Source organism: Nyctereutes procyonoides, unplaced genomic scaffold (assembly GCF_905146905.1).
Source record: "Nyctereutes procyonoides isolate TBG_1078 unplaced genomic scaffold, NYPRO_anot_genome, whole genome shotgun sequence".
In the NCBI taxonomy this organism is placed as follows: domain Eukaryota; kingdom Metazoa; phylum Chordata; class Mammalia; order Carnivora; family Canidae; genus Nyctereutes; species Nyctereutes procyonoides.
In genome coordinates this window covers 5,282,767-5,426,945 of record NW_026575029.1, presented here as the reverse complement: position 1 = coordinate 5,426,945, position 144,179 = coordinate 5,282,767, and the positions used below count along the sequence as shown (strand labels likewise).

At 41.0% G+C, this 144,179-nt stretch overlaps 2 protein-coding genes across 3 annotated transcripts; one reads left to right on the top strand and one right to left on the bottom strand.

Annotated features, from left to right (window-relative positions):
• Positions 1–60,922: 60,922 nt before the first annotated feature.
• RWDD4 (RWD domain containing 4) lies at positions 60,923–78,406 on the bottom strand. 2 transcript variants are annotated; one of them, XM_055315658.1, is made up of 7 exons: positions 78,150–78,406; positions 74,762–74,842; positions 70,521–70,630; positions 70,282–70,429; positions 68,249–68,366; positions 65,625–65,674; positions 60,923–62,756 (listed from the first exon to the last, which is right to left on the bottom strand). In XM_055315658.1, exons 1-7 carry the CDS (start codon positions 78,171–78,173, stop codon positions 62,724–62,726), a joined length of 564 nt encoding a protein of 187 aa, XP_055171633.1. In that variant the 5' UTR covers positions 78,174–78,406; the 3' UTR covers positions 60,923–62,723. The 2 variants fall into 2 exon arrangements, with proteins under 2 accessions (XP_055171633.1, XP_055171635.1); XM_055315660.1 differs by lacking the exon at positions 78,150–78,406 and adding an exon at positions 76,961–76,979.
• A 202-nt stretch (positions 78,407–78,608) lies between these two features.
• Positions 78,609–127,966, top strand: TRAPPC11 (trafficking protein particle complex subunit 11). The gene is made up of 30 exons (XM_055315706.1): positions 78,609–78,765; positions 81,490–81,714; positions 83,075–83,244; positions 84,102–84,172; positions 84,994–85,108; positions 88,749–88,848; positions 89,198–89,271; positions 91,429–91,525; positions 93,149–93,282; positions 93,908–94,055; positions 95,956–96,049; positions 97,179–97,258; positions 97,365–97,443; positions 97,535–97,589; positions 97,933–98,078; positions 98,716–98,777; positions 98,888–99,020; positions 99,824–99,954; positions 103,278–103,433; positions 104,996–105,183; positions 105,275–105,423; positions 105,606–105,727; positions 106,250–106,369; positions 110,425–110,490; positions 110,588–110,744; positions 114,737–114,848; positions 118,114–118,205; positions 120,578–120,711; positions 122,920–123,087; positions 127,698–127,966. The coding sequence occupies exons 2-30, from the start codon at positions 81,511–81,513 to the stop codon at positions 127,740–127,742; spliced, it is 3,402 nt and encodes a 1,133-aa protein (XP_055171681.1). The 5' UTR covers positions 78,609–78,765; positions 81,490–81,510; the 3' UTR covers positions 127,743–127,966.
• Positions 127,967–144,179: the final 16,213 nt, after the last annotated feature.

The window sequence follows — 144,179 nt, the reverse complement described above, 5'->3', positions numbered from 1 at the left end:
ACCAGTCAGCTCAGAAGGGTGCTGCAGTAGTCCTAGTGCTTCCCTACATCTCAGTCATGTTTTTGTAAATAGCCTCTTTGTTACACCCTCATCAGCTGGCAGTAATTTGAATGCACCTTCTTTTCTCTTGTTGGGTCTATTTGATCCATAGGTTTAAGTAACCATAAGGAAATGTCTTCCGTCAATAAGACAAGATTCAATTAAAAAGTGCAAAAAAGGGGCTTCTCGGTGGCTCAGTCGGTTAAACATCTGACTCTTGATTTCAGCTTGGGTCATGGTCTCAGGGTCCTGAGATCAAGCCTCACAATAGCCTCTTCGCTGGGCATGAAACCTGCTTAAGATTCTCTCTGCTTCCTCTGTCCCTCTCCCTACTCATATTCTCTCTCTCCCTCTCTCAAAAAAAGCGCAGAATGTGCAGACTTGCTCTAACATACAGGAAATACAATAACAGCTGGAAAGTGTGAGAAAGTGGAGACAGGAAAGAGGGGGAAAGAGAGGGGGATAGGAACATGAATACTACAAGTCTTAGCTTTCACAGAATTGGAGGGATTCTGAAGTCCTAACCCAACCAATGAAGGTCAAGGCTGGAGTACCCAGTAGAAATTATAATGACAGCTATCACTCACTGAACGTCAACTCTATGTGCTAGATGCCCACCGGTATTAGTCGGCTTGGGCTGCCACAGCGATATGCCACAGGCCGAGTGACTTAAACAGTAGATATTTATTTCTCACAATTCTGAAGGCTAGAAGTTTAAGATCCAGGTGCCAGCAAAACAGGTTTCATTCTGAGGCTTCTTGTCTTGGCTAATAGGCGGCCACCATCTTGCTGTGTCTCACGGACCTTTCCTTGGGGCATGGGCTCTGCAGAGAGGGAGAAAGCAAGCTCTCTGGTGTCCCTTTTTATAAGGACACTCATCCTGTAGGATCAGAGCCCCACCTTTATGGCCTCATTTAGCCTTGCTTACTTCCTTATGGGGCCCATCTCCAAACACATCTGCACTGGGGGTTAGGGCTTCAGTGTATGAATCTGGGGAGCACACAAACATCCAGCCTAGAACACCTCGGCTTATGTGCTACTACTTTCTGAGAAGTACACCCAGGGGACAGGGAAGAGTATCAGCACAGAAGGGGGTTGGCCATTTTGAGGGCCAGTTTCCAAGAGACTCCAGAGAGCTTGCTTTCTCCCTCTCTGCAGAGCCCATGCCCCGAGGAAAGGTTTGTGAGACACAGCAAGATGATGGCTGCCTATTGGCCAAGAGAAGAAGCTTCAGAATGAAACCTGCGGTGCTGACACCTGGATCTCAGTCTCCCAGCTGGCCAGTACTTGATATCCGACTTGATCCCAGGGACCATCTTCTGCTGAACAATGACTTCCTGGGAAGCCCTCAGGGAAGGAAGAGGGAAGAAGGTGTCTACTACATTTGTGCCTGTATGAAGTTGGCAGGAGCCCACCCACAACTGAAGGCTGTAGTCTTTGCTGGGCCTGGGACCCTGGAGACAAGACGCCAGAGATAGAAAGGGCAGGTGGGGGGCACCTGGATGGCTCAGTGCTTGAGTGTCTGCCTTTGGCTCAGGTCGTGATCCCAGGGTCCTGGGATCGAGTCCCGCATCAGGTTCCCCTCAGGGAGCCTGCTTCTCCCTCTGCCTGTGTCTCTGCCTCTCTCTGTGTGTCTCTCATGAATAAATAAATAAAATCTTAAAAAAAAAAAAGAGAAAAGAAAGAAAGAAAGGGCAAGTGGAGGAATTCGATGCACTTCCATGTGAAATACTTTATGCACATTAACTCTACGTCCCCTGATAACCCACTGAGCAGACACAGTACGCCATGCCCCTTCGGGTGACACGCGTAAGCTGACCCCAACCAGGGGTGTGAACAACACCGAGACCCTCTGTGCCTCTCCTCTCCTGATTCTCTCAGAATGGTTTCCCCTGGTTTCAGCATAATGATCACCAGCAGCTCCCGCCCCATCCCTTTACAGCGCTGCCACTTGAAACTAGAGAGGAAAGGGTTTCTCTTTCTCCTAAGGGGTGAAAGCATCCCAGGGAAGGGCTCTTTGGGCGCTTTCTGTCAGGTGGCTACTCCTTGGACCAATCGCTGGAGCTGCAGCTGGAGGCCCTTGGCCAGTTGGATGGCGTCAGGGCCTGTTCTCAGAGCAAGGGAGCAGCCCAGGAAAGATACACTCAGCGTCCACTGCAGGGGCCCGAGGTGTTCAGCATCACCAAGGAAGCGAGGACCTGAGGTGGGTCTTTCCATCAAACTTCATTCCTACAAACAAGGGGTTAGCCACACACGGAGAACACCAGGTACCTTTGCCTGTGCGCCCAAGGTCAACCCTGTCTAGCTTGGCTGGAAGGATATTACAGGGGAAATGTTTGATACTATAGGGGAAATGCTTGGCCCTGTTTCACCTTCATCCCCCACATTCAAGCGACTGTGAAGTTTTGTCCTTTCTGCCTCTTGGGTATCTTAAACACTCCCTTTCTTTCTGCTCTCATTGTGACACCCTCCCTTGTCGCTTGGCCACTTGCAATCACTGGCTGCCTTTTCTGACTCTCTCATCTTGTCCACCCTATGCTATCACCCGAGTTAGGGTTTATCTTTGTAAAGCAAATCTGGATGAATACACTCTTCTTCTGCTTGGGGATGTTTGATGACCTCCTCTTCATTCTGTAGTCAGTGTCAACTCTGGGTAACTTTCCCAGGGGAGAAAAAATGGAAGAATGTGACTTTTCTTCTTGAATGCCTCCCCTAGCACTCTGTAGTATAAATACTCTTCTATGCGTGTGCATATTAGTTTCCTCCACCAGATAGAAGCTTATTCAGATGGGTAGAGTGTTTCTTATTTTTTATCATATCCATAGTAGTTGTCATGTAATAGGTGCTCAGTAACTGTCGGCTGAATAAGTACTTAACGTTTAGTCTTTGGTCTTGTTCTCTAGTTTCTGGAAAGGGTAAAGTACACCAGAGAAAGGAATGGAAAGGAAAGAAAAACAATCTAAAATTCTAGATATTATTGAAATTGAGGCTGCGGATGAACCGATGTTGGGAAAGGTGCTTGAGGATTAATCCAAGAAGGCAATGACAGAAATGCTAGATGAAGTCATGTGGCAACAATCCTTCAAATTCCTGACAAAGCTCCGTGGAAAACCCCCAAAAGATTTTGTGGTGGATTGTTTCATTGTTTGCAATCATTCACTCCTCCTTTCTATAACAGAGGATTAGACATTCTTCTTCATTGCATGTGACTTCACGGTAGTTCCCCAGAAGCAGGGGCAGGGTGTCCTCCATTCCCTGTTGTGTCAGGTGGGGCCAGTGACATGTGAGCAGATGTCACACACGACAGCAGGAGCTTTAGATGTGATTGGCTGCGTCATCACAGACTCCGGTTTCTGCTCTCTGCCACAGGATAGCATGTTCCAGGTCAGGGTTGTTCCTTTAGCTTAGAGCTCAGGTTTGAGAAAACACCAGGAGCAGACTTGCCGCCAACCCACCATCCAGGGACAGAGCCACAGCCTGGAGCTGACTGTACAAACTCACACGGAATATGAATAAACACATAAAAATGATTTTTATTGTAAGAAAGTGAGATTTTTTTGTAGTTGTTTGTTATTGCAACAAAGCTGACTATATACAGAACTCCATCAAAATTCTTAAATTGAAACATACTCTTGCATATGAGCCATTAAATCAAATACTAGTGGAAGTAACAGGGAGTTCACTGAAGAGGAAAAATTTCTCTTTAATTATTGGTAGGAATAGAATCTCCAATTACACAAATAAATGAACAAATATTCACACCCATGTAGTAAGGGATATTATCACTCCCTTTCCTGTAAAGGATTATACTTCCACACACCAATGACATCAGGTATGGTCATGGGACTGCTTTGACCAGCACGATGTGATTGGACCTGACATATGACCCTTCCAAGCAGAAGCTTTAATGAGGATAATTTGAAAAGAGATGGTTACTGGGAAGTGACACACAGCAAGAGATCGAAACTGCCAAGTTCTATGGACTCCCCTCTGTTCGACTTCTAAAGGAGAGGTGCCACCAGAAGTAAATCTGGCTGGTCATCCAGCAGCCTCACTGGCAATATTTCTCTTACGCGTTCTTGTCTTAGCTCTATGTGCGTAGAGGCCCTCCTAGTGTGACAGACTGATTAGCTACATGGAGACGATGGCTAATGCTCATACAGTCCGCAAGGGGCCAGGGATAAATAAGACCATCGGTGTCTTCATCTATGAAGTACAGCACCCTTTCCATAGCCCAATATCTTCCTTTCCAGGCCCTCTCCGGCACAAAGAGTATGTACGCACTTGTCTCTGACAAGGTATCTGGAAATCCAATGATGCAATCCCTGGGTAATTGTGAAAAGATGAGGGAAAGGCACCGAGCATGTTTAAAGGAAACCACTTGGTGGTGCGTGTCAGCCAGAGTCATAGTTGTGCCTGCTATATACAGCTAAAGGCACTCCCAGTTCTGCTTCTGAGACTTCCTTCCTTCCTTCCTTCCTTCCTTCCTTCCTTCCTTCCTTCCTTCCTTCCTTCCTTTCTTTTTTTAAAGGTTTTTGTTTATTTATTTGAAAGAGAGCACAAGAGAGCACCAACGGTGGAGGACAAGCAGGCTGCCCATCGAGCTGGGAGCCTGATGCAGGGCTTGATCCCAGGACCCTGGGATCATGACCCGACCTGAAAGCAGACACGTAACCGACTGAGCCACCCAGGCGCCCCCGAGGCTCCCTTTCTGTGCTAAAGTGATGAACATTCTCTCATCTCACTGACACTTTTCTTGATGTATGTTTAAAACATTAATGGTGTCTTGATTTTACATTTGCTCTTCTAGCTCCAGGCAGGTCTTTCGTTTCCCACTTGAGAGACAGAGTAGAAAAGGCATGGATGTTGGAGCCAGATAGACATGGGTTCCAATCTAGCCTCTGCCATTTATTAGCTGTGTGTTTCTTAGCCATTCTGAGCCTGTATCTTCAACCATAAAAAAAAATTGGGATGTTAATACCTTCATCTCAAGGTTACTGGAGAGATAAAACGAAATAGGATTCTCACCTAGCGGGTAACACAAATGTGAGATTTCCTCACTTTCTGTTGCTATTAAAATGTCATACAAAATCATCTTCCAGTGATTAAAATGTCATACAAAATCATCTTCCAGTGATGACCACAGTAACAGTACCAACCCTTCCCAAGACCTACTATGTCACTCCTGCCATGCTAGACATTTTAGTCTTCTGTCAACTGTGCTCTGTTGAACTCAAAATTATCATTTAATCCTCTTTGTCTTTTCTCCTCCATTCTACTGTTCTAAGCCTCCATTTTCTACAGAAGTTAGAGGGTTTTTTTTTTTTCTCAAATAGCTCTTCATGCTGATGAAAACCTTCATACCCTGTTCCTATCTTGTAATTACAAAACCTCTTATGTCCACACCTGGATTCTTTCCAGAGCATCCTTTCTAGAGTCTTGGTTCTGATCAAGAGTTTACAATGGCTCCTGAGTGTATATCGGATGGAGAGATGAACACCAGACTCCCCAGCCCCACTGTCACTCCCTGGACATTTCTAACACTCCACCTGAGGGCTCCAGCATGACCACTTCCCAGAATAAACACACCCCCATCTCACTCTTGGTTTCCCCACGTAAACTTTCTTAAACCTCTTCCTCTGCCTACAACAAGGATTCTTTCCTTATTTTCCCTTCTTTGAAATCTTATACTTTTCTTTAAAGTCAAATTGGAAGTCCACAGAAATTTCCAAAGCTAACCAAACCTCAACCTACATAATTAATGTTTGCTTTTAAAATCTTCAGGGCAGCCTGGGTGGCTCAGTGGTTTAGTGCTGCCTTCAACCCAGAGTGGGATCCTGAAGACCCGGGATCGAGTCCCACGTCGGGCTCCCTGCATGGAGCCTGCTTCTCCCTCTGCCTGTGTCTCTGCCTCTCTCTCTCTCTGTCTCTCATGAATAAATAAATAAAATCTTAAAAAAAATGTTCCCCGCCCCCCACATCAGGTAAATATGTTACAGATCCCCAGTCACTGCAGATTATAATCCCTCAAGGAGAAAAAAATTATATTCTATTACTTTAATTTTTTTCTATCCCCAAGCCTAATCAGAACTAGAAGAAACAGTAGGTATTTAATAAGTGCAGAAATATATCACTAGTGTAATAACCAGGAAGCCATGGAGCTGTCTACCGCAAAAACTTCCTGAATCCCAAAAGATTGCAACTCAAATCTGTGAATAAATTTTTGCAAAATATCCTATGTGTAGGGTTAATTTTGTTTTAAAATTCATACATTTTGAAAAGCCAGCCTGTGTAGAAAAGATTCCAAGGATTTGCAATTGAGCCACATAAAGAACAATTAAAAGGTAGATAGTTTAAAAGAATCCTGTAGTGAAGGAAGGAGATAATTGTCATTTTAGTCTCCAGCCTCTTGAAATTAGTTACCTTCCCCCTTTTTTTTTTTTAATTAGTCACCTTCCTGAATGTGATCTTTTTGTTTTTTGGAACCTAACAAAGTTATGTATATGAATATGTACTTTGCACAAGATAAGAGAATGACATCCAACCAAGAAGTTTTTCACCCACTATCATTGTTCTTCATATCTTTCAAATGCATGTATAATAATAAGGGTAAATAAGTTGTATACCTTATTTTTATTTTTTCTTTTGTTTTTATTGAAGTTCGATTTGCCAACATATAGTATAACACCCAGCGCTCATCCTATCAAGTGTCCTCCTCAGTGACCGTCACCCAGTCACCCCAACCCCCTGCCCACCTCCCCCTTCCACAACTCTTGGTTCATTTCCCAAAGTTAGGAGTCTCTCATGGTTTGTCTCCCTCTCTAATTCCCCCCCCTCAGTTCCCCTCCTTTCCCCTATAATCCCTTCCACTATTTCTTATATTCCCCACATGTAGAAACCATATGATGATTGTCCTTCTCTGATTGACTCACTTCACTCAGCATAATACCCTCCAGTTCCATCCACATCGAAGCAAATGGTGGATATTCGTCCTTTCTGATGGCTGAGGAATATTCCATTGTGCAAATGCACCACATCTTCTTTATCCATTCATCTGTCGAAGAATATCATGGTTCCTTCCACAGTTTGGCTATTGCAGACATTGCTGCTAAGAACATTATGGTGCAGGTGTCCCGGCGTTTCACTGCATCTGTATTTTGGGGGTAAATCTCCAGCAGTGCAATTGCTGGGTCATAGGGCAGATCTATTTTTAACTCTTTGAGGAACCTCCACATAGTTTTCCAGAGAGGCTACACCAGTTCACAGTCCCACCAACAGTGCAAGAGGGTTCCCCTTTCTCCACATCCTCTCCAACATTTGTTGTTTCCTGTCTTGTTAATTTTCACCATTCTTACTGGTGTGAGGTAGTATCTCATTGTGATTTTGATTTGTATTTCCCTGATGGCCAGTGATGTGGGGCATTTTCTCATGTGTTTCTTGGCCATGTGTATGTCTTCTTTGGTGAAATTTCTGTTCATGTGTTCTGCCCATTTCATGATTCGATTTTTTGTTTCTTGGGTGTTGAGTTTTTTATAGATCTTGGATACTAGCCCTTTATCTGATATGTCATTTGCAAATATCCTCTCCCATTCTGTAGGTTGTCTTTTAGTTTTGTTGACTATTTCTTTTGCTGTGCAGCAGCTTTTTTATCCTGATTAAGTCCCAGTAGTTCATTTTTGCTTTTGTCTCCTTTGTCATCATAGATGTGTCTTGCAAGAAGTTACTGTGGCCAAGTTCATAAAGGGTGTTTCCTGTATTCTTCTCTAGGATTTTCATGGATTTTTGTTTCACATTTAGATCTTTCAACCATTTTGAGTGTATCTTTGTGTCTGGTGTAAGAGAATGGTCCAGTTTCATTTTTCTGCATGTGGCTGTCCAATTTCCCCAGCATCATTTATTGAAGAGACCATCCTTTTGCCAGTGGATAGTCTTTCCTGCTGTGTCGCATTTTAGTTGACCATAGAGTTGAGGGCCCATTTCTGGGTTCTGTATTCTGTTCCATTGATCTATGTGTCTGTTTTTGTGCCAGCACCATACTGTCTTGATGATCACAGCTTTGTAGTACAGCTTGAAATCTGGCATTGTGACGCCCCCAGCATTGGTTTTCTTTTTCAATATTCCTGCGGCTATTCGGGGTTTTTTCTGATTCCATATAAATCTTAAGATTATTTGTTCCAACTCTGTGGAAGAAGTCCATGGTATATAGCTTGTTTTAAAATGTAATTATAAGGCACACTATCCCATATGTACCTTCTTCTGTGTGCTGACTTGTATAAGTAGAAGGGATGGTTGTTGCTAATGGTCTTTCCTAAGAGACTACAGAAAATAAAACATCTGTGGATTGGAACCATCCTGGCACTTACTGGGACAAAAGCAATGACATGAATAGGATATTCATCCCTCACACACTTCTGTGATTTTAGTATAGGGGTTAGAGACATACAGACACGTGGTCTGACTACTTCTAACTTGAAGATGCCTCAGCCAGGGTCTAGGCTAAAGACAATGTAAATCAAGCCCAACTCTGGCCCTGAGCTTCACGGCAGCTAAGGAAGGATGAAGATTTGTATACCTTTTGCTATTTGACATTGAAAAAAATCTCCAGTTCTTTAGGAGATGAGCTTCTTTTCTGTATCGAACTGTGAGTTAAGCTGGTTCTGGGACCCTAAACAAGTAATGCAGGGTCTTCGATGAAAATTTCAAAAACAGATGGTCTTTCTCATCAAGAGACAAGAGCCTACTGTGCCAAGATAATTCTGAGAAATATTTTGACAGGAGTTCAAGTGATTTAATCAGTGTAGCCTCCTGATACAGCCATATGAAGGGGAAGTCATTAAGAAGGATTTAGTGGGTTATTTGGTTTGTTTTTTTTTTAAAGCTGAAAATGAGGTGAAAGGGTGGTTGAAATGGAGTTTCAGGAAGTCAAGTTAGCAAAACCATGACCTATCTTACCACTTCTGCCAATTTTCTTTCCCTTTGTTCCATTTTGATTTATTTGTGGATTAAAAAGTAAATTGTTTATGCCATTTTGTTACTATAAATAAGTTAAAAATTTTGAATACCGAACGCTTCTGTGGTAATTGCTGCCCAGTATGGTGTAGGTGCCTATTCGTAGGTATTCGGCTTCAGGGGTACTTGTAAGGGAGCTCGTCTCAAGTTAAGACAAAACACAGGCTTCAGCCCAGCACGGCACTGGAATATGAGCGTTGGTCTGGGCCAAGTTGTTTCTGTAACTTGTCTTCTCTTTCCTTCTGGAGCTTCACTTTCCCAATGGACTCTTGCCATCTCATTGCCTCTGTGTTTCCCAATCTGGATCATAGGGATGTGCCATTCCACTTTTGAACTCTACCCCAAACTTAGCCAAAATAATCTTTCTTTGGCTCCCTAGGGTTTTCATTCATTCATTTGATGATAATGACTTCCGCATGTTTGCTGTGCTGGATCCTCTCCTAGGTCCTGAGCAGCAGAGATGAATGAAGCACAGTCTCTCCCCAGTAGAGCCGTCGTTTTCTTGGAAGAAGATACAATAAGCATAGAAATAGGAAAGATAGCTCTTGTTAGTCATTATAGTACCATTAAGAGACTGCTCAGTGTTTACCAGAAGAACTTGCATATGTAAAGGGAGAATAAGAAGCAAAAATGATAGAAAACACAAACGACAAGGTATTTATGTATGAAGTCTACAAAACAACTTTTTTATTTTAAAATGACCATCCTGGGGCACCTGGATGGCTCAGTCAGTTAAGGGTCTGCTTTCGGCTCAGGTCATAATCTCAGGGTCCTGGGATTGAGCCCCGTGTTGGGCTCCTGGCTCAGTAGAGTCTGCTTGTCCCTCTCCCCCACTCATGCTCTCTCTTTCTCTCTCTCAAATAAATAAATAAAATCTTTAAAAAAAAAATGACCATCCTCTAGATTCAAAGAGCTAGCATATTGCCACCAACCTGTCTTTCTGGTATTTGGTCTCAGCCACCTTGTTGGTTTTGCCCTCAAAAGCTGTTATAATGCTTTTTTTTTTTTTTTTTTGTCTCCTAGACTCACCATTTTTCTCTTTTCAAACATCACTGCCAAGAAGCCCTCAATTTCAAACAAGTCAATGACCCAGTAAATTACCTAATGCCGTCTAAAGCTCCACCAATCACTGGTACAGTTTCAGAATGCCCAAGTGGAAAATGTTACTTGGGGCATGTCACCACCAAGGACTTGGAAATGAGGGGAATAGCAAATGAGGGAAAAATTAAAACTTCCAAGGGACTGGAATAGAGATATGCAAATCTCTCTGATGACTCTCAGGCTGGTTAAAGATTCGAATAACACAATCGAAGATGTATTCGTTTGCTTATCTAAACAATGTGTCACTGTAACAGGGAGGTTCATAGGAAGAGAGACCCAGAAAACAGCGGCAGTGCTGTCCATGGACAGGATGCAGAGTCTTGACCTGGCAAGTGTACCAATCAATTATAAAAGTGAAGGAACCAGGAATTAAACCCTTACATTATTAAACACTGGAATCATAATTTCCCTTCCTCTGAATCTATGCTTGTTAAAAAATATTCTACGATTTGTTTTTCCAGATCCACAGAGGAAATAAAATCTACGTGAACTCTGGGCCCATTTGTCAGTTATATTTCTTATTGAAATGAATAAATTGGAATTTTGGTTAATATAATTTAGTACCTTGTCAGTTTTCCCCCTCAAGTCTGATCCAATTTAGAACACTGACCAAATCTAGTCCCTAAATTCTAGAGAGTGCTGGGCTACATTGGAAATTCATTTGATCATTCCTTAATTCCACTGAGTATTTTTGAAAGCTTCTTATAGCCCAAGCACTGTGTTTAGGAATATCGTGGTAGGCGAAATAGATGTGGTCCTGAGGGTCAGAGAGCTTTTAAGCCAATAGGGACAATAAAATATGACAAGAGTTTCTTTTTTTTTTTTTCTTTCTTTCTTTCTTTCTTTCTTTTTTTTTTTTTTTACAAAGATTTTATTTATTTATTTGTGAGAGACACACAGAGAGAGGCAGAGACATAGGCAGAGGGAGAAGCAGGTTCCTCACAGGGAGCCCAATGTGGGACTTGATCCCAGGACCCCAGGATCATGACCTGAGCCAAAGGCAGACACTCAACCACTGAGCCACCCAAGCGTCCCATGACAAGGGTTTCTTGGCCATCAGTATTTAGAAAAAAGAAAACTTTTGAGTCTAGAAGAAATGATTAGGTTCAAGGGGGCTTTCTGGAGCACACAATATCTAAACAGAGACTGGAACGAGGAGTTTGTGCAGGGCACAGGGCAGGAAGGGGAAGAAGACAGCCAAAGAAGTGCAGGGCAGGAGGAGAGGCAGGTCAAGGTAGAGGCATCAGAGAGAAGCTCAGTTGGGCTGCCATTTTTAAAAAGATATTATTTATTTATTTGTCACAGAGAGGGAGAGAGCACAAACAGGGGAGCAGCAGAGGGAGCAGAAGAAACAGACTTCCTGCTGAGCAGGGAGCCCGACGTAGGGCTGTATCCCAGGACCTGGAGATCATGACTTGAGCAGAAGGCAGACTCAACTGACTAAGCCACCCAGGCACCCCTGGGCTGGTATTTTAAATGCTAGAAGGCTAAGGGGGCGAGGTGGGGGATGGGGAGACAAAGGGCCTTGTGACCAAGGTTTAAGGAGTTTGGGCTTTATCCTTAGGACAACAGGGAGCCACTGCATAACTTAGCAGTGAACTAGCACAATCAGACTCACACTTTGGAAAAATCTCTGGCCATGCAACAACTGAATTAGGGGAGTATGAGGGGTAAGAGTAGACAAACCAAGACAGGGAAGCCAATCTGAAGTCAACTGTTGTCATTTGTGTGTGAGAAAGGATGGCGGGCCAGAGTTGGAGACAGTGGCATGGAGAGAGAGGCACATGGGCATGAAAGACATTTCAGAGGTAGAGCTGAGCCGGCTGGCGGATGGACTGGCTGGGTGGGTGGGTAGGGAGGGGGGTCACGGGGCTGAGTATTGGCTGGCTGCTGGCCTGGACAACTAAGGGCACCCCCCCCGCCCCCGCCCCGCCGACCCCGACCTGGATGCTGGTCTTCTATTTAGACTTTCCTTGAACAAACACACAAGGATGAAGATGCAGACATATGGAAGGGTCATCTCCCAGTAGAGAACACAGAGGGAGGAGAACAAAGCTCAAGAAGGACCTGACCGGCCCACTTTAAGACTGGCCTAAGCACAAGTAGGAAAGCCGCTGATACCCCGCTGCTCAGAATGGAAAGATGTGCAAAAAGAGCCCTTGCTGCTTCTCTCCCTGGGGTTTCCAGGAGGCAGAAACTTCCTAAAAGTGAGGGGCCAGATGATAAAACCAATGTTGGCACGCTTAATATTATTTCATGTCTTAAACTTACTATTTTAAGGTTTTCATTTGCATTTTAAGATCTTCATTAATTTTTTTTAAAGATTGTATTTACTTATTCATGAGAGACCCAGAGAGAGACAGAGAGAGGCAGAGACACAGGTAGAGGGAGAAGCAGGCTCCAGGCAGGGAGCCCAACGTGGGACTTGATCCCGGGTCTCCAGGATCACACCCCGGGTTGAAGGCGGCGCTAAACCGCTGAGCCACCTGGGCTGTCCAAGATCTTCATTAATTTAAGAGATTGGTAAATGTAAAACATTTAATAAATTAAAGATCTTCCATGTACTTTTGTTCCTTTATATTCTTATTCCTCCCAGAATGTTTGTTTTCAACATTCACGTCTTCTCCCCTTGAGCATTTGGTTGCCTTTCTTACCATGTCAGTCTTTGGTTGGCTTCCTCCTGCCCTTTACCATGTGTCTCATACGATCCTTTTCAAGGTGACATAGCTCCTTGGCTTTGAACACTCAAACTGCCGGATTTATTTAGTTTTCTGAGCTTGGCTTTGCATTCTATCTCCTTAATTGCATCTTAATAGCTTCCTTTACTCCCATGACTTTATTGGATCCTGCACATCTTTCGCTTCCTCATCCCCCCTCCCCCTCCACCAGCCCACCTTACAAGGACACTGTTTTCAGGCTATGACTTTATCTGTGTCCCCTCACCAGCATTCCAAATACTAATTCTGAGATTAGTATCTCTGCAGGCTTCAAGGATTAGTTTTTCAGCCACTCCGGTATATGTAGTTGGAGATGTCAAGAAACAAAACAAAAAAAATTAATTAGATTCCATTACTTTAACTCTTCCTTCTGGATTTGAACTCAACGTTCAAGAGCCATGAAAGAGAAATACAGACAATAAAATGTGGCTAGACGAAAACAATTGATACGGCGCTACTGTTAAAAGCAATTGTCAAGAAGATGCTAACATTATTTAATAAACTTTTGGCAGGCTTTCCATTACGGCAGTGAAAAGGGACATTTCTAAATTAACGTGGCCAGCTTCACATAGATTCTCGGCACTGCCTGGAGGTCTTAATGTCTCCCCATTTACTCCCTTCCCCTCCCCACTCAGCGAAGGCTTGGAAATTTCCTGCTTTGCTCAAACCTCTCATCCCTGCACCTTCCACCCTCAACTCAGCTTCTTCCAGTAAATTGAAGTCATCCGCCAAGACCTTTCTCAACTTGCTGTAAGTTAATTACCTGGCACCCAAATGTAGCCTCTCGTACTTTGTTACACAGGAGATTTTCCTCCTGACCCATGGACCTCCACTCCTCCCAGTTTTGCAATGATTCCTTCCCTTTGCTCGTCTGTGGCTTCAACCTGCCCCCTTTCAATTGGGTTCTTTCCATGACATGCTCTCCCATCTTAAACAAGATATAATCAGACAAAAAAACAATGCCTGGATCTGCGCTCCCTCCAACAACCACCGTATTTCTCTTCTCTCCTTCATAACCAGATTTGGATAGCCAGCTCCTATCACGTCTGGGAAGGTCTCCAGTGCCTCTGGCATCATTCCATGCTTGTTTTACCCAATCACTGGGCGTGGTAGCAAGTTATCCTCCTTCTTGAAACATTCATCTTTTGGCCTCTAGATACTGGGATCCTTTAGTGCTTGGCCTTAAACTCTGTTCATCTTCTATCCCTTCCTTGGCAAGCCTCAGCGCTGCCCATATTCATAGCCATATTCATAGCTCCAGTCATTATCTGTGCACTAATGACTCCCAGGCTGACACCTCCAAACTTTTCTTCTCCATTCTAGATCGTTCCTACTTTATTCCTCCACCTGAATGTCTCAGAAATTTCACAAGCTTAACATGTCCAAGACTGGATTTATGGTCTTCTTGGTCAAAGATGGCTGAGTTTCATTGTTCCTTAACTCAATGACTGGAGCCATCACGCCAGTGCACGAGTGGGAACCTAAGTGTCAACCCCAATCTATTGCTTGTCTTTATCTTCCAAATTTAATACAACACAATTCTGCTGACTTAACCTCCTAACTAGATCTTGATTGTTTTTCCCCTACCATCACATGCTAGTCTAAACAAATTCTAAGGAACTTCGATGAAACCAGGATAGTATGCAGGTTTTCGGAGGTCCTCTTCTCTGGAAACTATCCTATTACCCTCATATTTAGCTAGTACGGGTACCAGTGGTCATGGGTTTCCATAGCACCCAATAATGAGCCATGGGATGACAGTAAAGTAAGTGCCTAATGACTTTACATTTATTAGCAGAATGAATATTTATAAAACTATAATACCTAATTCTTGCATTATTTATTGGTTACGTTTTATTTAAATTGAATTCTGAATTAAGGCTGACATTTAAAAAAATTCATTGTGTAGTTGACAATTAATTATGTAGTGGCAAGAGATGAGGGCTGCAAAAGATTAAAAGGCGCTGAAAATCGTACATAGAGCAGATTTTTAAAAAGGGAATGCACCAATAAACAAAGCATGAATGCAAAATCCTATTTTACATGTTCTTAATTTAAAGCTAAGAGGAAGGTAAACAGTAAAGAAAAACCTAATACAAAGCAGTCCTCAAATGAGGAAATATGTGTTATCAAAGGGATCTAATCCAGCAATGCAGTCACAATATACAAGTAACACATACAATTGAATAGTCTTTTCATATCTTAAAGTGCTCTCTTGGAGAGAGGTCATCAAGTGAGTAGGAGTGGTTTTAACATGAAAAAACTCTCTCTCCCAGCAGTACAGCCTGGGCAGCCAAAAGCTCTTCATTATCACAGCGAATGCCCAACCATGAGTAACCATGACAACAGCCTGAACAATGGTTAGCAGTATGCCTATTAGAAAAAGATAGAGTTCAAGGTCAAACTCTACGTTTGTGAAGAAGCCTTACCCTATTTCTCTGCACAAACTTTTCATTGTACAACAGCCACAGTTTGAGGCTCCCTCAACCTTGAGGGTGTTGGTCAAATAGCCCTGCTGACTTCCCTCCTGTGGGTCCTACAGGACGTCCCGTTTCTGTCCTTGCTATCCTGGACCATGGGGGTGCCCCCATTTCCTGGAAAGTACCCTGTTGGGGCCAGAGTTGGGATGGCAGCCATGAAATCCATTCACTTAGTCTCTACATCACTGAGCCCACTGTGCTTGGTGGCTCCCCGTGTAGGCCTTAGCCGGGAACAAGGTCTCAGTTGGATCCCCTCTTCCCAGAGCTGTGATCATGCCTACCAGGTCCTGAGGAGGAATGACACGTGAGATCCTTCCAGTTCATCTTCTATGCCAGTGGGTCACTAACTGTGGTTGACTGGGCATCCCTATCAGTAAACATTTGTGCGCATGTACCCCCAAAATAAAGGTGAAGTCCAAATTTCTTGACATGAGTTTTAAAGTCAGACTGGCTCTGACCTCCCATAATTTAGGATCATAGTCCTTGCATTCTTGCTATGCCATACACTTCCCTTCTAGGACTCTGCATACACTTTCTTTCTCTCTTGAAATCCTTTCTTCCCATTTGGTCTTCTCCACTTCTCCAGAAAATTTCCCAGGATCTGTTCCTTTATGTAACTCTCAACTCATCAGGATTTGGAACCTGTCCCTGCTTCTTCAATATAACAGGGTTTATTCGACCTATATCGTAGCCTATTGCATTTATAACCTTACTAACTTTACTTGCTAAAAAAGGTTGAGATAGGTTTTTAACCAAAAGGCATGGAATTAGCCAGGTTAAAAAGATTAAAAATCTCCTTGTTTGAGATGGTGCTTCACACCAAACCCAGGGGCTGGTTTTGAAAGATGGCCCCATCCTTATTCCTTACCAAACAGGTACTGGCCCCAAAACTGAGGGGGAAAGAAGGATATTCCTCTTCCTCTTCTCTCTGCCTTTTTCCTTCCCATTATGTCTGGGCCACACTGTGGCTAGTGGCAGTGTTTTTTAGATTTCATGATTCATGGTTAGAAATTAATTTTCTAGTAGACTCGGTGCACATGTGCACACACACATGCATATGTATGCCTTTAATATATGCACACATATTGTTTATTTGCCACTTTTTCAAGGATGCCTATTTACCTTATTTACAATTGCAACTAACCCTCCACCTTGAACCCCCTTATATGCTGCTCCACTTTTTCCTTTTTCCATCAAACGTTGGGACATACTAAATAATTGCTTTTAGGGATCCCTGGGTGGCGCAGCGGTTTGGTGCCTGCCTTTGGCCCAGGGCGCGATCCTGGAGACCCAGGATCGAATCCCACATCGGGCTCCCGGTGCATGGAGCCTGCTTCTCCCTCTGCCTATGTCTCTGAGTCTCTCTCTCTCTCTCTCTCTGTGACTATCATAAATAAATAAAAAAGTTTAAAAAAATAAATAATTGCTTTTATTATGTTTGTTTTTTTAAAGATTATTTATTTATTTATTCATGAGAGACACACACACACACACACAGAGGCAGAGACATAGACAGAGAGAGAAGCAGGCTCCATGCAAGGAGCCCTATTTGGGACTCGATCCTGGGACTCCAGGATCACGCCCTGGGCTGAAGGCAGACACACGCTCAACCGCTGAACCACCCAGGCGTCCCACATTATGTTTATTTTTTATAGTCTGAATCTTTCTGCTAGACTTTCTGTAAGCTCCTGGAGCATACGATCTTTCTCTTGTTCGCTTATGAATCCCAAATGCCCATAATGGTGCCTGGCACACTGTAGGTCTTCAATAAATGTTTAAGTGAATGAAGAAAGAATTGAAAGAAATGCGTCCTGAACGTTATCCTTACTATGTGGGATACATGTATATATTTTCTTATCTCATCTATTTTTTAAAAAATTGCCCAAGACCCACTAATGGGTCAAAACCTGAAGTTTCAAAAACAATGGCTTAGACTGTTCTAAGGGTCTGGGCGAGGAGACCCTGATATAGCCAGAGGGAAAATACCTCATGAGCCAGGAACCTCTTGGAAGTGATCCTGTAGAACTTCTCAGTAGAGGATGGGTGTGAGAGTCAGGAGCAGCCCCTGAAAGGGAGTGTATCCAACAAATGTTGTAGTGGTTTTTGAATATATCCTTTAATTCTTTGACACTTCTTCCTTCAAGATGTGGAGTCTGTTTCCTCTCCTTGAGTGTGGAGTGTGGTCAGACTTAGTGACTCACTTCTAACGAATAGAGAGTGGTGAAACCAGGTTTCAAGACTAGGTTAGAAAGGTACCGTGGTTTTCCCCTCGCTGTCTTTTGGATCACTGCATATAAGGGAAACCCGCTGCCATGTCATAGGGACACTCAAGCCACCTGAAGGAAAGTGGCATTATTACCTAGTCTTCACAGCTTGGTAGGCTGAGGTCGTCAGTGTTACTGTTTGCAGCTTGGGTAGGTTGAATTTAATTGGCATACATACTTTCCTGGCCTCAGGTCGGAACTGCAGGGTCTTTCCATATTCTCAGGCAATGGTCTGACGTGGTGCCCCACTCTTCCTGCAAGAGGGGTGAATGTCGTTTCCTCAGTCTCAGCAAACAGGAATCCGGGCACGCAGTGCAGCCTGTGAAACACACTTGTTAGAGACCAATGATGTACACACAGGTGGCACAGACGTGATGGACGGGGCAGCAGGAGGAGCGGGTGGTTGTGAATTTAATGTAACTAAAAGAGATGAACTGACCTCTATGAGGATATATCTGCGCATTGCAACTTTCCAAGTAGAGCTTGGTTCTTACCCACAGTGGGCTCTATAATGTTGTTGTTCTTATTATTATTTTAAAGATTTTATTTATTTATTCATGAGAGACACAGAGAGGCAGGGACACAGGCAGAAGGAGAGGCTCCTCAGGGAGCCTGATGCGGGACTTGATCCCAGGACCCCAGGATTACGCCCTGAGCCAATGACAGACGCTCAACCACTGAGCCACTCAGGCATCCCTACTATTTATTATTATTATTATTATTATTATTATTATTATTATTTAAATAGGCTCCATACCCAGCATGGAGCCCAACGCAGGGCTTGATTTGAACACATGACACTGAGGTCAAGACCTGAGATGAGATCAAGAGTCCCACACTAAATCAACTAAACCACCCAGGCACCGTTCATAATGTAATTAAATTATGCAACTTGGTTCTCTTTTAAAAATGACCAGGCTGGGGCCTGGGAGCCCACAGGAGAAGCTGCACAGATGATGGTGGGAGTGGCACGGGGAGTGAGGCGGGAGCACCAGGTAGCCAGGGCTGCTGACACGGCTCCACCTCCAGAAGCAGGTGTGCAGTGTCCATGTTGACATGGCCCTGTCCCTGGAAGCGGAAGCACCCCCAAAGCCAGCCAGGACTAGTGAGCCACAGCCCAAATGGCCAAAGAGGACAAAAGCCTCCTGAGGATGTCAACATGAGGACCTTGAAGATGAAAGCGAAGTCTCTCACCCTTCCCACCAGACACTTCTCAGCTGGAACCAGGAGGACCCACTGGTGGCTTCAAGGTCTTTGGAGAAAGCACTGCCTCTTTTCAATCTCCCCAGACTCCTCTCTCAGGATGGCCTAGTGAGCGGCCTCAGAGGCATGTGTAGAGAGGCAGAGGTGGAGGAGCAAGAGAAGGGGCTCCTTAGCAGGCAGCTTTGTTTGTGACAGAGCCCCAGAGGTCTCACTGAGATGCATGTGATGAACATAAGGAATGGGGACAGGCCGTGGGAAGGGGTCTGTGAGCGTGGAAACAGGATAGTTTGGAGACGGGACCCATTGAGCCTACTCGAGCGGAGACAACAAGGAGCCAGCCTCTGTGATGGTCCCGTCCCCCGAGTGCCACTCCCAACTTTCCATTTCTGACCACAATACAGATTACAGCTGGCAGAGGAGGCAAGGGTTCTGATGCCAGCCTTCCCACTGCCTCTGTGACCAGGTGGTCAGTCACTTTCTGTCATGCTTGGGTCTGCTTCCTCCGCTGGACTACGTTCTTAATAAAGTGAAGACCAATCCTTAAAAAAATAATAATTGTCTAGCTATTACTAGTTCTTTTTCCTCGCACACATCATATATTTGCCATGACTCACATTCCCAAGCCTGCATGAACAAGTTTCATTATTCCTGAGGTTATTTAGACCCACAGTCCTCCGACCTAGGAGAAGGAGGCTTAGCTCCCTTCTAGAGGCTCCCAGCTCATCTCACTGTCCACAAGACAAAAATGAATATGTGAGAATTTAGTATTATTTTTCACTCCTAATAAAAATATTTAATTTGTACTCGTGTATCACTGAAGGCTTTCGAGTGGCTATCCATACAGTTCCACCACCAATCTTTTAGAACTGTGCCCTCCAATATGGTAGCCAGTAGCTTCCTGCAGCTGTTGAAGAGTTGTAATGCGACTGGTCCAAACTGTGAGATGTGCGGAAAGTATAAATATACATCAGATTTTGAAGACTTAGTATTAAAAAAAAAGGAACGTAAAATACCTCAATATAGGTTTCTTATATTGATTACATGAAGCAGTGATAATATTTTGGATATGTTGGATTAAATAAAATCTATTATTAAAATTAATTTTACCGATTTTTTTTTTACTTCTTCAAATGTGGCTGCTAGAAAACTTAAAATAACCTTTGTGGCTCCCATATATCTATTAGACAGCACTGATCTAGAGGCTGGCTTAGAGTCACTTAGCAGTAATTCTGTGCCCAGTTACTTCCATTAGCACACTTGATCTCGTCCACACTTGTGTGAGTTCTTCCACGTGGCTTAACCACCTCCCTTAAGCAGCGTCCAAGCAAGCAATTGGGTGTTAGTAGAGATTAGTAGGGCGCGTTTCTGATTACAGCCTACCCTGGCATGGAAAGCCAGCTGCAAAGAGGTTATTGGACACGCTGCAAGTTATTTGCTCCCTACCAGGGGAACAGAATTAAATTCCAAGGCTTGTACATGTAGGAGGTCAAGGCCATAGACTCTACTCAACTGAAATTCTAACGCCAGCCTTGAGCAGAAAATGTCCTTGTCCGAAGTAGCAGGATGAGGGGCTCGGCAGTGAAAAAAATCAATGAAAAACATTCTAATTTTATCATTCCAGCGTTAAAATTTTATTTCCCTTGTCTCCATTTGGTTATGCAGTTGGCATTTCTTGGGCTCTCGGGTGTGACTTCATTTCCTTGGCTTGATCAGTGGGAGTTTCTCTCTACTATGCCTTCCATTTAATAGGAGGGAATTTTGTTTTACTTTAGTCTTTTGGTGACTTGTAGAGTCATGAGTTCCTATCATATTTAAATCAGTTTGTTAGTATCAAATTATCTCCCAAAGCAATGCAAAAGAATAATGCATAGGGAAATTTATGCTTATTCCCCACCATTTGCTTTTTTTCCCCTAATAAACCATGTACTTTTAAATTTTAATCTACCTTTATTTCCAAGAAGGAAAATTTATTATTGGCTTATTTATTATGGAAACTTTCAAACTTACGCAACAGAAAGGAGAATAGTACAATGAGTCCACTTGTATCCATCACACAGTTTTAACAATTGTCAAAATAATCCTAATCTTATGTAACTTATTTCCCCAATATATTTCCTTCCTTCTTTCTTCTTGAGCATTTTGACGCCAATCTCAGATAACATGTCTCTTATAAACACTTCAGTGTGATGTCTAAGTGATAATGAATAAGGGCTTTTTAAAAACATAACCACTCTGACCTTTATTGCTTAAGAAGATTAATAACCACTTCTTAGAAAAAAATTCCATAACTATGTGTGAAGACAGATGTTAACTAGAATTACTGTGGTGATCACCTTACAATATATACAAGTATTGAATTAATATGTTGCACACCTGAAACTATATAATGTATGTTGTTTATATCTCAATTAAAAAAAACATTTCTTCATATAATATAATATTCAGAACATATTTGATATATCTCACTTTATCTTAAAAATGCCTTTTTGCAGGTTATTTCTTTGAATCAGGATCCAAACAAGCATCACAACTTACACTGGGTTGCCATGTCTCTTAAATATCCTTTATTCTATAACAATCCCTTTACTACATGCTACCGTATATAACAGAAAATGAGTCAGTTGTCTGTTGACTCTCCCACATGCTGATTTTTCCTTTTTTTTTTTTTTTAAGATTTCATTTATTCATTCATGAGAGACAGAGAGAGGCAGAGACACAGGCAGAGGGAGAAGCAGGCTCCCTGTGGGGAGCCGGATGCAGGACCATCCCAGGACCCCAGGATCAGGGCCTGAGCAGAAGGCAGATGCTCAGCCACTGAGCCATCCAAGTGCCCCTGATTGTTTCCTTGTGGTATTAATTCAACTTATTCTGCAAACTCCTGTTTCTTGTAATTTGATAGTTAGATAGACCTAGAGATCTAAATGACAAGCTCAGGTTCAATTTTAAGGTCAAGAATCTTTCACAGGACGTGCTGTGTACTTCTTTTGGCATCACGTCATGTGATACATAATGGCTTATTGTTCTGCTTTTACAAAGGCCAGATTGATCAGTATGTGCCACATGTGTCAGATTGACGCCTTTGTTATGAAGTTCCCGCCAACATTTCATCTAATGGTTTTGGTCTTCATCGAAAAAAGACTATTTTATATTCAGACTATGAGAACAAGCAGGGCCAGTATTTTGGGCCCAGAGCTATTTGAAGAAGTATGAAGGCGGCTACCGGAACATTCTTGGCTCAGACTTAGGCAACATCCCTTTCTCCATGGCACTGTTCATTCACCCATTTGCCCATCTCTAGGACTGTATTGCTTGTCAGAGAAGGCCACTTGCCTGTGAGAGTGTCAACAACGTTTCTCCAGTGTAAGTCCTCACCAGAGGTTCTATAGGATTTTAAATAAGGACAATTAGGGTAGGACATGTGTGTATTGTGGTGTGCTGGTAAAATTGGAAAAGATTATCTTTCAGCCTGAAACAGTTCTTCTACTATTTTGAGGGTTCAATATTCTTTATTTGATGACATTATGTTTATGACAGTTGATAACTGGCCGAATACAAACTTAGCAACTGTATTTTTCTGGTCTGTAAAACCAAAGAGCCTCAGACAATTGATTAAGATGATTCTCCACCCAGGAGGTATATGAGAACTTCAGGATATCATGAGATTTCAATATTTTACAGGGATTAGGGAGAAAAAAAGGATTGAGAAATGCTAGTCTAGAAGACCATGGAATCAGCACAGGGATTCTTTTTCTATCAACTGACAAAGGTGACCATAATAGGCAAAGTCTTCTTTTTTAGCTATAATGGTCCATTTACTTTCAACAACCCATTAAAAATACTCAAATCGGATGCCACCTCACACCTACTGGGATAGCTATAATGAAAAAGAAATAGTAACAAGTGTTGGCAAAGATATGGAGAAAGTGGAGCCCTCATACAACAGCTGGCGGGAACGTAAAATGGAACACAGTCTGGCAGGTCCTCAAAAATATAAGCCTAAAGTTACCATATGACCCAGCAGTTCTGCTCCTAGGTACAGTGGGTGGTTTCCATTAACCATGTTCCAATTACCTGACATCAATAGAAGGATATGATCCTCCTTCTGACCAGGCATCAGGACGTGAATACTACCCTAATGCTAGGTCACAATACCTACATCATTCACCTCACTTCATCTTGTCAAGTAAGCATTTTATCATCTTATGTCACCACAAAAAAAAAAGGGTGTGTACAGGATGTTACGATATATTGAGAGGAGAGCGAGAAGCCACATTCAAATAACTTTTATTACAGCATGTTCCTATAATTGTTCTGTTTTATTATTAGTTGTAGGTATGTATGTATAGGAAAAAAGGTAGCATATATAGAGTTTGGTACTATCCATGGTTTCAGCCATCCCATGGGGGTCCTGAAACAAATCTCAGGTGGGTAAGAGGCAGGACTACTGTATATACTGTCTATATCCAAGAGAACTGAAAGCATATGTTCACACAAAAACTTATACACAAATGTTCATAGCAGCATTATAATAATACCCAAAAAGTTTTAACAACCCAGTATCTATCAACTGGTGAATAGATTAATAAAATGTGATATATCCATACAATGGAATATTATTCAGGAATAAAAAGAAATAAAGTACGACACATGTTATGGCATGGATAAACTTTGAAAACATTATGCTCAGTGAAAGATATAAATCACAAAGGATCACATATTAAACGATTCTATTTAACTGAAACATCCAGAATAGTCAAATCCATTGAGACACAAAGTAGATCGGTGTCTGGGTTTGGGATGGGGAGTGCCAGGGAATAGGGAGTGATGGCTATATGTGGTTTCTTTTAGGAGTGATGAAACGTTCCAAAATTATTTAGTGATGATTGCAGAACTCTATGTATTTATGAAAAACCACTAATAATATACTTTAAATGGGTGAATTATATGGACTATGAAATATTTTAATTATTGTAAAAAACAAATAATAACCAGCTTTTTTAGTACGAGTTGTTTTAAAGACATGAAACATTCCACTCGTCTTATAGAATCTTAGGGAATCAGAGAATGTCGAAGACAGAATAGATTTTGTTTTTAGTCATCTAGTCTTTTTATCTCATTATTGTCCTTCTCATCTTCTTTATTCATTTCCCAAACTTTAATTTAAATTAACAGGACTGCCCATTTATTAACTAACAATGAAAAATGAATTTACTAATGTACCTGGTGTGAATAGATCCACCAAAAATATCAAATTAGATTAGAAGGTTGTTTAATGAGTAAAGGTTTAGAATAAATGATATTAGATCAACCCATTTGAAAGAAGAATAGAGAACATAAAATCTCCTAAGGCATAGAACAATGACTTATATTTTTAATTTTATGACCAGTTAAAAGAAAAGTCAGAAGACAATAAGGAAGGGCTTTGGACAGGAGGTACCAGAGACCCAGGAAAGCCTAGGGTTATTTGAATTTTGAGACCCAGTGTTAGGCCGAAAATACCCCTTAAAATGTAATCAAGTCAGGGTGGAAGAAACACATATCTGTGAAGAACAGCTCGCTTGAATTTCTATCAGAGGTAGTATATAAAGGAAGGAGATTAAAGGAAAGAGTCCTACTAAGTGACTCAATCTAGTGATTGATAACCTATGACTATAAGCATTTAAATTGCAGACGGGGGGAATTTGAAATACAGAATATCAAATACTAAGACCTATGTCATAACTTCAAAATGCAGAGAGATTGCATGGATAAAAATAGACCTTAGGTCATTAATCAAAACACCAGCTGATTCAGAGGGAAAAATAAACAGGCAGAAGGTTCCATGCAGGCCCTTTCTGATTTAGGCGGCACTGGTGTTCCAATGACGCTTGAGTGGCAGCGGGATGAGGTACAAAGTGATTCTAAAGAGAAATAAGTCCTCCCAAAAGGGAATCCAAAACAAAACAAAACAAAAGATGGGAGGAAGGTGGCTCTTCACTCATTTTGAATGGTTCATCACATAGAGGGCTCCTGTCTTGGATTTGACCTTGGATCAGGAGTCAAACATTGCTCAGAAAATAGAGAGTCCTGAAAGATGGTTGGAGTGCCAGCTACTTCAAAGAAGCACTTCCAAATGCTGCAATTTCCATTACAGAAACACAAGAAAAAACAAGAGCTATGGAGAAAGACACTCACTGGCAATAGTCTTTTTGGTTTTTGTTTGTTTGTTTGTTTGTTTACAGTGCTATTACGACACCATCTACTCTATTCCCTATGCTGTACCTTTGATCCCTGTAACTTATTCATCCCCTAACTGGAACCGTATACTCCCCACTCCCCTTCACTCACTAGCAATATTCTTTTTTTTTCTATTTTTTTTAACAAAAATATTTATTTATTTATTTATTTTAGAGAGAAAGGGGTGGGGGTGGGGTAGTATAGAGGGAGAGAGAGAGAGAGAGCAAGAAAGAGAGAGAGAGAATCTCAAGCAGACTCCCCACTGAGCGTGGAGCCCATCTCCGAGCTGGATCTCACCACCCTGAGATCACGACCTGAGCTGAAATCAAGAGTCAGACATTCAACCTACTGAGCCACCCAGGTGTCCTACTAGCAACATTCTTAATTTGTGACCCTTTAAGATTACGCTCCAATGATTGAAAAGCCCCATCGTGCTTTCATAAGTGAAGGCCTAGAATGCTTTGTACATGTCCTAAAGGCATAAGTGAAGTTAAATTTAAGGCCCCAAATTCCCACCCCTTTTTTTCTTGTGGACTCCATGAGCCAATTTGTTCACATCTCTTCCCTTGCTTTGCCTGAAGGCCTGGGTTGGAGAACCTCTTCCGTCTCTCCTGAAAGCTGGTGGGAGACCACTTCGTGCAGCTTCCGAAAGGCCCCTGTCAAGTCACTGGAGACTCCATTTAAATTTAACACGCTGCAATGAATTCTCCCAAAAGCTTGTGCCTGGCAGTTTAGACGGTGTTATGTAAGAAGATGGTGCTCAGTTTGGTGGCGGATCAATTTACAGTTGAGTTAGCATGTTTTCACATGAGCCTTGAACCTTGCAGATCCCCCAGCTCTCAGCTGGGTTTCTAAGCTTCTTTCCCGGCTCCTGGCCACCCCAAAGCGTCATCTAAGCCCGGTGCTCTACCAGCTTTCCTCAGACCCTCACTTTGGAATTTGACAACACGTCCGGGGAGAGCACTAGTGAAGTTCCAGATCAGGAGAACCAGGCTGTTTATAACCTTGCCCTTCTTATCATCACCTTCAGTATTGCGGGCATGGTCTTCCCCTAAAGGTATTGATCAAACTGACCCAGTTATCAGTGCAGACTCTTCATTTTGGGGAGTCAAATGATAATTTATAATAAGCCACTAATACTTTAAAACCCAAATAAGATAAATTTTATATCTTTTTTTGATTTGATGTACATATCATACAATCCATGTATTTAAAGCCTATGATTCAGTGTTCTTTTTTGTATGCTCATCAGGTGGTGCAGCCATCACCATAATCTGATTTTAGAATGTTTTCATACTTTCTAGAAGGAAGTTTGTGCTCATTAGATGTTGCTCTTTACTCCCTCACCCCACCCCCACTCCCTCACTCAAACCCCCAGCAACCATAAGTCTACTTTCTAACTATATTGATTTACCAGTTCTGGACATTTCTTTCTTTCTTTCTTTCTTTCTTTCTTTCTTTCTTTCTTTCTTTCTTTCTTTCTTTCTTTCTTTTCTTTCGATTTTATTTATTGATTCATGAGAGACAGAGAGAGAGAGGCAGAGACACAGGGAGAAGCAGGCTCCTTGCAGGGAGCCCAATGTGGGACTCGATCCCAGGACCCCGGGATCATACCCTGAGCCAAAGGCAGATGCCCAATCACTGAGCCACCCAGGCGTCCCCTTTTCTGGACATTTCATATGGAATCATAGTATATGTGATTTTTTGTGACTGACTTCGTTCACCGCATGTAACATTTTCAAGGTTCATCCACCCTGTAGCATGGATCAGTATTTCATTTATTTTTATTGCCAAATGATACCACTCCATTGTATGAATATACACATTTTCATATCCATTTGCCAGCTGGTGGACACTCACTACAAAAAGCTTATATAAGAAAAAGCAGTGGCTCTTATATAACCGTGAGACCTTATCTTGGTGGTCTGCTGCTCATGTTCTGCAAGAATTTCTAAATTCTAGTTGAAGCGTGATTTACCTGGAAGGCTGGCTAGGAATTGTGACACCGAAAATGAATTACAGCATGGATAGTGTTTTATTCAGATCTTTCTGGATTAGTAGACCCTGTCCTCTGACGTTTGCACACCACCCTTCCAGCAATCTCTGGTCCGACGTTCCACAGCAGATGAGAGTGTCCTAAAGAGTGCTACCCTGGGTGTAACAAACACGTTAGTCATTCTGCAGCAATTTTTACATGGTGGTGCTTCAACATGGGTGTTCTAAGTTGCCAGGAACTTCCAGACGATCCCAAACTAAATCCATTCTCTAGAGTCAAGCCTTTAGAATGGCTGCCCAGCTCTGAGTCTGATGAGGGGAGATTTGCATGGAGCCTCAGGCTGCAGAGAGAGGCAGGGTCTGAATTGGGTCCTTCCAGAGCGATGACTCACTGTCTACAAAGGACACTTTGGAGCTCATTTGCAAACATAACCTCAACCAATTTGTGCAGGGCCGTGTAGCTTACCTGCCAATAATCATTTTCATAAATGATGCTATTTCATTGCCTGAAGATTAGTAGTTACAATACTGGCTGTCGTGGCAACAGGAGCAGCTGAATAGCCACCATTCTAATCCCCAGGTGAGTGGCATCGGCTGCTGCATGAAAGGATTGGCCCCCTCAAAGCAGTTAGGGGCTGACTGGACTAATTTGAAGGACTTATGAATAAAATATAATAGCCTCAGCTATGGAGGGGGGTGGGGGGTATGCAGCGCCTCTCAGACACAGGCAACGAATGCCCTGGAAACTCAAGCGTTCTGTTTTTATGCTTGCTCTGCTAATGACATGGTGACACCAAGCTGTCATGTCTGTTTACTCCACTGTAAATGCAGATGGTGTAATGATTGTCAGAACGGGGAACTGAAGTAATATATGTAAAAGTGCCTGAAATCTGGCAGGCGTTCCATAAACCATTAACTGGATCTGAGTGGAGCTACATGAGTCCAATTTGGCTCATGCCGAACACCAGTAGAGCGTTCTCTATTTTACAAAACAATTCCTAAGTCCTGATTATTGCAACAGTTTCCAACAGAACAATTTCTGTGCAACATACAATGTTTAGAGAGCCCCATGAATGTCACTAGAGGTTGATATGTATAGAACAGGCGGGTCACATCAGCGTGCTACTAGGGATATGGAGTAAACAATGCGGACATAATAATTCCTGTTCTCAAGAAGCTTCTAGTCTCATGGGAGGCCAGGGTTACCCTTACTATGTATGAATTCTGGGCAAATATGTTTTGCAAGTCCCTCATCTATATAAACAATTTGATTGGAAGACTCTATTACCAAATTTAGGGACCCACTTTAGGTATAGTGGTGTATCAATGAAAAATTAGGATACTGGTTAGAGAGGAGGTATTGAAGCATGTGTTCATTGTCCGATCAGTGCATGCAAAAATTCTTCTTGGTTTTCAAGCACCATCCCTTTCTGTTCATGCCCAGGAACCATCTCTGTGCTCTCTGTCGCCAGATGCCCCATTCTTGACCACACCGACATCTCCCACCATGAGGAAAGGTAGCAGCACTGTTCACCCTCGCAATGCCAGGGCATTATTTGTACATATTGAAAGAACATAGATCTTCTCGTCTCTGCGGTTCTCCATGCTGTGTATTTAGTGCTGGATGCATCGTTATTCATGACGCTGTATCATTCCTGGGCTGCCCATCAACACTGGCTTCCAATGACTCAGAGGTTGGTACCACGCTTTTTTTTTTTTTTAAGATTTTATTTATTTATTCATGAGAGACACACACATAGAGAGAGGCAGAGACACAGGCAGAGAGAGAAGCAGGCTCCACGCAGGGAGTCCGACGTGGGACTCGATCCCAGGACCCCAGGATCACACCCTGGGCTGAAGGTAGTGCTAAACCGCTGAGCCACCCAGGCTGCCCAGGTACCATGCTTTGTTAACCATCACCACCGATGCAGGTCTTTTGCAGACTAGGGAGGAAAATGTGAACAATAATTTCTTTTCTGAGCAAGTAAGCTTTTCTATTTAGAACGTTATAATTTAAACATAGAGCAACGCATCATCCGAGTATGTCTTCTCTTGATTCTTCAGGTGGCAATCCCTGCACTGTTAGAATGCGGTCTCTTCGAATGTTGTCTGCACCCCTACCTTCCAGAGGCTGCCACCAGCAGGGGGATAGAGGTGTGTGGGCAGGAAGAGAAGAGTGGTCCAATTAGTGTAAGGAATGTCACTCATTTCTGGCAAAACAGGCGGCATATTGATTGGAAGCAGGAGAGGACAGTGATCAGAAGGGTCCATTGGAGAGGAAGGGCCCACTGGCATTACGGAGTAATCATCCTGAAGGCGCATGGAGGAGGGAGGCACACCCCCTTCTGGGGGGAGGACTGGCTGACATGTGTCAGGAGGAGCCTATGGAGAAGGAGGGGTGACTGTCCTAAAGTGACAACCTGGGTGAGGGGTAGAGCAGAGAGGTACATTGCGTAAAGGATGCCCGCACCATCCTCAGTGGCCCTCAGGTGCTATTGATGGGAGGTGGCATCCCACTGGGATATAGGCAAGTGAAAGCCAGCACTGCCTTCCCAAGCTTGTGACTTGGTTGCACAGAAATGAAATCACATGACAAGTGGTCTTTCATGGCTGGCTTCTTTCACATAGACAGGTGTTTGCACGCTCTGCTGTCTCTGTCTTGCAATCCTTAATAATTTTATCTGTGAATTTGTGTCTTGTAAGTGAAGTCCGGTGGGACGATGGAGTATGCATGTGAGCAGCAGAAATATGCCAGGGCCCAGGCCCTGAGCTTTGATGTGATGGCTGGGGGTACACACACACACACACACACACACACACACACATACACGAGTGTGCCCTGGGCATAGGCTGGGCATTATCGGGGGCCTCCAAGGGGCCAGACCCTGGGCCTTGATCACTTGCAGCAACAGCAGAAGCTGTGTAGGCCACAGCAGCAGCCACAGTCCGAAGAGGAGAGTGGTTCGGTGTGGATGTCGTGCCAGGACCTGGGATGGGAGGTGGCCGGACTCTCTGTCTCCAGAGCCCATCCCTGCATATGTGCACAAATATTAACTCTCCAGCCTGAGCACCAGGACAGGAACTGCGGGTGCTCAGGCAGGAAAGTATGTCAGTAAATTACTACAAAAGAAAACGCATAATAGTGAAAGGGAATAGAAGGGAAGGGAGAAGAAATGTGGGGGAAATATCAGAAAGAGAGACAGAACATAAAGACTCCTAACTCTGGGAAACGAACTAGGGGTGGTGGAAGGGGAGGAGGGCGGGGGGTGGGGGTGAATGGGTGACGGGCACTGAGGGGGACACTTGACGGAATGAGCACTGGGTGTTATTCTGTATGTTGGTAAATTGAACACCAATAAAAATTAATTTATAAAAAAAATAAAAAAATAAAGTTCCAGTTAATTGATGAATTATTGAACACTACATCTGAAACTAACGATGTACTATGTGTTGGTTAATTGAATTTAAATGAAAAAAATTAAAGTTCCAGTTATTGCTATATATCTGTATTTTAATGAGAAAAAAAAAAGAAAACGCATAAACATGTGAATTGCAATAAAGCATATCAGGAAGGTATTAGAATTCTCTAAGAGTTTCGGATCTCTTGTTTTTAAAACCACTAGAACAGCAAAGCAGAGCAAATATCCACAGGCTTGGAAATTAAATTTAAAGGTCATTGCTTTCAACTGAAAAGAACACTACTTTCACAAGGAGCTTCAAGTGAACCAATTATTAATGAGGAAGAAAATTTTTAAATTAAATTTTCCTTGTAATTGAAGATACAATTATAGAATGCATAAACAAGTGTTTTAGCTGTATAAAAATTAGGAAGCCAATCTCAGACACCTCCATAAGGTAGTGGAAATGCCAGAGAAACCCTTTAAATGTTAGCGCGTAAATTTAATATTTAAAATTAAATTCAGATTTACACAAAATTGATTTGTATGAAGAGTTAAGTCTTTTTTTGAAAAAAATATTCTGCGAGAATCATCTCTAGACCTGCTAAACTTTATATTTCAAAGTAGCTTATCAAAAATTTCTCCCAATATTGTCACAGACTGTAAATGCTCTTAGAGCTCTCAAAATGGAAAAATCACCAAAAGTTATTGTGATCTTGCACTTGCCAAGAGTGCCTGAAGCTGCTTTTCGATTATATCGATTAAAAATGAAATGGCTAAAAGAATAATTTCTGATCGTTTAATCAGTGGATATACAAAAAAGCAAGTGAGAAAAATCTTAACGTTAAGTCAAGATTTGGCGTATTACATAAAATAACATCAGACGATGGAATGTTATTCAGCCCTGAAAATAAATGAGCCATTAAGGCATGAAAAGACATGAAAGAAACTTAAGTGCATATTTACTAAGTCAAAGAGGCTGATCTGAAAGGCCACATACATCCTGTGAACCTGAAACTGCCTAAAAAATAAATCCTCTTTAAAAGGGAAAAAATGGAAAGCGGTGCCTGGGTGGCTCAGTCGGTTAAGCGTCTGCCTTCCACTCAGGTCATGATCTCAGGGTCCTGGGATCAAGTTCCGCATCAGGCTCCCTGGTCAGCGAGGAGTCTGCTTCTCCCTCTGCCTCTGCCCTGCTCCTGCTCATGCTCGCTCTCTCTCTCAAATAAATCAATGAAAAATCTTTAAAAAAAAATAAAAGGCAGGAAAATGGGCAAGAGATCTAAACACTTCGTGCAAGACCTCCAGATGGCAATAAGCCCAGAAAGAGGTGCCCCCCCATCATGCATCACCAGGGAGATGCACATTAAAACAGCAGTGAGATACCCGCGCTGGCCCATCAGGACAGTGACGGCGCAGAAAGCTGACACCGCCAGGAGCTGGCGGGGACATGGGGCACCTGGACCTTCACTCACTGCTGGCGCAGGTGCAAAATGGTGCAACCACTTTGGAGACAGTTTGGCAGCTTCTCACAAAGCCAAACACTCTTACCCCAGGATCTAGCAATCACATTTCTCGGTTTATGCTCCAAGGACTTGAGGATGCACGTCCACCCACCCACCAATCTGCACTTGGATGTTTATGCCACTTTATTCATAATTATTCAGAGTCACCCACGGTCATCGAGGTTTTCTGTCATATTATCTTCTAGGAGCTTTATAGTTGTACATTTTACATGTAGGTCTGAGCTCCGTTTTGAATTGATTTTTGTGAGGGGCGTAAGGTCTATGTCTAGAATTGGTTTTTGGCACGTGGATGTCCCTTGTTCCCCTGCTGTTTGTTGGAAGGACTATATTCTGACAATTTTCACCAGTTGTCTCTTTGCTTTAATAAAAGAAAGAATTTTCAGAGGTCTCACTCTGTTGTTTTTCTGAAGTCGACTCGCAGTAGAGAAGCGCCGCTTAAGACCTCATCCTATGCGCCCCTAGTTCATGTTCATGTCAATGGTTTAATCATTTTGCATTAGGACAGTTCTGCTTTCCTGAAGCTTCCCATGAGACCTCTAGCCCTGTGCCTCTGGCAGCGCAGCTCAGCACACTTGCCACAGGCATCCGTGAGCAAGCTCTTCGGGTTTCTTTTGGGATCATAGTTCTCAGAGCTGTAAAGCATCTTGGGGACAGCAGTCTGTCTTTAGGGGAGCAAAACAAATAAATAAAAAAGCAAAATGATTTCTCCGTAGCTTTAATTAATTTTGTTTCATTAGTTCTGCACTGTTCATGCTCCTTCCTGTCACATAATTATTTGTAAATTATAGTCATAACTGCTTCTTAATTTGTAGTAATTTTATCACTCAGAGGATAATTGTTAATTATTTTCCCTATGATTATCATAGAAGAAAAACAAGACTTCTAAAAACTGTGAAATTAAATTGGATGAGAATTTCAAACAGGCACATTCCCCTTTGCTCTGACATCCCAGATGGTGTCTGTGGTTTGTATTCATAGTTATGCAAAATGACAGATGTCAGGAGCAAATATTTTCAGCATATTAATAAGTGCAATGCACTGGCCACTTTTGTATTAGCAGGTATACCCCTGATAAAGAATGCAGAGGGGCGCCTCAGTGGCTCAGTCGGTTAAGCATCCGACTCTTGATCTCTGCTCAGGTCTTGATCTCAGGGTCATGATTTCAGGTTCCACATTGCGCTTCATGCTGCGTGTGGAGTCTACTTTAAAAAAAAAAAAAATGTGGAGAACTCTCAGATACAGCAGGGAAAAAAAAAGGCTCAGGCACTGTCTTTTTTTTTTTTTTTTTTTTTAGGATTTTATTTATTTATTCATGAGAGACATGGAGCAAGAGGCAGAGACACAGGCAGAGGGAGAAGAAGCAGGCTCCATGCAGGGAGCCCGATGTGGGACTTGATCCTGGGACCCCAGGATCACGCCCTGAGCTGAAGGCAAATGCTCATCCACTGAGCCACCCAGGTACCACTTAGGCACTGTCTTTAATTAACTTAGTGTCTGGATCAGTAAATGGACAATCACAAAATTGAGGCAATGACTTCTACTCCCCAAAGATTTCCTGTGTGACTCTGGCTATGCTCCTTTTGGAATGAGAGAGGGTTTTGAATCAATAAGTGCACTAGGAAGTCTAATAATAAGGAGACAGTAACAACTTGTGCATTCAGCATTATAATCAGGGAATGAGATAGTGCATGTACTTTTCCAAATATCTGAGGTTCCTTTCTTTAAGTTCTGAAATGTTGATTGTATCCAGTTTTAAGGAAATCCCAGGAAGGCTTATGGTGCAGGTGAGGTCTGAGAGCAGTTTGCTGGATAATTCTCTCTTACTTGGGAGGGTTGATCTCTTCCTGCTATCCAGGCCTTCAAGTGATTGGACGAGGCCCACCCACAGTGTGGAGAGCAATCTGCTTTATTCTACCAATTAAAATGGTACTCTCATCCAGAAACACCCTTGCAGAAACACCCAGAATAAGGTTGGACCTAATATCTGGGCACTGCATGGCCCAGTCAAGTTAACACATAAAATTAACCATCACAAAAATATATGAAACCGACGGGACAAAAATATCAGTATTTACGTTGTCCATAAATGGACTCTGTATTGTTGTGAAAGGAGATCCACGGTGGCCCAGACGTCCCTTCCTCACGTGACCACTTCCAAGGAGCCTGCCTCTCTTGGAGGCGATGTAGCATGCTACAGAGCCCTCCAGCCCACTTCTCTCCCACAGGGTGAGATTCAGTAAGAGGATTCAGAGTACTGCTCCTGCAAGTCCCTTCTGGAACGTGCTGTTGCGTGAGTTAGGCTTTCTCAGCACACGAGAGCAACGCTTCAGCTCCAGCACTTTGCTTTAACTCCTGCATCTCCCCTGCTCCCGGTTTCTAGTGGAATGGAAAACCAACATGAAAACCAACATGAATTGTTTTCACATAATTTGTGTCTCGGACGCATTGGACAATAGCATTGATCTCACTTCATTCATTTTAGCTCCCTCTGCTGTTTCAGCAACATAGATCATTAAAACATAAGTAAATAAACAACCAAAAAACACACCACAGACACACAAGCTCACACAAAACCTCAGAACTCTTAAGGAGAGGAGAGGAACCGGAAACTGACTTGAGGACTGCGATGGTCTGAATGTGCCCTCGCCTCACATCCAGATGTTTGAATCCTAACCCCCAAGGTGATGGTATGCGGAGGTGGGCCTTGGAGAGTGGTCAGGTCATGTGGGCAGGTGACCTCTGTCTTCACGATGAGATCAGTGCCTTTATAAAAGAGGCCCAAGAGAGACCCCTCCCCGCTTCCACCGGGTGAAGACACAGTGGGTCCTCAAAGGTGCCCAGTCTGGCTGGAACCATGACCTTGGACTTCCAGCCTCTAGAACTATGAGAAGTAAATTTCTGTTGTCTATTAGCCCCTCAGCCTATGGGACTTCTTTATTTTTATAGCCGTCCAGACGGACAAAGACAAAGATGGTAAGGAATATGACTTAGATCTAGATTTTAAAAAGAAGCAATCTCCATATGAAAAAGTAAACAAGAAGTTACGGAATGTACTTTTTAAAAATAGCTACTTTTTTTCTCCCACTATTTCTTCCTTTTCATCGTAACTAAAAATTGTGTTAGCAGAATTCAATTTTGCCAATTTGTGCATCATAATTTGTGTCTTGGAGTTACTTATTCTTCAACCAATATTACTGGAATTCCTTATGTACACGGTGGTGGCTGCCGAGGATACAGTGATGGGGAAGAGAATTGTTTTGACCATGCTCTTTTGTCTTATAAATCTTCAAAGCTTTGTTCCTAATTCTCTCTTTTGTCATGCCCAATCCGTGGATAATACGGGAAATCATTAATGAATAGTAATGCCATTTACTACAGATTTAGTTTTTAAAATAAGGCCCTTTAAAGGCACCTGAGTGGCTCAGTGGTTGAGCGTCTGCCTTTGGCTCAGGGTGTGATCCCGGGGTCCTGGGATCAAATTCCACATTGGGCTCCCCGCAGGGAGGCCGCTTCTCCCTCTTCCTGTGTCTCTGCCTCTCTTCTTTCTGTGTCTCTCATGAATAAATAAATTAAAATATTTTTAAAAAAATAAGGCCCTCTAAAAGTTTTGTCTTCAGCTGATCTTCAAATCCATCATAACAGCCAGTCATGAGCAGCTTGAGAGCACAGTTTTGGGAAAGGGACTTAAACTTTCTTTGCCTCCGTTTCCCCGCAGTATAATTGAGACGATGATAAGAATGACACTACTTCAAATAGGATTGTTGGAAATAGTAAATGAGTGCACACATGTAAAAGTGCTTAGCCTAGTCCCTGACATATAGAAAACACAAAATAGGGCAGCCCGGGTGGCTCGGCGGTTTGGCGCTGCCTTCAGCCCAGGGTGTGATCCTGGAGTCCCGGGATCGAGTCCCACGTCGGGCTCCCTGCATGGAGCCTGCTTCTCCCTCTGCCTGTCTCTCTCTCTCTCTCTCTCTCTCTCTCTCTCTCTCTGTGTGTGTCTTTCATGAATAAATAAAATCTTTAAAAAAAAACACAAAATAAATGTGAGTGGTTATTATCATTTGTGTGCAAATGAACTGAGCACCTACCATGTCTTTGCTTTCCCTGTGAGCAAATATACAAACAAAGGTTTGCTAATAATGTATTGTTTCCACACGGTAGGAGTGCTGACAATACCGACTCCATCTTTGGCCTGCTATCTTGGTGCCTGCAACATGGCGCCCCTCAGGGCTACTGCCTGTTGCAGGCCCCTTGGGGGTTAATGCACCCCCCCACCTCCGAACGTGGAAAGGCCTGTTCAGATCTTTCCTAAACTTGTGTAGATAACAAAGAGAGAGAACATCACTTCTTGCCCCGCCCCTCTGGTGCACACAGGGCGCCATGATGTCTGTTAAATATTAGACCCTTCGTCCTCACCGCAGTGACCTCTGCTCATCCCCTCGCTCTGGAAAATCTGTGGACTAAGGTCCAGACTTTGTGGAGAATGGCTCTGCCCACCTGATCCCCCGTAAGTCAGTCGCCCTGAATAAAACTGCGTAAACTGTATGGTGTTACCTGCTTTGTTTTTTGGCCTCAAAGTGCCTTCTCAGTTTGAAGGACACTCTACTGCTGTCCCTCTTCCACCTTTCAACACTATACTTCTTTCTCATTCAACAGCAAACTGTCTGAAAGCAAGTCTTCCCTTCATTGCCATCTCTAGCTCTTCCTGCTGGCCACCCCCGAATCCTCTGCACTGGATCTTGACTCCGGTTCTCTTCAGGATTTGTACTTCTCAGGGTCACTAATATCGCCACAGTCCGGTAAGATGTTTCCAAGGAGCGTCTCCTTCTTGAAGTCTTGGAGGCCTTTGTCCCCCGCTTGCGTGCTGTCCCTGTGACTTTTCGGACCCCGTGGTGCAGAGTTCTCTAAGCTCTTGGAGCTTTTCTGTCTCCTTCGCCCTTTGTTTAGTTCCAAGTATGAAGATTCTTCAAAGTTCTCTACTCAATTAACTTCTCTTCTTTCCCTTTTGCTTCCTTGGGAGATGTTGTCCATGACCACTGGGAGAAGGGTGACGGAGGCCGAGAGCACCAACAACCCATTCTCCACATACCAACCGGGTATCCAACGACTCAATTCAAGCTAGTGTTAGTATCAGATTCCACAGATTTAAGGATTCAGCCCCAAAAAACTCTTCTCACCTCAGTTGCCAGTCATGGTTCCTGGCTACCCATACTTCTGACCAATCACTATTAACCAGGGGTTCCTAGGACCCCCTTTCTGGATTTAACAATTCGTTAGAACAGTTCACAGAACTCAGAAAAAAAAAAAAAAAAACACTTTCCTTAGGTCGACTGCTTTATTATAAGGGACACAACTCAGAACAGCAGACAGAAAGACATGCAGAAAGCAAGGTGTGGTGGCCGGGGGCCCCAAGTTTCTGGGCTGCCTCTGGTGTACCATCCTCCTAGCACCAGCCACGAAGCATAGCAAATCTTGTTATTTAAGAGTTTTTACAGAGCTTAATCTCTAGCCACCCTGCCCTTCCTAGAGAGGTTAGTGGATGGGACCCAAAGTTCCAACTTCCTATTAACTTGGTCTCTGGTGGTCGGCCCCACCTGAGGCTTTGGAAGGGCTCTACCCTAAATCGCCTCATTAGCATAAACTCAGATGTAGCCAAAAGGGGCTCATGATGAGTAATAAAAGATATCCCTATCACTCCGGAAATTTCAAGGGTTTCAGGAGCTCCGTGCCAGGAACCGGGAACAAAAGCCAAGTACATTTCTTATTACACCACATCTTTCGAGCCAGACTGCCTGGGTTGAACCCAGGCACCATGATTTGTGAGCCATGTGACTTGGATTCCTTAAGTAATCTCCATGTACTCCAGTTTGTTCATCTATCCTATGGGGGTAATAATAATAGAACCTAGCTCGTGGATCCGTTGTGAAGTTTAAATGACTTAACAAGAGCACTTAGAGCAATAGCTGATGCCCAGGAAGCAATCTGAAGTGTTCAACTGCTATTCACTCCCAGGCTCACCCTATGGTAAGATCAAATTCTGAGTCCTCTGTTACCTACAGGTTTGATTCCAAAGGGCATTCAAGGCTACATATTTTGTAAAAGCATCAATGCTGTATTATTCACAGCACATAGTTTATTTATTTGACAGAGAGAGAGAGAGAGCACAAGCAGGGGGAGCTGCAGAGGGAGAGGGAGAAGCAGGTTTCCCACTGAGAAGGAAGCCCAGCATGGGGCTGGATCCCAGGAATCTGGGATCTTAACCTGAGCCGAAGGCAGACTGAGCCTGCCAGGCACCCCCGGAACATAGTTGGCTTTTTTTTCCCCCAGCACATAGTTTTTTTTTTGTTTCCTTTTAAAGATTTTATTTATTCATGAGAGATACAGAGAGAGAGGCAGAGACATAGGCAGAGGGAGAAGCAGGCTCCATGCAGGGATCCCGGGCCTCCTGGATCATGCCCTGGCTGAAGGCGGTGCTAAACCGCTGAGCCCCCCGGGCTGCCCCCCAGCACATAGTTTTAATAAGCGTTAGACACCAGTGAGTTTGGTTAGCAGTGTCCTTTATTCAAATTGGGACCTTGGGGAGTGTTGGCTCTGCGTGTGTGTGTTTATGCAAATGAGTGAGTGACATTTAGAGAACTCCACCCCCTGGAATGCAAATATTTAGAAAAAGTACATCCAGGCTTTCAGTTACACCTATCAGAGAAGTTTCAGACCATTGCTCTTGATAAGAATGAAGCCAAACTATCTTTCTAAATCAGAAATTGAGGAATAACTTTTGACTAAGATATTTTTAAAAATTACGGCAGAATTTGTTATAAAATGTTGATTCAAATCCAGGTATTACAGGGGAGCGTTCATCGTGTTGCATTAAAACCTTTGAATTCAAGGGTGCGCATGCCCTGATGCCTCCCAGGGCTATTACACAATTTTCATTGAAACAAGGATGAAGCGGGTTGATTCACTAAACCAATCATGAAATGACAGCATGCAATAAGTTTGAGGACAAATCCATACACCAAAGTCAGGTTGCAAAGCCAATTTACTCAATTATCTTTCCTTTGCAACTATTTCTGGGTGTGCGCTGCAGTCTTATCTATGAAGACTCATAGAATCTTTAAAAATCTGCCTGGAATTTGTTCCTCTGTGCCAACAAAATCTTATGCTTCCTCCAAGACTCAGTTCAAGTCACATCTATGACAAATCTTCTCCAACAATTTTATTTAGCACGGCCCCACCATTCCTACTGGCTCATCACCACAATCACCCAGTGACCTTTTTTTTGGGAAAAAAAAGTCCCAGGCCACACTTGTTGAGATTCCCATTGGGTAAATTTGGTGTGGGACCCAGCAATCTACAATTTTATGTTTCCTAGGGGATTATGATTTTCAGACAGAATTAGAAGCCACTGGTCGATCTCAATGATCTGCTACTTGACCAAAGTGCAGTAGACGAGGTTTGGAACTATCCAGACTTTCTGAGACTGCCCTTTTCTGAGAACTTCCCCCCTCTCCACAAGAAGTAGGTCTAATAGTGCCTTGACTGTCTGTTAGGCCATAGTGATTTGTCCGAGGGAAAGCATCTGGTAGAAAATGGGCCAGATTTTTTTTTCTCTCACTTTATTTCAATTGAGAGACACTGAGACTGCCGGAGATGGAGCTGCAGGACCCAGAGGAGTATGATGCCCAAGGTCCACAAGCCTGCTACCAGGTCCCTGGGGCCGCCCGAGTTTTCACCTTTCCTGAGGCCCGCTGTGTTCTTTCAACTTCTTGACTTCTGCAGAACACTCTGTATTATTTTCCGAGGACTGCCATAATAAACTACCACCAGCTGAGTGGCTTCAAATGAGAAACATCTATTCTCTCACAGTTCTGAAGCCCAGAAGTTGAAAATCAGATGTCAGAAGGGGTGGTGTCTTCTGGAGGCTCTGAGGGAGAGAGCTGTCCCCTGCATCTCCTTGCTTCTAGAGGCTACCAGCAATCCTTGGGGTTCCCTGGCACATAGGTGTGTCATTCCAATATCTCCTTCTCCGTGTCTCTGCACCTTCTCCTCCTCTTAGGATACTGGCCACCAGATTTAGGGCCCACCCTAAATCCAGGGGGATTTCATCTCAAGATTTCGAATCAATTATACCTGCAAGCAAAAACCCTATTTCCAATTAATTCTGAGCTTCTGGGTGGACACAAATTTGGGCATGGAGGGGGCACTCTTCAACTCAAAACACACTCATTTGCTAAGAAGCCAAAGACCACATGCTCGCAATCCCCAAGAAGGGAGAGGACTTCTCTTCTACATCATTTATATCAGTGCCATAGAAGAGCTCAGGAGTTGGCTTAGGTCACATGACCTCTTCTGGGTGAGTCACTGTGTCAAGGGAGGTGGGCATTTTGATCGGCCAGCCTGGGCCACACATTCGCTTGCCCTGGAGAAAGAGGGTCCACATGATTGACAGCCTCACACTCAGGTGGAGTCCACTCACTCAGAATAGAGGGAAAGGTCCCAACAGGGAGAAATGCTGGATAGATTATATATCTGCCATATGACTCCAGCCTTACAACATCACTATTGTTCATTCCAAATTTGAAAGAAAAATAAAAATTTAAGTCAACACTTCCATCGTTCACAGAATTTGTAGCCAAGTGGCTCCAAATGCTCTTTCCAGAGGGTTGGCAAGTTTGAGAGTTCCCACTGCCTCTTAATTAAAGATCATTACGGAGGTGACATAAATCTTAGTCCCCAAGTTCCCAAGTGCAATATTATTTTATTCATAAAACAACTGTCTCTATCCAAAGAAATGACAGTTATTCACATTTACATGACACTTTGCACATTTATATAAATTATCAAAATTAATAAACACAATAACCCTGGGAGGTAGGCATGTATTATTAACGCCATCTCAAGGATTTGGAAAACTGAGAGACAGAGCATTGCCTAAGGTCACGTGATCAGTTAGTGCAGAACCAGAATTAGAATCCAGATGCACCTGATTCCTGATCCAGTGGTTTCTGTGCTTACTGTAATGGCCCAATTCTGGTGTCCCCTTGAAAGCTAGGACAGTGTCCGGGTACACATTACACCTTCTCATCCACCAGACTCTTCATGATATAGAATTACTTTTCTGCCGGGATGTTCTCTATTACATACTTCTGAGTTCACAAATGCATTTTTTTTTCTTCCCCAGAGGCATGTATTTTCATTAAGAAGAAACGTAAAGCCCAGGGGTTGATGGAGAGATCAATCTCTCTTGTTTCCTAGGAGAAAGGAAAAATAGAAAGCTTTGACATTTTTCTTCTTGTAATAAGAGCAACAACAACCAAAGAAAGAATGGCCCCTTTCTCCTCTGGAAGTTTGAGAACTGAGGCTTGAGGGTGATGGGCTCCAGTTGTGACAGGGGGTATGTGTCAGGAATCCAAGCAGCATCTGGGTGTAGACTGTCCTACTGGGCATATTCATGGCATATGGCATGAGGAAATAATGTTAATTTTTTCACAACACGGTGGGTTCCCAGTGCTTATTCCAATGCAGCTTTTCCTTAGACCCACACTATAATGACCAAAACCAAATGGCATTTCTTCACTGCCTTTGGAACCACAGGAAATCCAGCCCTCTCCATCATCCCAGACGTCCTGACCAGTTGAGGACGAACTCAGGAGAAAGCTGGATATGATGGTTGGTTTTATGTGTCAGCTTTGCTAGGCCACGGTATCCAGATAGTCAGTCAAATACTAGTCTAGATGTCACTGTGAAGGTATTTTTTGGATGACATTAGCATTCAACTCAGTACGGACATCTGAGTGGCTCAGTTGGTTAAGTGTCTGACTCTTGATCTCATCTCAGCTCAGGTCTTGATTCCAGGGTCTTGGGAGCATGCATTGGGTTCCAGGCTAGGTGTGGAGCCTACTTAAAAGCAAAACAAAAAAATAAATAAATAAAACAAAGCAAAAAACTTTTAACTTACTAGATTTTGAGTAAAGCACATTAACTCTCCATAACGTGACGGGCCTCGTCCAATCAGTTAAAGGCTTTAAGAATAAACAGACTGAGGTCTCCGGAAGAAGAAGGAATTCTGCTGACAGTCTACCACTGGACTGAAGCTGTAACATCAGCTCTGCTCCGGGTTTCCAGACTGCTGGCCTACCTGCAGGTTTGGACCTGCCAGCTTCCACAATAGGGTGAATTGAATCCTTGCAGTAAATCTCTTTGTATATATCTCCATGCACATGCCATTGGTTCTGTGTCCCTGGAAAGCTGACTAATGCAGTGGGGGTTGTGGGCTCAGGCTCCTACTGCAGGTGTTTGCACACCCTCTTCCGATAGCTACCCCACCCTGTGCCTCATGGCTGCTTCTGTTTCTCCTGCCCTCTTGCCCCCTCAGATGCAAGGGGCCTGCAGCGCTTCTGGACTGGTCCTGCGGGACATACAGGTCATTCTCTCATGTCCTTCTGTCCCTTGCTCTGACATGCTCTGCCCCTGGACTCGCATGCCTCGTCCCAGCAATGCTGAATTACCCTAGTCTTTTAGGGACTTTGGCATCATAGCCCCATCAGGGTTCCTGTCTCCTCTTTCCAGGGCTTTGGAATACATTTCCAGGGGAAGCCATTGTTCCTACTTACTTTCAGAGGTATCAGAAAAAACTCCTTTTTGAAAAAAAAAATACATTTATATATTCAAATCAATTCCCAGGACATGGATACGAAGACTCCATAGTGTAGATTCTCCTCAAGTCATTTCCCGAGCACCTGTAGAGACTTGTGCTCATGTGCCTTAGTTTTAATTTTTTATATTTTAATCCTGATGTGAAATTCAGCATCACTTGTAAATTTAAGCATTGAATCCTCTATCGGCAGCCCAAGGATATTCACATTTTATTAAAAATGACTGGGGAAGACATTTCTTTAATAACTTATTAGTCTATTATTAGCCACTTAAACATATAGGAGCTCTAACCTTTAGGAATAAATGACTTTCATCTTCCCTCTTTTCTGAAAAATCCACAAATTTCCATTAGCTTTTCTCAGTATGTGAATCACTTTCCTTTGGTGGTGGGAGGAGGATGTTCTATTCTCTTCCTTTTCTACTGGAAAGCTTACCCTTGACCATGACCCCAGAGAGAAATGCAGAGCGAGCTTCCTCTGCAGAGGACACAGTTACTACTTGTCTTTATCTCCCCTCCCTGTCTCTCCTAAAATTCGATTGAAATGAAACACAGTATGTTTCTTCAAAGAATAAATCTAGAACTGAGCTGGAAAAGAAGAAAGGGTGTTATCCATGGACCATCATTTTTAGGGGGGCGTGGAGGGACTCTGGAATATTGAAAGTAAATGGCATCGGATTTAGGAAGAAGGCAGAGAGATACACCACTCAACTTGGTGGGTGAGGGGACTGTTGGCAAGGAAGCCATTCTCCAAAAGGAGCCCCACAGAAACTCCGAGCTCAGAATCCACGGTAGTAAATGCAGACATTAGTGTAAAGATTGTTTGCAGGATAGAAAGACTGTAAATTGTCCTGCCTCTTTACCACTTAACACATAAAAACCTCCTGCATAGGGGCGCCTGGGTGGCTCAGTTGGTTGAGCATCTACTGTTGATTCAGGTCATGATCCTGGGGTCCTGGGATTGAGTCCCACATGGGGCCCTGCTCAGTGGGGAGTCTGCTTCCTCCTCTCCCCCTGTCCTTCTCCCTGCTCATGCTCTCTCTCTTTAAAATAAATAAATAAGATCTTTTTAAAAAAACCCTCCTGCGTATCAATGGAAGAGGATAAAAATCACATAAAAATACATGCAAAGGATACTAATAGTCAAAAGAAATACAAATAGCCTTTAAGTACATGAAAAGGTGCTCCAATTCACAGGGAGCCTGGTAAATGCAGACTCGTTTAAATTTACTCATTTAAAAGCTGACACTATTCTGCTTATGTAAGTGTGTGGGTGAACGGGCTCTGAACTCTGTTGAAAGGACTTTGAAGATACAGTCTCGGGATACCAATTTGTCAGCATCTAACAAAGTGTGCCACACACATAGTACAGCAGTACCTCTTCAAGGACTCTCTTCCAGAAATATTGACACATGCGGGAAGATAGACTATGAGATTATATCAGGCAATATCACTCGCAAGGGCTAATAATTAGAAACAGTCAACAGAGGAGGGGAGCAGTTGTGGTTGATTCATACTCTGAAACACTGTTCACCTGAACTGACATGGAAAGATCCTTAAAATATATTGTTAAATAAAAAATGAAGAAGCGGGGATCCCTGGGTGGCTCAGTGGTTTGGCGCCTGCCTTTGGCCCAGGGCGCGATCCTGGAGTCCCAGGATCGAGTCCCACATCGGGCTCCTGGCATGGAGCCTGCTTCTCCCTCCTCCTGTGTCTCTGCCTCTCTCTCTCTGTCTATCATAAATAATAAATAAATAAATAAATAAATAAATAAATAAATAAATAAATATTAAAAAAATGAAGAAGCAGGGATGTCTGAATGGCTCAGTGGTTGAGCAGCTGCCTTCAGTTCAGGGCGTGATCCCGGGGCCCTGGGATTGAGTCCCGCATCAGGCTCCTTGCAGGGGCCAGCTTCTCCCTCTGCTGTGTCTCTGCCTCTCTCTGTGTGTCTCTCATGAATAAATAAAATCTTTTTAAAAAATAATAAGAAGAAACAGCAATGTGCTGAACAATATACACAGTAGGATCCATTTATACATTTAAAACCCACCTATGTACTACATATATAAATGCATAGGAATGCTTTAGCTGCAAATAACTTGGCTAGAAACTTGGCTACAGAGGCTGAAAGATAAGGGGGCTTATGGTTCTCATACAACAAGAGCACAGTGGTGGGCGGTGCACAGCTGGTGTAGCCATTCAATGTGGCCATCAGGGACGGACCCATAGTTCTACTCTGTCACCTTTGGAATGTTGGCTTTCATCCTCACTCATGTTGCCTCATCATCACAAGATGAGGGCTACTCTACTGACCTTATTTCCACCTGTCTGGCAGGAGGAAGGTAAGGGTAACAGTTTGAAGTGTCAGCTGGATCAAGAAAGCAAAAGCTTTCCCTCCATCTCTCAGCTTCTATCTCATTGCCCAGAACCAAGTCTCTGGTCTCCACTCTAAACAACCAGGGTTCTGTTGGGAAGGAAAAGAGGGAAACACACATGGGGGCAGGGTTGTGTGTGTGAGTGTGTGTGTGTGTGTGTGCGCGCGTGCGCGCACAAACACGTCTCCCATAAGTGTGGGACCAGGGAGTGTGTTCTCTCCGGGGAAGGGAGTCCAGTGTCCTCTTATTTGACATACTTCTTTTGTTGTTGGTTTTGAAATAATTTCAAACATGTGGAAACGTTTCAAGAATAGTAGGAGAAACTGTCCTGAGCCATCTGAGAGTGAGTTGCTGATAGAACACTCCATCATCCCTGAATTATTTGGTGTGTAATTCCTACAAACAAGGACATTCTCCTTCCTAAGCAAAACAAGTACCATCAAAATCAGGAAATTCACAATGAAATCTCACCATTTAATCTCAGCATGCAGTCTTTTCTTTATGATACTAGGTTGAGTTGTCATTGATGATTTTCCTTGATGCCAGCTATTTGGGAGAATATATTGTTTTGTTTTGTTTTGTGTTGTTTTTTAATTAAAACTGTGGCCTTCACAGGGCTTGAGCAAACAATGGTGAGGGTCAGGACAGGCCAGAACGGAAGAGCAGGGGTTGACCAGACCCATGGTGTCTGATATCGGCAGCGTGTGGATGGTGGCTCGGGTTGGGGCAGCTGGGATTAATGTGGATCTGGATTCCAAACGGACTCAGGTCCCCCACCCCCACTCAGTGGCTTTCCCTTTTTAAAGAGTCAGCATGACAGTGGCCTTGCCAACTGGGACACAGTGTCTGCCTGGGCATCAGGAGTCTGAGGTTAGGTGGCAGCTGTTCGGGGCATTAGTTGCCTGGAGCGCCTGCTGCCAGCACCTGTTGGCCTTGCAGGAAGTTGCATTTGGGCACAGCCCCCCCTGCTGGGTGAGGGGAGGCTCTGGGATCGGCAGATTGTTGCCAGGCAACCTAAGTCTTCAGGGTCAGACAACCCTGTTTGTCTTTCCACAAACCATATAAACAATGCATAAATAAAGCATAGTCAAGGAAAATTTAATTGTTGAGGGAACACAAAATAAGACTTTTTTTCTTTTGCCTCCCTCCTTCTATCACTACCCTCCAGATATTACTGATTTGAAATAACTTTTTGAGGACATGTATGCATGGTCCCTATGTGAAAGAACACAGGGACAATGATCCCATAAGCTGATGCTTTCATCATCTGTCACAAATTAGGAGTTGCTCAGGGGAGCATCGTGATTTTACAATTGACTATTTAAATAATGCATAAATATAACTGTTCTCAAGGTCTGAGTTTAATATCTCCACAAAATTCTTTAATTGTTTAATCATTTAGGGCTGTGTTTTGTCATTTCTCCTCTAGTATATCTAAATCCATCCTCTATCGATGCCACAGAAGATGCCATCAAACTTTCCCTCTAGACCTGTGGCCAATATGGCAGCCAACCATGTGGTTGTATAAATTAAAATGAAAATGAACTGATGTAAATGAAGAATTTAGTTTCTGGGTCACACTAGCCACAAGTGCTCAGTAACCACAAACGGCTAGCGGCTACGTAATTGGATAAGGTCCATATGGACATTTCTATCATTGCAGAAAGTCCTATTGGACAGTTCTGCTGACTTTTGCTAGGAAACAAAGTCTCAGATTGTCCCAAGTCTTATCAAAAGCCAGTTTAGAAGAAGCAGTATTTATAGGAGATTGGTGGAGGAGTGCCCATTCCTATGGTTTCTTGAGTGTTCACCTTGAATCAGGCAAGACCATCAAGAGAGTTTTGGGATCACAGCAGCCTGGCTCTCTACAGAACTGCTTTCAATGAGCCAAAATTTCGGATTTTGTCCAAGAACTCATTAAGGAATAACCTCGTGAATATTGCTGTGCCAGAAAATAAAGAATTGCTGAAGTATAATGGGGACCTGTCAAAAGAACATAGGTGCCAGTTTGGGGGGATGTTTCCTGGCCAAATCTGAGAGTAATTGAGCAGCACAATAAATAATGATAAAATGGATTGCAGAATAAATCCAGCATGGAAATGAGTCCATGCTGATGTAAGTTAATGTGTGGCGGAGAATACTGGACTGTAGAATGCCAACACATAAATGCAGAGGCGGGAGAGAATTAGAACATCACCAGCGGGCCCTCTCTCCACAGTCAGAGTTCTTTCAAGCAAGAATCAGCAATAGAATCTATGGGTAAAAGCTGGATGTGGAACAAAACCCTTACACAATATCAAAGTATCTCCTTATAAAATATTTGTTAATTATAAAGGTAAAAAGTCATAACTTCACGGTGGAGATACCTGGAAGACACTACCTTTGCCCAGCGTTCAAAGTTGACGTCACCAGGCATGGGAAGAGGAGCTATCACGTGCCTCTTGATGGGACACATTTGGGGACACAGTATTACTTCTGAGATATTGCTGCCAAAAATGGGTGACCTGAAGCTAATCGTGAGGAAACACTGGACAATCCCAAAATGAGTGACATTGTACCAATATCTAGCCCACACTGTAAAAAAAAAAAAAGTCAAGGTCTCGCAAGACAGACAAAACAAAACAAAACAAAAAGACTATGGATGTGTTCCAGATTAAAGAGCAAAGAGACATGATAACAAAGTGCAAGTATAATTCTAGACTGGATCCTGGAAGAGAAGAAAAAGGTTGCTTTGTTTTGGTTTTGGTTTGTTTTTTGCTATAAAGGACATTTGAGAAAAATGATAATATCTGAAAGAGAAATTGGTCCGCATGTAGAACTATATAAGAAAGAGAGAATTTTAATTTTAGCAAGATGAAGCGTATTTCCCCTGAAATTTTTGTATAAATGGTTCAAACCAATTACATTCATTGATGATGCTTTCATGGATGATGTTGGAGAAGAACTGGGTCAGGCTAGAAAAACTTGCTAGAGAGTCACAAATATGGCAACAGATGTCACTGTAGTAGAACGGCTGGTCTGAAATCTTTACCCCTTAGTGTTGTTTAGAGCAGAAAAAGACTGCTGACTTGAACGGATCTATCTGTAAAGGCGAGAGGCTAAGCGGAGAACTGTGGGCCAACCATTAGTATCGACCAATGATAACTGAATCAGCAGATGTATTTACTAGCCCCAGGCTAGCCTGCCCAGGAAGCTGCCTTCCAGGGCCAGGATGGGTGGGTGATCCAAGGGCTGCCTAAAGGCCCCTGGTTTCCTATTCCCAGAATGCAATTCCCCCAACTGCCTGTCACTAAATGCAAGTGTCCCCCACTGTCGACCTATCTCATAAAACCCTGGGTTGGTTGTTTTTTTTTTTTTTTTCCCTTCAGAAGATTTACACTGTAAGTGTAAAAGCACTTCCATGCAACATTCAACACATGTAAACCAAGCTTTGTTCAGAAGCAGAGAAATTAGCACCGTGAGCAGAGACTGTGTACAGTCACCTACAGGGCCACCTGTGTGTGAATCTTCTGGTTTTCTCACTACACTAAGTCCTGTGCAGGCGCGCCCTGCAGCAGCTTTACCATGACAATGATGTTGACCTTTGCACAGGTTCCCTGCTGACACATACAGGCACTTGGTGCAAATTAGAAGGCCACCCTTCCTTTAGGCAGAGTAAGCCAGAAAGGGTTTTCCTTCTTCCCACTGAGGCAGACTCCAGCCTGGGCATGCAACTTGGCAATCAGTGTGTCACGGGGATGTTAGTCTACACTTGAGGCTCCTGTGCAAGGCACAAACACACATGATGGCCTCACTCTGCTGGGATCACAAACGTGTGACCCAGGGACTGGTCCCGTGACTAGGTTTATTTGGCCCATTTTACAAATATTTTTAAATTACCAATGTTTAAAATTCAGGGGAGCCTACATAAAAATACAGACTCCTGGTCTTTCTTTAAAGCTAATATTCAGGGGATCCCTGGATGGCTCAGAGGTTTGGCGCCTGCCTTCAGCCCAGGGCGTGATCCTGGAGTTCAGGGATCGAGTCCCACGTCAGGCTCCCTGCATGGAGCCTGCTTCTCCCTCTGCCTGTGTCTCTGCCTCTCTCTCTGTATCTCTCATGAATAAATAAATAAAATTTTAAGAAAAAATAAATAAAACTAATATTCCACTTTCCTTCTCCCATGGCAACAGGAGGGAGTCACACGGTGCTGCTGACTTTGCGCCCTGCAGACCTCTGCACTCCCCATCACCCCAATATCCTGGACTCGGGGGCTGAGGAGAGGCTGGCCCTTCCTTCATGCTCTGTGCTGTTTTTCCTAAACTCAGCCTGCTGTACTCACTTTCGTGACTGCCTAGTGCCCGTAGGCATTTAAGCATTCGGTCCCTTTTACGGTTTGACTCTCCTTTGGTCACACCGTGACACAGAGCAGGAAATTCCCACAGAACAGCCCGTTGGCCTTAAGCGGAAAGGCAAGAGCAGCTCGGAGTCCTGCCAAAGCTCGCTGCCCACCACCATTTCTTGGTAGGCCCAGCTCGTGATGCTGCTTATCTGTGCTTCTATTTGTTGGCAATCTTATGGTTTTCATATCTTTAGGGTTGCAGTGGTTTGAGGGAAAGATAATGGGCTTATGCTGTGTGTAGACTTGTGGGAGGGTGAGGCTCCTGGGAAGGCATTGTTCTTGGGTGGGATTTCGGGGAAGGTGAAGGAACACACAGGAGCTGGATGGATATTGCAGATGGAGGGGATGGTCAAGCCAGGGCAAACTGAGCACAGGGGCAGGAGGAAGGAGTGGCCCCAGTACTCCGTAAGACTTTTCTGGCTTTGTCTTTCTCCTCCTTTTCTATAGAGGCTGATGCTATTTGTGATGTGCATCTTTTATAAGCTATCAGTCAGAAGCGCTTGCTGAAAGAAAGGCCATCTGTCCTGGCGGCTGACTGCCAAGTCAGGGGATCTCTTGAGGAATATAAAACCCCAAAAATGAACTTACTGCAGAGAAGGAAGATCTGACTTTGACCTTGTCGGACCTCTGACACCCCTTGGCCTTCGGTGGACTTCTAGAAGCCAGGGAGGGCAGGGCTCCTGCACCGTACTCTGTCGCTCCCCCTAGAGCACAGCTGCCTCATGCGTCTGTGAAGGTCCTCTGGTGTGTGCTCATGCGTCTCTTTGGAATCAAAGAAGCCACCTGCTTGTCAGCACCGTGCAGCGAGCGCCCAGTGAAGCGCCACCATCGGTGCTCAGAGGCACCCAAATGCCACCACTGTGCGATGTCCAAAGATGCATTGGTCTGGGCAAGGGAGAGGCAACAACCTGGGACAAACTGATCCACCAGGCATGAGAACGATAATGGTTCCTCCCCCCCAGGAGGAGATGGACTGGGGCGGCCCCCCCCAGAGCCCTCCACAAAGCCCGGTCATGGACCTAGAAGCCGGGATGCGCAGGTAAGGGGGGAGAAGGGGCAGTGAGTGCAGGGGGGGGGGGGTGGTAAAGGCTGAGCTTTCCTCCCTCCTGTCTGACAGCAGGCACGAGAGCCTATTGGGTGGCTGAAGGGAACGAGCAGCAGAGAGCCACTGATGGTGAGAGAGAGGGAGAGGGCTCACCGCAGAGGCCTGGAAGAGAGCACCGGCTGCCTGGGACTGGCCAGGGCAGCAATGTGAGCGAGACTGCAACCGGCCTGCTGGCTGCGCGGTGCACGAGGAGCTGTTGGAAGCAAGAGTTTTCCTCCAGATCGAAGAGAGGCATTTGATCAGAGGCATCAACGTGAGTTTTCATGGGGGAAGGAGTTGTGATCGAGGGCGCCACAGGGGATAGGAGGGGGCCCGGAAGTGGCAACTCTGGGGTGTCACGATAGCACGTGGACTCGGTGTCTGTAGAACAGAAGAGCCGAGAAAGGGAATGGGGAACCCCAGCGCAGAGGTGGGCAATGCCATTCTCACTCTTGGGGTCTTCCTTGGGCTGTCTACGGCAGGGCCACAGCTTTTCAGCCAAGGAGTGTTCACCAGAATGTTTTACACAAGCGCCAACAGATTGCCTCTTCCTGATAGAGATTAGAAATCCTTGCAGCTCCCAAATTCTGTCGAGTTAATTAGTGAAGATCAAAAAACTGTGGTACCCCAAAGAAGAAGGCATCCTGGGTGGCTCAGTGGTTAAGCATCTGCCTTCAGCACAGGTGATGATCTCAGGGTCCTGGGATCGAGCCCCACGTGCCCCACGCTGGGCTCTCTGCTCAGTGGGGAGCCTGCTTCTCCCTCTGCCCAATGCTGTGCCTATTTGTATGCGCGTTCTCTCTCTCTAATACATAAAATATTTTTTAAAAAATGTAATTAAAAAAAAGTCATCCAGATGCCCAACAGGTACAGGAAAGGGTGCTCAGCAGCACCCATTGTCAGGGAAATGCAAGTTAAAGCCACAGTGAGCTATCACTTCACCCCTGTGAGCATGGCTATTATCAAGGAGACAAGAGGTAAGAGTTATCAAGGGTGAGGGAAAGGGAATGGAGCCCCTGTGGGAAACGGTATAAAGTTTCCTCAAAAATTAAAAATTACAATGGCCATAAGATCCAGCAATCCCCCTCCTGGGTAAATATCCAAAGAAAATTAAAATAGGATACCTGCCCTCCCATGTCTATTGCAGCCTTATTCACAATAGCTAGGAGGTGGAAACAATATAAATGTCAACGGGTGAGTGGATAGAGATGTATATATATGCACACACACATATGTATATGAGTATTATTCAGCCACGGGAAAGAGGGAGATCCTGCCATTTGTGACAACATGGATGGATTTTTGAGAACAATATGCTTGGGGACATAAGCCAGATGGAGGGAGCCCTGTGTCAGGCTCCCTGCACAGAGGGGAGACTGCTTCTCCCTCTCCCTCTGCTCCTTCCCCTACTCATGCTCCTCTCTCTCTGTCAAATAAATAAAATCATAAAAAGAGAAATATATTTTTATACAAGTATATGTTATTTACTTATTTTTTAAAGATTTTATTTATTTATTCATGAGAGACACAGGCAGAGGGAGAAGCAGGCTCCCTGGGGGGAGTTCCATGTGGGACTCGATCCCAGGACCCCAGGATCACACTCTGAGCCGAAGGCAGAGGCTCAACCACTGAGCCACCAGGTGCCCCGAGAAATGATAATTGTACACCATGATGGAGGCATTAGGTAACACTATAGTGGTACTCATTCCAATATATAAATTAAAAACCTATGCAATGGTATATGTCAATTATATCTCAATAAATTTAAAGCTCTAATAGTTTATTAAAAAGAAAAAAAAAAAGAGGAGAGTACTCACCAGGGAGAGCAATAAAGAGATTGCTGGGGAAGCTGGCACGTCCCAGCGGCCTCAGGAAGAGGGGCGGGAGTCTGGGGGCGGCCAGAAGCTAACACAGGTTCAACCGCTTACCTTGCAGCCAGACCAGGGCCCCAGCGCCTATGTGGAGATGCCCGACAGGTCTTTCCTGACACTGTCACTCAGCATTTCTTTCAGTAATAAATAAAATCACTGAATATGGAAAAAGGAAATTATGTGAGGATGAAATGTGGAAAGATGGAGAAAGAACTTTTAAGTTGACTATCCACTGCTTCAGAAAGATATTCTCCTTTTGTTTCAAGAATCACAATGTGGGGGCGCCTGGGGGGCTCAGTTGGTGAAGCATCTACCCAGGGTCCTGGAATCAGCCCCACATCCTGGCTCCTCACTCAGCCAGGGGGTCTGCTTCTCCCTCTAGCCTTTCCCCTGCTCCTGTGGTCTGTCTCTCAAAGAAATAAGTAAAATCTCAAAAAAAAAAAAAAAAAAAAAAAAAAGAATCACAATGTGGGTGTCGAAATGGAGCATTTTTTGTTTTAAATCACTGACTCAACACAGTAATAAAGTAGAAGTCCTGCCAAAAAGCAGGATGTGTTAGAATGACTCACAGGTACAGCTCAGGTGGGAGATAAACTAGTTTGTTCTGCAGCTTATTAAAAAAAAAAAATCGGAGGTTTAAAGAAAATGCACGACTCTGCTCTAAATTAGAAGAAAACTAAAATTTTAAAGCAAGAATCCATTTGCTGACAATAACATTTGTAGAATCTGTTCCTTGCAATCTCTCCGAGTGAATTCCGGAGGGCTCTGGGTTGGTGTCGGGGATGGACGCTCTCCTGTTGGCTGACTTTTAGAATTCACTCCTCCTGACTTCCTGCCATCTTCGGTCCCATCTAAGGGTTGATCTGACTCCACTGAAACCCTCACAAGTGATCAAGCCAAGCAACAATTTAGAATTTAGAAAAGGAGAGTTTAGAAAATTTAGAATTTTCTAAAAAACAGAACACACAGTACCCTTTATACCGCAGCTAAGTAGGTAAACATACTGGTTCTCACAAACAAGCTGACAATGTTTCACGGAATGGTATCTACTCAGGAATTTATATTGTATCCTGATCTCTTTTATCCTACTCTGTCCATTTCTTTTTTTAAAAAAATGCTGCTAAAAGCTCCCTAAATTGAATTTATATCCACAAATAGGTTACAAACCAGTTTGAAAAACATAGGTTTAGAAAATGTATTTTCCCCTACTTTAGTTATTTATAGTGGCATGATAGATAGCCAGGATTATAAACTAAAAAGCATTTGCTGTTGATACTCAGGGACATCTGGTTTGAAGACCAAAGGTGACAAAGACATTAAAAAAAATAGTCACCACCATGTACCTCCTGCTCCGTCCCATTATGGCGTTAGGCTCTTCACAAATGTATTCTCTCATTTTCCTAACAACCTGGTGATTCGAGGTAATATTGTTCTTTATTTTTTAAATTTTATGTATTTATTTTGAGAGCGAGTGTAGTGGGGGAGGGGCAGAGGGAGAAGGAGAATCTCAAGCAGGCTCTGTACTGAGCATGGAGCCCAACGCGGGGCTCGATCTCATGACCCTGAGATCATGACCTGAGCCCAAATCAACATCTGGACACTTACCTGACTGAGCCTCCCAAGCGCCCCTCCAGGTACAATGGCAAGAAGTCACAATCCTGGAGGAGATGACTGTGCAAGGGAGTTAATCAACCTGCCATACTTGGAAGTAACCAAGACTGAATGGGTTGGGGTGAGGCTGTTTGTTACTTACAGCACAGCAAATGACAGCAGTTTAGCTTTCCCTGAGTCCACGTCCCATGGGATGGGCTCTGTGGCAGCTACACACGCTGGGTTGCACTGTAGCCGAGGAACCCAGGCCAGGCCTCAGCGCCCTGCATAGCAGGAGTCTTCTGCTCTGTGGGGAGGGCGGTCCTTCAATTTTGAATTTCCTTCAATTCACCCAACGCAGAGGGTGTACATTCTAATGCACCCGCCCTATTCTGACACAGATGCTCTTTTCACTCTAGCACACAGCCTCTGGCCGAGCCCAGATCCAGCCCGCTGCCTTTCACTTAGGGTACCCCTAAGGATACTGATATCGACTGGGGGCAACTAATAATACAGGACACTCTCCACCCACATGGGTCACTTGACACACGGACAAGGCAAGAAGTGGGGACGGTTTCTAGAAGTGGAATTTCTGGACCAAAGGCTTTTGTGATTTTGACAGGTATTGCCGACTTGTCTTTCGTAAAGGTTGTATCAATTCACTCAAAAACCGTTGGAAGAGAGAATCTGTTTCCTCACACCTTCAAAAATGGTGTTACCAACCTTTTGGTCTTTGCCAACCTCATAGAAGAAAAATCGACTCTCACTGCAGTTTTAATGTCACTTATTCTAGAGTTCACATCGTTTTCACAGTCACTGACATTTTCTTTTCTCGAACTGTCACATTCTTTGCTCATTTTTCTATTATTTTTCTTCCTGATAACTTCTAACAGCTTTTGATACATATGTATGCATATTGTAAGTAATTTCTCTTTCAAAAATCAAACTTTCTTTCAAAAGAGAGATAAAGTTAGTTATCTTCCTTATGTGAATTTTTCCTCGCAGATTTTTTTTTTCTGTCTTCAAACTTAGCATTTGCTTATGGCTTTGGAGTTTTGTGCCCTATGTAAGGAAGGTCATCTCATCCTGAAATGATGCATTCAAGAATCTCCAGCGTTCTCTTCTTTCCTGATATATCTGGAAGTTACTAATGTGAAATGTGAGATAGGAACGCTTTTCCTTTTCTTCCCTATTGTTGGTTGTCTAGTGGTCCTAGTGCCATCTATTGAAGAAATTACATTTTCTACAGACCTATCATCTATTCAGTTCTTTATGTATAGGTCTATTTCTGGAGTCTGTTTTATGTCACTGACAGGAGCAGGTGCCAGCTCCTTACCACCTTAATTCCTGTGGCTTGAAAGATGTTTTACTAACCAGTAGAACTAATCTCACTTCATTACCCTTCTTTTTTTTTTCAGTATTTCTTTTAGCTATTCCAGTAAATTTAGTTTTCTATAAGGACTTCAGAATAAACTTCTTTCTTTTATTTTTTTAAAAAGATTTTATTTATTTATTCATAGAGACACACAAAGAGAGGGAGAGAGAGAGAGAGAGAGAGAGAGAGAGAGAGAGCAGAGACACAGGCAGAGGGAGAAGCAGGCTCCATGCAGGAAGCCTGATGCAGGACTCGATCCCGGGTCCCCAGGATCATGCCCTGGACTGATGGCAGCGCTAAACCACTGAGCCACCTGGGCTGTCCTGTTTCTTTCTTTTTAAAAATCCAGTTACACTATTACTGAGATTACCTTAAATTTAGCGAATAATTGAGGGAGAAGTAATATGTCTATCAGTGGTTTTTTTTGCAATTGCTCAGGCCAAAAACTTAAGAGGACTCATGTTTGATGCACGTCTCTCTCCCACATCCTTCATCCATCTATCAGCAAATCCTGGCAACAGTTCTTTAAATATAAATATAAATACAAATATAAATATAAATATTATTTATATAAAAATCCAGGAACTGGTCACTTCTCACCCATATCCCCCACCCAGTTCACACCACCACCACCATTTGCCACCCACGTTTCTGTGATGGTTTCCAAACTGGTCTCCCTGCCTTCCCTCTTGCTTCAATTTATTCTCAACCCAGAAGCCAGAACAAACTATTCAAACATGAGTCAGATCACCCCCACTCCTCTGCTCCTAACGCCTTACACAATGGAATACTATTCAGCCACGAAAAAGGAAATCCTTCCATTTGGGATGACATGGATTGACCCTCAGGGCATTATGCTAAGTAAGAGAAGTCAGACAAATAAAAGGAAGTACTGTATGATCACTTGCAGTTAGAATCTAAGAGAGTTGACCTCACAGAAACAGAAAGTAGATTGGTGGTTGCCAGGGGCTGGGAGTGGGGGAGGGGGATACGGAAGTGTTGGTCAAAGGGTGCAAACTGCGGGTTCTGATGAATCTCATGGACAGCATGATGACTATGGTTTGCAATCCTGTATCATGTACTTGAAAGTTGCTAAGTGAGTAGATCCTGAATGTTCTCACCATGCACACACCAAATAATTATGTGAGTTGGTGGAGGTGTTAACTGATCATATTGTGGGAATCATTTTGCAATAGATAAGTGTCTCAAATCATCATGCTGTACAGTTAGAACTTCCACATTGTTATATGTCAATTATAGCTCAATAAGGCTGGGGGGTGGGAGGACACCCTCTACAGGCTTTCTACTTCACTGAAAGTTAAAAAACAGATGGAGCACAGATCTGAAGGTGAATGAGTTAACCATGTAACTATCTAAGGGAAAGAGTCCTGGGCAGAGGCAAGAGCCAGAGCAGAGGCCCTAAGACAGGAACATGGTGGAGAGTCTTGGAGCTGAGGTTACAGACAGTAGCAGACCACACACAGGGGTCCTGTGGGTCAGTTTAAGCTAAAAATTTTGAAAGAAGTTACTTATGTGGGGTGGGAATTGGGATAGAAGGGGTGTGGCAGAGAGACTTACCTTTAACGTTAAAAGTCTTATATGACAGGGTGCCTGGGTGGCTCAGTAGGTTAAGCATCTGCCTTCAGCTCAGGTTCTGATCTCAGGGTCTTGGGTTCGAGCCCCACATCGGGCTCCCTGCTCAGTGAGGAGCCTGCTTCTCCCTTTGCCTGTTGCTCCACCTACTTGTGCTCTCTCTCTGTCAAATAAATAAATAAAATCTTAAAAAAGAAAAAGCCTTGTAGAACTATTTGACTTCTCAAGGTATATGTATGACTTTGATAAAAATAAAAAGTTAATAAAGAATTTTAAAACACTGACATACAAAAGAAAAATATAGAAACTAAGGGAAAATCTTGACAGATGGCATTTGTCAGCATGTAGTGGGAGTTACGCTTTTTCTCTTAGCAGATGGATGGACATTCTTATAACCAAACTCCGTGATTTCTCAGTTATCATGATTTTAAATAACACCCATCGATTTAAATTTTTATCTTTGAGCAGCCCCTGGAAGGTAAGGGATATTTAGTCAGTGTCTTCAGCATTTAGCAAGTGAAATGGCAAACTGACAAATTCTAGATCTTGTGGTCTTCAGAGAAATAGAAATGGAAAAGGAAAGAAAGGTTTCAACAGTATTTCCTTTCTTTCACTTTCATTTTTATAAAAAAATCACATTAGTGGGCAGAATGTGAAACACGTGTGATTTTTAAGAATGCAGAACAGATCATGAAAAGAATGTAGGCATTGATTGAGTGTTTGCTTCCACTGACACCTCAGAGGGATTAACATTTCTCAGGACGTGGGGGCCAAGCCCTGGCAGGTTCCTTCACAAGCGAGGTGGGTAGTTGAGTGACTCCGAACACCCACTGTCCTCGGAGAAACAGAGTCTCGCCTGGCACCAGAAGCAGGAGAAATGCAGTGCTGGAGCACACAGCAAGGAGAGCTGCACAGACTTGTCTTCCTGCAATTGCACGCGTTCAATGAAAACCTCTCCCCTCACCTTTCTGTATTCGAAAAACTGTCATCATAGGAGAATTTTCAAGGTGAATTACTAACCATTTAATTGTAAAGCAAAAATGTTTTCATGTGTATTTTTCTCCCCCACTGTGGAGTTTCCTTTTATAAATTGCATTCTCTTTTGTTAATGAAAGGACTAAACTGGACATAGAGATGGCTTGTTGCCTAAAATACCAAGAATAGTGTCCCAACAGGCCAAAGCTTTGCAGGAGCCACAGAAAATTAATGCTCTGGAAGCCCGCAGAGAGGCACGCGGGGTTACTTACAGATTCCTGGGTGCCAGCAGCAACAAATAGGGGAAGGCGAGGGTGGGAATGTTTCCTGTTTTAGCACCACCATCAGCCTATTACAGCAATTCATTTTAAAGACTAGATGTACATAGTAAGCCCAGGAAGCAAATGATTATTCCTCTAGAAATGGTGGGAAAATAGGACTAAGTTTCTTATATTTGGTTCTAATCAGTAAGAAATGAAAGCTGTTAAAATTATTTACCATAGATTCAGGCGTTAGCGCTTGCAGATCCTCATGCAAATTCCTCAAAAGCTGTCATGTAGATGGTAGCTGTACCTGCGGGGAGCTCGCACAGCATACCGAGTAGGATCACCATGTTTTATGCCTGAAAATAATGTAACGTGTGTCAACTAGACTTGAATTTTTAGAAAAAGTATTAAAAATTTTCCCCCAAAATTCTGAATGATAAATAGAAAAAATATAGAAGCATTTAGCATATAAAAGACCCAGTCCCTAGAACTCCCAACAGGGGGAGCTATTGGAACTCTCTCAGGGTTGGAGGGACGGTTGTGCACCATAGTAAATGTATTTTTGAATCTGAAAGTAATTATAGATTTTTTAAAAATCTGCTGATATTATAGGTAAGTCCTACATACCACTCACCTAGTTTCCCATATTGTTAACATCTTATTATGTTTATAAAAGCTAAGAAAACAGCATTGATACATTACTATTATCTTAAAAAACCCCACCCGTCATGCAAGAATTTTCATAATTACAAATCTACAAAGTCATTAAAAGACCCTACCCTAAATTAACATCTTGCTTCCTTCCCATTACTACTCAAGGTAGCTCTATTTCATTGGTCTTTAGGGATAATGCAAAATCAACGATAAATGTGGTTAATACTTTGAGAGGCACATTTTGTGCTTTTAAAAATTAAGTCATTATAAAATTTGTCCCACATTGTGTATGTTCTGACCAGTGCTTTTCAAACTTTTTTTCGCTATTACTCTTTAAGAAATAAGTTTTATACAGTATCTGCACATACATACCCCAAACCAAAACAGGGGTCACACGCAAAGACCCTTACAACGACATGTGATATACACTGGTATTTTCCTTTGAATTCTGTTCTCTTCCATTCCATTAGGAAAATTGCTGGTAAAGACCCCCAGTTTCTTCATTAATGGATCAAAAAAAAAAAAAAACACCCCACTTTAGATCATTGATCAATTTCTTACTATTTTGTTCCATAATTAAAAACACCAAAATTTAGAATCCTAGGTTACCAGATAATCCCTACTAGATAATGCCTTGTGTTCTGTTTTTATTCTATGGCATTATCTAATGACAAAACAAATCTGTTATTATATTGCCATGATTTCTAAATTTACTATTTTTAAAGCTATCATAGACAACCCTCTGGAAACACTGGCCAAATCCTTGTCATAACTGGTCTCTACTGAAACAAGGTCCGGGGAGGCACAGGCACAGGTATCAAGCAGAACTTTTTGAAAGCTCCAATCACCCAGCTGCCCTAAAATGGTGGGGTCTGTGAAGACATAATGCAGACAGATTCTTAGGTTACAATCGAAAAGAGAGAAAATCCAAAAGTGCAGATTTAGTACCATCTTCCTTCCACAGGAGACTTCAGATTTGCTGAAGCACACTTTGCAAGTAGTACTTGTTTTCCTCTGTAGCTTTAATTTCGATTATTTTACTTTCGAGAAGTTCTATTTGGTTCTTTTCCAAACCTGCTTGATGAGTTTTCCTTTTTTTTCAGATTTTATTTGACAGAGAGCCAAGGGAGAGCAGAAGGGGGGCAGGGGGAAGGGCAGAGGGAGAGGGAGAAGCAGGCTCCTTGCTGAGCAGAGAGCCCGACTTGGGGCTCCATCCCAGGACCTTGAGATCATGACCTGAACCAAAGGCAGACGCTTGAAACGACTGAGCCACCCAGGTGCCCCTGCTTGGTGAGCCTTAACAGTTTCTTAGACTCAATTCCTCTTAACATCAGAGTCTGTGTCACATCAATATATCCTTGAAATGCTTATTCCCCGAAGCTTCCCTGCAGCAGGCTGTCTGTCCTGCTGCCACGGGCTGTGGCTTTTGTGAGCGTACATTCCAAGCATTCCACGTGCAGGGCTTTCTTTGGAGGTCTGGCTTGAAGGTGCGTTGATACGTGGTCATTTCAACTAGTTGCCCAGAGGCTCCATCCAGTTGGCCCCACTTTTTAATTTTTATTTTACTTTTTAAGTAAACTCTACACCCCACCTGGGACTTGAATTTACAACCCCGAGATCAAGAGTTGCACGTTCTACCGACTGAGGCAGCCAGGTGCCCAGTTGGTACCAGTTTAAAATAAAATCCTGGCTTGAGGGGCATTTTTTTTTTTTTAAGATCATTCATATGGGGCAGAATTTGAGCTGAAATCCAAGTGTGATGTAAGCTGTTGTGAGAGTACATGTACATATGTTTACATTTCAGCCCTCCATGGAGAACCAAAGTTCAAGACAGGAACCCTCCCTGGTTGGGGGCCTCATGCATGCAGCCTCATGCATGCTGTGTGAACGTGTGTGTGACTGCGTACCCTGGGTTGATCCGAGACTTCATCTGTCTTCTGGATCCCTTGACACTAAAAACTGAAGCTGTCCTTAAATTTTTTAGACTCTGGGTATGACTTACCTTGTCAGGTCATTAAAATAGTGTTTTCTGAATTCAACATCTTAAACAGTTTTGAGTAGGAGGGTACAACTTAACACCGTATGTCTATACAAATTTGAAACATCAATTCTCTCTCAATTGATTTGAAATAGAGCACAGAAAAACCACTATGAACCACTATGTGTAATTCAGGTTTTATTGCTTATTAATTATGTCATTCCATACAATTTTAGGTAGACAGACTGAGAAAATATGCTGGGAGCGTTAAACAAATGACGGCAATACAGATGAGGATGTTCAAGTGTGTTACAGAAGGTGGTCAGAGGCACCACTGCCACCATCACCCCCAAAATTTGTACATTTAATATAAAAAGAGTAAAAATAGTTCATTGGCATTTAACTAGCATTATTCTTTGTCATCTCTGAACCACAATAAGCCCGAACAATTTCAGAATTTTCAGAGCAAAACACGGTTTGTTCACTAGCAGATGCAGTGGTTTCAGTTTAAAAACAAGCAAACAAGTCAACACAACATAAACAAATGTACACAACCCCAAAAACAAATGTTGGCATGTTCCGGTGATCTTGAATTTCAATGTTACTGTTATATTAGTTCGAGATAAAGAATGTGATTCAGCTTTTGAAAATCAGATTACACTTCTTCACCGTAATTGTTTTTACTATGTAATTCAAACAATTTCAATGAGCCTACTGTTAACCCAGGAAAAGCCACAGATACAATCCAAACTGCTCTTATGCTAAGGACATGTCTTCGGAAGTTTTTTAAGTCTTTAAAAACTCAGACCCAAGCTGCACGAGTATAAATGGAGGAACCAACAGTCTACCCTTCTAGATAGAGCAGCAGTTCTTAGGGTTTTCAAGCCAGGGAGCAAACGCAGTCACTGAAAATCACACATGTCAGTAACTTCCTGGTTACAGGACACTAATAGTTAACCTTATTCATGATGAAAAAAAAAAAAAATCAATCCTGTACTATGATTCAGCATTTGAAAAACTTCTATGACTATTTCTATGAAGATGCTCAGGGTGAGAAATCTGTGTGGATATACTTGAAAAGAAGTAAGACTTGAAACGTGGTTTTATGTTAAACCATTGAGAAGATCTCTGTTACCAGACAACCACAAACACACAGTAACAGATAAACAGGAATTTATTAAAACCATTGTCTCCAACAATACAAAAATTAAATATTAAGGCATCTTTGACTCCCATCTTGGTGTATGCAGCAAAGAGAAATGTTTTCAATGGGAACCAACACTTCTGTTCAAATGCTTTTGAACGTATTTGGCAGATTTATTTTTATATTCTCCTACTCCACATACAGCTGGAAACTCTCATTGCCAAGTATGACCCAAATGAAGAGAAAAGTATAAACAGATACTTGTTTATTAAAAAGAAGTAGTTCACTCTTGAAAAATAAAAAGGAACTATAAAGAATGGTATGTATAAAGCTCAAATACTAGTATTTAAATTTCTCTGAAGCAATTTATGCTTCAGTAATTAAGAGAAAGAAGAGATGAAGACTTCATTAAGATGAGAAGTCTATTAATATGATCATGCCACAGAGTAACTGTTCACTCAGTATTCTCCACTGGGATGAGAGTTTCAAAAAGGCTTCCTGCTCCTTTAAAAAATATCACATCCACTAGGATAAGATCATATAAACTCACATTGATTATTTATTATTTCCCATTTTGTCCATTTACAAAGCTCAACCATCTTCAAAAATAATGCTAAACGGTAACATTTCACCTTTTATTAAGGCAAGTTTGTGAAAATAATTTAATACAACCAGATATCTTCATGAACTTTCAGCTTAAAACATTTTTTACATAAGAAACATACAAAAAAATTCTGTTTTATAAAAAGCCACCTCAATACCAGAAAAGAGTAATGAAGGATTTTGAACCCAGTTTACTTTTTAAAGGATGCTCTTCTCTTGTCTTCAATTCCAAGTACTATTCATCATCTTTAGAGCCAGTTTTGCTTAACTACAAAAAAAAAAGATAAAAGACATAGTCAACAAAATTAAGCTATCATATTATTTGAATTCATTATTTTCACTTAATATAAAAGAAACATATTTATGGTTGATAGAACAACAAACAGATAACAAAGTTCATGTAACTTATACCATCTACAGCTTTCACCATATTTAACTACTTTTTAACTTCAGGTTCAGCTACTCTAGGATTCTTTAAAAATACAATCTCAATAGAGCAAGGGGGGTGGGGGGAAATCCCTCAAAGCTTTCCAAGAAATAAATTGGAACCAAGAATATATGAAAGGTGCCACTTATAAAAATGAATGACATTCTATTTTTGTTTTCTATCAATACTCTTGAAATTTTAAAAAAATTGTGGCTAAAAAAACTACAAATGAACAGTTCTAAAAATGGGATAAAAATTTAAAATTGAAGGTCTTTTCTGATAAAAATCTACAGAACTTAGCAAATGGCAGAGAGGGAAGTTCCTAAAGAATACACAGGCAATTCTGACTAAAGACCCAGCCAAGAATTCCAAGTTGAAGCCAAACCCTGAGGACCTCAGAGAAATGTGGGAAGCTGTGAAAAGCAGAAACTGCTAATGTTCTTGAACATTGAGGCCCCAGCTCCTCTTCCCACTTTGATGATCTTAAAGAGCTTTTTTTTTTTTAATTTATGTTATACCTACTGCATTTGAATTGAAAACTGAGAAATTGAATTCATGTAAAAGTAACAATAAACTCATTCATTACATGATAACTGAGTAACATTTCTTAAATGAAAAGCTGCATTTTCTAAAACAAACTCATAAAACTTAATGTGAAGAATAGGAGTGTTTTACATTTTTTGTGAACTTCCTTATTACCAAGGTCCACAGAAGACAGCTGGATTTTTGCAAATCTGCTTCTACAGTAATGCTGGTATAATGGAAAACAGCTAACAAGGACACAGTATGAGTATGAAGAACAAGCTGAGTTAATATAAAAATGCACATAGATTCTAGACCTACTCACTACCTTAGAAAATTCTGGAGAATACAAGAATATAAAAGCACACATTTTATTAGTGCTCTAACAGAAGAGAATTAGTGATGGCATCATCACACTTCATGGAACCTCTGCTAAACACCACCGTTCACTTGTGGGAGAATGAGGAAAAAAGGCAAAGGACACCTTAATATTATGATGTAAATAGTTTTGACCTTGCAGACCCCCAGAGGGCCTCCAGGGTCTCCCAGGGATCCCAAGATCACACTAGGATACTACCAGCTTAGGGTAGCAGATTCTGAGTCTGGACCACACCTCTGTGGTAACTTCCCTCTTAAAAACAGCTTCGCCTGTCTCCCAAGATGACTGGATTTTTTAAATCTTAATTTCTATTTCTTGAAATTTTGATTTATATTAACAAGGACTCTGTGAAAAACAAGCAGAAAACTAAATTTCTGGAGTTAGGGAAGGAGAAGCACCATCTATCTTTGGATTAATCACATTACTTTTTGAGCCTGCGTGGAAAAGACACACTCTCACTGTGAAGCCTGAAGCTGGAAGCACTTGAAGGAGGGAAACAACTTAGCTGGTGAGGTACACACATGCATACCTAAGGACAACATGGTGTACCCATCAGGCTGACCATACACAAACATCCCGAATGTGGCGGCCCTCTTGCCCAGGAAGCAGACAAGAAATACTGCTCCTTTATTCCAACTGTGTTTGGTTCCCTAATTCCAGAATATATTTTTCTACTAGATTCTAGAAGCACAAATGATGATTTTAAATAGTTTGTATGGCAAATGTCTCCCATGGCTCAGATAGCTGACTTTCAAATAAACTTTAAGAATGTTCTGCTTAGGGCAGCCCCGGTGGCGCAGCGGTTTAGCGCTGCCTGCAGCCCAGGGCATGATCCTGGAGTCCCGGGATCGAGTCCCACGTCAGGCTCTCTGCATGGAGCCTGCTTCTCCCTCTGCCTGCGTCTCTGCCTCTCTCTCTCTCTGAATAAATAAATATAATCTTAAAAAAAAAAAGAAAAGAATATTCTGCTTATAAATACACAGATTTGTGGGTCCCGGTTAAAGTCTTAATCTTTAACTCCCCTCGGATCACATTAATGACTTCTCACAGCAGTCCTGGCACTAATTGGCATGCAAAATTCATCTTGTGAAGTCCTACAAAGAGGATTAACTAAGCCTCACTTTAATATATGGGAAGCTACAAATAAGAAAAAATATTGAGAGCAGCTGGCAAAAACCTTGGAAGTGAAAAGTAAACAACTTTAAGAGAAACAGAAATCCTTCTTGACAATGGTGGGGAATCTTCATCTAGGGTTTGTCTTTGAAAAAAAAAAAAACACAAAAAAAAACCACACTAATTTCCACTAAGAAATCAAGCATTGCTTCCTAGGATGAATACTATGAATCACAGGCATTTTCGTTCTTCAGATGCACTTATATAAACAGTTGTACATTATTGTACTTATACTTATAACTTAGATTCACAGATTTTTCCTTATTATTTTTTTTTTTTAAAGAAAATCTAGGGCTCCCGGCATGGAGCCTGCTTCTCCCTCTGCCTGTGTCTCTGCCTCTCTGCCCCCCTCTCTCTCTCTCTCTCTCTCTCTCTCTCCTCCTCTCATGAATAAATAAAATATTAAAAAAAATAAAAAATAAAATCTAATGCTAAGGTTGTAGGAAAGAATATTTCAAAATATTCTTGTAGTGAAAGATATTTAAAAAATACTTACATGCTGCAGTAGAAAAGGAAATACACATCCCAGAAAAATTCAAAGGTTGAGGCGGGAAAGAAATGAAACATATAAATTTCGTTATTTGATGGCGGACTTATAAGAATTTTTTGAAGCCCAGAAGAGAAGTGTTATATACCTTCACCACGTCCACCCAGTTCCATCCTCGAGGAAGTTCTCCTTTGTGATCTGGAGGATAAAAATGGTAAATTTATTTCTAAGACCAAGCAATAATTTTTATAGTAAATACTCTACTACTAAATCAGCTTTTATAGACTATCCTGCACAACAAATAGATTAAAATCTTAAATCCTGTATTTTCAAGCTGGAAAACTAGTTTATCATCATTGTGAACTGGAAGCACCATTCTCCTGGGGATACTTGCAAAGTAATTCATATGTACTCCCTTTTCATAGTTACCCTATTGCCATTCCTGGTGAAATCTGGTATTAGGGAAAAAAACATAGAAGTGAGGTGGAAATGCCAGGAAGAGGAACTAATCAATTTATTAATTTCATGCACTTGTACAATTTTACCGCTTTTTTAAGGTCTCAGATTATTTAAGCAAGAAACTGTGTTACTTTACTGCTTCATGAGGGTTTTTACACTACGAAGCTGGGTTCAAGCCAAGAGTTCTTTTAAATCAAGGTCTGGCCTTGAGACTAAGAGGTATCCTGGCCCACTTATTAGTAACCTTTGTGGTCTCATATAATAGTATTTAATCTAACATTGTTTATAATCTGGCAGGACTTTAATCTGTTGAGTGTTTGAAAACAAACTCATACTTTATATAAAAAATATATATAGCTTACAAAATAATTTCATTCTTATAACAGAATATTCAAACTTGGAGAATAATATAAAATTTAATTTTATATTAAAATTTTTAATTTTAATTTAGAAAGGCCTGATTTCCTTTATGCTTGATATATTTACATATATTTCATTTTATGAAATCTTTAAAATCGGCATTCAAAACCCATACATTAATTTTACACAAGGAAGACTAACCTAATGATTCCTTTTTTTTTTTTAAAGGTCAGTTTATTCATGACAGACAGAGAGAGAGAGAGAGAGAGAGAAAGAGAGAGAGAGGCAGAGACATAGGCAGAAGGAGAAGCAGGCTCCACACCGGGAGCCCAATGTGGGACCTGATCCCGGGTCTCCAGGATCACACCCTGGGCCAAAGGCAGGCACTGAACTGCTGAGCCACCCAGCAATCCCCTAACCTCATGATTCTTATAAGGCAGAAGCAGTATTAGTATTACTGGGCCTCAATACTAGATGCTAATGGCTCTTTTCTCCATGCCAATAAAAATTTTATCTCATTGTTTACTGGTTATAAGGAGCATGGGGGCAGATCACCAATTTCATTAAGTAAAACTTACCCACACAGTACCATCATGGTCCCATTAAAATTTTATTTAGAGTACAAGCTCCAAATCACAAAATCTTCTACCATAATTATAAAGAGAATGCCTTTTAATTGGGCATCATCAAAAAAATGGAGATGGGGAAATGATAAAGGGAATGATCATACGTCATTGTTTATGAAAGCAACAGCTAATGAACTGACAAAAATGCTACAGCATTAAAAAAGATTAGCCAAGTTCTAGAAAACGGATTGCAATGGTTGACAATTCATTGCTTCAGTGTTCATGCTTTACTGCTGCTTTGACATTAGGTATAATGGATTCCCAGATTTTTAATTTCACAAACCATTACAACTTCAAAAGTGTATTTTGAGGGCCAACATGGGGTTGCTATCTTTTCATTCTGCCACGTAGGACATTAAACAAAACATAAACCAAAAACTTGCCATCACTTTATAAAAGAAAGGGCATTATTTTAAACTTCCTCACCAAAGTAAAAGGATCAGTTCCTTTTTTTTTTAAATAAATTTATTTTTTATTGGTGTTCAATTTGCCAACATACAGAGTAACACCCAGTGCTCATCCCGTCAAGTGCCCCCCTCAGTGCCCGTCACCTATTCACCCCCACCCCCCCGTCCTCCTCCCCTCGGATCAGTTCCTTTCAATAAAGGGCAGCCTGTAACCTTATACCAAGAACACACACACATTCAGACATAAATATGCACGGATACTTTTGTGTATGTGTAAATAAATATATACATTTCCTTAACTGGAAAAACAGTTTACAGACTGATACCAATTTGCAAATTTTTAAATAGTGAAATCAAATATTATTGGTGATATAAGCTGGGATTTATAACTCTCTTTTGAAGGTCCATACAAAATGACTCTGATTTAGGAGACACAGAATTTATATTCTTAAATCTTATTCTAATTGTATAAATAAATCAACCACAGACAAAAATTATATTTATTGTCCTAAAATCTAATGGTATACCAGACTTCATTTCAAATGAAAGCTGTAGTTCAAAAATTTTTTAGAAATACACATATCTGCCATGGAGGTAAACAAATAGGAAAATCCCAAACATGTCAGAAAGGGTATAAAGTAGGATGCATTTTGTATGCTATTCTACTATTTTCCAACCTAAAGACTCATTCTATAGTTATTTTGCCACTCAGTTACCTTCTCCTCAAATGGCTATCTCTCGTGATAAAGTGGTAGTATATATTTTCAACATACATTTGTGACCTAACACAGTGTCTGATTGAAGTGTTCCAGGAACGAAGAGTAAAGAACTACTCTTCTAAACCGAAATATACTTATTAAACCCTCATATTATACTAAAAAGGAACCCATTTATCTGTTATAAAAAAAATAAACACAAACCTGTTTTATCTGCCAGCTTACGTTTCTGGGCTTTTGAAAGCTGTTCTTTTTTGTCTTTTTTCTTACTCGATGGGGCTGTATTAGGAGTTTCAACGGAGATGATACTGCTTATGGGGATCTAGAAAAAAGCAAATAATTCCTATACTGATGCCTTAGAACTTACTGAATTATACTAAATATGGCTACATCCTTCAGTGAGTTGACAATTTTTAGATAAGTGAAGCAAAAGAATCCTGTATTATAATACCCATTTATTAGATCAGGTACCATTAGCACATTTTTTTTTTTTAAAGATTTTATGTATTTATTCATGAGAGACACAGAGGGAGGCAGAGACACAGGCAGAGGGAGAAGCAGGCTCCCTATGGGGATCCTGATGCGGGACTTGATCCCAGGACCCTGGGATTATGAACTGACCCAAAGGCAGACGCTCAACCACTGAGCCATTCAGGTGCCCAGCACATTGATTTTATTCTCAGAGTTACCACAGAGGGACTTGCATAATATCAGTTCAACTGTTGTAACCAGCTCTCTGAGAAAGAAGACCTGATATCAGCATTATGTTGAAGCCCTGAAGTTCTAAGGTAATTTTACAATTCAGTTAATTTGCTTTATTTGGAAATTTAAATGTCTTTAGAAAAATCACAAGTGTCTACCTATAAAACCCTGGTTCCCTGAAGAAACGAAGAAAAATATTTTAGGGGGCGCCTGCATGGCTCACTCAGTTAAGTATCCAACTCCTGATGTCAGCTCAGGTCATGATCTCAGGGTTGTGAGATCAAGCCCAGTGTAAGGCTTGGAGCTCAGCGCAGAGTCTGTTTGAGGTTCTTTTTCCCTCTCCGTCTGCCCCCGCCCTGCACATGCGTTCTCTCTCCATAAATAAATAAAATCTTAAAAAAAAAAAAGAAAAATATTTTAATTTAGATTCATGTAGTCAGAGTGTGATAGACAAAATTTTAAATGCTTACTAGGTGCCCAGCACTGGTGTGGATGTTGTATATACAGTACTCATTTGAGCCTTACTACAATCTTAGGACATAGATACTACTATAATCCCTGTTTTACAAATGAAACCCAGCACCCTTTCCCTCTACCAAAAAAAGTCACACAGTAAGTGTGCAGTGAGGCTTTTCAGGGCCATGCGGTCTGGCCCATAGTCCACAAGCTTTGCTACCACCTTCTGCTGGTTCTCTAGCTGCTCTCAGTGCTCTCCTGTGTTCTGTCAGGAATGTGGAAGCCAGAACTGCTCAAGGACAAGACACACAGCCTCTGCTCTCAAAAAGCTTCCCACTTGGTTCACAGAGTCAACAGACTCTGACCACGCGAAGTCTTTTAGGACATGACTGGTGCAAAGGGGTCTAAATGCACAGGTGCCTATGATCATAAAAGATGATGATTTCCTAAAATACTTTTAGAAGTAAAATTGTTTTTTCCTATTAAAGTCTCTTTAAGCTGGCACTCTTTAGGTTCAAAGTGAACTGTGATAGGACCATTCACAACCAAAGAAGGCTCATGAAGAAAGTAATTTCAAATGTATTTTAGGACTATGTGAGAAATCCTCCACCTGAGCTTTATGAAGACATTAAATAAATGTAAATATTTGGTTCAACATCTCAGTTTTGGAGGGCACATGAAGTATTTTAGTCCTTTTTTTTTTTTTTTTTAAGATTTTATTTACTCATGAGAGACACACAGAGAGAGGCAGAGACACAAGCAGAGGGAGAAACAGGCTCCCTGCTGGGGGCCTGATATGTGGGACTCAATCTCAGGATCCTGGGATCATGACCTGAGCCAAAGGCAGACACTCAACCCGAGTCACCCTGATGCCCCAAGTCTTATATGAAGGGTAAGATCTAGAGGATTTGATTTCATTTTTAAAGTTAAATAAACACTAAGAAATCTAAAATTCACTCTTCTTATTTTAGCTCAGATGTAATTCATTTAAAATTTAACACAAAATTTTCCAATTTAAAAAAATAATAACTAGTAAAGATGAATTAGCAGAGTGAAAGCAATTCAAAGCATGAGCTCACCGTAGAATTCACAGGCTGGTGATTCTCCATGAACTGCTCTTTATTGTCCTTGGCGTACTCAAACAACGTGTAGGTCATGGCGGTCCCGAGATTGACCTCTACCGCTTCCTGTAACTTGGCTAATATGCTCTGCTTTACAGCCGATGATCTACAATGCACAAGAAGTATACCGCTGAGAGACACATGAGAGATAGCATTACCAAAAGAAAGAAAACCAATGAAAACAGAACATTACTCACATGGTGTTGTTAAAAAAAGCGTTCATAGATATAATTGGAGGTGTTTGGGGATATGTTTCTGTCCAGGAAATCTCTATTAAGAAGGCTTTGGGATCACCATTTTCACCTATCTGAAGAAAAGGGAAATCTTAGGCTTGTAAAAAGTGATACAAATCTTATCACTTGTAAAAAGTGATACAAAGACAGAATATTTAATTATAACTTTTAAAATGATGAATATTGCTGATGCTCATGATCAGATTGGACAAATAATACTCTGAAAAGTTCAGGGGTCCAGGCTAAGACTTGGCAGGGGGTGAGAGCTATATTAATAATAGAGTCTGACTTGATGTCCATGGCCTGTCTCTCCAACCAGCCCGCGAGCTTTTTTCAGTATCAAGACTGTCTTACATATATTTTTGTTTTCATCAAAGCTTTCTGAGGACAAAGATAAGACATCAATTGTGGAGGCTAGAAAGAGAACAGAGAAAATTAATAATCCACCAACTTAAAAGACCTAATCTTGCCCTAAGTTTTCTAATTGCTAAATCAGAAGAGGCGTTAAGAACAAGTAATTGATATGCATTAGCACAATCTCAAGAGATCAGAAAATGAAATGTAAAATTGAGAGAAAGAAGGAAAAGGTGAAGAGATAAGGTTTAGGAATACCTTAGGCTGCGTGAGAACTTTGAGGATCTATCCTATTTGCAACCTTCAAGTATGGAATATAGTATTATTAACTAAGGTCACCATGCTGTAAATTACATCCTTCTGACTTATTTTTTTTTTTTATAACTGGAAGTTTGTTATTTTTGACTCTCTTCCCCTGAATAATTTAAAGATGTCTTTTCTATTTTCTTTTTTTTTGCTCTCCCCAACTTTTTACTTAAGACATCTTTTTAGAAAGATTTTATTTATTTGACAGAGAAGGAGAGAGAGCACAAGCAGGGGGGAGCAGCAGAGGGAGAGCAAGAAACAGGATCCCCACTGAGAAGAGAACCTGATGTGGGGTCCATCCCAGGATCATGGCCTGAGCTGAAGGCAGACACTTAACTGACTGAACCACCCTGGCCCCCGTTTGAAACATTTTAATCTCAGAGAGAAACTGGAATAGGAGAGCCCTTACTGACATGTATCTTATTTACAAAATACCTTTGCTTCCATCCACTTGTCATTCTCTCCTACAGAATCACTTCCTCCCCTCCCCCAATGAGACAATGAGAGTGACTTTTTTTTTTCCCTTTGGTTTTGTTGAACTACTTGAATACACAATGAAACATCCTTAAATACTAATGGGGTAAATATCCTAAGAGAATCAGAATCCTCTATTAACAATACTACCATTGTCACACCCAAGAAATTCAACATGGATAGAGAGACATTATCTAATTCATTAATCCATCTAAAAAGTTCTCCATTCACATTGAAAAGTGTCCTTTAATAAATCACCTCCTCAACCCCACTGAGGTTCATGGATTACATTTGGTTGTCATATTTCTTTATTCTGCTTTTATTTAGAACAATCTCCAGCCACCCTGCCTACCTTTTAATCTTTCATGACAAAAAGAATCTAGGCCACTTTTCTTGTATAATGGCCCCAGATCAGGACTGTTTCCTGCACTCCAATTGGGATTTAATATTTTGGTAGGGACACTATACAGGTGATGTGGATTCATTCCTTTAGCATCATATAAGGAAGCACATAAGATCTCCGGGAACCATCAATGGTTATACTTAGCTTGATCACTTGGTTAAGGTGATACTCTTCAAAACTCTTCAAAGTTAAGGTACCTCTCCCATTTTGTAATTAACAAGTAATCTTTGGAGTGACACTACAAAACCCAGTGAATATATTGTTTCTCAACAACTTTTCAACCAAAAGGTTTTAGCATCCATTTATGAGCCTTGCCTGAAATGATCAACATGCTGGTGGTTGTAAAATGGTGATTTTTCTAATAAAATTATGGAATGATTCATGAGTCAGCATCTCATCCTTGCATGGGGTGATCCTAATCTCCTCTGTAATATTTTTAGTATTTATTTTTTAGATAATAGCAATAGATTAAAAATTTTTTCACCCCAAACCATGACTTGATTCTATCTTGTTCTATCCATGGATTCACCTTTACTCTCCAACCACTAAGTTTTTATTCTCTCCCCCTCACCTTCAATCACAAGACACACCAATATAAGATGAGGCTTAGAAATTATGTCCAATAAATGTAGGGACGTGTTGATATACACCTACATAAGTCGATGACATAATCAGTTTATTGCCTGTGTTCCAAATACGGAGATAATGAAAAAGTGATAAAAGTAACTTACTTCATGCAATCACTAAGTCCTTACTCAAGGTGTGTGGAGAAACAAGGTGCCCATGTCTCTTACAGTGCTAGGTACAGAAGATATAAAAATAGAGGTAAGATGGTTCCTGTCTTCAAGGGGAGCAGACATTTAGGGAACTCGCTAAATTGCGGCATGATTAGAAGTCTAAAAGTGATCAAAGTATGAAGAAACGGGGAATGGCCAATTCTGCTTTGAAGTCAAGGGAGAGCTAGGAGACTAGACCCAAACATGTCACAGAGAAGCCTGGGTTAGGCAAGGAGAAATGGACTGGTTGAGGGATGTGAGGTGGGGGGAAGAGCAGATGATGTGTCCACAGGCAATCTGAAAACGCAGGGAAACGTTCAACGGGCTACTATGTGTGACAGATGGTGGTGGCTTGGAAAGTCTGGAGAGCCAGTTTGAATTAAATAGAAGGGCCTTGAGTATTAAGCTAAGGAATTTACTCCTTTTTCTATTGGCAGGAGAAACCCTTCTAAGTGAAGGAATGGGAGAACTAATCCTGCGTTTCAGAGCTCTAACTAGTAGTCTGTGGAGCACAAATGGTGAGGCATGGGGGAAAATCATTTAGAAGATTCCTAAGCCAGTCTGCTAAACAGGAACCGAGGGGTCTGACGAGGACCCAGCTGGACCTGTGCCTTGGTCCTCTGATTCGCAACACAAACGAGGTTTCCAAACCTCATGTTTTATTCTCTTGACATCCATCCTGCGGTCATATCAGAGTATCCAGCCTGTAGGACACACACAGGCATCCTACCATGTTCTGTATACTGCGCTCAACAATAACTGCTGGAGTTTAGCACAGGTATTTAGGAAAGTATGGGGCCATTCTCAATCTCCCATTTGCTAAGGGGAAAGTGGCAATGGCTGGCGAAGTCTGGGGAGGCAGCTGGATTCAAATTGAAGGGCCTAGGACTTAACTCCTGTGTCAACCTTGGCCATTAAGTTTTGTTGTTGTTCTATCCATGGAGTGGTGCAAGGGCTGTTGAGCTTAAAGGGGAATTGAGAAGAGCTAAGCAGAGGGAGTATCTAAAGAAAATAATAATAAAGAATTTATTTTCTGTAACTGTTTATACTAATGACACATAAGGATCACTTGTCAGAATTTATTTTAAATGATGATGTAAATAACCTTTCTCATACCACTACTTATAATCATCTGGAGAAATAGTTTATGTGATTTTTTTTTAATTTTTATTTATTTATGATAGTCACACACACACAGAGAGAGAGGCAGAGACACAGGCAGAGGGAGAAGCAGGCTCCATGCACTGGGACCCCAACGTGGGATTCGATCCCGGGTCTCCAGGATCGCGCCCTGGGCCAAAAGCAGGCGCCAAACCGCTGCGCCACCCAGGGATCCCAAGTTTATGTGATTTATTTACAAAACGAGATACTGGTACTATGTCAGGTTGAGAACAGTTATGCACAAACTCCCTCTTAAAGAATTTGTGAAAAATATTCACACGTGTTGGTTAATATGGAATTAGGAAAATACCAATTTTTCTTGACTCTGTTATTGGGTGGGGAAGATACGAAGCTTGGAATAGAGACGTGGATTTTAACTCTAGTACTTGTCAGCACCAGCTGGGAAAGCTTGGAAGTTATGATTGAGAGATTCTATCTGTAAGATTAGAAGGCAAGAAGCTTTCTTCCATTTCTAACATTTGATAATTCTGCCACAATAAAAACAAGCTCATCTTAGTTTTTAAAAGTTTCGGCATTGTTTTCAAAAGTTAAAAACAACTGATGTTGCGGTGATGAGCTTTCATTCAAATGCTTCAGAAAAACCCGAAAATGTAATACAATTAAACCATTAAATTTAAATAACAAAATCGTTTAAAAAGTAAGAACATTTTTAGCAAGCTTCCATCTTTTCTAGCAAAGTTGTAAGGGCTCTTCTTCATGTCATGTCTTACCCTATATTGAAATGAAACGGGACTCAATTCCCGGAAACTTTCATCCCCTTCATAAATAGAACGTAGGGCTTCCAGTTCCATCTGAAAAAAAAAAAAAAAAAAAAAGAATCAGATGAGTTTTGTTTGGTGGTATAAATGGATTAGAAATAGAGGATCTTTACTTTCTGATTCAAGCTCACTCAACTATGTAAAACTTAGCTACCTTATATGGCCCTTGATGTTTATAACATGGGTATATAATGTATGTAACATATGCGCCTAGAGTAACACAACAATAATACTAATACTACTTTAAGATGATGTGCCAGGCACTCCTAAGCATATCACAGGACACTATCTCACTAATTCTCACATCAATCCTATGAAGAGTATCTTATTTTCTCCAAGGAGGAAAATAAGAGTCTGTTGAAAGCAACTCTAGAGCACGTGTCCTTGATCACTCTGCTAAAGAGCAGCCTGGGGTGGAGAGAATATTAAACTTGGAGATGAGAAATACAAACCATAGTAACTCCCCACTATTCACATGTATTATTTATATTTTTAATCCTTCCCACAGAATGATGTGAAACTTGAAAAAACACATAACAAAAAGAACTTTAAAAAATAAAAATGATGGTTAGAAAAATGTTTGACAAGGATCTATCCAAGATGGAAAAAAAGGGACTGCAAGAGGAAATGTAACTAATGGTCCTTGCCTGGAAATATTTCTAGAACACCACGGGCTGACAAATGAGAAGACTCAATCTCTGTTATGATTGCTGATGAATGCCTGAGAAGAGAAGCAAAGGCAATACTTGGGTACAGGTTTTAGTTTTTAGGTGCACATGATGCATTCTACAAACTAAAGACAGACAAAATTTTAGAACAGACTATTATTAATAGAGAAATAGTTCATGGGGGCCTAGGAGGATAAAGAGCAGTAGTCCCTAAGCCTTGGCAGGCATTTGAAAACCAAGATAAATGTAAGCAAGCCTTCTTAGAGAAGATAACTTGATTAATGGTACATCAAGGAAGGGCACAGAACAGTCTACCTGGGCTTCTCTTGCTACCTTCCCATGAAAAAAAAAATACAGTTCAAGTGGATTTAAGAACAATCAAGATTAGATTAGAAAGAGCCACCTTATGCAAAATATAGTGTTACTTCTCCCGCCCTTAAACCTTTCCTGTATTTTAACTAATGAGTACGACAGGAACAAAATTGAAGGCAGGGTTATGAAACTGATGAATGAGAATTTGAGGGGACAGTGAATCATGCTGGTGGCACAAAAAGAATTCAAAATGTCCTTGAAAAACCATATAACGAGATGAAATTTTACAAGTGGAAGAACTTTCGATTCCTAAACATACAAGTAGAGAATGAAAAACAAATTGCTTTGTACAGAGTACTTGAAAAGCTGTAACTGACAATAGCTGTAGAAAACTGATGCTACAATTTTATTATTTTTTTTAAGATTTTATTTATTCATGAGAGACACACAGAGAGAGAGAGGCAGAGACTCAGCCAGAGGGAGAAGCAGGCCCCATGCGGGGAGACCCATGTGGGACTTGATCCCGAGTCTCCAAGATCAGGCCCTGGGCTGAGGGCAGCACTAAACTGCTGAGCCACCCGGGCTACCCCGATGCCACAGTTTTAAAACAGGACATAAACTTATAATCTGTCCACAGAAACACAATTCCAAGACTATAAAGGAACAACAACAACAAAAATGGACATATGGAAAAAAGCCAAAAGGAATCATTTAGTATGAGAAGAGGACACCTGAAAACCTGGGCAGAGGACTGATTTCAAAGACCTGAAAATCAGTCATGTGGAGGAAGAAACGGAATTATACTGTTAAAATGAAGATCCCTAGAAGAAGGGGAGGTGGGTGGGGGGGATGGGGTGACTGGGTGACAGGCATTAAGGAGGGCACATGATGAGAGGAGCATTGGGTGTTAAACTGTATATGCTGGCAAATTGAATTGAAATAAAATCTAAAAAGACAATGCTGCATAAACAACAACAAAAAATAAAATAAAGATCCCTAGGCCTCACAGGAATTCCAATTCAGTAAACTTGAGGTACAGTGCAGGCACCTGCTTTTCTCACAACCACCCAGATGACTCTAAGGCAGTGCTCCATTGGGCCAAACTTTGAGACACAGGACGTTACAACGCTTCACTGTAAGAGCTTGTTGGTGCCTGGACTCAGAAACTCACTTAGCAAGAACAGTTTAGAAGGGATTTCAGAGATCGACCAGCTTGCTGGACTTGGGGTCCTTTTAACTTCCATTCCAGGGATCCCATCACATCTAAAAGGGCTGACTTGCAGGGCAGCCCGAGGGGGAGGGCTGAGCCGTTTAGCGCTGTCTTCAGTCCAGGGCCTGGGCCTGGAGTAGCAGGATCCAGTCCCACGTCGAGTTCCCTGCACGGAGCCTGCTTCTCCTCTGCCTGTGTCTCTGCCTCTCTCTTTCTCTCTCTCTGTGTGTGTCTCTCATGAATAAATAAATAAAATCTTTAAAAAAATAATAAAAGGACTGACTTGCAACAGACATTTTCTAAACCGAGAGTGAATTACTCATCCAGCAGACCTGGATTCTTGTCCTGATTCTACCCCCGTGCTCCCTGTGCAGCCCCGCAGCGTTCACTTTACCGTGCAAACTCTCCTCCTTCACCTGTGCACATTACACACTTAGACGGTCCCCCTGGAGCTGACCCATATCATTCCCCTGACCAAAGGATTCGGTGTCAAAGTGGCAGTCCTCGAGAAAATACGTGGGGCACAAACCATATGGTGCCGCCGGTTGCACGTATGCTCAGAACAGACTTCCTCTCCCCTGGACAACTAAGTCCCAGATGGAGACGCCATCCCAACAAACAAAAAAGTTAAAAAAAGGCCAGACACGGGGGGCCGCGAAGTGTCATTCTTTTCCTCCCCCGCCCCCCCCAGGAAAACTGAACTCTCTCCCTACCTGCCAATAGATTTTTAAAATGTACAGGTGGATCAGATTCCAGGCAGCTTCGCTCAGGACCTAAATAGCGCTAAATAAGAACAGTGGGGATTGAAGGCGAGCCAAGAGCCCTGGGTCGCCTACCAAGGACACCCGTCGTCTGTCCTATTAGGGAGGCGCGGGGCCACCCGCCCACCCCGCACCCCGCAGCCCCGGGTTGCAACACCGAAGACAACAGGGGAGGCGGAGGCGGAGGCGGAGGCGGAGGCGGAGGCGGACCCTTCCCGCGCCCGCCCGCGCGCCCGCCCGCCCGCCCGGCCGGCCTCTCCCCCAGGAGCAGGCTCGCTCCGCCGCAGAGGCGAAGGCACGTGCGGGGCCGCGCGTCTCGGCGTCGGCTGCCGGCCGGGCCTCCCCCAGGGCCAGCACGGGGAAAGGGGCGTCCAGCCAGTGGGACTCACCTCCTGGTCCTCGTTGGCTCCCATCGCGCCGGTCGCGGGGACGCCCTCCCCACCCCCGGGAGGGCGTTTGCGAGGGCGAGACAGCGAGAGCAGCGTGGGCGGCCCCGACCCTTCCTCCGCACTCTCCGCGCCCCGGGGCTGCGGGAGGCACACCCCTCGCACCGCGGACAGAGCCCGGCGCGCCACCCGGGCCTCCCGGGAGCGCGAAGCCGCCTGCGGGGCGTCTGTGGGCGGGGAGCCGCAGGCCGCCGAGGGTGGGGCGCCGGCGCCGCACGGCAGCAGCCGAGGCTCCGCCTCCTCCCGCTTCTCGCTTCTCCTATTGGCTCCCCCTGTCCCCACCCCCTTAGCCCACTTCCGACGTTTTGCGCGCAGCGTTAAGTTTCCGGGGCCGCGGTTGGCGTAGAGCGCTGTCACTCACGCCCGGAAAGTGCTTCCTGTGCGTGCGCAGGCGGGGACCGGGAAGTCTCGCTCGCGGGTACCGGCGGCGGGGCGGTGGCGGTAGGGACGGGCCGCGGCGTTTTGGGGCGCCCGTCCTAGCCCCCCCCACCACCACCCCCGCTCTCCCGGCTGGCGGCGACCGGCTACAGCTGCAGCGGGCCCGGGGCGTGCGGCCTGGGTGAGTCCGGCCCCCGGAGACCGCCGCGGGAGCGAGCTAGAGCTCTGAACAATGCTGGTGTTTCGGGGGTGGGGGAGGGCTGCGTTTTCCTTCTGCTTCTGCAGGTGCAATGCCTGGCATTTGTCGTCCAGCTCGTAAAGAGAAGACGCACCTCTTTCTGGGGCCTTCGGGGGGCGGGGGCGGAGGCGGGGGTACGGTAGCGTCTGCCTGGAGGGCGGCAGCGTTATTGTTGGCTGTGCTCATTGGGCCCCCGGGGCCGAACGCCGAGCCCCCGGGGATGGTATCTTCCGAAGGAGGGTGGCGGCTTCACGTTCTCAGCACCGTCCCTGCCCCGAATTGTCATTCCTCCTGGGATCGTTTTTGTAGCCCTTCCTGTAGCCTTGCGTACTACATACACCCCCGAATCTCCATTAATTAATCTCCACGTTGCCCCCCCCTTTTTTTTTTAACCTGCCACTTTGGTGAGGTCGCCTTTCTTTGCAATATGTCATCCTTTTCAAGAACCTTCCTTATGATTTTCCATGTTAGCTTCCAGTTTACTCCTCTCGCGTTACATGATCTCTCCCATCCAGAGTGTTCTCGACTTTTGCACCTTGTTCCAGGTCGTATAGCTCGTTAGTGGCTCCACTGGCTTCTCCCAGGAGATCTGGGAAGTTCTACAGGCCGTCCTTAAGATCCACACACCTCGGGGCAGCCCGGGTGGCTCAGCGGTTGAGCGTCTGCCTTTGGCCCAGGTCATGATCCTGAGGTCCTGGGATCGAGTCCCATGTCGGGCTCCCTGCATGGAGCCTGCCTCTCTCTCTCTCTCTCTCTCTCTCTCTCTCTCTCATGAATAAAAAAAAAAAAAAAAGATCCACACACCTGTCCTTCGCCGGTGTTCTTCCCTTTGCTGTAGAATAAACAGTACCGTCGCAAGGGTCAAAAGCTTTTAAAGTAGTATGTGGCAAGAATTTCCCATACGGTTTTCATACGGTAATTTTGGGGACAGAACTGCAGTAATCTCAGCTGGGCTGTCCATTGTGCTAGCCAAGTAGCCACTTCTGACTATTGAGCATGTGAAATTGGCTAGCCTGATTTGTGATGTGCTGTCAGCGTGGAATACACATCATCAGATAATGAAGACTTAGTACAAAAAAAAGAAAAGTATCTCATCAATAACTTGTATTAATATCGAAGTGTTAATATTTTGGACGTATTGGTTAAATAGAAAAATAGAATCTTGTTAATGTTAATTCCACCTGTTTCTTTTTTAATATGACTAGAAAAATTTAAAATTACGTGGCTCATAACTTCGGAACAGCTCTGTGATTTAGAGCTTCATAAGTCATTTCCAGGTCCCCTTATTTCCACTCCATGTTCAGGGACCACAGCTAATTCTCATGAGCCTCTGGGTTTTTTAAATTTATTTATTTATTTTTTAAAGATTTTATTTTTATTCATGATAAAGGAATAGAGAGGGAGGCAGAAACAGGGGAGCCCGACGCGGGACTCGATCCCGGGACTCCAGGATCACAACCTGGACCAAAGGCAGGTGCCCAACTGCTGAGCCACCCAGGGATCCCCAATGTCTGGGGTTTTTAAATGAGGGAATGGATCTTTAGGGCTCTAATCTAGATTCTTTGGTATAAAGCACAGTTCCCCATATAATATGTTTTGACCACCTCTTTTTAATGTTCACCCCAAATTCCTTAGAACTAGAAATTTTCTTTCTCTGAACTTATGATCCTTTGTCCTCATAGCATAATCCTGTCTGGAAAATGTCTGCTTAAATAGTTCTAAAACTTCTATGTCTTGTTGACATTTATCATTTCTGATAAGCTGCCCATTATTGCTTCAGTATGTAAATGTGAAAAGCCTAATGATCTTTTGAAAATTAACTTTTCAGTTAAGAAATTTTTGGTTATCAAGTTAGTAGCATAGTGCTTTTCCCTTTTCATAGAAATTATATTTTGAGTTTAAATGATATACTAGTAAAGATCACTTTTGAAAAGAAACTTGGTACATGATTTTGGAAATGAGAAATGATCTTTATAATGGCAGTTTTGTTTGGAATAAGCACATTTTTATGTAATTGCTTTTCTAACGTTAGTGTGTGGTAGGATTTATTATAGACCAATTCTCAGCTGAAGGACACAGTATAAAATCCCTCCTACAGGTTTTCATTCATTGTTAGTTTTTCTCTTCTAGATTTTCTTCTAAATAGTACACTTTACATTAACTACGGAGAAGTGAAAAAACATAGCTATTTAGAGAACTAGCATATTAGTTTAATAATTTCCCAGGAATTCAGAAATTAGATGCTAGTGATTACAGAGAAATTAGCGATAGTTGTATTTATTGTGTACGTAAGACAGCAGTTACTTTTCTTTATATCAGAAATGGGTCATGAGACCTATTTTAGTTTGATCACCTTCCTGCTTTCTTGGTCTGCTCATCCCACAGTTCAGTTCTGTGTGCATTTGAGATGTTACTGAAAGTACTGATTTGACTTGAAGTTGACTACAACCTTTGTAACAAGAGATTTTTAAAATATATAATACCGATAGTTATTCAAAAATTGAAGCTTTCCATTTTGTTCCCCAAATTTTTATTTGCTCAGCAGTTTGCAGACACTGGAAAAGAGTCTTGCCTTTTTGTAATGTTTTATAAATGGTGAAGGCTCCTCTATTAGATATGGATATGGGCTTTTAAAACATTTTTAACATATTTACATTTGTATTTCAGATTTTTCTTGACGCCTCGAACATGAGCCCCACACAGTGGGACTTCCCCGTGGAATTATGTTGTCGGCCTATGGCTTTCGTTACCCTTACGGGCCTGGATGTAGTTTATAATGCTGTTCATCGAGCTGTCTGGGATGCTTTCTGTGCCAATCGGAGGGCTGATCGGGTGCCAATTTCTTTCAAGGTGCTCCCAGGTGACCATGAGTATCCCAAATGTAGACCTAAGGTAAAGACATGATTGCATGGGGGCTTTTCCTTCTCTTCCTCTTTTCCACTGTATGCATGGATACCTTTTTCTTTTCTAATGCCTGTGCTGGAAAACCCTGAGTTTTTTTGTTTGTTTGTTTGTTTGTTTTTTGTTTTTTTGAAATAAGATTTTATTTGTGAAAAAGAAAGAAAGAGACAATTTTTTTTTTAAAGAAATTGAAATACAATACTTGGAGCCACTTTAGTCTACAAATAGTCCCAACCCTGGCCACCCAAAGTATGATTCTGGGAACAGTAACAACACCTGGGAACTTTTTAGAAATTAGGAATCCAAGATCCCTACTAGACACACATTATTTGGGAATCTGCATTTTAACAAATTCCTGGGTCATTTACATACATATTAAAGTTTGAGACAGATAGGTCTAGACAGTGGCCAAACATCTACTTATATTCCTTAGTCTCTTTATACACTTGGAATTATTGCAAAGTCAGGAAAAAGCATAAATACGCTTTGGAAAATGTCAGGCCTCCGGGAGAGATGGGGGGAAGGATAGGGAACAGAAGGGTGAGGGGTGCTGAGCTGGGAGAGAGGAGTCATTGCCAAGGAACACTGGTCTTCTGGCATCTGACCTGTGGGAAGTAGAAGGTGCTGCTTGCTACTTCTTTGATTCTTTATCTACTGTTGTCAAAGGCAGAATTATTTTTCTTTGAGAAACCTCAGAGGTAAAACCTTGGGTTTATCAAAGCTATGGTTGTAGTGATGCACTAAGAAAACCCAAGACTTTTTCATTATGTAATACACTAATAGGTATATTTAATGACAGCTATTTTTTTAACCCCAGAGGAAAGATTACTTTATAATTATCATTTACAATTATAATGGATTTTCTTTTTTTTTGCATTTGCTTAAAACCCTTCGTAGTCTACATTAAAGCCCTCTCTAAAAGGAAGGTCTCACATTCCCCATTTATCATTACCAGTATCATTATGGAATCCATGGCCTTTGCAGTTTGGTTCAGTTTCACACACATCATTTGAGCACTTGCTTTGTGTTAGGTACTAGGAATTATGCAATAGACTAGTGACAGAAATTTAAATAAGACATGGTCTTACAACATTTCTGTATTTAAGAGTCATCCTTCATTTTTTCTTCTCTTCCCAAGTAAGGCAAATGTGGCCCTGGCAATATGTCTTTGAAACAAATGGAGCCATTTTGGCTCTTATGTCATCTCTGTAAGCCTGAATTACCTCATCTTAAAGAGGTGTCATGTGTATGTCGAATGAAATGAATGAGCACAAAGTGCTTGCCATTCAGTGACAGGTGGCTTTTGCCTGCTGCTGTTAGGAGTGCGTTCAGCTTTTGCCTATGTTTGCAGAGAACTTCATACGAATGGTACATTCCTAAGGGGATCTTAAAGACCGGCTGGATGAATAAACATCTGAATCTGGTGCCTGCCCTGGTGGTTGTGTTCTATGAGCTGGACTGGGATGAGCCTCAGTGGAAAGAGAAGCAGTCTGAGTGCGCTACCAGAGTGGAAATAGTCAGGTACGGTCTGCTCCGTCTTCGCCATGTATCAGGTGGTCCCGAGTAGGTTGCATGTGTCTTGTTTACTAATATTTATTCAAAGCAGCAGTGTTCATTTGGAAATTGCTGACCTCCTGTGACCCTTGTTTGGTTCCTGACAGGTAGCTTATGTGAATACTTAACTTCTATAATGCTTAAGTGTGTGAAGAAATTTAGAAGACATATTAGTTGGAATCTCCAAATGCTTTTTTCTTGGCATTCATGATATTTTGGGGGAGGTATAGTAATTTGCTACTTGTCTTATAAGACACTTGTTTTATCACCTTTCCTGTTTGAAAATAATTTTCTTTGCATGGCCAGTCTATAGCGTATCACCATAAAGAAATAAATGGCATTATAGCTTTTACATGAAAGTAGGTATTAAACTTTGATTTTAAAGCAGATTTTTGTAAGGTTTAGAAGCTCGATATGAGAGTATACTTTTAAAACTTTTAAATCATTGTACCATAGAAGTTTCTTTGTATGCAGGAAACATTTCCCCTAATCTTGGGCGTTTGGGGGTTGACATTTATCTTTCTTCAATTGAATTATCAAGCTTGTACTTTAAGGTTTTTTTTTGTTTTAAGATTTTATTTATTTGAGAAAGAGAGAGTGTGCATGAGTGGGGTGGGGGAGCAGAGGGAGAGGGAGAAGCAGACTCCCCACTGAGCAGGGGGCCAGAAGCAGAGCTGGATCCTGGGACTCTGGATCGTGATCTGACCCGAAGGCAGATGCTTACCTGACTCAGTCACCCAGACACCTCTACGTAAAGTCTTGAATGCATTTTTAAAAGTCAATTTTTGTTATATGTAATTAATTTTATTATTTTTCCATTGCAGGCAAAGTTTACAAGGGAGAAACACAAAAGTCGCAGTGGTTCTGATTCAGAAGAAAACTCCTTTGCCCCCAGGTATCACAAGGTTAATTAATAATGAATTAATTGCTTTATACTTCCCATTCTTTTTATCAGGAGGTATAGTTTTTGATGTTAAAATCTTTTATGCATTCAATTTTAGGAAAGATAGTGTGTTCGCTTGAAAAAATACTAATGCATGAATAAATGTCTTAAAAAAGAAAAAGTTAAAATATTAAATGGAAATTAATATTAAATATAAACTGTTCTTCTCCCCCAATTCCACTTTCCTCACTTTGTAGGCATATATCAGTTGATGTAACAGTTATTCACTTGGTTTTTAAAGAAAGAATGTTATTTACTTATCAAAGATCAGTTTAAAATTCTTCCTGTGATTTTTTTTTTCTTAATTTGCAATAGGACAAAGAAAAATGCAATAGGATTTTTAATTTCTTATAGGAAAATGTCTTAGTTTCAGATGCTTATTTCTCCTACATTCTAAGACTTTGATAGGCCAAAAATGTTTTTTGTTTCTCATTTGAAACTTGTGCATCCCAGTTTTAGAAACCACTTTCATGGATTATTGCTTCCATTTTTGGCATAGTTATGTGGCATATCTGTTGGCATTATTTGGCCTATCTTGACTCAGTAGAAAGTTCCATAGGGTTTTCCTGACAGGTATGTACTGTGACTTCTGAGAACCACCCCCCCCCCCCAACCCCGAGCTCTCAAGGATCACAGGAGGCCTTTTGGCATGGTGAAAGGGGGATTGTGTTTTTTTTCCCTAATTATATTGCTTAGATTTGGGGAACCATTTGTTTAGAAAAATACATGAATCACTTTATTTCTCTTTTTGTCTTGATGGGATTTGTCAACAGGAGAAGATGTCACTGCATCAGAAAGAGCTGCAGCTTTATGTAATGCGTGTGAACTCTCAGGAAAATCTTTGTTTGTACTGCCCCACACTGACCACCTGGTGGGTTATATTATAAGGTAACTAAAGATCTTAAACACTTTTTCTTTAGATTATTCAGAGGCATTGAAAAATTGGTTGCTTAGACTCATTAATTAAAAAAAGACATGTTTTTGGGAAAAAAGTCAAAGAGTACTCAGGTTTTGAGGCAAAAACACGAGTCCCCTTTGTCAACTCCTTAACCTCCACTTCCTTATTGGGACCACAGCAACAACTTCCTTAAGTTTCTGTCCAGACATCTCTTTTATTTATTTATTTATTTTTTCAGACATCTCTTTTAATGTAAAAATAATTGTAATCAGACAACACATGGTGAACTGCCACTTAGCATTACCTCATTAATGCCATATATATATATATATATTCCATGTTAAAAAATACATATATTTGCATGTTTTTCCATTGTATTTTTCAGTAACCACTAGATGTCCTCTGATGATCTGTTTGTCCTTTTATAGGATAGTGTCTTCATTTCTGGCCTCCATTGCTTCATTTTCAATATGTTGATGTATATATTTAAATAATTTTTAAGATGGATCTGAGGCCCACCATATCTTATATATCTTTATAAAGCCCTTGTATATGAAAGGCATCTGGCTTGGGAACACAACAATATCTCACAAAATCTGTGACTGTGATCCATTATTTTCTAGCATTTAGTGTTGTAGAAAAGAAGTTTTTTTTTTTTTCAGATTTTATTTTTTTATTTGAGAGAAAGAGAGGGGGGAGTGGCAAAGGGAGAGAGACAAGCAGACTCTATGCTGAATGCAGAGCCTCACGTGGGGCTCAGTCTTAGGACCCTGAGATCATGACCTGAGTCAAGATCAAGAGTCAGATGCTTAACCGACTGAGCTACCCAGGTCCCCCGAGAAGAAGTTTTATAATAGTAAATTTTGACCAAAATGTATTTAGATATGAACCTTTTCATTGATTTTAGCTGTTTTTCCTTGAACTGCATACATGCCCCCTCTCAAGCCCAAGAACAGTGTAGTTGATCTTTGATTATTGCCTTGCAAGATGATGTCCTGTAGGAAGTAATGTGACATTCTTATTGGCCTACCAATGACATGGCTTCTAGGAAAGAGAAGTATAAATTCAGAAGGAGAGAGCTTGAAAAGGCAACAAATGAAAGGATGAGCTGCAAGAAAACCTTAATGCAGTTAGCAAATCCAATCTCTCTCCTGGAAGCAGTAAATAGTGGCATGGTTACTCAAAAAGTCAGATTGGTAGCACTCTGGATAAAGTTGAGCTGATTGCCCAGAATGCAGGAGGGGATAATGAGTTTTGTCTTTTAACGGTGTGTGGTGACCCCTGGGGGGAACACAGAGCGGAGCCCATACATAGATACCTGGTAGCACACCTGCACTGCTTTTCCTCCTTGGAGGCTAGGCCCAGCCGCCCACCGGCCTTTGACTGCCCCTCCAGGCTCTCAACAGTTCCTCTTGGACTTTGCACTGCATGTACTCTTTCCCTGTTCCCAGTGCTGTTTCCTGTCAGTGTGTTGTCCTACTAACTCCTACCTTCCAGCTCCCCTTTCAGGGCTCTCTTACTCAACTTTTAAGGCTGAGTTCACATGCAGACTTGAGTAAAAGGCCATTGTCTTCAGTCCTGCCTCTTAATCCTTTGACTCTTGACTGCACTGAAGTGGGCCTCCAGGGAACATGGCTAATGCCTGGAAACACTTACCTGGACCCCTACTGAGACTTCTTTCCTGATGCTGGCATCTGGGGGTGGAGTTCGGGATGCTGCTCTGCATCCTTCCATGCACAGGAAGCCCCATACCAGTACCTGGTCCGAAACACCAGTGGGGCTGAAGTTGAGAAACCCTGCCTCAACGTCTTCTTCAGCTTTCAGATTTAGTACTGTCATGGATATGAGAGAAATAGACATTGTGGCTTCTGCCCTTTACCACTGACTGCCCTTACTCAGAATAATGCCTCATTTAAGGAATGCAAGCTCAAAATGATTGATGTATAAGAAGCAAGTGCTCTGGACCCAGGACCTCCAAACTATGGACATGAGCACCAGGGGTGAGACAGTCCACATGAGATGAGGGAAGATGTTAGTAGAGCCTTTCTTCATATTTGCATTTTATCTTAAGAGAGAAGGTAATGCTGAGTATCTCTAAATCTCCGTATTCAGTCTCATCTGGGAGTCTCATCATTGACAGAGTTGCTGGTGGTACCCTCACTCATTTGTGTGCTTTTAGAACATTTTGATGTTTTGGGGCTCCTGGGTGGCTCAGTCGGGTAAGCATCTGCCTTTGGCTCAGGTCATGATCCTGGGGTTCCGTGATCAAGCCTCATGGTAGGTCGGAGGTCAGTTGACTCTGTGCTCAGCAGGGAGCCTGCCTCTCCTCCTCCTCCCCACTACAACTCTCTGTCACTATCTTCATCTCTCTCAAATAAATAAAATCTTAAAAAAAAAAACAACTTTGATGTTTTAAGTTTACAAGCTACAAGATGTCAGCAATTTGGTTAATTTTTTTTTTTAAGTGTCTGAGCAGTAGAATGTGTATAAAACTTCTGTGTGATGTGTTGAGTGATGGTGAGAATTGTTTGTGCTTTAAAGGCTCACTGATGATTCTGAGTCAAAATACTTAAAAGAATTGTCAAATTTATGATGAGTTAAGGATTTTTCTTTTATAAAAATATGTGTTCCAAATCCTTAGGCCTTTCTTCTTAGGACAATAGACTATCAATGTCATGCTAACCAGATTTTTTTTTTTTAAATCTTATTTTGAAAAAAAAAAAAACATACTTTGCCTTTAAAGCAAAGGTTACCCACTTATAAAACATTATAAATTTTCAGCCTAGGTTAATATACTCTTTCAAACAGTATGGTTCAAAGTTAGAACCTAATTCTAATTATTTTCATGTTTTAACATTTTAAAAAACTGTAGTTTTAAAGATAAAAAATCTTACCTTAGAAAGTATGTTGAATATTTAAAGTTTTGGCTTATCCATTTTTTTTCTTAGCATATTTTCCTTAGATATGTCTAAACTCTTTGAATACAGCTTCAAAATTCTGTTTTATTCTGAGGAGGAAAAACCTTGAAATCCAGCTTTTTCTATGAATTTAGCTTTCTTTCATGCCCTAGGGAGATATTTCTAATCCATGCTTATTTTCATGAAAGGAACTTTGAATTTTCAATCTGTGGTCACATTTTCTTTGTTCCTATGTTATCTCAAAGTTAGGGAATGAAGCAGGATTTGAATCCCATAAATGCTACTTCCCCCTCATTTGCCAGTTTTCCTTTATGGTCTTTTTACCATTAGTTTTCTTAACCTTTAACCTTAACTATTAAAAGCACAAAAAATAAAGATTCAGTGAATATTGGAAATCTGTTTCTTTCACACTTCTTATAAAACGGAAGAGGTGGAAGTAATTTTAGAGATTACTTAATTTCTACGAATTATAAAACGTTTATTTTTATCAATTACTTCTTGGATTGTAAATAATTCTCAATGGCTTTGGGGTCTTTACATTTTTTATTTAGAAATTCAGTACATTTTACGTTACTTTTGATCTTTATCATGCAGTAAACTAGATATTATCTCTGTCAGAATTTTATTTTCAGGTCTTACAAATATGATTCTTGAGAACAGTTTGGTTTAAAATAACTTTAGTGTTTGAAAATGTTGATTCTTTTTAAAACAGATTAGAAAATGCCTTTTATGAACATGCACAGACTTATTACTACACTGAGATCAGAAGAGTGAAATCTCATAAGGAATTTTTGAATAAAACAACACACCAGGTACAATACTTTTCCAAAGAAGGAAATAATAGAAGCATTTTAGAGCAGATTATTCATCATTATTTTCGAGATTATTAAATCTGTAATGCTTTGATGTTTTTAATTGGCTTCTATACTTTCAAGTTTATTTAAAGCTTTTAAAAACTAGTTTGTCTTTCTGCTTTTTGCCTATTTTACAGATAGATTTTTATAGCTTCCTTACTTAACTATGCTTGTTTGTTGGAATAATTCTAATCTTTAATTTTGAGTATTTTCCTTAGTACTTTTAGGACTCCTCTTAATAAATATTGTAATTATTATGTTTTAAGAGAATGTGTATAATAATGATTTTTTCTATTCTATTTTGCAGCTTTTATTTGTTAGACATCAGTTCAAAATAGCTTTCTTCAGTGAGTTGAAACAAGATACACAAAATGCTCTGAAGTAAGTTTTTAACAATTGTCAGGGATCCCTGGGTGGCTCAGCGGTTTGGCGCCTGCATTTGGCCCAGGGTGCGATCCTGGAGTCCCGGGATTGAGTCCCGTGTCAGGCTCCTGGCATGGAGCCTTCGTCTCCTTCTGCCTGTGTCTCTGCCTCTCTCTCTCTATGTGTATCGTGAATAAATAAGTAAAATCTTAAAAAAAAAAAAAAAAAGTTTTTAACAATTGTCAAACTAAATTTTTCTTAGCTTTATGTTAACAGTAGCATATTAATGGCAATTTCTGAATCTCAACCAAACTTTAATTTTAAAATTTTATGTTTGTTACATTCATATATGTAATATTTAATTTGTTTAGAGATGAATGGAATATAATATTTTGAGATATTTAAGACATTTCCATTTTATTATCAGAAATAAATTTCATAGTGTCATAACTTTTTGGTCTAATTTAATTAAATTTCATGATCTAAAGGAACATATTAAAATTCTTCCCATCCTGTTGACCACTTGTAAGTTCAGTAAAACTTTTGTGTTGACTGATTTCTATAGTTACATACATATTAAACATCATCTAATGCTATGAATTTCTTAATATGCATAGTGCATTTATTTAATTCAACTCTGATTTTATTTTTAATTTAAATTTTTTTTAAGTTTAGAATACCTCTCAGCCTCATTTTTAATACAAAGGCACTGCTTAGAAGTTTTATTTTTATTTTATTTTTATTTTTTTTAAATTTTTTAAATTTATTTATGATAGTCACAGAGAGAGAGAGAGAGAGACAGAGACATAGGCAGAGGGAGAAGCAGGCTCCATGCACAGGGAGCCCGATGTGGGACTCGATCCCGGGTCTCCAGGATCGCGCCCTGGGCCAAAGGCAGGCGCCAAACCGCTGCGCCACCCAGGGATCCCTGCTTAGAAGTTTTAAAGAGTAGTTGTGTATGTGTTGGCAGTGGTCACGTGTTTTATTCTTTCGCTTTTACTGAGCACAACTTAATAAAACATTTTTTTCTAGCTTTGACTCAATATTTTGAAGATTGACAGCAGTGTAATGTAGTGATAAAAGCCAACTATATATCCTAAAACTGAAGAGAGCCTAAGTGTACAGGGCGGAAAAAACAAGAGAAAAAAAATAAAAATGAAGCTGTTATTCAGAGAAATATTGCAGAAACATTTTCCTTTTTTGTAATTGTTCAGGTGGTGAATACCAGATTGTGTTCTCTAAATCTCAACGACTCCATACGATTACAACTGGCTTTAACGTAGTTTATATTTATTTCCCATGGTATTAGTAAAAAACCTTCCATTCTAGTTCTACTGGAAAATAATCCTGGGAAAAGAAAATTTTTACCTGAGATTTCCTGGTCGCCTTCCTCCTCAGGGTAGGCCTCCTTCTAGAAGTCTCTCCTTTCCCACCCCAATGCACCTTTTCTAGCTCATGCTGGCAATGAGCAGCATCCTCTGAACTTGTGGAGAGACTGGGGTTTAAAACCCATTGACCTGTGCTTGGTCTCCTTAGTGGCTTCTTTGCTGATACAATTTCTTTTTTCTTTTCTTTTTTTTTTAAAGAAGGTTTTTTTTTTTTTTTAATTTTTTTATTTATGATAGTCACAGAGAGAGAGAGAGAGAGAGAGGGAGGCAGAGACACAGGCAGAGGGAGAAGCAGGCTCCATGCACCGGGAGCCTGACGTGGGATTCGATCCCGGGTCTCCAGGATTGTGCCCTGGGCCAAAGGCAGGCGCTAAACCACTGCGCCACCCAGGGATCCCTGCTGATACAATTTCTGTTTGTTGGAGAAGCTCATAATGGTGGTTTTAAAAAAAAAGTTTTATTTTTTTTAATAGAATACTAATTTTTTAATGTAATTCTGGACAGTTGTCCACTTTCGTGTTCAACTTTTTTTCTGGCCCTTATCGACAGAAGCTAGTGACAGAACAATGTACATGTGATGGTTCTGTTCTTAGGTTGTTGATTCCTCCCACATGTTATTAATTAATAGATCATTTTTCAGGAAATCAGTGATCACTATATGTGAGTTTTTCCTGAGCTGTTGAGTACTAAGAAATGTTTAGTAAATATTGTTTCATTTCTAATAACTTATTCTTGGGAGTCTCTTCTTAAAATTGATAATTAACCATGTTCCATATGTTTATATTAGGAATTATAGGACCGCCTATAATCTTGTACATGAATTGAGAGCCCATGAAACTAATATTCTGGAAATAAAGACTATGGCAGGATTTATAAACTACAAGGTAATGATTCTACTGCAAATAAAGGAAACTTGTCTTTAAATATTAGATGATCTTTTTGAAATTTGAAAACCAAAATTAGTTACTTGCTCTGAAAAGTATTTGATTAATTGTGTTCTCCTCTTTTTATATCCCTTGTTTCAAATAGCACCCTGGTTCTTAGCAGCCTAACTGTAATACTTGGTTTTGAGTTTATGGGTCTGGGAGTTCTCACTTAGAACAATTTTACTTTTGTGAAACTCCCTTAGGAGGGTCTTCTGTGTTTAAGTGGGAGCAGGAGAGAGTGAGAAGAAAGCAGCCTGTATTACTGAATTTTGTAAGATGTAACAAACCAGAACTTTATAAGCCTTCCTTGGTTTAATGGCACCGCCGTATGAAAGGTGTTTCTGTTCACCTCACAGGAAACTTTTATACCTGTTACTTGAGCATTTTAAGATTGCACATAGTAGAATTAGATGCCCTCAGAAGGCAAGTGAAGGCTTCTTGTTTTGCTATTAATCTTTCCACACTCATCTTTTAAAGATGGCTGGCACTGGGATGGTGGCATGAGGGCATATAGATGCTGGAATTCACTATTAAATTGTTACAACGTCTGTGGAGAATATTTTTGCAATGACTACCCATTTAAAATGAGTGTTTCCTTTGACCTAGCAATTCCATTTCAGGAAATTTATCTGATGTATGTGCTAAGACTTGTAAATCACATATGTGAAGAAATTTATTGCATCTTGTAATAGAAGAAGATTGGAAATAACCCAGCAATAAGTGTATGGTTAATATAAGTTATAACCCCAGACAATGGAATATTCTACAACTATTAAGAATGAGACAGCTCCACTTACTGATATGTAATATTAGGTGAAAAAAGTAAAGTACAAAACAGCATATTTAGTGTGATGCTATTTGTTTAAAAAGTATAGTTTATATATAAATGCACATACACTTGTCTGTGTGTATACTGTATCATGGAACATGCTGGAAGCTGGTTGCCTCTGGAACAGGAATTGGATGGCAGAGGGACAGGAATGGTTGAGAGACTTAACTTTTCACATATTCCTTGTACCTAAAATATAAAACTGATGATAAGCCTCTGGAAATAAATTTAGGTTTTGTTTCTTCTGTTTTTCCTTTTATGTTACATAGATACAGATTATTACTTTTCTGAAATAGCATTCCAGATAAAAAGTTTTCAAGAATTTCTGTAATCCTTGTTTGATATGGAGGCTACTGTGCTCTGTGGTACAGAAAATCTTTAGTTTTCTGACAATTTTAAAACTGAAAGTCTGTCTTAGAAGACATAGTATTTTATTTTTGCCCATCTTTATGTTCTTCACTGGGTATAATTTTTTTTTGTATTCTGTTCTGTACTTTTAATAAGCTTTGCTAAGGTATGCAGTAGATTTAGTACAAATACAGAATAATTTTATTTCGTTAACCAGGGGGACACAACCTCTTGTTTTAGCTTAGCCATTCCAGTAGAGAAAATCCATGCTATTGCCAAGAACTGAAGAGAGGAAATTTAATTGTCTTTTTAAGGTTAATCTCACATTTTACATATTTTTAAATGAATATGCCTTTTGACTTTTATTTTCTTCTTTATTTTGGGGTTGATTTTACATTTTGCAGATCTGTAGGCTGTGTTTTCAGCACAACACCCCATTGGATGCAATTGCTCAGTTCCGAAAACACATTGACTTGTGTAAGAAAAAAATCGGAAGTGCAGAGCTGTCTTTTGAGCATGCTGCATGGATGTCTAAACAGTATGTTTTAAATTGTACTTCCAGAATTTTTTTTTCTTTAAATAGGTGGGATTTGGAGGAATGGAATTAGCTTGGACTTTGGTTCTAAATTGAGCTAAGCTTTTTGTCAGTAAATAGGCTTTTGGACATCTAGCATAGGTATGTTTCCAGTAATAGTTGATATTGATTCATAGAGTTCCTTAATAGAAATCACTTAATTCACGGAACCATCTCTTTTATTCAGTGTATATTTATGGAGTTTCCACCACGTGCCTAGGTACTGAGAATATAACTGGGAACAAAACAAAATCTCTGCTGGCATGGAACTTGCTATTCAAGACTGATGTTTAAAAATTCTAAAATCAGATTACTTCCAGAAGCATGAATGTGCTTGAGTTGTGGGAACTATGTTGACATACTCTAATGGTATATTTAGAATCATTTGCTAGTACAGCAGAATTGACTTAAATTCAGAAGTTATCTGTAACCTATAATTAGTGTGTAAATGCCAACAATTTTTACAGTTCATCAATAGCATTATTTAAACACAGTCTGCTGAGGTTATGTTTCCACAATGAATAATTATTAGAAGTAGGCTTCTTTTTGTTTTTCATCCTTTTTTTATTTCTTGATTTTTTTCTTTAAGATTCCAGGCCTTTGGAGATTTATTTGATGAAGCTATTAAGTTAGGGTTGACAGCTATTCAAACTCAGAATCCTGGTTTCTATTACCAGCAGGCAGCGTACTATGCCCAGGAGCGGAAACAGCTTGCAAAAAGCCTCTGTAATCATGAAGTAAGTCACCCACTCTGGTATTATCTGGCACTAAGGAAATGTATTAATCTTCTCTCAAAAGAAGATAAGACTAATTGATGTTCATATTTTTTTTCCCAAGCCTTTTAATATAATCAGTTTTTATGTTTTATATTTTGGTAATTATGATTATTTTCAGTTTTAGCCTGAGTACTCCATTCTACCTGTGGATTAAGCAGAAGTTTTTCTCTAAAGAACTGACTTATGATTGGCAACAAGTTAGTGATTTAGACAAAAACAAATTACTTCGAAATAAAAGTCACAATTTAGTCCATGCCATGCTATAACTCCCATCAATCACTGCCGTAGGAGTTTGAAAGACTTTGGAGGAACGTGCATCACTTTGACCCACCAGAGAGGATAACTTTGGACTTCTCTTCCTAGGGTTTTCGCGGTGGAAAATTCTTAAGAATCTGTTCGAGGCATAATGTCAGTTACAGTTTCTTAACTTGACATTTCATTCTGTCCTTGTGGGTGATTATTATCGTTAGATACCAGTTTCCCCCTAAGCACCTTTAAAATAAGAATGTGGTGTATATACGTATAAATACATTTACATTTGTTTCATTCTATCAGGTTACTTTCCTTTAAAACCTGCAGCTTTCTTCTCTGAAGATAGGTGAATATTATCAATGGTGCTATTTAAAAAACTGTTCCAAAACCAGTTTACACATTAGTACTTAAAATGTTGGATTTTTTTTCTTTAAATTATGATATAACCAGACTGTTTTCTACCATGTTATTTGCATGTGATTTATAACTTCATTACATGTTTTATATTAAAAGTTTGGCATATTAAAATTTGAGCACAGTATTTTAAAAGGTGATTAAAACTAGGCTTTTAAAGGATATAAGGAAATGGAATTAACAAATATCCTTTGTTGGGATGTAAAATAATATTTCTGCCAAATAATTTGAGAAGCTTCAAAATCATGCATATCCTTTTGATCCAGAATTCTATTTTCAGGAAGTCTCAGGCAGATAAGAGATCCTAAGATATAAGTACTAAGATTTACTTATAAAGTTACTTGGACAGGCTTATTAATCATAATGTAAAATATAATTAACAAGATGAACAACATAAATTAAAATGTTGAACAGCAGGCAGCCACAACACATAATGTTTTAGAAGAATATTTAACAATGTGAAATTAAAAAAAAAACAAACAATGTGAAATTTACAGAATATATTTAAATGAAAAAAGCAGGTTGAAAAAATTTTTAGTTGATGACAAATATTTGCCTACAAAATCTGGAAAACTAATGTATACTTTATTAGTAGTGGTAATAGGTTTATAAATAATTTAAATTTGTATCCTTTTCCTTTGGGATGTTTTCAGTATTTCTGAACATGTACTTGCATTATATTTTGGTTACAGAGGGAAAAAGTTCCAAGAAAGAAAAATAAAGTGGTGGAAATTTGTAAATTCTGGAGCCAAACATCCCTTTCTAACCAATACCAGGGTAATACACAAGTGATAAAGAAGGAAAATAGTGTCTTCTTTTTAAAACTCCCATTATTTTTATTTGCACAAAAAGCATTTATATAAGTGGAATAAACATCAAGCATAATTTCATATGTTTTTACTGGTTTATTATATAGCAAAGGTGCAAAGAAATGTAAAGGAATTAGTTACTATGAAATCATTTGTCAGAATCAGGTTGATTTATTCAATTTAATTTTTACAAGACTAAGTTAAATGGAGCATTTTATTTATTTTAATTTTTGTGAAAATTTAATGCATGTTAAAATATTCACAACTTTGATATCTAAGCATGTGTTTGGTATTCGTATTTATGAGAATGTTTTTATTCTGTCAGAGATCAAAGGCAAGTGTGACAGGTTCATGAAGTCTTATTTAGGGTGTGTTTTACTTTACAGGCTTCTGTAACGTATCCCAATCCTGATCCGTTAGAAACACAAACAGGCGTTCTTGACTTTTATGGACAAAGGTCATGGCGACAAGGAATACTAAGTAAATAATTTTTCCCTCCTCCCTTTTCTCTCAACCTCAATGAGGACATATTACTATCACAGTTTTTCCATTGACTATGTAGGCCATAACAAATTATGTTGAGGTAAAAATGTGTGTCTTTGAAACATCCTTTTAAAGATTTTCAGTTCAGAGTGCCTGGGTGACTCGGTTGTTTGTCTTCTTTCAGCTCAGATCATGATCCCTGGGACCTGGGATCAAGTCCTTATTGGACTTCTTGCTCAGCAGGGAGCCTGCTTCTCCCTCTTCTCAATGCTTGTGCTCTTTCTGTCTCTCACATAAATGAATAAAATCTTTAAAAAATAAAAATACTTTCAGTTCAACATCACTTAGGATGTTTTGTTTGTATTACTACATCTTAGAATAGCTTCTAATTAAACGTGGTTATGATGAAAACATTTGGATGTCTCTTATCTTAAATGACACAATAGGCCACTTTGGTCTATTTAAATATTTTAATTCCTGTTAATTTTGACGATTTATTATATTTGATCTTTTATTTATTTATTTATTTTTAAGATTTTATTTATTCATGAGAGACACACAGAGAGACAGAGACAGGCAGAGGGAGAAGCAGGCTCCATGCAGGGAGCCTGATGTGGGACTCGATCCCGGGACTCCGGGATTACGCCCTGAGCTGAAGGCAGACGCTCAACCACTGAGCCACCCAGGCCTCCCTATATTTGATCTTTTAAAACAGTATTAACATGTATCACCTTAAAAATTTCTCTGCATCTTTTTGGGTTTGATGCATACTTAATTTGAGTAATTTCTGTGGCAATCAAACCTAAATTGTTAAGAAATTATTTTCTTTAATCTCCAGAAAGTATATTCTGTATTGAGAATGATGTTGATATTATTCCTCAGGTGATTGATTCCACTGGGCAAGAGAATGTTGAGTTCAGTAATGTTCTCTTCAGAGCTGAGATCATAGAGAAGCTCCCATGCTAATAAAGTGGTCTCTTAAGGTCTTTAAAATTCCAGAATGTTTAAGAGTCTTAAATACATTATATTTAAGTAAAGGATTCAAGGAGTGTACACATCCAATGTTGATGTGAAGGATTTGTGTTAAATGAGCTATCTAAAATGGGTTGCGTCTTATCTTACACAGGTTTTGATCTTTCTGATCCTGAAAAAGAGAAGGTGGGAGTTCTTGCCATTCAGCTGAAGGAGAGAAGTGTTGTTCACTCTGTAAGTTTGTTTTTTTTCCCCCCAATATAAACTTTTTTGTAGTATCGAGGCATACATGAGAGAATTTTTTACTGGAATGTTTCACACTTTTTCTCTCTTACAACAGGAAATGATAATAACTCTTCTGAGCAATGCTGTTGCACAATTTAAGAAGTATAAATGTCCAAGAATGAAAAGTCACCTAAGTATGTATCCAGAATAGACCATAGACCACAGTTTCATGCAACTTTGAATAATTTATAATTATGTATATAAAATATTTTTTTCTCTTCACAGTGGTTCAAATGGGAGAGGAATATTATTATGCAAAGGATTATACCAAAGCTTTGAAGTGAGTCCTATTCCTCATTTATTTTTATAAGTAATTACCTTACAGCAAAATTAGAATAAAAATGTGTTTTGAAGGATTTATTATTTCCATATTTATTTCTATTTCCATTAAACTCCATTTCTGTGTTTTGTTTTGTTTTTTTCAAGTACTATCTACCGGTACAATCATTCTCAAAGTCTTAGGAAATCTCATGTTTAGCTAAATGTGAAAATACCTATTAAACTATTTCAGTAAGAGTTCCTGATGTGTACAGAAAATAAGTCAAGTACATTGTTTCCTCCATGTCTTCTGGGGCTTTCTTGTGAAGCTGTTTCAGCGCATCTGACATTTTGACTTCTATCAGGTTGCTGGATTATGTGATGTGTGATTATCGGAGTGAAGGATGGTGGACCTTGCTCACGTCCATACTGACTACAGCTCTGAAATGCTCCTACCTCATGGCGCAATTAAAAGATTACATTACTTATTCCCTAGAACTCCTTGGAAGAGGTAACTTGGTATTCTTTCGGTTAAGTCTGAATCTTTAAAATTGTTTAGCATCTTTAAGTTTTTTAAAACTGAAAGAATAATTCTCAAAGCCTTGACCATACTTTTAGCACGCATACATCGGTCTGCCAAGTGAAGAGACTCATACTTTTCACGGAACTTACTATATCAGAGGTCTCATGATCGCGTGATAGTTGAGAAGATCAAAAATCTTCTTCTCTCTCTCTTTTTTTTTTTTTTTAATATGTCATGAAATGATTTTCACATCTAGTTCAAAAGAGTACTTGAAAGTGCTGGGGCTAATATAGGAAGCTGTGCTGGGATCCCTGGGTGGCGCAGCGGTTTGGCGCCTGCCTTTGGCCCAGGGCGCGATCCTGGAGACCCGGGATCGAATCCCACGTCGGGCTCCCAGTGCATGGAGCCTGCTTCTCCCTCTGCCTGTGTCTCTGCCTCTCTCTCTCTCTGTGTGTGTGTGACTATCATAAATAAATAAATTAAAAAAAAAGGAAGCTGTGCTGTTGTACATTGTCTAGAATTTTCTTAGCCATTTTAGAAGGCATTTTAATACTTTGCATGGGGGAGGTGGACTTACTTGCTCATCTTACAGTTAGAGTTTTTTTCCCTACCTCTTTCATGTTAGCTTCAACTCTGAAAGATGACCAGAAATCTCGGATAGAAAAGAACCTCATAAATGTTTTGATGGTAAGTCAGAGTTCTTTACATAACGTACGTCCTGGGGCTATGTATACCTAGATCTATATCTGTGTATTTTGTATCACTAGCTGAGCGAATTGTACTCTGTGTTGATGCAGAATGAAAGTCCTGATCCTGAACCCGACTGTGATGTCTTAGCTGTAAAGACTGCTCAGAAGCTGTGGTCAGACCGGATCTCCCTGGCTGGTAGCAGTGTCTTCACCATAGGGGTGCAGGACTTTGTGCCATTTGGTGGGTAGCTAGCACCTGCAGCATTGTTTCAGAGAAATCATCCTTCTTGCTACAAAATGAACAGATGCAGGATCTTATGTATAAAAGCCAAGGAAAGAATATTCAGAATACATCATCCTACAGATAAAATTTTGATTAGTTTTTCTTTCTCCCCCTTGACTTAAAAAGATCTTCAAAATTCTAAATACTTGGCTTATGCGTTAAAGTTTACTTTGTTCATTTGTAGTTCAGGTGTGATTTGAAATGCATTTGAAAAGATAGTCATTCTTGGGATGCCTGGTTTAGTGTCCAAGCGGTGGCTCAGCGGTTAAGCACCTGCCTTCAGCCCAGGGCGTGATCCTGGAGACCCAGGATCAAGTCGCACATCAGGCTCCCTGCATGGAGCCTGCTTCTCCCTCTGCCTGTGTCTCTGCCTCTCTCTGTCTCTCATGAATAAATAAATAAAATCTTAAAAAAAAAAAGAAAAAAGACATTCTAAAAGTTTATTCTGTAATGCATAGGGCAGGTATTTTGAAATAAGTTAAAAACAACAAAATGGTTTTTTTTCCCCCTTTAAAATCATGTGTTAGTTAACATTTCAGGAGGAACTGTTTTTAGAATTAAAGGTGGTTTTGAAGTTAGACTTTATTTAATTTTTTTTTTAATGAGCTACATTTATGTCCGTTGAAACACTTCAGGGGGAGCATTCAGTAAGGACATCCAAGGTAGGTGTTTCCTTCCTGAAGGCTAAGTGTGGATCAGAGAATCATGGGTATGTGTCTAGAGGGTCTCATAGTGTGTGACTCTCTTTGTTTTATTCCTAGTACAATGCAAAGCCAAGTTTCATGCCCCAAGCTTTCATGTCGATGTTCCTGTGCGGTTTGATGTCTACCTGAAGGCTGACTGTCCACATCCCATTAGGTTTTCCAAGCTCTGTGTCAGCTTTAATAATCAGGTAACGGTACCTCTTACTGTGCTTTTACCACGTGTATCTTACTGTAACTTGCATTAAATTAGATGAAATGAACTTAGTGAATCTTAGGTCTTAAATGGTTTCATAGTAACAAATGGACTTTGGTAAAGTCTATTTGAAAATAAGTGTATTTATAATTCCCAACTTCTGTATTAGCCATTCAAGTTTTACACTTTTCCCTCTTTAAGTTTTGTTTTTATTCCATCCTTATGAGATGTAGGAACTTTATTTTTTGTAATCTATAACATGAATTTCAAATAAGATTAATCAAATATCTAATTTTGAAAATTACTTGTTTTACATCCTAACACTGGTATTAGGTTTTTATTATGAAACGTAAATGGTTGATATCAAAGAAACTGAAGTGGAATAGATGGATATAAAGTGAAAAGTAAGTATGTGCCCTCCAGTTCCTTTCCTCAGAAGTGATCACTATTAACCTCCTGAACAGTCTAGACATTTTCTGTGTATACACATATAAGCAGCTTTTTCTTTCTACAGAACTGGGATTATATATATTTGCACATTTTTACAGTGTATTAGAGTGTTGTCAAGTACTTGATTACATTCCAGATATTTCAGTTACAAGCTCACTTTATAGATAATTATCTTGTGGTCACTCAGAAAGTATATTAAGCTATTAACTAGCAAGCATTTAACCAGAGTTACAGTATTCTTAGCATCGTACAAACCTGAAAATATTTAGTGTATGTCAGCCACGTTGCAATGGAAACTTTTGGGGGGCAGGGGCCAGTAGGTAATGAGGTCTAAGTTCCATGATGTAGGCTACAAATACAGTTATAGTAGATGTGCCAAAGAAGAGGGAGGAAATTTCAAGGCTGAAGATGAAATGAAGATAGCTATAAAGCGATGGAAAGGAGGAACATGTTTGGCAAAAGGAAATGCATAATGGAAGCAGGGGTGTACATTTTGGGTTTGTGGGTGGTGGAGACTGTAGCCTCCCAAGGGCATAGGGTATGAACTGGGGCAGTGGGATGTGAGGCCGCTTGGCTTGAAGGAGCTTGAAGAGTTTATCAGGGATTGGCTAGTAAGAAAAGTATCTTCAAATACTTGAAGATTTACCCATTCATTTACTCATGTTCTGTCTATTTATTGGATGGTGGTAAAGAAAGAGCTTTACCTATTTTAATAGATTTTTTTTTGACTCTTCATGATTGAGAAACAGCCTTGGAATAGGATCAGTTCAATGAACTGGGGTCACCGGAAGATCATTGTGTTTTCTTCAACTTTGAACCATCACCTAACGATTCTTTCTCATTAGTTTGAGAATTTTAAAGCAAGAACATGAAATTTATTTTATTTTATTTTATTTATTTATTTTTTAAGAGCATGAAATTTAGAATTTAAGTTATGAAATAGAAAGAAGTGATCTTACAGAAACCAACCGGAGCCTCTTTCTACAAATCCAGGGACTAAAGTGTGAGGATTTGCATTAGGATGATAGTGGTGACAATGGAAAGAAAGAGATGCAAGAGGCGTTTACAAATAGAGAAGTCTGGATTGCTGAGTGCATTCTGTAGAAGATAAAGAAGGGGGATAGGATGAATAAACAGCCCCTGCCCCACCAAAAACTATTTGTTTGTTTTATAGTTAAAATGTATCTACAACATGATGATTTGAAGCACATACATATTGCAAAATGGTGACCACAAACAGTAAGGTTCCTTAATATCCATCACCTCACATAATTACCGTTTTTTGCAGTGTGAACATGTATGATCTGCTCTTTTAGCAACTTTCAAATATATATATATAATACATTTTTATCAAGTATAGTCACCATGCTGCACATTAGACCCCCAGAACCTATTTGTCTCATAACCGGAAGTTTATGCCCTTGGATCACCATTTCCCCTTTCCTCCACCCTTTGGCATCCACCATTTTACTCTGTTTCTATGAGTTACTGATTCCACATGTAAGTGAGATCACTCAGTAGTATGACAGGAGATTTTGTACGTGGTATTAGTCCTTGGATTGGTCTTCCCTCCTCTTAAAATTCCTTCTCATGTTAATGCCCTTAAAAGCCTCACTTCCTCAGGGACACCTCCCAGGCCTATCTGATCGATTTACCTAGCCATAACCCTCCATAGTACTTATCACAGCTGTGGTTTCATTTTTGTTAGTGTGATTATTTGGTAGATTATTTGTTTTCTTTATTAGGATGTGAGCTTTCCTAGGAGAGAGAATTTTTTTTTTTTTTTTTTTTTGCTCAACTATGAAATTTGTTTTTGAAATATTCTAAATCTGGAATTAGAGGATGAATAGGGAGATTCATGTTTTACTTTTCCTGTTATATCCTACTATTCCATTTCTCCCACCCCTTTCCTTAAACAACAAACAACTTTTGTAATTAAAGACTAACTTAAAATATAAAAATAAAATGTAAAGCAACTAATTTTTAAAGTTCTATTAGGTTCCAATGTGGTATTTGAAATCCAAGAGACAAATCACAAGGAAAAAAGTACTTAGCTTTCAGAAGCATGGGATAGAATGAAAATTAGAGGGAAAGGTTTAAACTTAACTAATAAGAATTTTCTAGGAAGATGATTCATTTGTTGGGATAGAAAATGGCTCTTGGAAAATTCTTGAAATTTATTGAGTGGATGAGAATGGTGACTCCATAGATATACACAGGAAGGATGTCTCCCTTTATTCATCTGTAAGAAGTATGCTACTTTGGGATGGTAGATGTATATCCATTTTGGGACATGCTAAATTTGAGTGGTGGCGGAATTCTCTAGAAAGTTGTGGATATGAACTTGCGACTAAGGAAAGAGTTAAAAGCAAATAATGGGAAATATCAGAGAGGTGTGGAATGTGTAGAAATGAACACAAAGGGAAAAGAAAGCCAGGGAATGAAGCCTGTGGAGCCTCTGAATTAAGGAGACAAGAAGGGGAAAAAAAGACCTTTGAGGGGGAAAAAAAGAAAGTAATCAGAAAGGATGATGTTATAGGGTCACAGAAGCCAAGTAAAGACAGAGCTTTTTAAGAAAAGAGATGATAGTAGCATCCAGTGAAACAAAAAATACATCTTTGTTTCTCTCCGGGAAAAGGATGTGTAAATGTTTGCAGAAATTAGCTTGTGTGCAGTGAACTGTCTTTACCTTGTAGCAGCTCTGAGAGTGCTTCCATTTGGCATAAAGTACTTCTCATTAATCATCCTTCAGGATGTTTTAGTTTCGAGCAGTTAAACTTACCTCGCTCGAGATCATTTGGTGTTTAGTGTCAGCAGAACATACATTTGATGTTTATGAACTGTGACCCTTGCTAACCTCTTTTACAGGAATATAACCAGTTCTGTATAATCGAAGAAGCAACCAAAGCAAGTGAAGTTTTAGAAAATTTGACTCAGGGAAAGATGTGCTTGGTTCCTGGTAAAACAAGAAAGTTTTTATTTAAATTCGTTGCAAAAACTGAAGATGTGGGAAAGAAAATTGAGGTTAGTTATGAAATTTGTCTAAAACATACTTTAAATGACAAAAGCAGTTATGTATACATTGGAAAATTTTTCAAATAGTACACAAGTTTATTAAGTAAAAAATGAACATTGTCCACTTGGATTCCCAAGGGAAATCATTCATGGCTTGGTAGGTCTTATTGAAACTGTACTGTACATAATAGTCTGTCTTCCCTTTTTCGCTTACCAGTGTATATTAAGCATCATTTCCTGTTAGTGCATAAGACCATCCTCATCTTTAATAATCAGTTAAAGAATTTTAAACAAAACATATATATTAAATACTATAGCAATTAAGCTTTGTATAATATGACAATTCAGGCTAGAGATATCCTTTTGATGTTTACCCATTTCTGATTGCATTTTTTAAAGGAAAAAATGAAGGCATAAATCTTTTGAAGGATTTGTTTGGTGTGCATAATTAAAATGCCTTTTAGAAATGTGTGATGAAAGTAATATTTTTGTTGAGCATAAACCCTGGAACCAGACTACTTGGGTTTAAATTCCACCTCTCCAGCTTACTAGCAGGTGGCCCTGGACAGTTACTTGACCTCTTTGTATCTCAGTTTACTCATCTGTAAGGCGGGGATAATAGTGGTACCTACCTCTTGGTGTTTCCTGAGAATTAAATCAGTTAGTTCATGGGGGATCCCTGGGTGGCTTAGCGGTTTGGTACCTGCCTTCGGCCCAGGGCGCAATCCTGGAATCCCAGGATTGAATCCCGCATCAGGCTCCCTGCGTGGAGCCTGCTTCTCCCTCTGCCTGTGTCTCTGTCTCTCTGTCTCTCTCTCTCTGTCTATCATAAATAAATAAAGTCTTTAAAAAAAAAATCAGTTCATGTAAATTGCTTCAAATAGTGATTAGTACATAGTAAGCTCTCACTAAGTGCTTGTTTTCCATGGCTTGAGTGATGGTGATTGGCTAATCTAAATTTAGGACCATTTCAGATAGAAACAGAAGACTGTACTACCAATATTTCCATAAAAATTTCTGTGAATCTGTTGATTTTATTATTAGCCAATATCCAGAGTTTTTTGCCTATTCACCAAAAATAAATTCTTTATGATTTTGACTAAATCCCTAGTTACATATTTTATTTTTTACAAGATACCTGAGGAATCCTACCAGATGAAAATTGTGATTAATAATACTATCTTGAGTACATCTGTTAATGGATTTAGTTGAAAGGAACATTCATTCGGTTAATAATATTATAGATGTCTCTAGGAAAAATATGTTTGGAATTAGGAATTAGGTTACGAAAATGCTAATGGTCATCAGAACATTCATCTGTTTCACTCAGCAACCACTAATTGAGCATCTGTTATGTCAAGTTATTACCTCTGTTTAAAGGCGAAGTAGGTAGAACCTAGTCAGGGTCCCAGCTCATAGATGACCAGGACAACTGTAACCGCAGGTGTTCTGACCTCATCACACTGTGTGTCTCTAGAGGAACTCAGTAGACCAGCCATCTCTGTGTAATTTGTTACAAGGGGATAGTGACAAGTATGATGTGGCATTTCTGACAGTCCTCCATATTTCAGATTACGTCGGTAGATCTGGTTCTGGGCCATGAGACAGGAAGATGCGTGGTTTTAAATTGGCAAGGAGGAGGAGGGGACGCTGCTTCCTCCCAAGAAGCCTTGCAGGCCTCACGTTCTTTCAAAAGACGGCCCAGGCTCCCTGACAATGAGCTTCACTGGGACAGCATAGTCATTCAGGCAAGCACAATGTACGTCCTGCAGATTATGGAAAATCATTTCTTTTAAATACTTTGTTTTCTTAAAAATCAGTTACTCAACTAAGGTGTTTTTCCCTCAAAGGATCATCTCTAGAGTTCCAAACATTTCTGTCCATCTGCGACATGACCCTCCTGCCCTGACTAATGAAATGTATTGTTTGGTTGTGACTGTTGAGTCCCACGAGAAGACCCAAATCAGAGATGTGAAGCTCACTGCTGGTTTAAAACCCGGTAAACATTTCCTTCTTAAAATCCGTTCAGTGTTCCTTCAACATGAAATAAATACCAGTGATATCAACTACAGGAAGTTTGTTTCAAATGAGGTTATGAAATAGTGCTGTCTATGTAGTATGAATTGTCAGGATAATGTTTGAATTCTCTGTATTTTAAAACACTGATATTAACATTTTTAGGACAGGATGCCAATTTAACTCAGAAAACTCACATGTCTCTTCATGGAACAGAACTGTGTGATGAATCCTACCCGGCTTTACTCACTGACATTCCTGTGGGAGACTTACATCCGGGGGAAAAGGTGAACTTGGTCAACCACGAGGGGAATGGAAATCCAGCTAGATGGCAGTTTTAAATATGTAGTGGGTCTTAGACAGTTAATGGGGCAGTTTAACAACATATCCTGAAACTAAAAATGAGATTTAACTAATATACATGTATATACATTTTACATACTTCAATGTGTAGTTTAAGTTTTTATACATGTGATTTTAGAACAAATGACTGTAATTTGGAGAATTAGTTGCCCGGATAAAATAACTAAATAATATTAATTGTGTAACTTAGTGAAATGACCTCTCAGGCAGCTTGTATTTCCAAACTAAACCTAAACAATTCTTGGGAAGTTGAGAATGATAATAAGAAAAGGTGGAATAGCGATAATCCCACTCATATATTGAGGCATGAACCGTCTATAAAAAGTATTCAAGAATTTAAACAGTTGGTACAGTATACTCTTAAAAGGTTGGGAACATTACCCTAGAATATGTATTAGGAGGAAATCTCTGCATTATTAAAATAAAGTACTTTTATTTTGTTACAGCTGGAAAAAATGTTATATGTTCGCTGTGGAACAGTAGGTTCAAGAATGTTTCTCGTGTATGTTTCTTACCTGATCAATACAACTATTGAAGACAAAGAAATTGTTTGCAAGTGTCACAAGGTATAATTCTTTATAACTACTTCAGGAAGCATCCTATGTGAAGTGTTCCCTATTTTGTATTTTTTTAGTTTACGTGTAAAAAGATAAGCAGCTTAGGTACTTGTAGTCTGTTACAAATTTCTTTTTTTTTTTTTAAGATTTTGTTTATTTGACAGAGAGAGTACATGTGCACAAGCAGGGGGGAGTGGCAGGCAGAGGGAGAGGGAGAAGCAGATTCTTTGCTCAGCAGGAAGCCCAATCCGGGCTCAATCCCTGGACTCTGGGATCATGACCTGAGCTGAAGGCAGATAGAGCCATCCAGGCTCCCAATTACAAATTTTTAAAAAATACTACAAATTTTAATTAAACATCTCTTGGGTTTTTATCATTTATACTTATTATAAATGATATATTATGGAGTCATTGCTTAAACTTTAGAAAACTGGCCACCATGGCTTTTTGTACAGTCAAGAGGTTTGAGATCTTTTGCAAAAAAGTCTTGAGGCTCTAAACCTTTGTTTCCTTATAAAATCACGATAGACAAAAATCTATTAGGTTGGTTATATGCTGAAGATTTTGGAAGATGGGAGGTCCCCCTTTATGAAATATTTTTTCTTTTAAAAAAATACTACGGAAATTGTTTCTGGTAAGCACAGACAAGAGAGAGTGAAAATAAGAAGGCCAATATGGTCATAGCAGCTTGGAGGCAACTGCTGTCACCTTATTGGTGTATTTTCTATCGCTCTCTTTTCTATTTATAGTGGTTTGGGGGAGCCGTGTTTTTATTTAAATTTAACCATATTGTACGTAATTGTTTGTATACTCTTTTAGTAATGGAAAAGCATGATATTTCCTGTTTATTATTAGTCTTGTCTGTGTTGTTTCAGCCTGTTCTCAGGAATTGGGCCCTCGGTGGGCAGAGAAGGCAACCAGTCAGTTTGTCCATTTGTAGTATGTTTACAGCACAGCATCTGGGCTGTCAGCTGTTTTATGAATCAGTGAGAGAAAATTTCATCCTAAGAGAGGAGTATTTCCCAAGTGGAAGGAGGGAAGGCATATAATATATCAAAGATTTCACCTAGCCGGATGCACTAGAATGAATCCTGGATGGTGAAGTAGGAGGTGAGAGTGCCAGTGTCAGCATGGCCGCCTAACCTGCAGCTCAGGCTGGCCATGTAAACCTTTGGCCTGTTTCCTCATCTACAAAATAAGAACAGTCCAGTTCTGTGCAGCTTTAGTGTCCTAAGCCATGGATGTCATTTCTACTTCTGATAACTTCTAGTAGACTCAGAACATACCTTTTTAAAGTAATTGTCTGCTACATAGTAACGATCCTGGACTCAAGCTCCAGTGGTGTGCAGTGCTCTCTTGTCCTCAAGACATGATATTGAGATATGTGCCACTTGTTTTTTTTTTTTTTTTAAATTTTATTTATTTATGATAGTCACATAGAATGAGAGAGAGGGGGACAGAGACACAGGCAGAGGGAGAAGCAGGCTCCATGCACCAGGAGCCCGACGTGGGATTCGATCCCGGGTCTCCAGGATCGCGCCCTGGGCCAAAGGCAGGCGCTAAACCACTGCGCCACCCAGGGATCCCCTGTGCCACTTGTTTTTAACTCTCACCCTGGGACACCTATTTCCCCCACCCCACACTGCTCTACCCTCCAGTGACTATCAGCGTATTCCCTAGATTTAAGAGTCTTATGGGTTGTCTCTTTTTTCATTTGTTTTGTTTTTTTAAATTCCACATCTGAATGAAATCATACAGTATTTGTCCTTCTCTGACTTACTTTGCTTAGCATAACACCCTCTAGTTCTGTCCAAGTCATTGTGAATGGCAAGATGTCATTCTTTTTATGGCTGAATAGTATTCCACCTTGTGGGTGTGTATATATATCCTTCCCCATCTTTTTATCCATTCATCTGTTGATGGACATTTGGTTGCTTCTACAATTTGGCTGTTGTAAATAATGCTACAGTAAACATAGGGATGCATATATCCTTTTGAATTACTGTTTTCACATTCTTTGGTTGCATACTCAGTAGGGGAATTACTGGATCATATGGTAATTCTATTTTTAATTTTTTGAGGACCCTCCGTACTGTTTTTCATAGTGGCTATACCACTTGGCATTCCCACCAGTAGTACACAAAGGTTTCTCTTTCTCCACATCCTTGCCAACACTGGTTTCTTGAGTTTTTTATTTTAGCCATTCTGACAGGTGTGAGGTGATACCTCATTGTGGTTTTGATTTGCATTTCCCTGTTGAGTGATATTGAGCATCATTTCTGTGTCTTTTGATCTTCTGTATGTCTTTTTTGGAGAAATGTCTGTTTATGTCTTCTGCCCACTTTTTAATTAGACTATTTGGATTTCTTTGGTGTTGGGTTGTAGAAGTTCTTTATGTATTTTAGATACTAACCCTTTATTGGATATATCATTTACTTTTTATTTTATTTTATTATTTTTTATTTTCTTATTTTTGGATATATCACTTACAAACATTTTCTCCTGTCAGTAGGTTGCCTTTTAGTTTTTCAAGAGAAACTATTTATTCTTCTATCAGCCAGTCCATTCCCAAGATGTGCTTTTAAGGGACACTAATACTGAGGAATAGAAATAGATGTCACACAAAAAAGAATGAATTGGTCATATATGTTTGGAAAATACAGGGTTAAAAGGCATTAAACAGGTATTTTGACTTCAGGGCTTAGCACAGCATTTAATTTGCTAACGTGTTGAGAATTTCACAAACGGCTTTGGTGATTATCTGTCAACGTTATTTTACTAAGATGCACCTTTCTCATGGAATATCTGTCTTACAGGTCTTCATGTTATTTGTAAGACATTTTTGGAAATTTAAATGTAAATTCTTTTCCCTTAATGGGATTAAATCTCATTTTTACCTGCACATGAGTCCACTTCATAGGCCATGTGGAAATTTAAAGTAGGGCACATCTGAGCTACTCACTGAGTTGCTGTTTCATTTCCATAGATATTTTCTGTGGGGGAGATACTGAGGACCTAGGCTTTAGATTCATGGAACCCCTGCATGTGTTTTCAACCACTAGTATCCTACTTACTATACTTCCTAAAAAGTTAGCTTGATGGTATTGAGAGGCAATCCTTGAAGCATATAATAACAATAAACATGGTTCTGGCGATTCCACTAGTGCTGTGTATGCATTCTCTCACTTCATTGTCAGCAGCCCTGCGAGGATCATGAAACTGACACTCAGAGACCGTGTCCCCACCTCAGGGTCACCTCCGTGTGCCCAAGGTCTGCATGGTGAATAAGTATGTATCTTCCAGGATTAAAACCCACATCTTCCTGGCATTTGACAGCCTGAGTTTTTAATCAACATGACTTTTTAAAAAAGAGTTCTCACCAATGGGGTGGGTGGTTTGGTTCCAGAGCCATAGTAACCTCATTGTTTCTTGAATAGACTCAGGGATGAGAAATAGCACGTTGGTTAACAGTACAGATTTCAAGTCAGATCTGGGTCAGTTTCTCTTTGTCAGTTCCTAGGTATTTGTGACCACTTTACTGTAAAATGGCGAGTATAATGGCATCTGTTTCCTTGAGCTATTATGAACATTATGTAATGCAGGTATAGCGATTATAGCACTGTCATATCTTGTTATTATTAGTCATCTTGCATTGGGGCACGGTAAAGAACTTAGGCAAAAAGAAGACTCCGATTCTAAGCTTGGCACCCCTAGGTTTGTGGGCCAAGGCCAATCAATTCAACCTTCCTTAAACTTTAGTTCCTCTTTTGTAAAATGGTGACAGTGCCTGCCTCCCCACTTTTGCAGACCCTGATATAATGTGTTAGAAAGCACTTGACAGTGTGAACTATTATAAAACCATAAGATAATTTATTAGAAATAGTGGTCTGGTCTCTCTATATAGGTTTTTACAAATATTATCTGAGAGGAACATCCTAGCTTCTTAAAATGTATGGGATTAATTTATTAATCAGTTACAGATTGTGTTTCGCACGCCTTCTATTTTTGAAACTATTTTTAAGTTTAGAAAAGCCATTGAATGTGCGCTTTAAATTGTCTTGCAGGATGAAACTGTAACTATAGAAACTGTCTTCCCATTTGATGTTGCAGTTAAATTTGTCTCTACAAAGGTATGGTCCTGTGAAGCATTTTGGAAATCATTTCGGTTATAGAAGTTAATAGAAAAAGTAAAGTGGATTACTGACCTTTTGTCTTCATTTATGACAGTTTGAGCACCTGGAAAGGGTTTATGCAGACATCCCCTTTCTATTGATGACGGACCTTTTAAGTGCCTCTCCCTGGGCCCTCACTATTGTATCCAGTGAGCTACAACTTGCTCCTTCTATGACCCCAGTGGATCAGCTAGAGTCCCAAGTGGACAAAGGTGAGAATGTGGATCATCCCACTTAATTAGAAGACAGGGGGTGTGTGTGTGTGTGTGTGTGTGTGTGTGTGTGTGTGTGTGTAGATTGCCAGTGTAAGAGTCAGCTTTTTGCTAAGGGAGGGTAATTGAAACTGATACTCACAAAAGCAAATAAATTTAGAATTACGGTAGGATTGGTGTCATTTACTGTTTGCTTGAGTATGCCGTATTTTAAAAGACAAGATTTTTGCTACTATAAGGAAATGACTCTTTGAAAAATGTACTTGAAAATGAAATAGTTTTTCATGTTTGGATTTTGTTATAGATTTTTTCTTACTAATTTTTAAGTAATGTTTACTGTTAAGTATAATTTGAGATGGTAAAAGATGTTTATTAAAGAAACTTGGGAAAATACAGAAAAATAGACATTAAGTTTTCTAAATCAGCTAAAACAGTTTAGAGAAGTGATTTACACCTAGGATATTATTTTTCTGGTGCATTCTGCTTTGGGCTTTTATGCTTCTTGAGCTGTTAAAAGAGAAGAAAAAAATGAGTTTGAATGTTAACCCAAGCAAAACTGTGCTTACTGTATTGTAAGGGTAAATATTGTATGAAAAAAAAATCATGATATATTCTTAAACCACATATAAATGAGTCACTTATTTGCTCTGTTTGTCTGCTATTGGGCTTCAGTGTTACAAGTCATATAGTTGATTTGCAATGAGATAAGAAGTTTTAGAATTCCAATATATTTTTTTGCATCTGCTGTGTAAATAAGTTTCAGCATTTATCAGTAAATCAACAGATATTTATTGATTTCTCTATACGACACCATGTTCTCAAGACACCAGGAGAGCAAGCAGTCTTCATAGTCACTTCTAAGCATTATGTAGGAAAGTCATCATAAAGGAGTATAGGTAAAATAGATAAAATCGAACATGTCCCTAAGCCTCTCTATTTAAATGCTACAAATAGGTCCCAGATTCTGGGAGGTAATACTAATAAAAAAAACAATTTTGCTTTCAGAATGCCTTCATCAGTTTTATTTTCGTCTTTTGAAACTTGGTTTTCTCTTGCAGTTTCGGGAGTCTCTGGTTCTACTTTCTCTGTCCTCTTTTTCCTTTCCTCCTCCCTGTGCTAACTTGGAATAATCATGAGATTTAGAGTCAGCGCTGAACTGGATTCAGTTCCTGGTCCTACTACTTGCTCTTTTGCTATGTTGGGCTGTTTGTTTTATCACTTCTCAGAGTTAAAGAAGACAGTGTGTATGAGATAATCTATATGAAAATCTTAGCTCAATGCTAGTCTCCTAACAACTCCATACCAGCTAGTTTTTTGTCCATTGTTTGCCGATTCCCTTTCTTACCCCTTAACTCTTGGTCAGTTCCAGGATCCTGACTTAGGCTCCCTTTACTTTTCCTACAGAGACTCCACCTGCCTGCACCCTTAGGTTGTCTGCCTTCCTCAGCCCAGCTAGAGGAGCCACTGTACACTTAGTAGCAGCTAGAAACCACAGATAAACTAGATAGACTCCCTCTGTGGGTGCACATCCAGCCCCACACCATGTTCTCCCTTTTTTGTGTCTCTTGAATCCAGAGTCTTTCACCAGCTCTCATCTGGCCTCCAGAAATACCTTGCCATTCTCTCCCCTAGTCTGCCTTCATATTGCTGCCAGAGTTTGATTTCTCCAGAAACTATTCTGAACTTGTTATGCCCACTTAAAAAATTTCATGACATTCCAGACCTTTCCCAGAGCAGCTCGCCTTTCCAGCTTTCTCTGCACCAGTCTTTCTACTTCCCCTTCCTCTTTCCAATACTTGGATCAAGCCATACTTCTTGCACTCAGCAAACATTGCCTCCATCTGTTTTTGAACATGTTAGTTCAAAATTATGCCCCAAACCCTTCCCTTTCTCTTTCAACCTGCCGAACTCTTCTTGCTCTTGAGACTCATGTAAGCTTTGGCTTTTTTTTGGTTTTTTTTAAATTTTTTTTTTTTATTTATTTATGATAGTCACACAGAGAGAGAGAGGCAGAGACATAGGCAGAGGGAGAAGCAGGCTCCATGCACCGGGAGCCGGACGTGGGATTCGATCCCGGGTCTCCAGGATCGCGCCCTGGGCCAAAGTCAGGCGCCAAACCGCTGCGCCACCCAGGGATCCCAAGCTTTGGCTTTTTGATCTTCCCAAGCAGGGCTAGGTAGTCTTCCTTCTTTAGTCCCAGAGTTTCTTGTAGCACTTACCCCATTCTATTGTAATTATTTATTTACAGTTATGACACCCTTACTACACCCTGTGCTGGAGCCATGACTTAGTCTCTTCTTTGTATGGCCAACCTCATATAGTAGTTGGGTAATAAATGCTTATTAAATTAATGAAGAAAAAAATTAATTAATTAATGAAGAATGCCTACCTTTAATTTCCCATTCCTAGTCTTCTATTGCTGCCATAACACATTACCACAAAGTTAGTGGCTTAAAACAATACAGACTTATTATCTTAAAGTTCTAGAGGTCAAATGTCCTAAAATCAGGGTATTGGGTGGACTGCATTCCTTCTGGGCTCTAGGGAAAATCCTTTCCTTTGCCTTTTTCAGCTTGCAGAGGCCAGTCGGATTCCTTGGCTCATGGCTCTCCTCCATCTTCAAAACCAGCAGTCAGATGTTTCTTTTCTGATGTTTTCAGATGGTTCTTCAGATGTTTCTTTTCTGACCTTTGCTTCCATTGTCACATCTTTTTCTCAGACTCTCTGGTACCTCCCTCTTTCCCTCATAACCCTTGTGATTATATTGGGCCTGACTGGATAAACCAATATAATCTTCCTATTTTAAGATCCTTTATCACATCTGTGAAGTCCTTTCTGCCATGTAAGGTCGCATTCATGTTCTGTGAATTATGATGTGGATATCTTTAGGGAAGGGAGTAGCATGGCATTATTCTGTCTACTACCTCTAAGAACACCAGAACTAATGCATTACAAAATTTGTGTTAGATACATTAAAAATAACAACTTTCCTAGGTCATAAAGTTGACCCTAATGTTGTTAATAAAGATTGTATCATTTTGGTTAACTTCTTAGAATTAAGGAGGACTTGGTGGAGTGAGGTGGAGTAGGGGGGGACAGGGAACAATATAAATGTCCCAGGTTTTAGTAAAAAGCATCTTAAGAGGTTTGAATTAATGTGTGTTTTATTAACTGGGCCACAATATCATTTCCTAGTTCTTCAAAATTACTTAAAAGTAGTTAATTAAAGTAGAGGTTGGCCCAGCTTTTTTCCCTTTGACTTCTAGTTTCTACCTACATTTAACTATTAATTTATCACAGCCTTCTTCATTGGAGAACCATTTCACACAGAGATTTGCTGACCTCGGCACTAGATAGACCCTTTTCCTGGCTTGCATTAAAGGTGTGACCCTTAGGCTGTGAAAGGCTGACAGGCAGAGAGGCCTTGGTTCGGATAAGCATTTGTTTTGTCATCATTTTTTAGGCTAAACTTGGCAAGAGGACAGCATCCTTGTTTAAGAGGTAAATAACCAAATTAGGCAATAATGAGGCACCATGTAATGGGTTTCCATTTGATGGTGTCAGTAATGTATGTTTGTCAGAGAAAGCCAGAGTTGGCTGGAATGGCATTCTGGGTACCTTAAGGGTTAGTTAAAAATTTCTTGTTCCTTACCGTGAAATGTTTCCTTTGGAGAAAGAAAAATAATCACCAAATGGTATTATCCTGACTCCAGACTTTTCCTTTTCATCAGTTCCCATAGGAACTTGTCATAGGCCTACCGCTCCTTCATCTGTTTTTGTTATAATGAAATATTGATATATTAGAAAAAACCCTGGATAGGGACTTTGTGACCTTGAAAAAGTCATTTAACATCTCTGCACCTTAGTTTTTAGGTCTATATAAAGAATGTATAACTGATAAAGTGTTCTTTTTTTGCTCATTTAAAAGAGGTAAAACTCTGCTTTCATAGAGGAAATCATTGCATAAGGATTATAAAGACTGTTTCTTATAGTTGTCTTACAGACTGGAGAGAGTGCTAGTGAATGCTTTTGTCTTCGGTGCCCATCTGTTGGAAATGTTGAAGGTGGAGTGGCAACTGGGCATTATATTATCTCCTGGAAGAGGTAAATTATAGCAGCCCTATCTTTTTTTCCTTGTCTGTGCTATTTTCATGCCTTTATTATTTGTTGTTGTCATTTAATATTTGAAAGCTGTTGTCAGTCCTGGGGAGAAGACTAGAAGTCACCTACTATCACCAACTGTTTGTCAAAAACACAAAAATTAAAAAGGATCATTAAACTTTCATTTGTATTTGTCACAATTTGTGACCTATATACTGATGAAATTTTAACCAAATGAATTCTCATAACAAGATCATGAAAAACATTAGGAGAAACTGGTCTTATTTGCAGTCAATAGGATTGTCTGCAGAGAAAACTCAAGCAAATTATTTGCACTAAAGAGTTCTAGCGAGGTTGCTGGATATAACATTCAATATACAAAAATCAGTTGGCTTTCTATATATCAGTAATAAATCTCTAGCAATGTACTTTTAAAATAAGTATCATTTAGATGACAGCAATAATCATAAGGTAAGTAAGAATATATCAAATAGAAAACATGTGTTACCAATATGGAGAAAATAATAAAATTTTAAAACATTAAAAGAAGTTCTTAAATGGGGAAACATACAAAGCGATCTTGGGTAGGATTTGGATAGGTCTGATATTCTTTGTTCTATAGAATCGGTACAATTTCCTTCAAAATCTCAATAGCTTGTTTTGTTTTTATAGAACTTGACACTCTTGATTATAAAGTTTATATGGACAGGCAAAAACTTAGAAATAGTCAAGATACTCCAAAAGAAAAACTAGGCAGGGGTACTTGGTCATCTAAATTCGGAGACTTATTGTAAAGCTTCAGTAGTCATTGCTATGGTATTGGCTTGGGAATATGTAAATTAGCCAGTGGAACAGAAGAGACAGTCTAGAAATAGATACACAGATCTACACATATGGAAATTATATTTTAGAGAGGTAGCATTGCAGATCAGTGGGGAAAGGAATTATTTTATAATTGGTGGTGAACAATTGGGTTTCCATTTGGGAAAAAATTGGATCTTTACTATGTATTGTATATAATCAGTCCCAAGTATACTAAAGTTCTAATTGTGAAAAGCAAAATGTTACTACTTTAGTAGAAAATAAGAGAATTGTTTTATGACTTTGGAATAGGGAAGAGTTTCTTTAAGACGTAAAAGTATATGACACTAAAAATGATAAATTTGTTAAAATTAATGTCTTAGTTCATTTAAAAAATACCATGTAGAAAGTGAAAAGACAAAATACAAATTGGGAAAAACTATTTATAACATGTAAAACTGACAAAATATTAGAATTCATATCAAGAACAGATTATAAAAAATAAAAATAAAAAAAAATAAAAAAAAAAGAACAGATCATAAGAAAAACAAGTCCCCTAACAGAAAGTTGAGCAAAATCTTGATTATGCTGTGAAAGGGAAACAAAAGAAGCCAGATAGTAAACATAGGGAGTAAACAAGGGTTACTTGTTAGTTAGTAAACAAGGGTTAACCTTATGAGGAATCTGAGATTCAGACATGCTCCCACTAATTTGGAAAAATGAAAAGGTTTAGCAATGCACAGTTTGTCAAAAGAGGTGGAGTATAAAATAGGACAATTACTTTGGATATCTTTTCAACAGTACCAGGTAAAATTAAAGATGTCTATAACCTATAGTCTTAAAAAAAAAGTCCTAAACGTGCACACCAAGAATATATGTAAGAATGTTCATTGCACCTCTGATTGTAATAGTAAAAAGTTATAACTAAATATCCATCAACAGGAAAATGGTTGAACTGTGGCAGAATCATACAATGGAATGTTGTCTGTCAGTGAAAATGAATTAACCAGAACTATATCTGGTAACTATTAACTAACTATTAAGTGAACAGAGCAACTGCAGATGTTCAGAATATGAACGCATTGCACATACGTAATATTGGAAAACATGTAGAATACTGTATATTTCTTAGGGCTACATACATAATTTGGAAAAGTGTAAAGAAATACATAGCAGTGATAGATACCAAATCCAGGATACTTCTGGAGGGGAGGTGCAAGCAGGAAAGGGTAGGTGGGAAGATTCAGCTGTATTGTTTCCTTAGACTGGAAGGTAGATAGGTGATATTTCATGTGTTATTTTCTTAGCACAGCTCAATTTTGTCATAAATTTTAGAACAGTGGATAGGATATACTAAAAATGAGAAAGGAAAAAGAACATAATTTTATTTTAAAAAACTGACATCTTTCTTTTCCCCATTTCTGAATTTACCACATTGAAGTTTAGTTTATGTTTATAGGAATTAGAATAGGATTGGAGTGCCTGGGTGGCTCAGTCAGTTGAGCGTCTGCCTTTGGCCCAGGTCATGGTCCCCGGTCCTGGGATCCAGCCCCACATTGGGCTCCCTGCTCGGAGAGCCTGCTTCTTTCTCTCCCTCTACTGCTCCCCCTGCTTGTGTTCTCTCTCTCTCTCTCTCTCTCTCTCTCTCTCTCTGTCTGTCTCTCTTTCTCTCTGTCGAAAAAATAAATAAAATCTTAAAAATAAAATAAAACAGGATTTTGAAGGCACTGTTTAATTTTCCCATCCTGTTTGTAGTACCATACAGACAAATTTCTTAATGATAAGGGATTAGATGTTTTTTCCTGTTGCTTTTGCTGGATAATAACTTGCATAGAGCATCAGCTGTTCCCCACCCAGATACAGCCTCTTCCGAAGGGCTTTCCTTGGTCAGGGAGCTGCCAGCTGGCCCTGCAGATCCCAGTCTCACTGTAATGGAGGGAAAAGTATTTGTCAGTTTCCTGATGTTACTCACTTTATCTCCGTAGTCCTGGAATGCCACTGTGTTTATTGATAGTACAATATTTTTAGTTCCACAGTTCCTACACTAAACCTCTAGTGTAGTTATGACAGCATGCTTGCAAGTGGTCTGGTGCTCAGCTGTGACCTGGCCACAAGGTGATAAGGTCTCTATCATAACTTCAGTCACCACAGTGCCACCTACACTGATCATTTTGCTACCAAAAGCGGTGTCAAATGGTATGCTTCGTGGTGTGGTTGATTTATATTCTGGAACTGGGACCAAACAGCGGCCTTGGGTTGTGACACTTGTTCAAAATACAAACAGGATTCTAAAAGCTTTTCACAAAACTACTATTAATAAAGGTCTAGAAAATGTGTAAGTAATTTCTTTTGAATTACTTTCTGAAGTAATTCCTTTGAAACAAGTTGGCGAATATGCACGTTTTCTGTTTTTGATTTACCTTTTTACATCAAATGTGGATCTGAAAGATGCACTTTTCTGCCACAGGACCTCAGCCATGGGAAATGTCCCTGTCATCAGTACCGTCATCACTCTGCCACATGTGATCGTAGAAAACATTCCCCTCCATGTGAACGCAGGTAATGGCATCAAATTGTATTTGATAAAAAGAATATAGTAAGAATATCTATTTTAGCTTCTAAGGTTTAAAAAAAATTTCTATTATGAAAAGTGCCCAGCATTTACAAAAGTAGATAATGATAAGTCCTGTTTTATCTGTACCTCTACATATGCCTCATACCCCCATTATTTCGAAGTAGATCCCAGCTACTGTTTCATCTATAAATATTTCTGTCTGCATCTTTAATATCAGTGGTTATTTTTCTAAATATAATTACACTTCTATTATCATCACTTTAAAAATTAGCAATAATTTTTGTTTTGTTTTGTTTTAAATATACATTTATTCAGTGTCATGATCAGACTATTACATTTAGCAATCAACAGCATGGGTGCAAAAAAACCAAAATCTACCTTAAAACCCTCTGTTGGAATGCTTTACACTTTCCACAGAACAGAAACTAAAATAACCTGTTATATAATTAGTCACAAATACAGTCCTCGAGTTTTTTGCCCATACATATGAGTATTGTCTAAAACATGTCTTCTTTATAGCAGCTAGGCCCTGCTACCACTGTGCTTGGCTAATAAGTTCACAAATCTGCTATAACCTGTAGCTTCCCTGTCACTTCTCTGGCTCTCCTCTCCTGCTAAGCTTTGTTTCTTGGCAGTAATTAAAACCTGCCACTGCCATAGCTGCTGCTGCTGCTGGAACAACCATAGCCACCTTGGTTTCGTGGTTTGGCTAAGTATTGGCCTCCACCACCATAGGGGCCAGAGCTTCTGCCTCCAAAATTTCCTCCTTTCATGGGTCCAAAATTTGAGGATTGATTGTTGTAATTGCCAAAATCGTTATAGCTTCCCCTACCTCCACAGTTGCTTCCATCATTACCAAATCCATGACAGCCATTCCCACTGTCACCACCACCACCTCAACTGCCACCAAAGCCACCTTGACCACTGAAGTTCCCTCCACGACCAGAGTTGTCATTCCCACCAAAACCACCTCCACGACCACCACCAAAGTTTCTAGAACCACTTTGGCCTCTTTAGCTGGACGAAGCACTAGCCATCTCTTGCTTCCATAGGGCTTTTCCTTACTTCACAGTTGTGGCCATTCACAGTATGGTTTTTTTGAATGACAGTCTTGTTACAGAGTCATGGTCATCAAATGTCACAAAAGCAAAACCTCTTTTTTTGCCACTGCCTCGGTCAGTCATGATCTCAATCACTTCAAATTTCCCATACTGTTCAAAATAATCTCTTAGGTGATGTTCTTCAGTGTCTTCTTTAATGCCACCAACAAAAATCTTTTTCACAGTTAAGTGGGCACCAGGTCTTTGAGAATCTTCTTTTGAGACAGCCCTCTTTGGTTCCACAACTCTTCCATCCACCTTGTGTGGCCTTGCATTCATGGCTGCATCTACCTCCTCCTCCACGGTGGTGTACATGACGAACCCAAAGCCTCTGGAGCGCTTGGTGTTTGGGTCTCTCATTACCACACAGTCCGTAAGCGTTCCCCATTGCTCAAAATGGCTCCTCAGACTCTCATTGGTTGGCTTGAAGTTCAAACCTCCGATGAAGAGCTTCCGCAGCTGCTCAGACGTTTTGGGGAGACTCTGACTTAGACATGATGGTGGTGGGAGGGGAGACTTTAATGATGCTTACTCGGTGACATCCAGGGGCAGAGGGCAATAACTTCATAATATCAAATTCTGGTGGTGTGATTTCCCTGATTGACTCGTAATGTTCTTTAGATTGTTTTAAGGTCTTGGCATTGCAGCTGATGGATATCTCATACAAATGTTGAAATCTATAGGCAGGAAGACTCCCTCTCTACTCCATCACTTCCTTCACCACTACCATGTTCCCCTCTTTCTTGCTGTTCATTTATTAAAGAAGTGGTCAGTTGTCCTGTAGAGCTTCCCACAGTCTGGATTTTGCTAATTGCATTGTATCATTTTTAAGGATCTGTGAGTTGCTGGTGAGATCTATAGTCTTGATCAGATTCAGGTTCAAGTTTTTGATGAGAATACTTCATAGCTAATGGTGTGTGCTTCCATCAAGAGGCATTTGATGCCTGTCATTCCTTCTTGAACCATGATGGATATTTAGGGAAATGTTTTATAGATTTGAAAAATTATTCCTAAAATAATTCAGCTCTTGACCCTAAGTCAATCAGCTTGGAAAGGAGACTTGATTCTTTTTGGCCTGTTTTATCACAGCCCCATCGCTATTGTGCAATCAAAGGATTTTCTTATTTAGCAAGAGTGCAGTAGTATCACTAATTTAAATAATCCCATGTCTACAGAATGGGATTCATTTACAAAAAGAACTCATAAATGGTGAACTATTTTTTTAACCAAAAGATACGTGTCCTCTTTCTCTGCAGATCTGCCATCCTTTGGGCGTGTCCGAGAATCCTTACCTGTCAAGTATCACCTACAGAACAAGACTAACTTAGTTCAAGATGTGGAGATTTCTGTGGAGCCCAGTGATGCCTTCATGTTCTCAGGTCTTAAACAGGTATAGGTCATATTTCACTGGGTTGCTTATATAGATATAGAAGTTTGGCCAGGAAATGGGGAGCTGTACATCTAATTTTTACAAATGAACTAATAAAGCTGATTGTGGTTCCTATTATTTTGATAGCAGAAAATTTTTAGTTTTATTTATTTATTTATTTATTTATTTGTTTATTTATTTATTTATTTATGATTTGTTTATTTTAGAGAGCGTGCAAGCTTGAATGCAGGAAGGGGCAGAGGGAGAGAGAAGCCTCAGGCAGTTTCCCTACTGAGTGCAAAGCCGGACATGGCGCTTGATCCTAGAACACTGAGATCATGACCTGAGCTGAAATCAAGAGTCAGATGCTCAGCCAACTGAGCTACCCAGGTGCCCCTGTAGTCATTTTTTAAGATTAAGTACAATTCGTATAGAGGTCGACTAAGTGGGCAATGCTTTTCACATCGAGATCACACATGTTATTCTTTCTTTTTTTAAAACAAGAATTCTGGGTACCTGGGTGGCTTAGTGGTTGAGCGTCTGCCTTTGGTTCAGGTCTGCCCTGGGTTCAAGTCCTGCATCAGGCTCCTCACAGGGAACCTGCTTCTCCCTCTGCCTCTCCATTGTCTCTCATGAATAAATAAATAAAATCTTTAAAAAATAATAAAAATAGAACAAAAACTCACAAATATTTGACTATAATAGAATTCCTGAAAGTTTTACATTTCTATTAGTACTCAGTGTGTGTGTTTGTATGTTTTAATTTGAGGCCGAGAGGTATTACTACCCATATTAAAAGCCTGATCCTTTGGGGTGCCTGGCTGGCTCAGTTGGTAAAACATGCGACTCTTGATTTCAGACTCATGAATTCAAGCCCCATGTTGGGCATAGAGCCTACTTTATTTTTATTTATTTATTTATTTTTAAATATTTTATTTATTTATTCATGAGAATATACAGAGAGGAGAGAGAGAAGCAGAGACACAGGCAGAGGGAGAAGCAGGCTCCATGCAGGGAGCCTGATGTGGGACTCAATCCTGGGTCTCCAGGATCACACCCTGGGCTGCAGGCAACGCTAAACCGCTGAGCCACCAGGGCTGCCCTAGAGCCTACTTTAAAAAAAGAAAAAGGCCAATTCTCTTAATTATCAGTGAAATATTTTAAAGATTTTGATCTTGCATAGAATTTAACTTATTTTTGATACATTTAGACACAATTTTATATTTACAAAACAAAATTAGTCCAGTGTTTTGATTCACTGATTCAAATCAGAGGTGAGGTAGGAAAGTTCATCACATTTTTGAATGGAATATACACTTTCAGGCAAAACCACGTTTCATTAAGAATACTGTCTTAACTGTCAATGTGGATTAACAGACAGTGCTCAGTAATCAGTAAATACTTGTTATCAAAAAGGGCGTAATTAGAGTAACAAATGTATCCTAATACTCAGAAGCGTCTGCCTGACTAGTTGTCTGTGCTGTGACACAGCACAGACAACTTTATATGTAAAATAGAATTATATATAAAGTGGACTGTAAGTCCACATGCTAATTGAAGTTTATAATATATAGTATATCTCATCAGCTGTTATATGTTGGTACCCGTATATGTTGACACATGTACATACTAGATGTAAACGAGTAAGCTTTTCTAGAGTGTCCTAATCTTTTTCACATATTGATTTATAAGTAAATAATGTACAACACCAAAATCTTAGAAATTTGTGTTCTTTTCTAAAGTAGTGTCAGAGTTTTCCAAACATCTTTTATTCCCTTGACATCATTTACCTCACCACAAAGGTAAAATCCCTAAAAGAAAACACCAGAAATGACTAATTTGTCTTAGGTTGACAATGTAAGCAGTGATACTTTGCAACCGATTATCTCATAACACCTTGTGACTATAAAATCTATCTGGTCGCAGACATAGAACATATTGATCCATCTCATGTTCCCCTTTTTTAAGTTTGTGCAAGTTGCCATGTGGTGGATCTTGGTAGAAACGAAGAAATCGTGCATATTTTTTTTATCTGTTTCTTGTCCATGTAGTCCTCTCATCTTGCATCATACTATTTCAGTCTTGTGTTTTAGAATCTGTCTGGAAGGCGGAATAGGAGAGAGAAAGTATTTCACCAGAAAGATTTGTAAATAATGAAGGGGTGACAACATGAAGAGGCTGGAAGCGTGTGTATTTGATTTTCTTTCTCTACAACTTGTTATGCTATAGATTCGATTACGGATCCTCCCGGGCACTGAACAGGAAATGTTATATAATTTCTACCCCCTGATGGCTGGATACCAGCAACTGCCATCTCTCAACGTCAACCTGCTTAGATTTCCTCACTTCACAAACCAACTGCTCAGGCGTTTTATACCTACCAGTATTTTTGTAAAGGTAAGGCTTAGAAACAGTCTGTTTTTTTTAATTTCCAGTCTTAGAAACAAATCAGAAGTGTTTCTTTCACGTAAGTTCCTCTAAACAATATTTTGAGACTTGATTGTTTTTATTATACGAACTTGGCAGTATTGCTGTTCATTGCTATAAGCTTGCTATTATTTTACAGAATCTAACTTCAAAGGTTATTATTCCCTTAGGTAGATAATGATTTACCTTCACTGTGTCCTCAGACCTGTATTTTCTTCTGCTTAGTAAAGTATGTTTTTACATTGTAGTTAGTTTGTAACCAGTTTATAGTCAAAATGGATTAACTTTCTAAATACAGTCCTTGAACTTGCCCAGTTCTCTGTGTCATACTGGATTGGAGTCTTTTCTGAAAATGATCCTTTGTCGAAAACTATACTCGGGTTTAGTGTTTTGATTTTTTACACTGGTAAAACCATTTCCAGGTTCCCGCAGTAAAGGAGCATGTAGGACAGTGGGAGTCCATGTGGGAGAGAGTGAATGGGGCCACACCAGTGGTTCACTAAGCACAGCGCTCACCTCTGGTTTAGCCATTCTCACTGCCTGTAATTAAGGCTTCCCTCCAGGTAGTTGTGGTTTCCCCAGTAATTCAGGTATATGTGGATATATGTGTGTCCTGGGGGCCGTCTTCTACTTCAAGTTTATACTCACTTTTGGAAAGGCGGGTTATGTGGCCATTTCCCTTTCTGTGTCTGTCTTAAGTTTAGAGGAACTGTCCCTTCTTTACATAATCTGAGATGGGGTAAATTCTAAATTAGTCTGTGTTCATGTATCCTATGTGATCTTCCTAGAGTTTATCTTCCCAGACTTACGCAACTTCTTTTTGCATCTGTCAAAAATGAATTTATTAATGTTTCCAAGCATCATACTTTTTAAATTGTAGAGAAAAATTTCATGATTCTAATTCACTTGTGTTTAAACAGTGACTTTTAACAATGGTTTTTTTAAAAGGCTTTTTTTATTTTTTATTTTTTTTAAAATTTATTTATTTATGATAGTCACAGAGAGAGAGAGAGAGAGAGAGGGGCAGAGACACAGGCAGAGGGAGAAGCAGGCTCCATGCACCGGGAGCCCGATGTGGGATTCGATCCCGGGTCTCCAGGATCGCGCCCTGGGCCAAAGGCAGGCGCCAAACCGCTGCGCCACCCAGGGATCCCAAAAGGCTTATTTTTTTCTTTAGAGCAGTTTTAGTTTTATAGTAAAATTGAGAGGAAAGTACAGAGCTTTCCCATATACCCCTCTCCCTCCTCCTCCCCCACACCAGTGGCTTTTTAAACATTTCGACTTGTTCACATTCCCGGGCCATGTCTGCTGCCATTCCTCCCATCAAGGTCTGAGAGGTCACCTTACAGGGTTGGGGAGCACTGGGGGCACAGTTGGTCTCTGTTGTCCTTTTAGCCATTGAGCTTCTAAAAGTATGCTATTCCCAGACTCTGAAGCTTTCATTAGTGTGAGGATGGGTGTCAGCATAGACAGAGGCATACAAACATAGCCCATCCAAGATACAAGAGTTGATCGTTTTGAGGAATTAGGATCGACAGTCTACCTATTAATCTCTATCATTCCTTTTCCTCTAGGGCTTGTACACCCAGCCTAACCCCAGCTCCTGCTAGTATAGTCTTCTCATTTTCTTCCACAGTAAACCTCTTCCAGGTAGTGCTTAAATCCATAAGGAAAAGTTACAGAAAAATAAACATTTGTAAGTTTTAACATAACTAACATGTCTTTTTCCTTGAAGTTCTCTTTTTTAACATTTTATTTAAAACAGTTAACATGTAATGTATTATTGGTTTCAGAAGAAGTCAGTGACTCATCAGTCTTACATAATACCCAGTGCTTATTATATCACGTGCCGGCCTTAATGCCCATCACCTAGTGAGCTCAGCCCCCCACCTTCCCCTCCAGTGACCCTCGGTTTGTTTCCTATGTTTAAAGTCTCTTATGGTTTGTCTCCCTCTCTGATTTCATCTTGTTTTTTATTTCCCTCTCTTCCCCTGTGATCCTCTGGTTTGTTTCTTAAATTCCATGTATGAGTGAGATCATATAATTGTCTTTCTCTGATTGACTTATTTCACTTAGCAGAATACCCTCTAGTTCCAATCATGTCATTGCAAATGGCAAGATTTCATTTTTTTGATGGCTAAGTAGTATTCCATAACATGCCCTTTTCTAACCACTGTGGTTTTTTTCCCTAAATACTACCTTCTAGGACTACCTTCTAGTAACTTGACTGCTGCCAAAAAAGTTGGCTGGGATCCTCGGGGCTGGCTCCTTTATCAGCTGGGAGAACTAACAGTGGCAGTTGTTTTAGCTGTCATGCTAAGGATGGTGCCTGAGAATTACCCTCTCCCCATTAGTGAACAACATCACTGACTCACATTGTACCTGCCTTTACTAAACTCCAGAGATGTGCAATTCCAGTAATGAGAGCTGCCAGCCCTACCAGGATTTAAATTAACATTAATTAAAATTTAATTTAATGTAAAAATTAGTTGCACTAGCTGCACTTGAAGGCTCAATCAGCATGACAGGTGGCTACCATGTTGGACAGCGCCGACCTAAGCTTTTCCATCACCACAGAAAGTTCCACTGGACAGCAGTGCCCTCCTTCAAGGCTGGATTAATGTTTTTCTTTCTTTGAAAAGTAGATTCCAGCTTTTTAATTGCATGATATTCCTGTCTTCTGTCCCTTTGTTAAAGCTGTGTTTGGGGGGATCCCTGGGTGGCGCAGCGGTTTGGCGCCTGCCTTTGGCCCAGGGCGCGATCCTGGAGACCCGGAATCGAATCCCACATCGGGCTCCCGGTGCATGGAGCCTGCTTCTCCCTCTGCCTATGTCTCTGCGCCTCTCTCTCTCTCTCCCTCTGTGACTATAATTAATAAATAAATAAATAAATAAATAAATAAATAAATAAATAAAGCTGTGTTTGGGGATTTTAGCAGGTTTTACCATTATTTTTTCCCTTTTTTTTTTTTTAAAGATTTTATTTGAGACAGAGAGAGAGGACAAGCAGGGGGAACAGCAGAGGGAGAGGGATATGGATCTCGATCCCAGGACCTCAATATCATGACCTGAGCTGAAGGCAGATGCTTAACTGAGCCACCCAGGTGCCCCCATTATTCTATTTCTAAAACTGAACATCTTCTGTCAGTACTACAGAAGATGTGAAGTATAAAAGACCTGTTATTTAATTCATTCTTTTCCTGCCTTGAATGTCAGAGGCCTAACTTACACACGTATGTGTGCATACACACACACACATACACACCTAAAATGCAGAGCGACAAAACTAGAAGCAGGAGTGCTCCCTTCCTTGCCCCAGGGAGTCCCACGCTAAGCATTCTGCCTAAAGCCTAGTAAATGGCTTTTGGTGATAATGCCATAACACTGTTCTGTTCATGTCCTGAATTCCAGTTCTCTTGCTTTTCCCACAAAGGTCTGCTAATGTACATTGTCTTAATAAAGTTATTTACAAGAATTGCACTTTTTCAGTTCCTTGATGACTCCCTGAGGTGCTGCTAACATGTCAGAATTTTTACCCCTAAGGATAACTATGATACCTTACCCTTTACTCTTCTGATATGATGTTTTGTTTTTTCAGGGACCTTAGGGAAAAGGAGAGTCTTGTTTTTATCTGCTGCTTCTGGCTCTGTGGTAGTCATTGTTAGATACCCCAATTCATTGTGAATTGCCTTTTCTTACAAACAGGAGATTGGGAGACCTTGAATCCCAACGAACTGGTCTGTCACCTCAGGTTTGTGGCCTTCTTCAAGCTTGAGATGCTGGAGGGTCCCGAACAAGGGAGAGTATAAAACTGTCACTGGGGATCCTTGGGTGGCGCAGCGGTTTAGCGCCTGCCTTTGGCCCAGGGCGCGATCCTGGAGACCCGGGATCGAATCCCACATCGGGCTCCCGGTGCATGGAGCCTGCTTCTCCCTCTGCCTCTCTCTCTCTCTCTCTCTCTCTCTCTCTCTCTCTCTCTGTGACTATCATAAATAAATAAAAATTAAAAAAATTAAAAAAAAAAAACTGTCACTGAAGCAGGAGTGGTGATGGGTTCCCTGTCACACGCTCCCAGTGACAGATCTGTAACTGCTAGGACACAGGGTGAAGAGAATTAGTGACTGAGGCAGATTCGGCCGGCAGAGGTAATGCAGCTGGCCTGTGATGTCAGTGTCTTGTGGCGGAAGGAACCGCTCTGTCTAGGCCCCACAGCTCCCTCCCCAGGCTCAAGTGAAGTAACAAGGTGGGGGGAAGGAAGGAGAGATGTGATTTTTTTTTTTAAAGATTTTATTTATTCATGAGAGAGACAGAGAGAGGCAGAGACATAAGCAGAGAGAGAAGCAGGCTCCCGTCAACGAGCCCAATGCAGGACTTGATCCCAGGACCCCAGAATCACGACCTGAGCTGAATGCAGACACTCAACCACTGACCCACCCACGTGCCCCAGACAAATGTGATCTTGATACCTGTACACGTTTATCCTGTTTTTGTGAAACAGTTTCCAGAATTTCAAAATCTTTTCAATGAAGGGAGCTTTTGTCATAACTATTTTATAACCTTTCTTATTTCCCTGCTTTAAAGCCACAGGGCCGGCTCGTGGATGATACCTCTATTGCTGCCGCGTGAAGTTCAAGACTAGCCCTCGGCTGTTCTTAGAGAAGGCAGATGGAGCTATAGAAGTTTTTCATTGTGAACTGTAGCTTTGATCATGGTAAAAGTTAATCTTTTCTATTTTTTAATGGATGTCATACCAACTCTTGAGAGGAACTCATGCTAAAAATATTAGGAAAATCTATCCTCTCTTCTAGTTTCACTAATAAATATTTGAAATCTCTCAGTGTGACATGGAAGGATGTCAGACCGTTGTTATTTTTAGAAGTCGTTTTATGAATAGTAGGTTCTTAAAGTAAGTCGTTCGCATGTGCAATATTAGAGGAAAAGCCAGCCTCCCAAACAGGACTGGCCACGGAGGGGAAGGTGCACCAGAATCTGCCCCAGGATTTCCGAATGCCCGTGGGTCACTTTCAGAGTCGGCTGAACCAACCAGAGCTTAAGCCCATCCTCACAAACTGAATGAGCGCTCAGGTTACATACATACCAACTCATAGCAGCTGTGTGACTGATCCAGAAAACTTCCAGAAAGTTCGAATCAAAGCAATCAAAGGTGTCTAGAAAAATCTTTCCTTAGGATCAAAACATGTGAAATGGGTTTAGCTTGCTGCCAAAACGTGGATCGTTTATGAAGCAGGTTTGTATTTGTAAGGGTGTTAACTGTTCATTCTGACAGGTTCAATCTGAGCTAACAAGGATGGGATTCTCAGCCTAATTTCTTAAGGAAAAGTTTTGGAAAAAGCTGCAAGTTCTAAATGAGAGCTTTTAGGTAGATTGTGCTGTTTCAGAATGAACTATTTAAAACTCTTGGGAAATTCATGTAAATAAAAATCATATTGTGAAAATTTTCTTCAGTTAAAATATCTTAATTTAAAACTTACCGGATTTCCTGGAAAATCTTATTATTTAAAAGTGTAGGAGTTGTAAAAAGAAAATAGTGATGTAAATAAATATATTCTCTTTCAAGTACGCTTGTACACATCTTTCATTTATTCTGAGCTTGTTTGATTTCAGCCTCACAAAGTAGGTTTTACTAAGAATACTGTTGTATGAAGTCTAGGGAGAGCATAGGATTAGAAATTGGGAGATCTGTGTTCCAGAACTCTGCTGACCTTCAGGGAGGCTCGGACAGTGGAACAGGCTGTCTCAGGAGGACATGAGTCCCCTGCCTTCTCAGCTTTTCAGAGGCACCACGGAAGCTCGTCCCCACACTCAGATTGTCCATGGTCAGATCCCGGCTCTGCTGCTTGCTCCTGAGGTGCTGTTCAAGTTATGTACCCTCTGTACGTAAGATGTGGATGATGGTAATACCCATCTCTTAGGCTTATTGGGGAATGATAACAGCTAATACATGAGAAGAGCTTGGGAACATTGGCTGACCCACAGTAGTGCTCAACCAGGGACACCTGTATTATTATTATTATTATTATTATTATTATTATTACTGTTATTATTACTATTATGAGCAGGCTGGAAAGGATATGCCTGCATCTCCTGGACGGTCTGTGTTACAGAATTTGTCAGTGTTTCTGTAGTTCAATATATACATGAGCACACATGTGTACGTCTATGTATATATGTAAATGCCTAAAACTGAAAAATATCATGAAATACTTGTATTCTATATTCTCCTATATTTTAGATCCTCTTCTTTTTTGTTACAAAACATCCCTGGTGTAACCTACCAAATTAACTTCATGACGCACTATTGGGCTTAATCTCCAGATTGAAAAACTCACAGGTTCCTTTGAATATGAGATGGTCTGATGATGCAGGGCTTGTGTGATAAAGATCTCACATGTCCACACTGCCATCGTCAAACACAGAGTAGGTGTTAGAGCGAATGAATCCCTGGCATATACCTTAAAATGATTAGCATTGGTGCCCGTGTGGTCTGTGTAACTCTGTGCTATTGTAAACACACCAAATAAACAGCTCTGTCTTTCTCTCGATCATCCTCAGAGTTGGTAATAGAGTAATAACCCTTTCCCAACCCGGAGTTCTCTCATAGCATTAATTCTGCAAAGATACTCTATTTTCTTATTTTATACATTAAATTTAAATTTGAAATTTCTTATTTTTAATTAAAAAATATATGAAATCATCATCTTCCCTGGGTCCAAAAAATCAAAACTGTCATTGTTATAGGAGCTGTTGATGAACTCCGGTTACAAGGATGTCAAGGGAGGACCTCACGGTGTTTCCCTTCCTGCCTCTGGGCTGTCCACTGCCATCACAGCCTGCGTGAAAAGCTCTTGATTCTCAATATTGCTTTTTTTTTTTTTAAGATTTTTAAAATTTATTCATTCATGAAAGACACACAGAGAGAGAGAGAGGCAGGCAGAGAGAGAAGCAGGCTCCATGCCAGGTTCCTGATGTGGGACTTGATCCCAGGTCTCCAGGATCACGCCCTGGGCCAAAGGCAGACACTAAACCACTGAGCCACCCGGGATCCCCTCAATATTGCTCTCTACAGTCTTACACACCACTCAGGGGTATACGTTTTTAAATAAAGCATTATAAATTTGGGAGAGGGATACACTGAAATTTGGCTCCTATATCATGAAGGCAAGCACTTAATAATCAGAGATGACATCATTGGAGTGTCAAGTGGTGCGAAGAAGATGAGGATGATTATGGGGGAGAAAAAAATTCTTAATTTGCCTAATTTTGTATTTTATGGTCCTGAAGTTTAAATTTGCAGTTTCAAGTCAATTTTCCTCATAAGGTCTTAGATTTCCTATCCTTGAATTTTAAAAGAGGTTTTATAGAGCATGATTCCTAGAGTGGATTTTTAAAAATGTTTTTCATGTTACTTGAAGGAAGGATTCTTACTTTTTTTTTTAAAGATTTTATTTATTTATTCATGAGAGACACAGAGAGAGGCAGAGACACAAGGCAGAGGGAGAAACAGGCTCCATGTAGGGAGCCCGACGCGGGACTCGATCCAGGGACTCCAGAATCGTGCCCTGGGCCAAAGGCAGGCGCCAAACCACTGAGCCACCCAGGGATCCCCAGCTCGCCTTTTTAATAGGGAGGGCTCATGTCTCAGCGAATACCTTTCTGAAACCCCCCCCTCTTGACCTAAAACCCTGGAAAAGGCATCTAATGTGTCCCATTCCTAATGTAGAAAATACTTAGAGATTAGTTCTATTACTTGATGGTACAGTAAGTAGTAGTGACTATAATTTTCAAGAAGCAATGATGTGTACAGCATTAGTGATTAGAGATTGTTAAGTGAGTATATGACACCAGATAAAGTGTACTTCCTCCCATCCACCTCCCCTTTATTTCATGCTGTAAATACTCTCTAAAGTGTTATGAATGGATGCTAAGCAAAAAAAACATTGATCTGTGCATGAAGATACATGAGAAAACAAACTCTCATTTTATTTTATTATCCTTGCACTTCAAATGCCTTTTTTATGCATATGGATTTGTTTTGAAACATTTTTAACAAGTGACACATGCCATCCTTTGGTGAGCTACAAAAATATCTTCCTTTTATTTTAGCAAACAGTGTCATCCTCAGACATATCTGTGCTCCATAAAACTCACTAAACGAGTATAAAAATCCCCTGTTTTTGTGAAAAATAAATTCATAGTTTAATTATATTCAGCTTTTCTTCAAAGATCGTGTTTCTTCTGATGGTGTTTCTAAACTCCATTAACATGCCTGTTTCTGCTTCCTGAAGCATGCCTTACCAGAGAAGTAGAAGTGAAGTCAAATTATTTTTTAAAATTCCACTTTCTCTCCAATTATTGAAAGAACTCCTAGCAACCTTGAAGTTGATTTTTTATTTATGTAATAACAACCCTTATTCAAAAGGGATCGGCAAGTGTGGCCAGTGGGAAATTGCAAATATTATCTTTATTGGTCAAGATTTCTAAACCATGTGTGTTTCTCAAATGATGATTGCCAGTATTTATTCAATGCTATAAGGTACCAGTGATGTTCTTACCTCTTTAATACTCCCAATAGGGGATCCGTGGGTGGCACAGTGGTTTGGCGCCTGCCTTTGGCCCAGGGCGCAATCCTGGAGACCCGGGATCAAGTCCCACGTCAGGCTCCTGGTGCATGGAGCCTGCTTCTCCCTCTGCCTGTGTCTCTGCCTCTCTCGCTCTCTCTCTATGACTATCGTAAATAAATAAAAAAAAAAAAATTAAAAAAAATACTCCCAATAGCCTGATGTATAGGAAACATTTCAAAGTTGTGGAAACTGAGGCTCAGAGAGCCAGTGGCCTGGTTTTCTATTGCTGTAGAACAGATCACCCCAATAGTTAAGGGTTTAAAAGAACAATCATTATCTTTCATGGTTACAGTGGGTCAGGAAGTCAGGAGGGGTGTGGCTGTGACCTCTGGCTTGGGGTGACTCAGGCAGTTGCGTGGTCCAACCTTAACTGGAATTAGAATAAGCAGGAATGGAACTGGGAGCTGAAGCAGCCCTGGGCCAGCTGGGAGTCTGTGCTCATTGAGCCTCAGGACCTTTCCAGGGGTCTGCAGGGTGCTGGACTCCTGGCAGAGCGGCACCGAGCTCCATGTGTGAGGGCTCCAGGCAGCACGGTGGGAACTGCGCTGCCTTTGGTGACCTCACCTTGACCACACAACAACACTTCCACTGTGGCCATGAGCCCATCCAGATTCAAGAGGAGGGAACATAAACTTCATCTCCACATGAGGAAATGGGGAGAACATTGTGGGACGGGAGAAACTGCAGCTGTCTTCGGGACATACAGTCTTGTCATACCCAGTGTCACGGCAGGTGGTGGGAGAGTGGGATTCAAGTCAAGGCACTGCACACGACCTCCGTTCTAACACTGCCGGCGCTTGGTCCTAAATAATGAGTCTGGCAAAGTATGTTTTTGGTGACTGAGGCATTGTGCATTCGGAGTTAAGACCTGTGTTCTTTCTTTTCTTTTTCTTTTTTTTTTTTTTAAATTTTATTTGCTAGAGAGAGGACGAGCAGGGGAAGGAGCAGAGGGAGAGGGAGAAGCAGACTCCCTGCTGAGCGGAGAGCCGAATGCAAGGCGCAAGGCTCGATCCCAGGACCCAGGGATCATGACCTGAGTTGAAGGCAGATGCTTAACCAACTAAGCCCCCCAGGCGCCCCAAGACCTGTGTTCTTACATCTATGGCAATACAAATGCTGCCCTTACACACTGAATTCCAAGTGTTTACCAAGCAACTCTCTAAGAGTCAGTTTCTGTGCTGGTTGCTAAAGCCATAAAAGACACCCCATTCCTGAAGACCCAGGGGAAAATGCATGCAAACAAATTCCAAGGTGCATTTATTCCGAGGTGATAAATGCAGAAGTGGGTGAACTGATGGGTATTTAGGATCCATTTTAAAATGCTCCAGGGGAGGGAGCAGGTGGGGGAGCAAAGAAAAACTAGGTCAGATAGAAATGGATGAAGTAAGATTTGAAAAGTGTTGATAATTGTTAAAGTTGGGTAAAGGGGTTCCTGGGAATCTGTTTCATTCTATTTGTGTCTGAAAATGGCCACGGTTAAAGAAATACTGAAAATACGAGGTAGAAAGGAACCACGGGAGGTGAGCATAGGGTGGGAGTGAGGAAGCTGCAGCAAGGCCAGGCCTTCCTCCAGGAACGACATCAGAGTTGTTTTCATATTTGTAACAACATGATCATGCTTCTCTTGTATGGAAATGCATTGCCATTATCCCTGAACAGATAATGTTATGTGAGTGAGTTTTGGAGGACATACAAAAATTGGTAAACATCAGGGAAGAGCTTTCCAGGTGATGAAGGGTATGCTGGCTGGCATCCACTCCCACCAGCACCATGGCACGCCAAGTGCTTTTAGCACAGGCTTGTCAGCTGTTGAGTAAGCCAGTGTTTTCCTACCCGGGAGGTTCATATTCCGTGATAAGAGAATTGGAAGGGAGGAGAATGAAACTTACCAAAGCAGAGCCTTTTTTCTGTTGGAATTCAAGGACTTAAGGACGAAGCCTGTCTTCTTTTCAGCTTTAAAATGCTCATCAGATTGAAGAGCTGTAGTTTGAAAAATGTTTGGTCTTGAGTGATCATCAACAAGCCATTGTCTCAGCAAAGGACTGAATCTCAAATGCCAAATTTAACTGGAAGAAGTAAGCAGCTCTATGTTCCAGATGAAATATGGAATTATTTAAATACAAGATGGGAGGAGCTCTGTGATAGCTCATGTTTAATCCAAGGTGATAATGACCCCCAGGTATTCAGACTACATTTACAATACTTTCTCCACCTCGGAATGTCGTCACTTTCATTTTTTTATCATGTGAATTTTCAAACAACCACCAAGAGGCTATATAACACACTTCCATGCTTGTACTCAGCTTCAGTCATTATCAATATTTGGCTATGTACTTTTAGTTCTCCTTAGATGATTTCACCCATAAATGAAAGGGCTTTAAAAAAAAAACCCACAATGCATTATTACATCTAAAAAATTACCAGTAATTCCCTATGTCTAATACACAATACATATTCCATTTCCCCTGACTGGCCAAGAAGTCTTTTGATTGATTGACTGATTGATTGATCTTATTTATTCATGAGCGACAGAGAGAGAGAGGCAGAGACATAGGCAGAGGGAGGGAGGCTGGGAGGTTCCCCAGCAGGGACCTGATGAGGAACTTGATCCCAGGACCCCAGGATCATGACCTGAGCCAAAGGCAGATGCTCTACCACTGAGCCACCCAGGTGCCCCGCAAAAGTCTTTTTATAGTTTAATCATCATCCTAATGAGGTCCTCCATCATATTACATCTTTAAGTCTTTTTTTTTTCCAGTTACACTTAATGTAGAAAAGTTCCTGCTTTTTATCCTTTACCATTGACATCTTGAAGAAAGGGGGTCAGTTGGCTTGTAAAATATTTCACATTCTGGTGTTGGCTGATTACTTCCCCAGGGTGCCATTTAACTTGTTGCTCTATCCTCTGTTTCTGTGGCCTGGGAATTAGAGTTCAAAGCTTGCCTGAGTCCCTGCCTGCCTGCCTTCCTGCCTTGCTTCCTGTTGGGGGTGGGGGTGGGGTAAGAATATCTCAGCTGATACACTGTACATTTTATTGCCACACATGTCTGGTTGCCTCACTTTTGGTGATGCTGAGATTGATGCATGGGTTTAGATGACAGCCTCATCCCTTTTGTACATGCTTTCAGCTGGAATATTCCATCAGCAGCAATTGTGTAAATCAGAAGTTGGGAAAGGAAAGTTTAAATGCCATCCTGCATTTATTGGCTGGAATTATTCTGTACTTTTCTCCACAGCCACTAAGTCTTTTTAATTATGTGAAAATATAAGAATTTTTATAACATAATTCTTTCTCTTTATAATATTCAGACTGATGAATTGGTGCTCCACTAACCTGTAATGTTATTCAAGAGTTTTGGTTTTTGTGTTGGTTTGTCCTCTCCTTCCCCCCCACCCCATTCTTGTGTAATAACCATGTAAATGAAAAGCTAGAGGATGGGAACCTCAGGTTGGTGTAATGGCTTTATGACATTTTTGGTAGTGACTTTCACCTTCTCTAAAGGAGATCCAGCACCCTCCGTCTGGCTTCCTCTGAACAGAGGCATCTTTGTGCCAATGCTCACCTGTTCAAAGCTTCTGCTTTGAAAACAAGTTTTCAAGCAATCTTCAGCTGGTACGGATAAAATCAATGAGATAACTTCAAACTGATACTGATCATTCATTCCTGAGCACCTCTTTCAACCATTTCAACACTTCAAATCAGTATTACAGATGTTCTAAACGATTACTTTGGGAAGTTAGCACATGAGCCTGATATGGAAGAAAGGTTAAATTGTTTAACAAATATATTTTACACTAATTGTTTAAAAAACAGGTAGTCGGGACGCCTGGGTGGCTCAGCGGTTTGGCGCCTGCCTTTGGCCCAGGGCGTGATCCTGGAGACCTGGGATCGAGTCCCACGTCGGGCTCCCTGAATGGAGCCTGCTTCTCCCTCTGCCTGTGTCTCTGCCTCTCTCTCTGTGTGTGTCTCTCATGAATAAATAAATAAAATCTTTAAAAAAAAAACAAACAGGTAGTCATTACATGATGATGGATGGATCTTTTACCACGCATACCCACACATGCACGCGCGCGCCCACGCACACACACACACACCCCATCAGAAACTGCTAAAAAAATTATTGAGGACTCTGTTAAATAAAGATAGTATGGCAGACTTTAATCAAGAGGGGCTAGCAATGGGGTTTTGTAGAGGAAAGAGGTTGGACTGGATTCCAACAAGGACAAATGGGGATAGACAGGCAAGGCGCAGGGCAGGGGTCTCTGCATGGCAGGAAGATCGCAAGAAGGGTTAAGGGGGGAGATTCTTGCTCAAGGCAGCCCAGGGGCATCAGATACCGAGGATGGAGGATTTAGCCACATTCTTACTCCAACAGGATTCTCCAAGGTCAAAGAGAAGCCAAGCCCAAGGGCAGACCTAGTCGACCAGAGTGCTCACAGGGGCAGTCTTTGTCGAGGCAGCCTTGCTCACCACCACTTCCCACAAAATTCTAATTTCAGGTTAATCATCACCCCCTCCTCCGGCAGGTAGCGGAGTGTTCGAGCGCGCTGGGGAAGCGGAACCCTTCCCGGGCCTCAGAAAATTAACCCAGGGTTGCCCCTACCGAGAGAGGTTCGCCGGGGAAAGCTCAAGCATCAATAATCCTGTGACCCACGGGACGACTGAGTCCAAGTTCCGCGGAGCATAAAGAAACCTCCGCAGTGGTCGGACCGGCTGGGTGACTTCAGGACAATGGGCCTTTCTGCTCCAAAATCGCAGCCCAGCGGTGACGAACGCGGGATTCCGCGCGCTTAGCGGACGCGAGCTGCGGACCCCCCAGCAGGTGGAGGGCGTCCGAGGGCTGAGGCGGGGGGGTGGGGAGTGACTCCCGCCCCGCGCCCCGGCGCCCTGGCCACGCCCCTGAGCCCCAGCCGCGCCCCCGCCGCGCACGCGCGGCCCCGGGGTGGTCTCCAGAGACCCCCTGTGGCTCCCCCCCTGCCGCGCACGCGCACGCGCGGCCCCGGTGTGGTCTCCAGAGGCCCCCCCCCCCCGCGCGCGCCCGCGCATGCGCACACGAGGCCCAGGTGTCCCCAGAGGCCCCCGCGGCCCGAGGCGCGCAGCCCCGCCGCCGGTGCGGGCCTCGGGCCGAAGACCGAGCTGCGGCAGGCGGCAGGCGGCAGGCGGCAGGCGGCAGGCGGCAGGCGGCAGCTTCCGGAGAGGCCCCGCTGCGTTTCCAAAGCCTCAGGCAAAAAGCCCTCCACGGGTTTTGCGAAGCCCACCTAGGAGGCGGGGCCTTTCCTTCCAGGAGGCCGCACGGTCCGGAGCTCGCGTCTGGCTGAGACTGAGCCCCCAACCCGGTCCCACGCGCCAACCCCCGCCCCTCAGCCCCCACTCTCCTCCGAAGCCCAACTCAAGAAAAGTGGAGAAACTCCGCTTTCCAGGGCGCCCAGCGACCGGGACCCCAGCGGCGCCGGCGGGCTCAGGTAGGTGCTTCTGGGGGTGCGGCCCCCGGGGGCGGGTCGGGCGCGCGGATGCGGGGCGCTGCCCCCAGGCCGCCTCCTGCGTGCGTGCAGTTTGCGTCGGCGGCGCTGCGCCCCCCCCCCGCCCCCCGCCCCCCGCGCGGCCCGAGCCCCCGCAGACAGTCCTTCGCGGAGGGGCCCTCCCCCCGGGCGGAGCCGCCTGGCCGCCGGGTGTGTAGGCGCGGCCCTGGAGACGCGCTGAACGGCCTCGGAAAACCGTCCTCGGTCTTGTGGAGGAAGAAGGCAAGTCACGAAACAGCACGTGTGAGACGGTCTTGTCTGCGAGGACACGCGAACACCGAGCACAGAAACCCGGCGGGTACGCAACGCCAGACTCTGTTTTGGGATGACTGGATTATAGGTGATTCTCATTTTATTTTATTAATCCGTTTTAAGCGTTTTCAATACTAAAAAACAAAGATTCCTCACGAGAATAAATGATAAATGTTATCTTTAAAAGGAAAATAATCACAGCCACCAGTGGGAAGAGACTCAGTGGATGGATCCTGGGCATGACTTTGCTCCTTAGTGACCCCATGACCGTACCCCTGGAGGTAAGCTGTGTGAGGGCTGCATAAATTATTCTAGGATGATGGTGTGATTAAAAAGTTTGTTTATTTATTTAGTTAGTTTTGTTTTATTTTTTATGTATTTTTAATTTTAATGTTATTTTTTAATTTTTAATTTTTTTTTGATTAAAAAGTTTCTATCTTGGGCAGCCCGGGTGGCTCAGCGGTTTGGCACTGCCTTCAGGTGTGATCCTGGAGACCCGGGACCGAGTCTCACATCAGGCTCCTTGTATGGAGCCTGCTTCTCCCTCTGCCTGTGTCTCTGCCTCTCTCTCTCTCTCTCTCTCTCTCTGTCATGAATAAATAAATAAAAAATCTTAAAAAAAAAAGATTCTATCTCCACTCAGAACTCTCTCTTCCTATTGGAGAAGTTCTACTCACAGGAGTAGTAGGTGGATCTTTGGCAATATGATTTGGGAGAAGGTATTAGATTCCACAGGTAGAAATGTAACCCTGAAACTCCCCCTGGGTGAAAGCATTGTTAGCTGTCTGAGACAAGGAACATTCTACTCAACTCTGAGGCACAGATATGTCTGCGTGTGAGCCGCGAACAGACCCCCACCCGAGAAGCGTCCTGCCCTCCAAGGCTCAGGCCTGGCTGTAGGAGCTACAAGGGAGCAGGACATGAAGGGAGGGAGACCAGCAAGGTAAAGACACAAAGATACATTTTTGAGGCGTTATTATTTTCCCTCTCAAAGGTCAAACCTGGAATGTTCACACACACATTCTGGTGGCCAGAGGAAGTAAGGAAATGCCATCTCTTTCTGAGTCCCCAGAAAGTGGAAATGGTAGACAGGGCATCATCTTTGCCACAGGAACTCTTCAGCTGCATCGCTACCTTCTCCATAGCCATCAGGGTCCTTCTGTAGCCCTCCAGAATCCTCTAGCATTTCTTATACTGTCCATCTTGTGACTTTTTAGAGGATGCATTCTTTCTCCTAGCTGGACAGAAGTTCCTTGTTTTTCACCCCTTTCCTCTTTAGTGTCTGGTACAGGGCTCCAGAGGACATTGGACAGAACCATAAATGGCCAGGAGGTGACTTAGATGCTCAGAAGTGTGTCACCTGTGCAGTCCTTACACATCACTAAGAACAGTTATGTGGATGGAATATCAAGTTAACAACCAATTGCTTGTACTCGGTTACTGACTTGGATACAGAGAAGAGAGAAAATTCAAAAGTAAGGTCAGCTGCCTTATTGATTTAGTTAGGAGAGAGAAAGTTCTCCCAGCCAGAGCACCCTGGAAGTCCAGCTGGCTGCCTTCAGGAATTCACAATCTGGAAAGAGATGGGTCAACACCTGGTATTACTTGTTGGAATTGAACAAGGATTCATTTACTAATCAGATAGAATTTTTTTAAATGTATACTTCCTGCTAAGAATGAAATTAAAAGGCAACTAATCCTTGCAGAAATTGCTGATTCCATATCTGAAAACAAGAAATGTAAAGATGAGTTCAGGACATTTTGTCCCAGAAACTAGGGAATAATCTAATATTTCTAGAGTCACTCCAGAGTGAGCTTGGAGCCAACCTGAAGAGGCTCCTAGTGGAACTGTAGATTCACAGTGGCATTCAAATAAAAGAAACAAACACCACGGGCCACGTTGGAAGATGTTAAAGAACTGTCTTACTTTGAAAACTGACAAAGAAAGAAACTTGTTGATTTTGCCATTCCTGAATGAATTGTCCTTGAGGGTAACCAAATAGCTGATAGGATAATTTTTCTTTATGGGAGTATCCCACCTAATAATAACTGTTGGTAATGATTATCAATAGCTTGTGATATATCACAAAAAAGAGACAACCTAACACTATATGCCTCCTGGTGGACATATACAATCCTGTGAAATCATTTTGCCCAAAACATGAACCTGATTCTGCTCGTGCTTCTATGTAACTACCAATTTTCAGAAAATGCAGTGAAGTATTAAGTGGCAACATAAAGACCTAGGCAGCAAAATCCAGGCTATAGGTAATTTTGGGGGACAAAAGTTCCTCCAACAAATACATTTTAAGGAATAAGTAGGAGAAGAGGGAATCTATATATTGAAAGATACTTAGGATATGTATTATTTAATTCCAGGGGATCTACTTGGTTCTTTTAAAAAATCTCTGGGATCCCTGGGTGGCGCAGCGGTTTGGCGCCTGCCTTTGGCCCAGGGCACGATCCTGGAGACCCGGGATCGAATCCCACGTCAGGCTCCCGGTGCATGGAGCCTGCTTCTCCCTCTGCCTGTGTCTCTGCCTCTCTCTCTCTCTATCATAAATAAATAAAAATTAAAAAAAAATTAAAAAAAAATCTCTTTGCAGCTACTAGAATATAACTTCCAATAAGGGCAGGGCACTTTGTCCATGTTGTACACTGCTCTGTCTCTATCTTCTAGAGCTAGAAGAATATTTGTTCATGGACAAATACATGACTTTGTCTTCCTGGCTGTAGCTAATGAGGTAAGGAATAAACGGCTGACTTAGTTAAGGCTATTTTTTTTTACAGGAAAATACAAATTTGACCATAATTAACTTACATTTTGTCTAAATAAAGATGCCAAAAACAGAGTGAAAAGAAAACCTAAAAACTGAAAGAAGATACTTACAAGGCATATATAACATAACAAAAGTTGAATTACACATTAAGAACTTCTCCAGTAATAATAAATCAATAATAAGATGACAACCCAATAGGAAAATTGGCAACGATAAAAAAATTCACACAGAAGAAAATCCACATGAGCAGTGAACACAAAAAATATCCCACTAGTGTCCACAGAAATGAAAGTTAAAACACAATTAGATGCCATTCTCATTATATGAGAAAGAAATTCTAGATACTTGATAATGTCAAGAACTGTCAAAGATGGGGAAAATAAAATTAGGAATTGTCTCATCTTAGTTAAGACTATTTGGGAGCAAACGAGAGCTGCCAGATTCTTCTTTTCTCTCCAGGGTTTGAGGATCTCAATGTCTCCTGATTTCCTCATGAAAAACTATATTTAGAACAGTTCCTGACTGCTTTAGTTTGGGTTCCAAAGAGGCAGACCATGAGAACTTTGATTAAAGTATTCAGGTGGAAGGAGTTTATTTTGGGAAGGATCCCAAGAAACATCTATGCTTAAGTAGGGAACTGAGAAAGGAACAGAATGGCAGCCAGTAAAAGGTGCATTATAAAACACTTCTCTTTGTGGACATCTGGAGCCTGATGCCAGTGGGGAATTCTGTGAGTCAGTGTAGGACTATCCCACTCTAGGGGCAAGGGAGCTTTGATATTTGTACAGCACTACCATCAGTCATTGATTGAGGAATGCTGGTGTTGGGGTAAGGGGTTTATTCTGTACTTTTAGCCTGCTACATTAACATTTCTGCGGAGATGGGCTCTGCAGCCAAAGAAAGACCTTGGTGTCAGAAATCCTGCAGAATGTGCTACTATAGTAAAGTGTAAGGAGGCAGTGGGGCACCTTCAGTAGGTATTATGCTGATGATAAACTTACTTACTCTGAGAATATATATCTAATAAGACAACTACTTAATACAGTGCTAGGCTCACATAGATAGTAGCCTAGAGTAGTAGATAAGTCAGATTCTGGACCCAACCCAACTTGGGTTCAGCAACAATCTCCTATACTTACCTGCTTTGTGACCCTGAAAAAATTCACTTAACTCCTCTGCGCTTCAGTTCCCTCATGTATACAAGCGTCTAAGGCATCAGACTGGTAATAGAGAATAAATAAGATCGTACCTGGCACATAGTCTGCGCTAGAAAAAAATTTACATCTTTTCCCTTCTCCTTGGATTTAAGCCAAAACCATAAATTATGAAATTTCAGACATCAGTGAACCAGGAGGAATCTGTATGGAGAAGATGAGGAAAAGGAAAGACAGCCTTCTGGTATTCCTGAGTTACAATACAGAGGAAGCACCTCTACCTGGCTTCCTAGTTTGGAGCTTGTGTGTCCATGAAAGCAGTACAACTGATAGAAATGGAGAAGTTGGGGAGAGAGGTTGTTTCAGTGTGAAGATGACCAATGAAGAAATTCAGTCAACTTTTGGGACACTTAGTCCATGCGAGGGTCAGAGATCTGAATGCTACCCTAGATTCTGACAACCTACTAGCTCAACTTAAGTATTTTTAGCAAATGTAGGGACCACTCAATATAGATCACTCAATTTGAGTTAGAAAACACTGTGTAGAGTTTTCACTGGGGCATGGGACATAGAAGCACAACTTGGTGATGAGAGCCAGAAGATTGCTACAAAGGGAAAAGGCCAGTGGGCCTATGATGCCTGCAGTATCTGAGAAGAGTTTTCATTCTCATGTGTTGACGAAAACCACTGGTATCATGAATGCACATTACCACATGTTCCGTCAATCTCAAATTTATATGGGGCTGGAAATGAAAATAAAGGGCACAGTTGGAATCATTTGGGTATTGGTTTCTCCTAAATGAGAACTATGTTGTGTTGTGACTGGGAAGCTTCCAGGGATCATACCTGGCTGTGACTTGGGGTTTCAGTTGTCATTCAGATGGGTCAATTTTTAATGAATGTCTAGAACGATAGTAGGCAAATGATACATGGGCTGGGGTGAGGGAGGAATTCTCAGGTATAGATGCAAAAATGAGAAGAAGGTGGAGGAGGAGAGGGGAAGGAGAAAAGGCAAGAAATAAGAAAGGACAGGAAAAAGAAATCCAAAGGACTGGGAGATAAACATTTCCAGAGGCAGTCTGTAGTTTAGCCATACATATGCAATAAGTATTTATCAGTCTCTTTTAATGTGTCGAGGTTGGTTCTAGGAGCTGGAGACACATCAGTGAGTTGCCTTTGTGGCACATTCTAATGGTCCTGCTGGAAGGCCCATTTGTGGCAAGACTGCAGTCTGGTTTAGTTAAGACTTTATAGTTCTTTGGGTCCCTTGGCATCATCCTTCAGATCAGAGATCTAAATTTAGATCTGCCTTTTACAATCTAGAAACCAAGACACAGCAGAGTCTCTACTATGAGAATTCTCCTTGGCCAGATAGGCTTGGGAATGGGAAGAGAACCGACTCAGTAAGTATGTTGCCAAGCAACAGATTAGAGTCATCAAATCCTTGGAAACCTTCTGGGTAAGAGAAAAGCATCATGGTTATAATTACAGTGGTGGTTCATCTGCCTCTTCCTTGAGTAGCATGGGACAGGAGCAGATGTTTATCTTTTTTTTTTTTTAAAGGTTTTATTTATTCATGAGAGACACGGAGAGAGAGGCAGGCAGAGGGAGAAGCAGGCTCCGTGCAGGGAGCCCAACGTAGGGCTTGATCCTGGGACTCCAGGATCATGCTCTGGGCAAAAGGCAGGCACTCAACCACATCACCCCGGCGTCCCAGATGTTTATCTTAAGCAGGGCAGAAACCTCTCCACATGGAATCCACGTGGGGTGCTTCCAGTATCATTTACTAGGGACCCCATTGCAAAGCAGAAGATGCTCTGGAAGTTTTGCAACAATCATCTAGAAATCACAATATGAGTAGCTAGCAAAGAGCAGATATCTGACATACTACCTTCTTGCTCCAAAACATTTCCAACTACGCAGCAAGATACGTACTAAAATGCCCTGGTAGTTCCAAGACAACCAACAATCACACTCCAAAACCTGTGTTTGTACATGGCAATAGGATACCAAGAGAATCTAAGGGAGGAGTAGTGCAGTAAACAGGAGATACTAATTTGTGAAAAATGGGTTCCCACCTGGCTTTGCCACCAAAGCTGTGTGATCTTCGACAAGTCACTTCAATTCTACCCGGAATCTGATTCTTTCTCACCAGTTCCACTGCTACTCCAGCCCCTGGAATCATCACATCTGCTTCATATCTTCATACCCCAATGGTCTAGAATCAACCCCGCATCCAGAACAACCCTATGAAAGCTCTCAGATCTTGTCACTCTTGCTCCATCTCCCCAGTGGTTCCTGCTTCATTCAGAGGAAAAGCTAAGTCCATGCAATAACCTGGAAGGTTCTACAAGATCAGACATCTCCTACGACTGATCTCATCTCCTACTGCTTGAGCCCTTGCTCATCCTGCTCCCCATGCTATCCTGACATTCCTTGAACCTGCCATGTGCTCCTGCTGCAGAATATTGGGCTCTCCTCTCCTCTCCTCTCCTCTCCTCTCCTCTCCTCTCCTCTCCTCTCCTCTCCTCTCCTCTCCTCTCCTCTCCTCTCCTCTCCTCTCCTCCCCTCCCCTCCCCTCCCCTCCCCTCCCCTCCCCTCCTCTCCCCTCCTTTCCTCTGTGCCTGGAACACCATCTCCCCAACTGGCTTAAATCCAACCTCCTCTTCTACCTCAACTCTGCTTAAATGTTGCTTTCTCAGTGAGCCCCACTCT

Coding starts and splice junctions, on each gene's coding strand:
- RWDD4 (XM_055315658.1), bottom strand. CDS start 78,173: ATGGGAGCCAACGAGGACCAGGAG. Junction 70,430..70,520: donor GCTTTTTTTAACAACACCAT/GTGAGTAATGTT, acceptor TGTGCATTGTAG/ATCATCGGCTGTAAAGCAGA. Junction 65,675..68,248: donor TAAGCTGGCAGATAAAACAG/GTTTGTGTTTAT, acceptor TTTATCCTCCAG/ATCACAAAGGAGAACTTCCT.
- TRAPPC11 (XM_055315706.1), top strand. CDS start 81,511: ATGAGCCCCACACAGTGGGACTTCCCCGTGGAATTATGTTGTCGGCCT. Junction 85,109..88,748: donor CTGGTGGGTTATATTATAAG/GTAACTAAAGAT, acceptor TTTTTAAAACAG/ATTAGAAAATGCCTTTTATG. Junction 94,056..95,955: donor AAAGCCTCTGTAATCATGAA/GTAAGTCACCCA, acceptor TTTACTTTACAG/GCTTCTGTAACGTATCCCAA.